At 44.0% G+C, this 144179-nt stretch overlaps 3 protein-coding genes and 3 pseudogenes across 3 annotated transcripts; 1 reads left to right on the top strand and 5 right to left on the bottom strand.

Annotated features, from left to right (window-relative positions):
• Positions 1-8504: 8504 nt before the first annotated feature.
• LOC123811279 lies at positions 8505-8936 on the bottom strand (annotated as a pseudogene).
• Positions 8937-25852: 16916 nt separating this feature from the next.
• On the bottom strand, positions 25853-30548 carry LOC123811280 (annotated as a pseudogene).
• Positions 30549-30582: 34 nt separating this feature from the next.
• Positions 30583-59453, bottom strand: CKAP2L (cytoskeleton associated protein 2 like). Its single transcript, XM_045827951.1, has 9 exons — positions 59392-59453; positions 57690-57756; positions 55871-55922; positions 44418-45658; positions 42267-42474; positions 37421-37576; positions 34344-34407; positions 32856-33048; positions 30583-31602 (listed from the first exon to the last, which is right to left on the bottom strand). The coding sequence occupies exons 1-9, from the start codon at positions 59420-59422 to the stop codon at positions 31377-31379; spliced, it is 2238 nt and encodes a 745-aa protein (XP_045683907.1). The 5' UTR covers positions 59423-59453; the 3' UTR covers positions 30583-31376.
• A 6205-nt stretch (positions 59454-65658) lies between these two features.
• Positions 65659-77092, bottom strand: IL1A (interleukin 1 alpha). The gene is made up of 7 exons (XM_045828373.1): positions 77012-77092; positions 74304-74412; positions 73292-73340; positions 72248-72470; positions 70533-70706; positions 69341-69462; positions 65659-66741 (listed from the first exon to the last, which is right to left on the bottom strand). Exons 2-7 carry the CDS (start codon positions 74348-74350, stop codon positions 66544-66546), a joined length of 813 nt encoding a protein of 270 aa, XP_045684329.1. The 5' UTR covers positions 74351-74412; positions 77012-77092; the 3' UTR covers positions 65659-66543.
• An 8040-nt stretch (positions 77093-85132) lies between these two features.
• On the top strand, positions 85133-86471 carry LOC123811281 (annotated as a pseudogene).
• Positions 86472-111342: 24871 nt separating this feature from the next.
• On the bottom strand, positions 111343-118661 carry IL1B (interleukin 1 beta). The gene is made up of 7 exons (XM_045828357.1): positions 118609-118661; positions 118111-118172; positions 117535-117586; positions 116017-116221; positions 114173-114331; positions 112811-112941; positions 111343-112123 (listed from the first exon to the last, which is right to left on the bottom strand). The coding sequence occupies exons 2-7, from the start codon at positions 118155-118157 to the stop codon at positions 111911-111913; spliced, it is 807 nt and encodes a 268-aa protein (XP_045684313.1). The 5' UTR covers positions 118158-118172; positions 118609-118661; the 3' UTR covers positions 111343-111910.
• Positions 118662-144179: the final 25518 nt, after the last annotated feature.

A 144179-nucleotide genomic window follows, 5' to 3' on the forward strand; every position in this document is an offset into this window, starting at 1 on the left:
ACCATACATAATCATTACATCATTGACTGCATTACTTATGCTATGCTTTATGTCCTAGTGACTGCTTTGTAACTATCAATTTGTACTTTTTAAGTCTCTCACCTTTTTCACCAAGCCCCCCAACACCCTTCCCACCTGACAACTACCAGTTTGCTCTCTGTATCTATGAGTTTGTTTCTATTTCGCTCATTAGTTAATTTTGTCCATTAGATTCCACATATAAGTGAAAGCATGTGGTATTTGTCTTTCTGTGTCTCACTTAGCATAACATCCATCCATGCTGTCACAAATGGCAAGATTACATTCTTTTTTGCCTAAGTAATATTCCACTGTATATATGTACCATTTTTTCTTTACCCATTCATTTATCAGTGAACAATTACTCCATGATCTTTCACTCTTGACTTTGCAAGAGATGGTCTTTTCAGTCTTCCCTCTCAATGGGTGTGACCCTCTGGGCCGCTGAAGGTCTTCTGGGTGCACTGAATTTTACCTCCTACCTCTTCCTGCTAAACTAGGCCCTTTCTCCCACCCCTGCCCCTACTTTGCCTTTAGTATTTTGCAAAACAGATACTGTTCTGCTGGTGGTTTAAGATTATGTTAAAAATAATCACTTAGTGTACAAGTAATATAAAGTAACATCAAGACACACCAAATAAAAACTTTAAAAAAAGGAAAGAAAGAAAGAAAGAGAGAAAGAAAGAAAGAAAGAAAGAGAGAGAGAAAGAAAGAAAGAAATGAAAAACATGTGTGCACTCCTGCCAGCCGAGCTTGCATTTAGGATTCACCAGCTTTAGCAGACGGCCAGTTCCTCACCACCTGCTCTTCGAAATGCTTGCCTTGTGCCAGATACATATTTTACTTCATATTTCCTCTTACGTAGACACAGTGATTTATTTGTACATGTATCATGTTTTTTAAAAATAATTATTTTAAACTTTAAAAACAATATATGAATATGGCTTTAAAAAGTTTCAAACAGTACAGAAGATCATAAAATGAAAGGAGACAGCTTCCTCCCCTGCCCTTCTCATTTCTCGGGCAGCCGCTGCGAGCAGGTGGGTGAGAGTTGCCCCAGCATTTCAATGTCCTATGTGCATTTTGTTGAAACCCTAACAGAGCTGCGCCTTCCTGTCCTCGCTTCAGATCAGTGATAAGTTCAAAGGAAACATATCTGGCTGCACCTTGACAACAGTCTGGGTCTTTGCTTGGTCTGCTCTGAAGGTGTCTGAGGGCGATAAGGAGCCAGGCGCATGGCACACATGTGCCTCCATCGGGATGCTCTGTTTTCCGTTGGACAATATTGGGTGCTTACATAGTCTCTGATAGCTCACAGCTGGGGGGCTCTGCAGAGAGACAACCCCCCAAATTAAAACCTATGGAGTAGGTTTTATTTATAGAGGGCTTTCATGGCACCACTTTCTGGTGCAAACATTGGGTGAGTCTGCCCCACTGGTGGAGCCATGTGGTCGTACCCTACCTGTCAGGTGACCTGGGGAGGCCAGCTTCTGGATCTTTGCTTCTGGAAGGGATTCTGCCCTCTAAAGAGGGGGTTCCCTTAACAGAGTCAGAGGTTCAGGTGCTGGACAGCCTGAGGAATGAAATCACTTTCTATAGTACCCCAGCAAAACTCCTTTAAACGGTTATCTTTTGCCCTGACTGATGTAGCTCAGTGGATTGCACTCAGGCTGCGAACCAAAGGGTTGCTGGTTCAATTCCCAGTTAGGGCACTTGCCTGGGTTGCAGGTCAGGTCCCCAGTGGGGGCCACATGAGAGGTAACCACACACTGATGTTTCTCTCCCTTTCTTTCTCCTTCCCTTCCCCTCTCTTTAAAAATGAATAAATAAAATATTTAAAAAAAATTTCATCTTTCATCCAAGCCCCCAATCTCTCTTGCCCCCTCTCTGTGTCCTTGACTCTCCACCTTGCTCACCCTCCTCTCCTGCTCCCTGTGCAGCCCCTTCTCCCCGGGGTGGTGGGAAGGTCAAACACACTATGATTGTCCCTGCCAATCACACATGTGAGAAGTACCAAAATACGTGTGCAAGTTTTACGCAAAGTGGGGGTGCCTCTGCACAGCCTTTGGCTCCTTTTTTCTACCAGTGAGGACTGGAGGTCATTCTGTCTGACCCAAATAGAGAACTAGAATTGCCTTATGCTTTTGATGGCTGGGTAGTGAAAGAAACATGATTTATTTACGGTGTTGTCAACCTGTAGGAGTCCACTGACTGCAGCTTTTTTTTTTAAACAAATGGCTACTGCATTTTTAAAAAAAGGCCCCTGCCCTCCAGTAATTTGTAATCTAACAACATCATTAATGAGAAAAAATTTTCTCATTGATGTCATAATGTGAGATTAAAAAATATTCAACACATTTTTAGTTACTAAAGTAATGCAATACATGCAATGAAGAGAAATTGGAACACTTGTGCACTGCTGGTGGAAGTGTGAAGTGGTGCAGCTGCTGTGGAAGACAGTGTGGTGGTTCCCCAAAACATTATGCATAGAACTGCCATGTGATCCAGCCTCTGGGTGCGTAGCTAGAAAGTTTGAAGGCAGAGGCTTGGATAGGTGCACACCCTCATTCACAGCAGCATTATTCAAGACAGCTGAAACATGGAAACATTCAAGTGTCCATCACAGGTGAATGGCACAGCCCTACAACGGAACACCATTCAGCCTTAAAAAGAATGAAATTCTAACACATGCTACAACATAAATAAACATTCTACAACATGGAAAACATTATAGGTGAAACAAATCAGTCACAAAAGGACAGATATTGTGTGTTTCCACTTACATGAAGTACCTAGAATAGGCAACTTAACAAAGACAGAAAATAGAATAGAGGTTACCAGGAACTGGGAACAGAGAGAACGAGGAGCTGGTGTTTAATGGGCACAGAGTTTCAGTTTGGGAAGGTGAAATGTTCTGGAGGTGGGTGGTTAATATGGTTGCACAACAATCTAAAGGTACTTAATATAAGTGCACTGAATTGTCCATTTAAAAATCGTTAAAGACACAAGTTTTATGTTATCTATATTTTACCATAATAAAGACAGAGTATTGTGTTGGCCAAAAATTTGTTTAGTTTTTTTTCCATGAAACAAAGGATGTATTTTTCATTTTCACAAATAACTATTGATTCGGTTATTTTGAGTATGTTGGCTATCTCCCTCACGGTAGAATGATGATTGTTCTCAATGTCTTGATTTGATTGCTACCAACTTCAACTGGTCTACCCAACTGTGAAGCATCATCATCTAGTAAGAAATCTCCAGAATGGCCCTGGCTGGTGTGGCTCAGTGGATTGAGCACCAGCCTGTGAACCAAAGGATTACCAGTTCGATTCCCAGTCAGGGCAAGTGCCTGGGTTGTGGGCCAGGTCCCCAGTAGGGGGTGCTCAAGAGGCAACCACACATTGATGTTTCTCGTCCTCTCTTTCTCTATCCCTTTTCCTCTGTCTATACATAAATAAATAAATCTCTTTTTAAAAAAGCAATCTCTAGCATGAAACTTCACAAACCACTTTTGACAACTTCGACCAGTCACAGTACCTCTTCTATACACTGCACAAATCTTTTATTGCATTTTAGTTGCATCTTTATCTTTCTTGAATTAATAAAGCATAATACACTAAAAGTGTTGCTTATTTCCTTTCGTCTTCAGTGTTAAAATGGCTACACAAAAATTCACCAATTTTGATAAGTTTTTTACAAAATACACACTGTTTTGACAGCTGTTACAATGCAACCTAACAAAATTGTTAGTTTTGTTAGGTTTCAAATGAAGTTAAAGAGAACTAAGCCCTACTACAGCCATCTTATGAAAAAAACAAATGAACTTTTTGGCTAACTCAATAATACATGCATTTTGTAAGCATAATCTATCCAAGAAAGTGAACATTTTCCAATTGGTTTTCCCCGTCTCCTCCTTTCACTGTCACCCCTGGCCTCAATCCTCAGAGTTACCCATTATTGTCAGATGTTGGTGAACCAAACAGACACATTCTCACAGCTATGTAACAGATAATTAATGTGGCATATAAAGATATTTAATGCATAGTTTATAGAGCAAGAATATGGAAGCTACCCAGATGTTCATCATCAGAACATGGATTGAATTACAGTGATCCCCTAAATGCGCACTCAGCAGAATGAGGTGGATTTCAGTACGGACTGAAACAGAAAGATGGCTGTGATGTCAATAAGTGAAAAAACAACTATGCAGTATAATCAACAGCATATTCTATTTGTGTGAAGAGAATACAAGGACAAGCAAAAACTTTACTCTTTCCATAGTAACAAAACAGGAATAAAAATAAAATGTACATTACAATTTCTCAGGTGGGTCAGCTGGTTCTCTGGCATCCAGCTACTAGGTACAGCCTTGGTTTTATGGTGTCACATCACCTTACTAGTCTAACATTTTGTGTGTTTATATGACTTAAATTATCTTAAAATGTTTGGGTCTTATGCATGTTTTTTGTCTTGTCAATACAGAGTTAAAAATACTTCTTTCATTCCAAGGAATGACTCTTGTGTTCAGGGTATAATTTTATTTTTGGTTATGATCACACTTTGTTTCCTGTAGTTTTTAACTTAATTTTTGAACAAGTAATATATTTACATGGCTCACAATTCAAAAATATAAGCTCGTGTGCTGTGAAAAGTCTCTCCCTTATTTCCCATCTACGGTTCCTACCACCTTCCTGGTCCTCTGAAACCCTGTTTTAAAGTTTCTTATAGATTCTTTAGAGTTTTTTTATGCAAATATTAATACAACCAATATGGTTATGGATCCTTACTCCCTTCTTTTTTACACATAATGGAGTGTGACATCTGTTCTGCCACCTTGGGGATCTTTCCTTGTTAGTAAGTAGATGGAGAACTTCCTCACTCTTTTTCAAAATTGTGTGCATGTAATGTATCCCATTAGGGAGGGACCTTCATCATTTCCCCAGCCCTTTATTGATGAGAATTGATGAATACTATTTACTTTACTATTACAAACAGTGCTGCAATGAGCACCCTCGGGCATGTGGCCATTTCAGGTGTGCCCAAGTCCATGTGAAGTGGAACAGTGGAACTGTCGGGTCAAAGGGTTTATGTGACTTCTGGCAGAGGCTGCCGAACTACCTTCCCAAAGGGACTGTGCCAGTTTACACTATTACAAAGACTGTGTGAAGATTTTTTTCTCCACAGCCTTGCTAACAGTGTACATTATCAACTGGTTGGATTTTTGTTGGCCTGATAGGTGAAAATTGGTATCTGTATTTTAATTTACACTTCTCTTGTGAGTAAGTTTGATGATTTTTTTAATATTTAATAGCCATTGTATTCTCTCTTTTTTGGCTTTTTAAAAATATTTTATTGATTATGCTATCACAGCTGTCCCATTACCCCCCTCCATCCCCCTCCACCCTGCACACCCTCCACCACCCATATTCCCCCCTTCAGTTCATGTCCATGTGTCATAAGTTCTTTAGCTTCTACATTTCCCATACTGTTCTTGCCCTCCCCCTGTCTATTTTCTACCTACCATCTATGCTACTTATTCTCTGTAACTTTTACCCCTCTCTCCTCCTCCCACTCCCCTGTTGCTAACTCTCCATGTGATCTCCATTTCTGTGGTTCTGTTCCTGTTCTAGTTGTTTGCTTAGTTTGTTTTCGTTTTAGGTGTGGTTGTTAATAATTGTGAGTTTGCTGTCATTTTACTATACATGTTTTTTATCTTCTTTTTCTGAGATAAGTCCCTTTAATTTTCATATAATAAGGTCCTGGTGATGATGAACTCCTTTAACTTGGCCTTATCTGAGAAGCACTTTATCTGCCCTTCCATTCTAAATTGAAGCTTTGCTGGATAGAGCAATCCTGGATATAGGTCCTTGCCTTTCATGACTTGGAATGCTTCCTTCCAGCCCCTTCTTGCCTGCAAGGTCTCTTTTGAGAAATCCGCTGACAGTCTGATGGGAACTCCCTTGTAGGTTTCTGTCCCCCTATCTCTTGCTGCTTTTAGGATTTTCTTCTTCATTTTTACCTTGGGTAATGTAATTATGATGTGCCTTGGTGTGTTCCTCCCTGGGTCCAACTTCTTTGGGACTCTCTGAGCTTCCTGGACTTCCTGGAATTCTATCTCCCTTGCCAGATTGGGAAAGTTCTCCTTTATTATTTGTTCAAATAACTTTTCCACTGGTTGCTCTTCCTCTGCTCCTTCTGGCACCCCTATAATTTGGATGTTGGAATGTTTAAAGATGTCCTGGAGGTTCCTAAGCCTATCCTCATTTTTTAAAATTCTTATTTCTTCATTCTTTTCTGGTTGGATGTTTCTTTCTTCCTTCTGGTTCACTCCATTGATGTGAAACCCAAATTTCTTTCCATCACTATTGGTTCCCTGTGTATTTTTCTTCATTTCACTTATGGTAGCCTTCATTTTTTTAATCTAATTTGCGACCAAAATCAACCAATTCTGTGAGCTTCCTGATCACCAGTGCTTTGAACTGTATATCTGATAGGTTGGCTATCTCTCGGTTGGTTAAAAGGATGGGTTCTGGGGCTTTCATTTGTTCTTCTGTTTGAGCCATCTCTCTCTCTTATTTTTGGTCTTGTCGAGCCTGTTAGGTATGAGGGGCAGAGTCTTAGGTATTCACCATGGCAGGGTACCCCAGTTGCTGGGTTGTGATGCTGTATGTGGTGACGGGGTCCAAGAGGGAACAATGGCGCTTGCTCTGTTCTCTGCCAATTTCAGTCCCTTCCGCTGCTTCCCCCAAGCAAATGGAACCTTTCTGGTGCTGATTTTTGTGTGGGTGGGCTTGTGCAACCTGTGGGTCTTTCTAATGACCTCTCCTGTGAGGCTGGGAGTCTCTCCCTGTGCCTCGACCCCCACAGGTGTTTTCAATCAGTGCCCCAAGGCTCTATTTCCTAGTGCTGGGATCCTGGGTTGCGTGCAGTGCCTTGCTTCACAATCACTGCCTCACTGGGTCTGCTGGTTGCCACCCCTCAGCCGGGGTCTGCCAGCTGCCGCTTGCGCACCCAGGCTTTGCCTGCGGCGGTCTTACGAACCGGCGGTCTGGGAACTGACCAGTCCCAACGCTCTTTGTGCTTCAACCCCTCCCCACTCAGCTGCCCGACTCTGCCCCTCCTACAGTCTGGATGAATGTGTCTACTTTAACTCCTTGGTTGTCTGACTTCCATACAGTTCAATTTTCTGTCAGTTCTGGTTGTTATTTTGTTTCTAAATTGTTGTTGTCCCTATCTTGGTTGTGCAAGGAGGCACAGTATGTCTACCTATACCTCCATTTTGGCCAGAAGTCCATTGTATTCTTTTTCATTGAGTTAATTCTTTTTTTTCCTCTTATCATGTTATTGACATTCTTCTAGAAGTTCCTTGTGTAGTGGGGAGAGTTCACCTTTGTGAGATGAATCGCAAGCCTCCTCCCCTGCAGTTCATCATGTCTTTTGGCTTTGTGTGTGGTGCATTTCATTGTTAGCTTTTAATTGTCATTGCTTTTCTTTTCTTTTTTCTTTTTCTTTTTTCAACGGAAAGAATTGACTGTTTTATTTTCACATTTCACAATTGTGAAACTTAAGGGCAAAAAAAAGCACCTACTAAGAAGGGCCCCTGGTGGCTAACTGGACTCAAATTTAAAAAAAACAAAACAAAAAACAAAACAGAGCTTAGCCGCCATTTCTACACAGGGGCCTCTTCCACCAATGCACTCCAAGGAGAAGCCTGTGTTGAACTGCCTGCCTACACTGTGTTCCTGCCACCTGAGCCAGCCCTTATAAGGTTTTCTGGAACCCTATTTCAACAAATAGGATCGAGGCTTTCCCCATCCAATTAGAGTTGCACAGCTCTGACTAATCAAAGTGACCATTCTGACTGATCAGGACAGTGTCTTTTGGGCCAATCAAATTCAGAGGATTTGGAGCCCTTATTTGCATGAGGAAGGACCAATTAGGAGCCAAGAAGACTTTTATCCAAATAAGCCAGCTCCTCTCTGGCTGGGAGACCACATTTTCCCTTTCCATTGAAAACTGAAGACTGCATCTCCTGGGTGCAGCTAAAACACCGAAGACGTCTCACCAGAGTGGAGCAGACCCGACCAGCATAGCAGAGCACAGAGCAGAATGATACAGAGCAAAATGACACAGAGCAGAGCTGTCTAGCTGGAGAAGTGCCTGGTCTCAGGGCTGCCTCAGAGCTGCGCTGTATCCCAGTTGAGCTGCTGTACACTGAATAAAGTTTCTTTTTCTTTGCATCCCGAATTGGGGATTCCTGCTGGCATTGAATTGACACCAATGACCATCGATTGATACAATGCAAATGAAAATTGCTCTTTTTTTGTCCCACTACTTCCCTCCAAAACTATTCTCTCTTTGATAGGAAGAGGGCTTGAATCTTCCTTGTCATGCTGTAGAGAACGCACAGAGTCACAGCACCATGATCTCATGGTGGGGTAAAACAAGTAATCTGAAACTGATAGAAAGAGACTCCACTCTCCTCATCTGTCTGGCTGAATCATTCCTGGCCGAGGGGGCACCATCATGGGATGGGCAGGAGGTCTCACTGAGGGCCCAGGCATCATTGGCATGTGGCCTCCATAGGTGGCCTCATTTCAGGAGTGCATCCCACTGGCATCATCCCAGGAGGAGGAGGGCCCATCACTGGCACCATGGGAGGACCCTCGCATAGGGTGCTGGCAGCACAGCAGGGCGAGGAGGACCGGGAAGACTGGGGTGAGGGGTGGTGGGATCATTGCCCCTGCAGGAGGCAGAGCAGAGAATGGAGCAGGAGGTATCTTTCCATGTTGAAATGCTGTGGTTGTTTTGTCAGTCAGGCTCTGTGCCTGCTGCTCCTTCCATTTCTGACAGTAGCTTTTCACAGTCCCTGCACAGTGAGCCTTTCTCACAGCTGGATGGTCATGGGTCAGGTGTTACGCAGTATCTAGAATGACTTGGACATGTCGCCCTGCAGGCTGTTGGCCACTTCATTCAGCCTAATTATCAATGCTTTCAAATTTAAAAAGTTGAAATAATTTCAGACTTTCCCTGTGGCCTTCTCCCAGATTCCCCTACTATTAACACCTTTCATAACATAGTACAATTACTGAAACCAGAAAGCTAATACTGATTGAGTACTGTTAAGAAATCTATAAATTATATTCAGGTTTCCCAGGTTTCTCAGCTAGTCCTCTTTTTCTGTCCCATGATCAAACTTGGGACCCCTTTTGCATTTCGTTTGCCACGTCTTCTTTGTCTTCTTCCACTGGTGACAGTGTCTCACTCTTCTCATATGTTTCATGATGCTGGCAATTTTTAACAGTCATGGTCAGGTATTTCATGGGATGTCCCTCAATGTGGATGTGTCTAATCTTTTCTCATGATTAGATTAAAGTTGTGTATTTTGGGAGAACAACACAGAATGGATTTGCTTTCTGAGTCCATCATATGGGGCACCTGTTATTAACACTGACCATTTGGTTAACATGGCGTTTGCCAGGTGTCCTCGTGTGAAGTTACTATTTTCCTCCTTATAACTGACAAGTGTGTAGGGAGATGTGTTAAGGTTATGCGAGCATCCTATCTTTCCTTAAACTTTCACTCACTAATTTTAGCATTCACCTGTGGATCTCATTTACAGCCAGGACTAGCTATGTAACTTGTGGAGCCCAGAATAAAATAAAAACGCAGGGCCCACTTTTCAAAAACTGGAATTTCAAGATGGTGAAGTAGAGTGTTAAACTAAGCACAGGACTTCAGTTACCACTGTGGGAGTCTCTACTTCTCTCATTAGTTCTACATTTATTCACTGGAATTTTTCTGTAAGAAATAGCTGTCCCTACTCCCCCCCCCCCATTTATTTATTTATTTATGAAGTTATGTGGTCATGGTCAATAGGAATTTGCAGATATTTACTCTATGCTTTGGGTTATAAGCCAACACTACTGTTTATTTTGCTGCTCACATTGCTTCGGCTATGACCACCCTCACCACCGCCACTCACTCGGGGGTAGTCTACACTCAGCACCTTTGCTTGTGTGACCCAGTGGGCACCGTGGGCTCCAGGCTCACGCAGACCCAAGCTTGGTTTGTGCTCCAGGTTCCATGGCACCTAGACATCCGAAGAGCTCCCCAGGGTCCCCCACCATTTCCCTGGTGACTGTGCTCTCATGTTGTCTTTAGCTCCTCTTCCCACGGGTGCCGTCCCTGTTCCACGCATTCAGATGGTGAGTGCTAGCCCTTCAGATGTCTACAAAGGGACCTGCTCACACAAGCTTGTGGGGCACCGGGGGCTTTTCTGAAGATCTGGAGCAAACGTGGGGATGTGAGGAAGCAGAGGAGGGGTCTCGGCAGCTGGGGACACAGAGGCAGCCCCAGTGTCCCAGGGCCCTGTTTCAGGGGCGCAAACCACCAGCTTCCTTTGCTTGTGTGGCTGCTTTCACGGTGTCTCCTCCTTTCTCCCCCACCCCCCACCTCCCTCTCAGGAACAGACCCCTGACTCAAGCGAGAGACTTCAGCTCTGCCTTTTGATCCCACCTCACTGGAAGGAACTCATCTGGGAGGCCACACAGAGCATGATTGGAGAACAAACTTTTATTTATTTATTTATTTATTTATTTTGCTTAGTAGTTCTTCCATTTGTTCTTCTGGGTTTTCCAGTGCTTTCTGGAAAGTCTGCTTTCTAAGGCACTCAGCATGGGAATCAGGGTGAGTCCCAGTGTGGGAGCAATGGAGGACGAGGCAGGGACGCTGTGACATCAGTGGGAAAGGATTGGGAAAGGGCATCTTTTAAAATTTTTAATTACTTGTTTTTTGGAAATGGCAATGTAAACACAAGGGAAAAATCAAACTGTAGAAAGGACAATAGAGTGAAAAACAAGCCTCTCCCCCACCATCCATCATGGAGTTCACTTCTCTAAAATAACCACTGTCACCAGCTTCTTAGTGACTTTTTTGAAATAATTTATACACATCTAAGCATAACTTACATGTATTATGTGTATGTATTCTCTGCCTTTAACAAGTAAATGATAGCATGTTCTACAATGCCTTTTCTTTTGTTTTTAAAAAATTTGACAATATTTCTTTACCGTTTTTAATGGGACTACTTATATGCGTGTAAACATACACACAAATGAATATTTTTTCTTATATTTGCACAAAAAGCAAGTCTAGGTGACCCCTTCATAAGCCGAGGGGAAGGCTTTGATAGTGTGGGACCTGGTCAGGGTCGGGACCCAGGTGATGGCGGACATGAGGTGTCCTGAGGGCCCCTGTGATTGTTTCCGTTATCTCTGTCCACTCTGTGATGCCTCAGCACCCGGATGTGGTTCTGTGCGTCCCTGTGGGGGACGTGGGCTCCTTCGTCTCACTGGCCACATCACCTCACTCCACAGTGGGAGTGACATCATGTCAAAGCCTGAAAAGCCAAATGGGTTCTGCTGTGTCTCTTTGTCCTTGACCATGAGAGTGGTGATAGGGGCTGTTCATTCAGCCTGGGTTCCAAGACAAGAAGATGTTAGGAATAAAGACATAGTCCGACCTACATCTTTTGAGTAATACAGGTAAAAGACAAATCTTGCAGTTATAAACACTAAAATTCCAGGGTTGTTTGTTACAGCAGCTGCATCTAATGGAAGCCAACTGATACAGGGCTTGTTCAGCTACGAAGTCCCAGACAGCTCTGAGTGTCAATGAACAGTGTCTATGAACAGTGGCTTCTGTATTTGATCTGAATCTACCACCAACTAATAAAAACAGTTCTGGTGATTGTTTTAGGAATCTAGACATGCCAGGGGCACTACAACAGCCCACACATTGAGTGGCAGGGAGGATTGCTCTGAATATTTAGACAGCCATTTGGCAATCTATAACAAGGAAACTAATAATTTTTACTCCCGAAAATCTAGCCCCAGGAAATAATGAGAGATGCACAGGGAGGTTGTTGTGGAGTGATTTGAAAATTGCAAAGAATGCCAGTGCCCTATCGCAGGGCCACGGAGCATGTACATTATCCTACGTGATGGACACTATGCAGCCGAGGAATCAAGTAGCTGAACATGTAATGGATGACAGTCCTCTTAAGTAACACAGTTGGGACTGTGCTGTTGATAATTTGTATCTTTTTCTCACTTACATTATGTGAACAAGCATTTTCTCCTGGTGTCAAATATGTAAGTATGTGTAAAAAGGGGCTGAGAAGAAATAAGCAAAAGCAGTGGTTATCTCTCTGTAGGCAGCATTTTCTTCTTCGTACCCTCTGTATTTCCAAATGGCCCATGATGAGTATGTACCACTTTTATAATCAGAAGTAAATAACTGCTACTTCAAAAAAAGAATTTTCCCAGTCACTTCTAGGGCTGTGCCTTTGCGCTGTGGCTGCCCAGGGACCTTAATTGGGCTCTTGTCTAAGAATAAGCCTGTGTGTTTAATTAGGTCACTCGCCTGCCGACCTAGAATCCATCCCTGCACAGGGTCTAGCTTGTGCTGCCCCTGCCCGGAGGGGCCTGGGAGGGGCTGTGCACCTGCATTTAGCTCAGTCTGTCGGCTGAGGTGTCTGCGAACTGTCACCCTGAGGGAACTACCACCCTCCTGCCTCCCTAACTCTTGTGCCTCTAGGCCTAGGAGTTATGTCTGCATCTCAGGGCTGAGGTGAGAATCCCGTGAGGAAGGGAACTGAGGACACAGTCCGCTCTCAGTAAACGCTGGATGTTTCCCTTGATACACAAGCTTCCTAGGCCCTGAGATGGGGGCGCAGGAGGGGGGCAGCCTCTTGTGCACCCACCAGATCCAGCATCAGCATGACTTGTCAAATGTCTTTTTAAAGCTGAGGTCCTAAAACTGTTGTATTGAGAATCACCCAGGAAAGAGAAGAAGCCCATTCCTGGGTCCTCCTGGGGACAGTTTCACATAAATCTCAGGAGGGAAGTCTACCCGCCAGGCTGTCACTCACACCGGTCACGGCCCTCCTTGGCTGGAATGGCCCTCTCCCCTCCCTGCCATTGCCTGGCTGGTTCTCACGTGTCAGAGGGTTGGATTGTTGTCCAGGCGGTTCAGCTGTGCAAACTGATGCTCCACCCTTGCCCCTCAAATGGTGGGCACCACACCGCTGATGCATTAGGCATGTCAGGAATGCAGAATACTGGCCCTACCCCAGGTCTGGACCTGCTGAAACAGAAGCTACATTTTAACCAGACCCACCCCGGGTGATTCATATGCATGGTGAAGTGTTGTAAGAACCTCTGTGGGTCTGGGAGATACGGATCCCAGGTAGGTGAAAGGTACTGCTCCTCTGGAATTCAGGTTCCAGGGCCCTTCAGGAACCCGAAAGGGGGGTTGGAGGCTGCACAGCTGTGGCCTTTGAGCAGCCTCTTCCTAGGCCTCAGGCCCAAAGTGGCACTAGAATTCAGCCAGGTGCTACTAGGAGAGTGCACAAGGAAGCCACACGTCCCTAGGTGAGGAGCACGGGAAGCCCCTGAGCCCAGGGTCACCGGGAAGGAAGCTGCCTCGGCTTTGCTGTTTCCCAGTCTGTGCAGCCAGTGCGAGGTGGGGCTGCTGTCCTGTTTGGTGCCACAGTTTCTGTGCTTGGCTGAGGTTTTCCCTGCAGCGGGACTGAGAGCAAGCACAGTCCTGTCCCTACAAAAGGCCTGTTTTTGGTGAAACAGAACCCTTCTGTTGTCCTGCTTCTAAATTTTGCTCCAAAAGTCCCAAGCCTGTGATGGAATAGTCTAGTAAAAGCTGTATTTCTTATGCGACTCCTCACTCAAGTTCAAGGGAGTGACATCTTCTTGCCCTCCACTCCTTCCCTACCAGCCCCCACAGCGGCTGGGGCTCTGGGTTAGGTCACGCTTGTGCTTACAGCTGTTACTGTCCTGTCCTGGAATCGGTGATGGAACTTGAGTCCGGTACAGTGTTCCAAGCTGTGTAACACCTTTTTGTCCAAACTGATGCCAGCAACACAGGACTCCGACCTCCAGCCCTGGCCTGCAGCAAGTTTCCCTGACAGACCTTCCTCCGCCTGCCTCTCACTGTCTGTGTCCCCAGCAAAGCTCTGTCTCCCAGCTCTGCTCCACCCAGGAGTAGTGATGCTGAGCCCCCTGTAGCCAGCCAGCCTCTCTCCCTAATTCTTCCCCCCACTCACCCTTTGTCGCTGATCAGTCTGTAAGCAACGTGCTTTATTTCCTGTATACTTTTCCGGGCTCTCACCCCCACTAGTGGCTGGTTTAGGCTCCCAGCATCCCTTGCCTGAGTCACTGCCCCACCTCCGAACAGCCCACTGTGGGCATTTTCTTTCCACACCTCAGCACTGGGCTCATTGCTGCTACATGGAGTTCCTTCTCCTCTACACTAATAAAAACCCTACATTTCTTTAAAAAATTTTTTTTAAATTTAATTATTTTTTAGAGCAAGGGAAGGGAGGAAGAAAGAGAGGGAAAGAAACATCAATGTGGGGTTGCCTCTTGTGTGCCTCCTACTGGGGACCTGGCCCACAACACCAGCATGTGCCCTGACTGGGAATCGAACCTGAAGCCCTTTTGTTCACAGGCCAGCACTCAATCCACTGAACCACACCAGCCAGGGCAACCCTATATTTCTTTAAAGACCTTGTCCAAGACTGTGCTCTGTTAAAAAGCCTTCTAGGTGCATTGTTACATGTCAATCCCCTGTACCAGTTGTCCTTGTGTGTGAGGAAGCCCCTCACTGGGGAAGTTTCTGGTGGCCTTGACAGGGGGATGGAGGGCTCTTCCAGCCCCAGGATGCAGGTCCTGAGTTGTAAGGCAGCTGTGGGCATCTGGAACAGTGTCTCCTAATGTCAGTGGAGGGAGATGTGTGAGGGGTGATGGGAACCAAGCCATCGTGTGCTGGGCCTGGCCACCCTTTGAACAGACACAGTGGAGGCGTAGGAGTCAAGAGGATATCTGCTCCTGGGCCACCGCGCTCTCCGTGAACTGGAGGTGCTGAGTTGGGGACTCGGGGGAGGTGGGAGGAGAAGAGAGAGCTCCAGACCCACCATGTGGGGGCCTGGGACACAGACCCTGCATTTAAAAACATTAAATTTAGAAAACAAGTTCAAATTTATGAGAAGCTGTGAAAATAAAACATAGTACAAAGGACATGCATTCTTATACCTTTGACCAAGATTTATATCTGTTCATTATACTTGTGCTTTCTCATTCGTCCCAGCCCAGTACACACAGGCGTGATCACTGAATATCCACATTTTTTTGTCTGAAGTGAAGCTGCACATGTCATGACCTTTACCCTAAATACTTGGGTATTTTCCAAGAATAAAGCTTTTACTTTAAAAATATATGTATGTATATTTTATTGATTTTAGAGAGAGAAGAAAGGAGGGGGGAAGGGAAGGAAGCGCCGACCTGTACTCTGCCCATTTGGGCACGCACCAGCGGCCTCCCACACATCTGCACCCTGACCGGGGACCATACCAGCAACCCTGGCACACCGGGCAACGCTCCAACCACTGATGTCACCAGAGCATAGTGTCAGCTTTACAGAATTATGTGGAGACAGCACTTTAACCCACCATCCACACTCCAGTCTTACAAGTTTATAACGTCCTTAGCATCACGGCCAACTCCTTGATTCAATGTCCAAATGCAGAGCTCAGTCCTGTCTCTTTAGCCTCCTTTAATCTGGACACTTCCTCAACCTTTCTCTGTTTTTTACGACATTGAAAAGTCCAGGGACCTTGAGCAGAGGTGGCTCCCGCCAGTAGATGAGAGTACAGATGTTGGTGCCCAGCTTCTGGGTTCAGTCCCCACCCTGCCATTCATTAGTTTGTAACAGTGGCTGACATGCTTAACTCTTTGGTGCCTCAGCTCCGGCGTCTGTAAATTCAGAATAACAGCAGGCCCACCTCATGGGGCTGTAACAGGGCACACGGGATAAGCAAGGCGTGGATTCACTTACTGTTACTATGACAAGCCACATTTTCCTGACGGGGTTCTGAAGTGCAGCAAGCCCACAAGTGTGTCGGTGGCACAGGGTTAAAGGCCAAGAGGGCCTGTGACAGCCTGAGGTTCTCCCTGGCTAGACCTGCAGTTAGCCAAGGGGCTCCGGAGTGGACCGGCGGCCGTGTCCTGACAGCAGCAGAGATCAGCACAGAGAGTAGGTGCTGCCTTCCCAGCAGTGCCAGTGCAGGTCCCACCAGGACTCTCCAAGAAGCGATCGCCACCTACCGGCTACCAAGTGCAAGTTTGAACACAAATCCCATATCGTTCCGTTAGCTTTAGGAAACGGCTAGGAGACCAGGAGAAGTCACCTGAGGAACCACTGACGTGACTGAATGTACCTGAACATCACTAGATGACTTCGCCTGTCCTCAGGTGAAGGGATGCTTGGGGTAGACCCTCAAATTCAGCTGTAAGAAGTAATGCCCTGGCGAGTGTGGCCCAGCAGATTGAGTGTCGGCCTGTGAACCAAAGGGTCACCGGTTTGATTCCCAGTCAGGGCACATGCCTGGGTTGTTGGCCAGGTCCCTAGTAGGGAGCATGCAAGAAGCAACCACACATTGATGTTAATCTCCCTCTTTTTCTCCCTTCCTTCCCCTCTCTAAAAATAAACAAATAAATACATGAAAAATTTAAAAAAAGAAGTAAGTTTCATTTTTGCACACTTGCCATGCTAACCCCCAGTGGGAGGGGTAAGGAACTTCCCAGTGACTTCTCATAACCAGGTGTTTCCCCTCCTTCTCTGTTTCTGATATGGAGAAACCATGCAATATGGAAAAAGGCACTTTTTTAAAAAGTGTCCCTAAGATGAGCAGAAAGCACAGAATCATAGATGAAAGGAACTCTGGAAATGTTCCTGATTGCTGAAGTTTGATTCTCCTCTCACACCCTCAATAAAGGTTGTTATTTATATTCCATCTGTCTGTTCATTCAGTTTCCTATCCATCCATCCATCCATCCATCCATCTAACCATTCATTGATCATCCATCCAACCATCCAATCATCCATCCCAGTATCTGTTGACCGACCATCCATCCATCTCTTCCTCTGTCCGTCCGCCCACTCAATGAGCAGCACAGCTCCTGCAGCCTCCCAACTCTTGCTTCATCATTGTAGCAGTTACTCATCTGGCACTGCAAAGGAACTATTTCCCTGAGTTACCTTTCCCCCAAATAATTCTCACTCCTTTAAGATTGCCTAACTTCATTCAGTTTAGCCATTTTGGAAAGAAAGTTTTCTAAAATGCACCATTAACTTGTCTTTTTAAAAGAAAAAGGATATGCCACATCATAGAATTCTTTCTGGATGATTCAGGTCAGACTCTTAATGGAAGTCATAATGCTTTGTTGTAAAGGCAGTAATGTGAGTCCTCAGCTCTAGAGCAAATAGTTCCAATTTGCTTGCTTTGGTACTTTTTCCTGATTCTGAGATTCTAGTTGTCTGCCACTTCTTATAGCTCTGGTATGTTTCTGGACACTTTTTTAAATGGCCTTGGGCTGATAACAACTATCCCAAAATTGAATGTAAAGTAAGAGCCCTGATTGATTGATTGATTGATTGATGACTCTTATTTTTTAAGTACCTGAGTCTTCTGCTTTTGTAACCCCCATGTTTGCTTCATTCTGGGTTCTTGGCTGCATAGGTGGCTAAGGTCCTTGGGTGCATAAGCCCTAGAATGAAGGTGGCGTACTACAGATGAATTGTTCTTCTTTAATCATAGTTTCTTTCAGAGGTGGGCCTGGCTGGCTCCTCCCCCACAGGGGAGCGGGGGCCCAGCATGGGGCTGGCTGGATCTGTGGTGTTCCAAGGGTTTGAGGGAGAGGGGAGCTGCTGGGTCCCACAGATAGCATGCAGTGGCTGGGGAGGGGACTCCTGGTGGCGATGGCCAGTGTAGTTGGGGAAGAGCCAAGGGACCCCAGAGGGAAGTTGAGGGGCCTGGTCTCTCAAGGCCTGGAGGGGACTGGCACCAGCGGTGAGACGGGCACTTGGGGCTGCGGTGAGGGTCTCAGCATCTAAGCACCCCGTTTCCTGACCTACCCCACATAACACAGCAGCCCCGAGAGTGGCTCCATTAAATAGACAGATATGGTGACACTCAAACCACAGACAGACGCCTGTCCTTATGAGGGTGGGCACTGATGCGTCAGATGGACACACTGACTACGCACACTTCGGGGAGCAGAGTGCTCCTCACTTCCCTCCACACAGTGTGACGGACGTGTCATCTCAGAACTCAGACACTTCAGGAAAGTGACAGCCCCTGACAATCAAGGCCTTGCTCTCAGAGATGCCCATGACACACTCCCCATGGCGAGACATGAGCTACAACTTCTCTGTATGTGTGAGCACATATGTGCACACATGTGCTCACATGCATGTGCTCAGACACAGCCAGACCCGAGGACATGGCTCTGGCTCTTAGAGTTTGGGAGCTGGTGGGCTGACCCCAGTGTCCTCCTCCCCTGCCCCCTAGTATTTTTGTCAACCACAGCCTAATCCTGGGGAAGATCTGCTGCCTTGGCTTTGACACGGATTCCACTCTGGCCAGTAGGGAGGGTGGGAGCACAGGGCACTGGGGGTTTCAGCCCCAGAGTTTCTACTCCTTTTCCCACTGAGGGCTGTGGCCTGGGCTTCCCCCATCTTGGACATGCACATGCGCACACACATGCATGTGTGTTCACTTGCACTTCTGTCTTAAGGAGAAGATCCCGGAGGACCTGAAGAATTACATGGAGAAGGGTGTGGGTGGCCAAAGACCCAGGGTCATGACCAGGCCTGTCCCCTTGTCCCCTCATCCCCAGGGCAGTGGGGCTGCTCCCCTTCCCTGGCCTCCTCCCTCCAGATTTGGCCAGAGCCTGCACCTTGGCCTTGCTCTTGGACTTCCTGCCTGGATGGGGCCCCTTCCCAGAGGCTGAGACCTAAGAAGGGGCTCCCAGGGCACCTCTGGGAGGCAACGACCCGGGGAGTTGCTCTGCCTCTATTCCAGGAACAAATCCCTGCCCCACTGGGCAGGATGAAGGAGGCTGGGGAAGTGTTCCTGGCCACCACCAGCAGCTACAGCTACACCAGCGTGAGCGTGCATGGAGGAGTGGGGCCCTCATTTCCTTCCCAGCCCTGGGGGAAACTGAGACCCTGCATGGAACAGTGAGGGGCAGGGGAGAACTGAGACCCTGCCTGTTACCCCCACCATCTGGTTGGCATTTCGGGGTCAAATTTTTGGCCTTTCAAAAGAAAATCCTTGCCCTGACTGGTGTAGTTCAGTGGATTGAGTGCAGGCCTGCGAACCAAAGGGTCATGGGTTAGATTCCCAGTCAGGGCACATGCCTGGATTGCGGGCCAGATCCCCAGTAGGGGGTGCACAAAAGGCAACCACACATTGATGTTTCTGCCCCTTCCTTTCTCTCTTCCCTTCCCCTCACTTTAAAAATAACTAACTAACTAACTAAATAAATAAATAAATAAAATCTGTAAAAAATCCTAACCTGATATATGTTTATTGATTTTAGAGAGAGAGGAGGGGGGTGAAGGCAGAGGCATCAATACGAGAAAGAAACATTGATCGGTTTCCTCCCATACACACCCTGATGGAGGATCGAACCTGAGACCCAGGCATGTGACCTGACTAGGATCAAACCCACAACCTGTGTACGCCCTTGTGTACGGGCTATGTTCCAACCAACTAAGCCACCTGGCCAGGGTCAATTCTTGGCCTTTTAGGGTCTCAGTGGAATGAGCAAATTTCTTATCATTTTGCTCCTGTGGTCTCCAGTGGGGTGAGGGCAGAGGCCCCTGGCCTAGGCAAGCTGGGTACTCTGGCCTTTGCTTTGCCCCTGTCAGGCCATTATGCTTACCTGTTTGGCGCTGGTGAGGTGAGTGCCTCGTGCCTGGCTGGGTGGGCTGTGACAACGCCTGGGAGGGCTGGGGTGCTCAGGGCCTCTCATGCCCAGCTCTCCCTCAGAATAAGAACCAAGAGTGTGAGAGGGGTGTGTCACATGGGTGGGCCTCCCTGGAACCCTGCCCCAGGCCATGGCAGGAGGGGGAGGGGGGTCGGAGGAAATCAGAGGTTTGGGAAGGGGCTCGATGGGAAGGGGCTTGAGAGGGAGATAGTCTGTGGTGGGCCCGGGGGGTGGGGAGTGTGTGAGCCAGTGTCATGGGCTCCGACTCCATGGCTGTCAGGTGTCCCCGGGAACGGACTTTGCTGTGAGGAGCTCTGGAGGCTACTGCAGAGCCCACAAGGTATCTGACACCACTCCTCGCAGGTGTCTTTTCCTGTGCCTGTGGGGCTGGTGTGTTGGGGGCTAAGTGCCCTGGTTCTCATCTGGCTGGGAGGCAGGAGAGCATGGTAACAGGTTTGTGACTCGAGGCCTGGATGCCCTCAGTAGCCCAGGGCATGGCTGAGGTTGGGTGGGCGCAGGCCAGGCCGGGTGGGCAGGAACACCCGCTGGATGAGGATGTGTGGTCCGTGGCAGGATCAGGTTTTCCTGACTGGGTGCATGTCTGCATGCGCCCTTACGCCCACCCTGCAGGCTGAGGCCTCAGCTGGGCCCTGGAAGTCCTACTTAGATCTCGTTGCAGGGAATGGTGCAGGAGCCATTGCCCCCGTGACCTTGAGACCAGGCTGGGGGAGGGAGCCCACCATCAGGCTTGACTGTGGCTTGTCTCTGAGGCAGGAAACAGGGGAATCTATCAGGGCCCTTGGCCTCCCCTTCCTCCTATGCCTGTGATCACCCTTGCTGCCCCAGCCCTCGCGCTCCCTGACCAGTGCCCTCCGCTCCCACTAGGACTCAGGCGAGCTCTGTGTGGGCACCTACATGAGGCCCCATCAGCATTGTACTGTCTACTCGGGAGGTGCCAGATGCCACCCATCCCGTCCCTTGACTTGCGGCCCATGTCTCCAGCCTACCATCGGGACAGGGAAGGGTTGTGAGTAAGTCTGTCCTCCACCGTGGGCAAGGTTGTTGGACATGGTGTGTGAGTTTCTCAGAGTGCGAGGAAAGGACATCCTGTACGTTGGACACCACATCTTTGGGGACATCCTCAAGACCTGGGCTGGTGGGCTTCCTGGTGGTTCCTGAACTATCCCAGGAACTGGGCATCTGGGCCCGAGAGAAGGGTGAGCCCTGGGGCTGGGAACAGGTGAGGAGTTTGCCTCCAGCACAGAGGCTGTCCCATTGTCACTGTCCCCTCTCCTGTGGGGGGTTAGCAGTGACCACTGTCCCCTCTGATTCATGAGCAGATCTATTTTTATGCACCAGGAAACAGAGACCCAGAGAAGTTAAGCATCCTGCCTAAAGTCACACAGTCAGCAAGGACAGAACTGAGACTCAAACCCCTGTCTCCTGACTCCAGAGCAGGGAGAAGTTTCTGTGACCTGGGCTTCCTCCCGCACCTGACCCCCACCTCCCCACCTGCTCTGAGGGTGTGTAGTGAGTGGAAGGTACTCTCTCCACGCAGAACGACCTGAAGTATCCTTGGGGTCAGGAGTTGCTGTGAGCGCAAACAGTCACTGTGTGTGAGCTGGCCCCCTGACTGGCACCATACTTGTCCACGGGGCTTATGCTGTGCCTGCTGCTCTGGGCACAGTGTCACTGATGTGAGCAAGCAGGTGCCTAGGCCCCTGGTGACCCCTCGCCATCCTCACCACATAGCTCAGTGGGGCCTGGGGCAGACGAAGGGTGCAGGGCTGTCACTCACCTGACTGTCCCCATCCATTCTCAGAGTGGATAGAGGAGCTGAAGGGGCTGGACTTGCACCTGGCAGAGCTGCACTGGTGAGAGGCCTGTGTCCCCACGGGGAGCAGAGAGGGTGAGGGTGCTGGCCCACATGCAGGCCTGGCAGCTAGGTCCTGCCGTGACTGTCGGGAGTCAAAACCTGTTTCATGCTGTGCTTTCCTAGTGAACTGGACCCTGGAACTGCTTTCACCCCCTTGGGTCCACCCACACTGTGACCTCTAAGTCCTTCTTCCTAAGCCACCTAGCACGACTCAGGTCACCTGCCTCTCACACATATACACACACCCAACTCAGTGGCCCCACTGGGTGCGCCCACCCCCACGGGGTCAGGGCTGCTGTGCCTGCAGCTGGGAGGTCCAGTCACACACCGGAGCCATCATGGGCTGCAAGTCATCAGCTCCACCAAGAGGGAGATTTGGGTAAGAGCAGGTTACCCGTGAGGAGGGAACAGACCCCAGTGAGGAGTGGGGTGGGGGAATGGGAAAGTGGGGGTGGGATGGGTATGGGCCTCCCAGCTTTCTATCCCAGGCCCCAGCCCAGTCATCTGATTCTCCCAGCCTCCACGCACTTCCCCCTGACGTTGTCAGGCAGCGCCCTCTGCTGGCCCATGTTCCCAATGGCAGCAATGTGCTCTGCTGTGGGGTGATTTGTGGAACGTGGCTCCGTCTTCCAATTGCCACCATTACCGCTCCTTGAGAAGCACCTGCCTGCTGGGTGGGGCCTTCTGTGGGCGATGGGCAGCTGATCAGTGTCTGGAGTGGTCAGGCAAGGGGCCTGAGATGATGGGTCCTGGGAAGAGGAGGCAGGAAAACATCCTCTGTGGCTTACTGACCGGCCGCCAAGGACATTCAGGGCACCTGGCAGTCAGGGCCAGCTGGGGCCAACAGTGAAGAGTTTGAAGTGCTGTGTACCATGTGACCCTACCACAGCGGCAGGGTATGGGTCGGGCAGGGCTTGTCACCTTAATTTTGCAGAGGAGGAAACTGAGGCTCAGAGAGGAGAACAGCATGCTTTCCGTCACTCTGGGAGTAAATGTCGGACCAGTTATTTAAAAGCAAGGCCTAGTGACAAGGAGGGGCCAGTAGGGGGCAGCAGTGAGCCGGGTGCGGGCTTCTGCAAGCCTTCTGTGGGTGTGTCCGGGGTGGTCATTCTCCAGGGCCAGGCAGGTAGCGGCGAGGAAAACAGGGAGTGAGGCCCTTGGCAAAGTGCCGAGCCGCTCACCTCCCAGGGCCCCTGCCAGCCCGTCATGTGTGCGGCCACTGGGCTTGAGGAACGCAGCTCCTTCCCTGTAGTGGGTGAAGCCTCAGTGTCTCCGGTGACAGACCCAGGTGACAGACCCTGGCCAGCAGGTGGGCTTGCCCGTTGGTGACCCAGGCCCAGGCGTGATGGACTGTCTACCAGAGAGTCACACAGGAGCTGGACCTGTGCTAAGGCGCCATGGGTAGCCTTTCCCCTGCAGTTTCTGACAGCTACTCTTGTCCAGACAGCCGACTGGCTGTGCAGACCGCTACATGGTCGTCTGCCTCCACCTCTTGCTCTGCCTGCTCAGCTCGCTGTACTGGGAGGCCCTGGAGCTGGTGGGTCCCTTCAGAACTTCCCCACGACCCTGACATTCCACTCCGGAAGGACCCCGTGGGCCCCAGCCTCTGCTGGGGAAGATTTCCTCATGCCAGCCTCATCACTGCTTTAAACTGAGACCACAGCATCTTGTTATTCTGTAGTGGACGTGATGATGGCAGCTTCAGGAGGAAGGCTACAGTTGGTCCCTCTCCCCACAGTCCACACATGGGAACTGCGGAGGGACATACGAAGCACCAGATGCGCCAGTGACTGCTGCAGCCGATCTTCCCCTGGAGACCACTAAGGAGCAGAGGCATGGTCAGAGCCACGCTGAGCAGGCAGGGACTTCTTCCAGCCAAGTGGCATTGTTTTCATCTTACAAGATGTGGCGTCTGAGGTCAAGGACCTGGACCTGGACCGATTTTCGGGACTCCTGCCTGCTTCCCGTGCTTCCCTCAGCTGACCACATGGTTGAGGAAAGGTATGCCTGAGTGTCTCCTATGTTTCCTGCACTGGGCTCAGTGCTTTCTTCTGCTTAGTGCTCCAAAGAACCTTGCACACTGGTCTCCTTATCTTGGTTTCACCATTGACAAAAGGGACGTGCAGAGGGATATGTAATTCAATGTCATGCTGCTGGCAGATGAAAGCCAGGATTTGGACCTAGTGCTATTGACCTCAAGGGACTCTCTCTATCACCCACACCACACTGCCACATGCTGGGGACTGAGTTGTCACAGTGCAGCCTCATCTATCTCTGGGCTTCCAGGTGAGTAGGAATGGAGAATTCTTGAGGGCAAAGCCGAGGGTCTGGGCAGAGTTCTCTGTGCCACCAGACGTTGCTGCTAAAATAAAGACCAGAGGGTGGTGAAGGAAACAGGGAAGAACCAAGTGAAATAGGTAAAGAAACTGGCTTTTCCCAAAATAAAATAAAGTAAAATATTTAGGGAACCAACAGTGACAGGAAGGAAACCAGGACTCAAAGCAACAATCTGGAACAAAAGGACAAAAAATAAACATCCAACCAGAACAGAATGAAGAAACAAGAATTCAGAAAAGTGAAGAGAGTCTTACAAACCTCTGGGACAACCTGAAATGTTCCAATATCCAAATTATAGGTGTGCCAAAAGGAGAAGAACAACAGCAAGAAATTGAAAACTTATTTGAACAAATAATGAAGGAAAACTTCCCTAATCTGGTGATGGAAATAGACTTCCAGGAAGTCCAGGAAGCTCAGAGAGTCTGAAAAAGGGTTGAACCCAAGGAAGCACACACCAAGGCACATCATAATTAAGTTACCCGAATTAAAGACAAAGAGAAAATCCTACAAGCAGCAAGGGGAAAGGAGACAGTTACCTACAAAGGAGTGCCCATCAGACTCAGCTGATTTTTCCAAAGAAACCTTGCAGGCAAGAAAGAGCCAGAAAGATGTATTTGAAGTCATGAAAGGCAAGGACCTACATTCAAGATTGCTCTATCCAGCAAAGCTATCATTTAGAATGGAAGGGCAGATAAAGTGCTTCCCAGATAAGGTCAAGTTAAAGGAGTTCCTCTTCACCAAGCCCTTATTATATGAAATATTAAAGGGACTTATCTAAGAAATAGAAGATAAAAAACTATGAACAGTGAAATGACAACAAACTCACAACTATCAACAACTGAACCTAAAAAAAAACCCCCCAAAAAACAAGCAAAAACCTCCAAAACAAAAACTAAGCAAACAACTAGAACAGGAACAGAATCAGAGAAATGGAGATCACAAGGAGGGTTATCAGTGGGGAGGGGGAGGGGAAGAATGGCGGGGGGAAGGTACAGGGAATAAACAGCATAATTAGTAGGCATAAAATAGATGGGGAGAGGCCAAAAATAGTATAGGAAACAGAATTCAAAAAGCTTACATGTTGGGAGTAAAAGAGAGAAAACTACTTGAACAATGATTAAAATTAAAAAAGCTTATATGTACAACCCATGGACATGAACTAAGAGGGGGGCAATGAGGAAAGGTTGGGGGGTGCAGGGCAGAGGGGGGATAAAGGGAGAAAATTGGGAAAACTGTAATAGCATAATCAATAAACTATACTTAAAAAATACCTTTCATTGGGGCACTGGGTCCGACAGGGACAAGAACCAAGGCTCTAAGCCCAGATCCGCAGTTCTGCTCAGCCGGGCCCAGCTGACCGTCTTGGTGCCTTGCTCCCTTCCTGCCTACTTTTGGCTGAGCCATCCTAACCCATCCCTGCTGTGGGAGAGGTTGCAGAACTACCAGGGCAGGACTCCTGCTTTCCACCCCTTTGCCTCATGTGCTGCCTGAGCTCCTTCGGCCTGAGATTCTGGCTGTCATGAGCGGCAGGCTGGCTCCTGTGGCTACCCTGGCAGCCTTGGGGCTTGTGTTTAAAGTGTCTCTCTCCTAAGTTCCCTTTAGCTGGTGTTTACTGAGCTACTTTCCCATCCCAACCAGCAGAGGGCTGCACACACTCCCGTCAGCAGCTGGGGCTTCTCTGGGGGTGCATGGCTTGGCTTCCTTGCCCCTCATCTCCATCCCAGCCCAGAGGAGGGCATTTGGCACCTTTTGTACCCCTGTCTGGGAGTCACTGTGTGAGCTCGGGAGGAGAGGGTCCATACCGGTTTTCTCTGTTCCTGACAAAACACAGAGAGCGTCGAGGGCCAGGGGAGCTGCGCTGAGGCTGGCTGAGTCCTGCACCCGGGTTGGCACCATGGGTTGTCCTCTGCTCGAGATATTCTTCAGATAAAAGGAAAAGTATGGAAGAAGAAAAAGCACCCTGTCGATATCTCCTAGATGTGACAGATTTGGAGCCAAGAACACTTCTTTTAGGGGGAGAAAGCACTGCTTAGTCTGGAAGCTGTCGCCTGGCCTTTGAGCCACTGGAAATGTATGTAACAAGTTCCCTGATAGCATAATGTTTCACATGCAATTTTTTAATGCACATTTCTTTATTTCTCTTTCTTTTTTTGTGAATTGTATTTTAATTATTATTTAAGTACAGTTTTCTGTCCTTTACTCCCTCTTTTTTTGAAATGGAAGAAATTTTATTGGGTGAGGGAATTTGTGGGAGGCATAAGTGCTGGACACTGGGCCATACTTGAGGTACAGTCTCTGTGTGGACCCACCAGTGAAGCCCCTGGCATGGACAAAGATGCAGCCAGGTGTGCCATGGACCTGGGCCTGGGCCTCTTCCCAAAGATGCACCATGGCACGGCAGGGGGCAGCCTGCCCTGGCATGAATGGAGAGCTCCTTGGGCACACACTGCACTGGCCACTGCTCAGCCTGGTTAGTGTAGCTAACAAAGGCGTGGTTACTGGGGGTGACAGACCGGATTCCAGGTGATAGAGGTGCTCCTACCAGGGGCATCCATCTTTTGCCAGTTCCATTATCTCCCCACTTGGGTCCATCTGGAATTGCTGGGCCAGGGCCTCTTCCAGCGAGGCCTGCGCTGGCAGCCAGCTGTGCTGGTTGATGTCTAGCCTCTGCAGAAATTCCTCTTGACCCCTCCTCGGTGTGCTAGTTGGGCTGGTTCCAGATGGGTTCTGCTGGGCAACCCCCTCCCTCAGTGCAGGGGTCGGCTCTATCCAGGATATCCCACTGGGAGGTCACATTCCCCGCTGCAACCACTTCCTCCATGAAGTTCTCATACATCTTGTCAGAGGGCGCCACCCTGCTGTCTCCTTTGCTAGTGCCCAGCAGCTGGGCCAGCAGCTTGTGCCCGAAGGGCAGGTAGATGAGTCCAGTGCTGCTCAGCTTGGTCGATCATGGCTTTCCAGGGTATAGGAAGCTCATGGTCTCTGTGAACGACCTCTGGGGATGCTAATATCTGTTTCTCTGAGGATTGTACTCACCACCCATGTCTATCACAATGTCGCAAAAACCCAGTTTTGGGGGGTCCCGGGTCTGCACTATCTTTGCATCCCTGCACACTGGAAGAGGCCTAGCAAGGTGAATGCCAGGGCCTCATCACAGTGGACCCTGCCCTCGTGCATCCTGGTTCTGGGGGTGCCATGAGGCTGCTTTGGGTAGTTTGGAGGGCAGGAAAGACTCCAGGCTGAGCATGCTGTTCAGGACATGGAGGGGTGGCAGCAGCAACAGTAGGGGGAGGAGACCACACAGGAAGCAACTGGTATGTGTAGCTTCCCCTGCACGCAAGAGGGCTCCCTGCACATTTATTTAAAAAATAGCATTTCTGTGCACTCTTGATTCTATTACTGGTGATAACAATAATACCTGATTGGCTGTAGATGACCTCATTCTAGGTCACTAGGAAGACAATAAATGCGATAGCTCAGATGTCCTTGAACTTAAGGCATTGAAACATGTAAGTCATGCTCGTGATTTAAAACGTGATCGTTACTTCGGTAGGTGCTGCTCTGTGTGGTATTAAACCCCAGCCTATCCTTGTTCTGATGGCACTGTCACTTGTTAGTGGCATCATCTGGGATACACAGAGGCTTAGGATGAGTGCATCTGCGTTTGAAATGACAAAAGAAAACTCTTGAAGGAACAGGTCTGTGGCATAGCTTACTGGTGGCATTTTGGTGGATGAACCAGGGACACATTTGGCATATCTGAAGACAGAAAAGGGGCAACAGCCAGGTGCTCTGAGCTCAAGGTCAAGTGTGACATCTGCACGTCAGGTTTGGAGCCACTGAGGCCTTTCCTTTGTCCTGGGCTCCCTGGGCCTGCCCAGGCGGGGACCATGTGTCCCTGGCCTGTGTCTTTGAATACTAGATTCCCACTCACTGGTACAGGGTGGCATTTTATCAGGGGAGACCAAAGGTCCCGCTTTTCTGCAGAGGCACCGTAATATGTTCAGTAGCTTAATCTACAAAAATCAACTCTTCGAATTCCCTCTTGGGGTAGAGAATGCAGGAGGGGTGCGGGGGACGAAGAGCCTGGCAAAGCAGCCTGAGGGGCTCTGAAGAAAAGTGGGTACAGTGCAGACGAGCAGGAGGGGAAGCTGTGGGAGCAAGGGGAGAGGGGGCAGAGGCTGTTTCCCAGGCTTCCCTGAGCTTTCCCTGCCTCTTCTCCTTAAACTTGTTCTTCCTCAGGTCTCAAGGGGCCTCCCACCTCCCTGAGGGCGCCAGTTCCCTCTCTTAGTCCCTCTCCCAGGAACCTTTTTCTCAGGATTGTCACACCTTTACACTTGTGATTCTTTAACATGCATCCTCACTAGACTTCTGGCTCCCTGAGGTCAGGTCACTTGGCTCATCATTGTATCTCTGGCATCTGCACCCACAGTGTCCTGTGTTTTACTGAGGGAACTGCGACACCTGGTCTATTACCCTGGGCCAGCTTGTGGAAGTGCAGGGGACAGGGTGTGCCTTCCACTGCCTTTCCCCTCTCCCCTGGCTGCAGTGTGGTGGTGGCCAGCGGCCATCCTGGGCTGTGAGGAGGGCAGAACCGCGGCAGGCAAGCTGGGCCTGACACCATGAGCTCTGGGCTGTCTCCCACGGACTGTGGACAGGGGGATGCATCTCTGTGAGCCCAGTCCTGAGCAGTCAGAAAAAGAACAGAGAGGCACACTGGGGTGTTGATCTCACAGTACACAGGTGATCAGGTGCCCATTTGTATAACAAATGACAGTTTGGTAAATCAGGGACAGTTTAAGAATTTCTCAGTTGGCTCTTTCCTCATCACCACCCTAAGCCCTCATTTCTTACCTTAGAAACAGAAACTCAAAACTCTGGATTTGGAGCCTGGCAGCTCTGTCACTTTGCCAACTACTCTGCTTCCACACCTGCGTCATAAGGCTCTCGTGAGGATGCAGTGAAACGACCCTCACTGACGCAGCCAGAGCTTACCCTGAACAAGTCTCCTGTCCCACTGCGGGAGTGCCAGTTGGGGCTTCCCCTGGTAACTAACAGAACCCTAAATTAAACTGCATAGGACAAGGGAATTCATTGCCTCTCATCATTGGAAAGTCCAGGTTTTAGCTCGGGGATTGAATGAAGGTCTGGACGTAACCACATTCTCTCTAGCTCATGTCTGTTCTCTGTTGGCATTATTTTCTGGCAGGTTTATCCTACATGTTTATAAGACAGCTGAACCCAAACTCAATCTCCATCTTTTCAGCAACTCTATCAGGAAGTGTCTTTCCAACAAAAGTCTGGGAAGGAATCTCACTGGTTCTGACATGGCCCCGTCCTCCAGCCAGGCCCACTGGCCAGGAGATGCTGGGCTCTAGCCAGCCGGACCTGGGTCCTGTGCTCACCCTGTGGTGCAGCCCATACCCATTAAACTGTGGACTGTGAGTGGGAGAGGTGGGCCTAGGAGACTGGGGTGGTTTCATGAGGACCATGTGCAGGGCAAGCAAGAACAGATGTTTCACAGCAGCCAGCAGACACTGACGAGTGTGCACCGTCGTTCTGTACAGTGACACCAGCACACAGCCCTCCTCATTCACCCTCCTTTAAACCGCCCCTCCGCTCAGTGTGCCAAGAAGCCATCCCTACACAACGTCAGAATTGATTTCTGCCAAGGCCCCACCTCTGTCACAACCCCACAAACTTCTTCCTGTGACCAGAGCCTGTCTTCTTCCTGCCCACTCTCCCTCCCTCCCCCTCCATTTCTAGGGACAGCTGTTTATGAAACAGCAGTCATGAGACTCTACAAGGTTCCAGGACGAGGGTGGTTTTCTGCAGCTGCTGAGCTATACACATCCATACCTTTTTGTATCAGGTGCTCAAAATCTCCAGTCCATCACTTTGAGCTATTAGTTACAGTGGTTTTGAGAAAAACTGTCAAATCACCAGAGGCCTGTGTGGGGGTGGGGCCAGGTGGCAGGGGCGGACCATTCTGGAAGCCAAAGAAAGGGGGAATGTGTGACGATGGTGGTGCATGCCCATGGCCCATCCTGAGGACCCGGTCAGTGGGAGGAAGTGGGTGCTGATCCCTGAGATGAGGACACTTCTAACTCGGAGGGGCCTGCTTCAGCCTCTGCCCCATCTTAAGTATCGGTGTTCAGTTTCTCGGACCCCCATCCCAGGTCCTGTGATCTCTGAGCAGCCCTGGGGGCATTCGGGGGAGTCACAGGCAAAAGGGAGGGAAGGGCTGGCTGTGTGTTCCTGGATCTGGGCTGGGCAACAATCTACTTCTTACTGAAACTTAGTCTATTCGCATTACAGTCTTACAGCTCCTTCTTGGGAACCTTATTATAAATGACCCCGATGATCAAGGTGAGCTCTGCAGGGTAGTCGGGGTCCCGAGAGGCCTCGGGAGCGGCCTGTTGTTGTTTCCCCAGACAGGCCCCTAATTCTCTAGGCCAAGCCATCATGCTGGTGTTTGAAATAAGGTAAATGAAGAAGCAGGAAAAAAAATTTTAATACTCTTTTAGTTAATACCTAAATATTACATAGTGATTTTGACTTTCCCTTCCCAAGAGCTGCTGGCCAGAGAGGAGGACAGGCAGCCTGCAGAGTGTGCGGCTTCCCCGGCAGCGCAGGGAACTGAAGTGCGGGAGCAAGCGCCCCTCCCCACCCGCTCCTTGTTTTTATTTAAAGTGTTTCTGAATAACAAATGCAAACACTAGGTTTGGATATGAAAAGCTAGGTTACCATCCCAATTCAGGATTGCTTCACTAGGACAACTAGTACAGAAAGGACGTGAATGACCCCTCACCACAAGGACACGGTGACAGAAGGCAAAGGTCACATGTAAGTCATATGTGATCTCCGAGCAAAGGCATACCGAGTATAAACTCATCTGTAAAACAGGGGACTTGGCCAGGTGGCCCGCCATGTCCCATCCGCTCTAAGCTCAGATGGTCTGTGCTGGGAGGACTTCCTTGTCTGCTAAGGTGGGTGCAGGAAGGAAGAGCGGTTACACTATGGCACCCGGCCCCCAATATCCTTACCATACTTGTGGGGTAAATTCACACTCCACAGTGTGAAATTTCTGCATGCTGCTAAACTGGCAAACTACAACTTTAAACAAAAAAGCCAAAGGCCTGTCTGTGGGATACGTGGTTTGAGAGCGAGCCCTGCGAGCTGCTGTCCAAGTCCAGAGTCTGCGTCCGTGACAGCTCCTGGGCATTTGGATGAGGGCATCTCTTGTCTCACGGAGGACCTGAAATACCTCTTTAATAAAAATCACCCAGAAATTATGATTCAAGGATTTGAAACCCTAACGTTATAGGCAAAGCCTCATTTTTACGGAATACGAAACACTCTGTTTCCTCCACTTCTAACAGCTCATTGAGAGAAGACACCACCAAGTCGTGGTCCTGCAGCATTTCCGGGTAGCGGGTCACGGCTCGCTCGATCCGCACCGACCGCCGCACAGGAGTGATCAGCTTCATGTCCTGCACCTCTGGCATCCCACTTATTCTGAGAGACAACAAGGGGAGCACGAAAAACTCGATCATGTCTTTTGAAACTGCACTTATTCTTTATTTTTCTTATTCCATTAATAAAACACGATAGACTTTTAAATGTAGGTTAATTCAGGAGTTACGTCTAGAGCAGCTCTCACCCTAAGGTGGCCTTTCCCTGACCGTCAGAATGAACCGGTGGTGTCCACCTGCTCTCAGATGGGGTGAGGAGACGAAGTTACTGAACGGAGTGTAAAGTGTGGCTTTTATATTTGCAGTGAACTACTTGGCACTTGGTGTTTATTCCATAAACTTTCAAAAGAATGGACAGGTTTTTGAGGAGAGTGGGCCTAACATCAAATGGGATTGGACTAATAAAAACTAAGATTTTTTCTAGCTTTGACAGTAAATTAAATTGAAACAAACTGGGCACCTTCCCTGTAAATTTTGAAGTGTTCCAATAAAAAGTAGCCTTGAGGAGAGGCTGCAGACACAGGCCCAGGCAGTGACCCCGCTCTTCGCGCCACGAGACCACTGGCTGCAGGGGCCTGCGTGTAGCCAGCGGCCCGGCCTGCCCCTACTCGTGAGCTGACTGTGGTGGGGACAGGCCCAGTCTGAGAGGAGGTTAGGACTGGAAAAGGCCTGGTGCTCCTGCCTGGAAGAGTCCCCTTTCAAGATCAAGAACAGAGATTCATGTTACATTAATGTTTAGAAAATGACAAGGATACCCTGACACTGTTCCTTAAATTACTCTGGAGTCTGCCTTAAACTTACACTTGTTAAAAAGCCAGACGATACTCTGAGAGGTCTGTAACCGTACACACCCAACCGCCCTCCCTGTTCTTATGGGGTCGCTCACTGCCCCTCCTCTGCACCACTATAGAGGTGGCCTTGTTGGCATTTGTGCTCCGCCCACCCACCCAATCTGTGCTAGGCTATAGGGAAAGGAGGGTGGGGTCTGCAAGTGCGGGACCAGTGAGGGTGAAGCAGAACCCACTCCAAACTGACCCGACTCCAGCAGCACCTCCTTTGCTGCAGGCCAGTTCTCCTGCGGACTGTGGGAGGGGGTGGTGAGGGTGCAGAGAAAGGGCAGAGATCTCCATCCATACCAACCCTCCCCTCACCCGCAGCTCCTTCCCTTAATGCCAAGATTGGATTAGACCACCTGGTCCTCCTGTGAGGCAGAAGGTACCCAAACGTTGCTGGTACTTGGATCTGTGGACACGAACTGGACCTGTGAGCATGAAGCTGGCTGTAGAGTGTGCTTACCTGGGGATGGGAGCAACCTGCAATTTGATACCAGGGTGATTATCCTCTTCTGCTTTGGTTATTTGGGGTGTTGCTGGAAATTGTTCCCCATTTTTTGGAGAAAGACAAGACTTTCTTCCAGATTCCATGTCCCTGGCCAGCTCTTCTGTGGATGTTATATTAGTTTCAGCGACTACAGAATTAGAGGTAATTCCTGTGTATGCAAGGTCAAGAAGGAAAGCAAGATTTAACTATTTAGTACTTAACCAAACCTATATGATGATTTCCTCATTGACTCCAGATAGTAAAAAAGATAAAATGATTGGAAGTGGGACTTACAACCTGTTTTGTTGCTAAGCCCCGCAGCAGTGCCCTGCTGCGCCAGGCTGCCCCTGGACCAGGACCCCACCCCCATCAGCCTCTTTGAACATAGCCCCAGTCACTTATTCACTCTCCAGAGAGCTAGCTCTCTGAGGGACCAATCACTGACCTTTTACCTTTACACCATACCCTGGGGGCCATTTCTCTTGACCTACTAGGGTGAACTCACTTGACTCGATCCCCTCCTTACCCAAGATGACCACATGGCTATCGCCTTGGACAGTGGGTGACAAAAAGTCTTGTGTTAACCCAATCTGCATGCTAGACTGACCACAATAACCAAAATAAAAGGAAGGAAATTAGACTGAGACAGGGAGATAGTGTGACAGAGGCTGAGACCCCGAGAGGTCAATAGGCAGTGAACAAGCAGTAAGACATGGATTCCTGTCTCCTCTTTTTATCCTTTGAAGAATATTGCCATATATTATAAACAAAATTTGAATTTTAGCATCATTCCTAGTAAGAGTGCTACTCAGCATAACTATTGTGTAACCTTATTCTCAAAATGCGTTAGTAGCTATAATTTCACATGACTGTTCCCCAAAGTTAAATCTACTCTCTTAGAAAAAAAAGATTTGTCACCTTCTAAATTCATAAAAATAATCCATTTTCTCTTCTGAGGGTAGCTTGTTTTCTTTCTGCTCACAGAACAAACACTAGAAGCAATTACAATGGGCCACTCACTGTATCAGTACAGTGTTTCCCACAGAAGAGTCCTCTAGAGGTTCTGACAACGACAGGATGCTGACCTCACAGCAGAGTCCTGCCACGGCTACTTTTAAAGAGATAATGTGAATTTAGATGTAAAAGCGTTGGTGGGTTTGTTATGAGTAAACATGACTTAAGCTGAGGCACTTCTCCCTTCTGCCTCTGAAGAGCCACTTGTCTTCTGTAACCTGGGACTCCTGGGGAGCAGGACACTCTTGTCCAGGCTGCTCGGTGCTGAGCAGTGTGTTTGCTGGTAACGACAAAAGTCAGTCAGCTGATGGTGCTGGCTGAGAGGCCCAGACCACAGAAGCCAAGGGAGAGGGGCATTTCAGAGGACTTCTTTTCTTTTTCCTAGGTGTTCCTCAGTGACTTTTACTTGTATCACTAAGGGGAATGACTTTAAATACAAAATAGCAGTACCGTCTCTGGTTCTGTTTGGGTCTTGCAAAATATTAAGAACAACTTCTCGTAAGTCTTGTATTGGCTGGAAGGAAGGAAGGAAAAGACATGAACAGTATTAAAAACATTCCTGAAAAAAATAATCTAAGAAACTCTGTATAACATCAAATGAACTTCCTTATGTAATAAAAATGTTTGCTTTTTTAAATCTCTTGTCTAAATATAAATAACATTTAAAAAATTTCAAACTTATAGCTTTGTGAGAAAAATAAAGGAGCAAATAAAATGGTGGTTAAATGCTGCAAAGTTCAACTTTAACGGAAAGATGAATTGATGGAAAATTGTCTACAATGAAATTTCTCTAAAGCAAATTTACTTTCTTATTGACTCATGTGATCCCATTGAAGATGTGCTGCCACATAAAGATCCTGGCCCAAGGAGATGAAGACAGCTGTCTAGGAAATGTGGCATACATTTTAAGAATTCTCTTAGTTAATTTTGGTTTTTATCATAAAAGTCATATACCTCATTACAACAAAAAAATTAACAATAGGTCAAGCTTCAAAGACATCACCCATAATCTCATCACTCAAATACAATCTTTAGTTAGCATTTCAGGCAATTTTCTCCCAGCCTTCTCATTCTTTCAGCTTTTATTTCGGAATATAACTAAAAAAAATTACAAAAAAGTAATTTTTCTGCAAAGTTAGCTGAGAGCACCTTCCTTTTCCAAGGCAGGAAAGCCAGGCACTCGGGCAGCACATCACAAATGAGCTGCACATTCTCACAGGAGCGCTGCACCGGGGGCTGGTCTGCTGACCTGAATTCCGTATCGCATAAATAATAGGTATAAACTGACAACAGAACAGAAAAGCAAAAGTATCCATACATTTTTATAAAATCTAAAATGCTTGAAGCTGAAGGAAATGGAAAGAATTATACAGAATATATTGTAAAGAACCTGAATTAAAATATTCGTCAAGTGTACTTTATGTTTTTATGAGCTTCTAGTTAAAGATGATGGATTAGAAAAAGATTTGTTTCTAATCCCTCCTGAAACTCTGATTTAAAACAAGGGATTAAAAGGAGGAAATAACTACAAAAATCAGGAGAGAAGAAACAGCAACAAGATTTTGGAAGCTGGAATGTCAAAGGAAGCCATAACCAACTGGATTAACTTGAAAGAATCAACTTCAAAGCTGGCGGTGTGGCCAAGAAATAACCTGATCCAACCCCAGGGCCTCTGAAAGGCTCAGGGATGGATGGTGGGCAGGATCAGGAGGACCCTTGAGCATCTGTTCAGAGAGCAGCCAGGTCTCCCAGCCCACCCTGCACCCTGAGCTCCATGGAGCCTGGTGCCTGTGCCCCACCCCAAACAGAACACGGGGTACCTTCTCCAAGGGTCTGGGGAGCATCCTGCATGACAAAGGGTGGGGACACTTACTGAAAAGAAGGGATTAAGGAAAGTTTCCTGCTGAAAGTTGAGAATCCCGTTCTCTTCTCCCCCCCATAACACTGGTGGCCTGTTCCTGGCTCTAGGAAGGAGACTGGAAGAGTCTTCTCTAGAGAACATGCCTTGTCTAAGAGGAAGGACCAAAAATACTGCTACCGAGGTGGGGTCTTCAACCAACTGACCCAGCCAGATCAACTATGGCAAAGCCCCATCCAGGGGCCCAGATCTTTCAATAAGCTTTTATATGCCAACAGCCCCGTTTCACTAGCATCTGAGTAGAGCCTTTAATGGACAATAGAGAACAGAACAAAATAAAACAACCAGAGAGAGAGAGAGAGAGAAAGAGGGAGAGAGAAGCAGACAACGTGGGAAGTAAATTTGATACGGCCTCCAGGAACTGAGAGGTAAGGGCAGAAAGGGAACCTGAGGTGAAGGGGGGAGGAGTTCCCGTGACAGCCAGTGAGGACTGGAGCAGAGCTGACCTGTCGGGACTGGGACAGATCACAAGAGTCTGGGAGAAAGGCCTCAAAAAAAAAAAAAAAAAAAAGAAATTAATACAATGTCTGATGTTTTGAAAGAATAAAGTAATTTAGATAATTAGAGAAGAGTTTTGCAATTAATTACACAATAAACACTCAGAAAACTAAACAATCAATTTCAGGAAAAGTAGCAAGTTGTTCTTAAAAGACAAAGTAGTCATAGTATAAACCACATGGCTCGACATACTCCTACATTCCTTATACAATCATAACAATGTGAGCATGGAGTGGTGACCGCTATGTCCATGACTCGAATGGAAGCATGAAGGACAACACAGCTACGCCATGGTCATAGGGGGGTGTGAGTGTGTTGGGGGTCTGTGCAGGTGTGTGTGAAAGAGGTTAAATCCTAATCCTGCATATTTGGAAGCCCACAAACCATGTCTAAAATGGAAAAATCAGGAAACAGCAATACAAACACATTATCTGAAACTACAGAGGTAAGCAGAAAGATAATGTTTGTTCTGGGAAGTGAGAAATGGGAGGTGAGGGGAGCAGAGGCTCTGTTTAAAGAACCCTGTCAAACTATTTGCCTGTTTAAACTTTGTGCATGTACAACTCTGATTTTGAACAATCAAAAATGGTATGTAGAATACCTGATGACAGAAAGCAACAAGTAAGTGAAAAGAGCTATAAAACTCTTTGCTTTTTTGTTAAAAATTATACAGAGATAGTTTTACTAGGTTTTAGAATTAAAAGGAATTTCATGCAATGGCTCTGAATTACGGATTTACGGATATTAGTGTGTTGGGTTTAACATATTTCTAGGTTCTTCATGGTGAGGTATGGCTTTATAAGTATTGAATGTTGGCGTTGTAACTTGCTATGCTATGACTTTCCAAAAGTGCATAGTTATACAGTCAGTGCTAAGCAAGACACATTTACTTGACTAAAAAAGTGATTCTATTAGTTTACAGGTAATGCCGCTTTCTCTGGCCTAAATATTTTAATTACAATGTTCATAAAGGGCATACTGTACATCACATTCCGTATATAACTTTATGAAGTGAATTAGAAGTTACATTACATAACTGCCATATTGCAAACAACAGAACCCATGTGAGAGAGAATTTTCAAGAAATCACCCACCCAAGACAGATACTCACTGTTGCCCCACTTCTAATGGCCTCTTCGTACAGTCCGATGACATCAAATGTGCCTTTACTTGCCAAGAACTTTGCTTTGCAGATCCAGAATTTAGCAAATTTTTCAGCCTCAGGAATACTAGACAATACGGTAAATACTTCATTAGAAAGTACACCCTGGAAAAAAAATACCCAGAGGAAATTATTACCATCTCACTGCTACTCATGTCTCCTACTATTAGCACAGCAGGTATGCAGAAATCAGTCTGATCAATGATTATTTACAACTGAACTTTAAAAATAGTACAATTTCATCAAGGTATGGTTTATACATAATAAAATGCCCTCATTTAAGTAGCATATTTCAATGAGCTTTGACACTGACCATTAAATTTGAAGAGTTACATGAGACAAACAGACAGAAAAATGTTTATCATAGCTGAAGGAAGGAATGTGTTCTACATTTTCATGTGGTACGAAACCAGACTAAACCAAACCAAGCCCCAGAGTAACCAACATTCATAGCAATGTGCACACGGGACAGACCAGGCTTTCCACTGACTCTAACAGAAGCATAAGGGTGGCACAGTTGTGCCAAGGTCACAGGGGTGTGTGCGTGCATGATGGGGATCTGTGCGGGAGTATATGAAAGAGGGTTAAATCTCACAAAAAGGAACTTCAAAGTGGCTTCACTGGTTTGGTGCCCTCCCGGCTGGTACCCAGAGCAGGACAGGGAAATGGACCGGGAGGAACCTGGCCCAGGTACCGGTGAACTAGCCAAGCAGCACCTCCCACTCCTTGTGAGACGGGGGCGGACACAGAGGTGAGTTCACATCAAGAAGCACTGACACTACGTGAAGAGGCACAACACCCACCAACCAGAGGAACAAGCACTGCAGCCACTAGGTGGGGGAGCAAAGAGGAATACGTTTTAAGAGTACTGCAGGCGAAATCTTCAGGGTGATGAGAGAATGTTGCTATCATGAAACCAGAACGGGCTGCTATGGAAGAGAATCAGCACGAGGGCAAACAGTGGCTTGGACGCCGCTGAAGAAGAAACAGTGAGCTGAAAATCTGGAAGTGGGATTCTCCCAGAACCCAGTGCAACAAACAAGAAAATGGAGAGTATACAAGAAAAGGTAAGTTCTGGAGGATATATCTACTATGCAGGAATTTCAATATCGGTTCAGAGAGTTTCTAGAAGCAAAAACAGAAGAAAGCTGAACACACACTCAAAGCAGTTGTAGGAGAAAACTTCCAAGGACTGACCAAGAAAGCTAGTGTTCAGACTGAAAGGTCCTTATGTAGAAAACCATACCTATAAAACCAAGGACAAAAAGAAAATCCTGACCACCTCTAGAGAGGGAAGGAAGGATTATCTACAGAGGAATAAGCATTAGATTGATAGGAACTTTAATAAATCAATAACTTCAGATGCAAGAAACAAAATGAAACAGTAATTTCAAACTTTCTAGGGTAAACAATTTGAATTTAGAAACTTCCTCTAACCAAACTAAATACGATTTAAACATGTGGGCAAAATGATGACACTACCATAAGCAAAAGGCCTCAGAAAGTTCACCATTCAAAAATCATGAAGTGACTAGTGAATAAACTTTAGAATTCAAGTGGAAAACTTACAATAAAAGTAACTAGATGAAAAATATATGTAACTTGTGTACCATGTTTGAACGTATACCTACCATTTTCTTTTGTGATTTTAATTTATTTACTTTTTTATGAAATAAAGTAACTTGGATCAAACACAGAAATAAAAGAAAATCAAAAAGAATTCGCACAGCCCTGACAGTGTGGTTCAGTTGGTTGGGCATTGTCCCACAAAGCAAAGCGTGGCTGGTTGACTCCTGGTCAGGGCACACACCTGGGTCGTAGGTTCAGTTCCCGGTTGGGGTGCGTACATGTGTGAGAGGCAACAGATCAATGTTTCTCTTTCACACTGATGTTTCTCTCCCTGTCTTTCTCCCTCCCTTCCCCTCTCTCCAAAAATAAATTTAAAAAAATATTTTAAAAAAGAACTTATGTGAATTGAATTACAAAATAAAAATGCCAGGTCTAAGTTTAAGCATATGAGTAGTTACAATAAATGTATATGAACTAAATTTGTTTTGTTGAAAAAGTAGAGAATTCCAGATTTGGTTGAAACAATTCAACTGTACATACATATTCACATGAGACATACTTCTAGAAATGGACATAGAAAAAGATTTACTTTACAAAAGCTAAAAAAAAAAAAATAAATAAAAAGCAGGTGTGGCAAGATTAACATAAGATAGAAGAGAAATCAAAGCAAGCCCTGAGTCCTGCTGCACGGAACAAAAGACATGGCGAGGGAAGAGACTAGACTTCAGGTGGTGACACAGTGGAGTACGTACATAGATGTCGTGTTATGAAGTTGTGCACCTGAAGTTTATATAATGCTATTAAATGTTACCCTGGTTAATTTAATTAAAAATTAGGAAGTAAAAGTTTGACAGAAATACAAAGAGAAATCACCAATCAGAGTGCCAGTGAGGAGCTTTGGCATATTTCTTTTGGAAAGCAACAGATGAACTGACAAACACGAATATTTAAATTTTCTGTTTGTTCTAATGGATACCTACATCGAGTTTTCCATTCAACAGAGAATACATATTCTTTTCAAACACTTTTGGAACACTCACCAAGACTGGTCAAACATTAAGTCCAGAAAATGCCAATAAATGTCAATAAAGTCCATGCAGTATATTAAAAATTAAAATAACCAGGAGAAAAATCAACACATCTGGAAGTTAAAAGATACTTTTGAAGATAACTTTGGGGTTAAAGTACTAAAAATGAAATCCTCAAACTTGTTAAAAATGAGCAACAAGGAGAACTGTATGTCAGTTGCTAAGCTATGGTCTCTTAGCTCCAAACCCTGTTTGTCCTCTGCTTTGTGACCCTGGGGCTAGAGTTCTGTAAACCACCTTCTGCTGACAACAGCTCCTTGCTGGGCTCTGCCAGTATGGGGTGCTAGGGAGATTGTAGAGCTGGAGAGGAGAGGAGAGCGGTCCTCCCCTTCCACTTTGCAGTATCACTCAGCTACGGTCCTTCACCCCAGCAGCAGCAACTGGTTCTACCTCCCTCCTTTTCCTTGGCATTCAAAGACCCTGCCCACACCAATGGGGGAGCATTCTTTTCTCAAGGTCTGAGCCCAGCCTGGCAGGGCTCCCTCCAGCTCTGTTGCACCAGCTTCTTCTGGGCAGTATGCCTCTTGGGAGCTGGAGTTCCATTCCTAGCAGGGTTTGTCTCTCCTAGCTTTTATACTTAAAAAAAAAAAAGCCTCACCTGAGGATATAATTATTGATTTGAGAGAGAGAGAGAGAGAGAGAGAGAGAGAGAGAGAGAGAGAAAGAAAACACTGATCAGTTGCCTCCTATAGGCAACCAGACCAAGGATTGAACCCACAACCTGGCTATGTGCCCTGATTGGGAATCGAACCCGCCACCTTTTGGTGTATGGGACAACACTCCACCCAAGCCACCTGGCCAGGGCTCTTCCAGATTTTAGATCTGATACCCCCAACATTTCCTGGTTCTCCTGGACCCAGAGTTGTGGCTGCCAGCACTGTGCATAGCACCATGTCCCTCTGAGGATCCCCTCACCATTTCTGTGCACACATGCTCACAAAATGCTGTTATGTCCAATAGCCAGCCTCTGTACCTCTTTGCATGTGTTAGACTCACAAGTGCCTGGGACTTTTTGTCCCTCCAAGGCACCCATTCATCAGTGTAGTGCCCTTGATCAGGACGAGCTCTGAGACGGTGTGACTCCCAGTGTGCCCAGAGCTTCCTGTAGGACTGTGCCACAGTCACCCTCTGTGGACTTTGCTGGGTACACACCCTGCTTGGCTTCCTTCCAGTCCTGGCCACACATCCCCCTCTCCCCTCTTTTCCTGGGATCCTGTTCCTAACAAACTCTCATACAAATTCTCCTCTTAGGGGCTGCTTCTAGGGAGCTCATACAAGACACTGTGAAACCAATCCTAACACCACATTCTTTCCATTATTATGATACTAGATACCTGGTGTGGTTTGATACTATGATACTTGGTGTGGTTTCTATTTTTCTGACTTGACACTGATTGATAAAGAACACTACCTATCAAACCTGAAGGATATGACCAAAGCTAAATTCAGAGGCAAATTGATAGCATTAAGTGAATTTAAAAAAATAAGACTAATACAAATGATCTAAGCTTTCAATGGAAAAAAATGAGAAAAAGGACAATAACATAAAAATAGATGTAGACATTGATGTAGGAGGAAAAATAATAAAACCCCAAAGATGGCCTTTTCAAAAGGAGAGAACTCCTTTTGAGGAGAGAGAACTAAAAGAGAATTAAAAGAGAACTCTTTAACAAGTTTGATTTAAATGAAAGTCATGGAATTATTAAAATGGCCCAAGAAATACAAACCCTAAGTAGACAAATGACCATGGACAAAACTGAAAAGATATACATACACAAAACTATCTGCCACAGTGAGTAACTAAGTTTCTGTTTTGACAGAGGTTACCTCCCCTTAACTATATTTAAGGAAAATGGCCCTGGCTGGTGTGGCTCAGTGGACTGTGTGCTGCCCTGTGAACCAAACGGTTGCCAGTTTGATTCCCAGTGAGATCACAAGCCTGGGCTGCAGGCCACATCTCCAGTTGGAGGCGTGCAAGAGGCAACTGATCTCCCGCAAATCGATGTTTCTCTCCCTTTCTTCCTTCCTCCTCCTCTCTCTAAAAATAAATAAATAAAATCTAAAAAGAAAAAAAGAAAGAAAATGTCTCTGGGTCAAAGCTTTGGAGATTACCCTCCTCACTCACCCTCCTCACTCACCCCTTCGATGAGCTGCAGACACTCGGTCAGAGTGCTGTTAATTTTATTGGACAATTCAAGTTGTGCTTTCCTTTCTTCCTCTTCTTTTTCCATGCTTTTCCAGAATGAAATATTCATCTCCTCTATTATTTTTCTTTTTGTTTTAAGTTCCATTGGAGGCCGCTTATACATTTTCCCCTTAGATTTCTGCCATTCTTCCAGCTGTTTCCTGTTATGCAGTTATACGGAAGGAATGGTTTTAGGTTTTTGGGTACATGGTCAAGCTTCAAGGTCTATGAGGAGCATAGACTGAGTACTGTCACTGCACACCTTTAACTACAGACAAAGCCAGGAGACTGGAATGAAAACAATTTACAAATGGGTCAAGACAGCAGTGGCTGCCCCTTCTTCAGAAGGCAGAGGCATTACTAGGGTCAGAGGTGACTGGCATCTCAGTCTTCAAATCTTTTGACTTCAAGATTATTCATTCTTTTTCTCTGAAAACATTCACTTCACCTGTATGCTACTTCTGACACCAGCCTTCATCTCTGAGATCACTAACATAGCACCCCACTTCTCTTACCAACAAGCTTTCTACCCGCCAATGACCACACCTTCCAAACCTGCATTTGCCCTCCATAGGGTGTTGGCCACTCAGAGTGACCCACTTTACCCATTTCCTTAGTCCACTCGTGACCACATTTACTCTAAAGAAGACCAATAATTTCTTTCTGAAAGATGCTGACAAGTCCTAGTCCTGCTCTTCCCCAGCCCCCACACTGTAGTCTCCACTCCTGCTTCTCAGCAGCCGACGGCTTGCTGCTGGAGAGCCATCAAGACTTGCAGACCCGAGTGTGGACGTAAACTCACTAGCTTCTTTAAAGCACAACTAGTTCATGACTCACAAATGTATATTTTAGCCCAGACCTCCCCCTGGAGCCCCAAATTTTGTAAAACCTGCAGCCTGCTGATATTTTTTATTTGATGTCCGGAAGGCATTTCAAATTTAATATTCTCCAAAACAACGCTCTTGATTTTCATGTCTAGATCTTCCCCTGATCGGTAATAGTGTTTCCATCCACCCAGTTGCAAGGGCCTAGCACTAGGAGTTGTCTTTGAGTAGTGCTTTCTTTCCCTGCATCCTACACACCACCATGTGAACAGTACTCCCACCTCTACCAGCGCTGTCCTAGTCCATGGCACTGCCACTTTCTGCCTGAAATGCTGCAGCTGCAAATTCAGCCTGTGCACAGTATTAGAATGATCTTTAAGATGTAAGCCAGACTGAGTCACTGCCAGGAATGAAATTGAAAATGTTTTCTATGGCAAATGGCAGTGTAATTTGAGTTCTGCCAGCCTCTCCAAGATTATGCTGCACTCTTCTCCCTCTCTTCACTACCCTCCAGCAGCTCAGATGTCCTTTCAGCTTCCTGACCAAGCTCATCCCTGCCTCAGGCTTTGGCATTATCAGCCTCCAGTCCTTCCTGACTAGGAAGATAATTACTATCTGTGATTATCCTGTCTTAGTTAACCAATGTGTTCATTTCCGGTCTTCCCTACTAGAATGCAAACCCTAGGAAGGCAAAAACCGTGGCTGTCCTAGCACAGTACCTAAAACACACAAGAGTTCAATAACATGCAGTAAAATTCACATATTTTAGAGTGCAGTTCTATGTTCTGACAAATGCATGAAGTCATGTAATCATACTATGACTGCTCCTCACTGCCTTAATGACTTTCTACAACTTTGCCCGCTCAGACTCACGAAAGTTCCCCATTCTTTCTTCCTCAATATTTTTCTGGATTTAATTCCTGGTCAGCTTGACAAGGGACTAGCATCTCCCCACCTCCTCCTGGCCATCTTCCTTTGCTGTTCAGTCTGCAAGCACTTCTTGAGTGAGTTGTCTATGCCTGCAATGCTGACACCTTCACTCTGTCCTTCTGCTTCAAGCACAAAGAAAGTTACAGAGGTAATTTATAACACACATAGGTATCACTCAGCTCTACCAAGCCTTAATATTTGATATATTTGGTTTGAACCTTCTTTTTTCAGGGTTGAAGCTAAAAATGACCGAGGAGCCATTATTTATGGCCTACTGCCTGACCAAGTACTCCTGATGGTCAATTTGCCTAATCACCCTAAATTGCAATTTTGGAATTAAAGCAATGTACCTTCGGTCCTCTGCTGTGATCTTCTTCTTAACATCTGGGTTAGTCTGGGTTCTATTTAGGACTCCTTTTCCATTTGTGGCTGTGCCACCAGTTTGAGTTTTGGGAGCTGTTTTGTTTAAAAACCGATTCTGGGGAAGAGTGCTTTTCAGCTTGGAGTCCAGGGTCCGTGCTTTCTGTTGATAGCTGCTGTTGTGTTTATTCCCCTTGGCTCTACTTGCTCTTATGCTTGGGGTGTTGGGAATGACTGAAGTAAAGCTGCCAACTGCCATGCTAGGCCTGTGGCTCACAGCTTTGGATTTCTGCTGCATGCATGATGTCTGGGGCCTAGAACAAGGCTGCGTGGGTTTCTGGTCTTGCTTACTGTGTGGACGTCCGTGGTGAAGTCCTCCCCGAAGTGGACTGGGGCAGGTCCTAGGTCTGGTATGTTCTACTTTTTGTTCAGCAACAGTGTGTAATGGTAGCTTAGCTCCACCTAGACTCTCATATTTACCATTGTTAACCTTTATATCCTTCATGTCTTTGACCCCTGGTTTCTTTGATGCTTGATTCCTATTAAGGGTCTGAACAAAGTGAGAGGGAACTGTCTTTGGGCGTTTTTCTCCCGGTTTCACAAGAGCTGTTCCTTTAGGGAGCTGCTGTGACTTTACTGGTGGAATCCTGGTTTGTGTTTCCCCAACACACTGTTTATTAGCTCTGTCTTTCAGAACAGCATGATTCAATGAACTTTTACACAAGGCTTGCTTAGGGGCCAAACTGCTTTTGGTTTGATTAGAAGAGCTAGTTTTTGGTTTATGTTTGATACATAATTCAGCATGTAGCATCTTCTCAGAGTCCAGTAAGGTTTGGGGCAAGTTTTCTTTGTTTGTCTCTTTTAGAAAGTTGTATAAGGACTCACCCTCAGCACAGACATTGCCCACAGAGTCTGTGTGTGCAGCATTTTCTTGATCTGTCACCTGCTGCTTTGTAGCTTTCAGTTCCTGTATATTAAGTGACCCCTCAGTCTTCCTTGACAGATCTCCAGTGGATGATCCAGCTTTGTGCTGTTGCTGACGACTGCTGGGAGGCTCACAGTTTGGGTTGGAAGAAACATATCCTGAAGTTGGCCTTTTGCCCAGAAGTTTTGGTGGCTCCAGCTTTGACTTCTGGGACCCTGGGATATGGGCAGGTCTGGGCTGAAGTTTAATGTTGATGGGTCGTGTAGCTTTGACCGGCAAAGCAACATCCTTTTTGGATTTAATAGTCTGAAAATACAAAGACAAATGTCAAAAAAGTAAATTCACGAGAATAGCTCACTGTTTTTAAAATAAAAAATAGTTATTTTACTTAGAATTTCACTTATGGAAGTTGAAATCTGAGAAAATATAGGCTCATTAATATAGGATTAAAAAAACCCTTACCCAAGTATATGTCCATTGATTTTAGAGAGGGGAAGGGAGGAAGGGAGTGGAGAGGGAGGGAGGGAGAGAGAGAGAGAGAGAGAAAGAGAGAGAGAGAGAGAGAAACATTGATTGGCTGCCTCCTGCATGTGTCTGAGTGGGGCTTGAACCTACAACCTTGGTATGTACTCTGACTGGGAATCAAACTGCAACCTTTTGGAGTATGGGATGACATTCTAACCAACTGAGCCACCGACCAAGTCTAGAGTATTTTAAAAATGAGTTCCTATTAGAAATATCAGAATCTTTTAGCTTGGTAGAATTAAGCAGAGATGCAGTGAACACACAAAACTTGCTCTTTAAAAAATAAATTTGCCTCAACTGAACAAGTGCTTGCTAAATGTCATTTATGTCCCAGTGAAGTGTCCCTTTGTGGGACCCTCTAAAGATACACAGACAGTAAAGTTATGTTAGGGTGCCACCCAAGTTCCTCCTAGTCCTTTGTACTACTACACTAATTTTTTTTTAAGCTGTTACCTTTGTAAAGGTCACCGCATCACTCCAGAATCTTTGTTTCATCAGTAGCAAGGGCAGGTGGTAAAGGCTGGGACACCTGACAGACTTCAGAACAGCTCTCCATAAGCATCTACCATCACAAGAGTTAGTCATATTTATAAACTCAGGATGGTTTTAAGGTTAGACTCTGTTATTAACAAGCAAATGTTTGTCATGTGATTTACCTTTGGACAAGAAAGGCAGGACTAGGTTACAGAGAACTCTGAAAAGTAGGGAAGGGAGTTAGAACTGATATGGTAGATAAAGGAGGAGAGAAAAAGATGGCGGCAAGGTAGGTGGGAGAGGAGCCCACTTCCCCCTGTGCCCAGCTGGGACACCTAGCTGATCTTCTGAGGAACAGAGTGAACAGCCAATGCAATCCCAGCTTATATGAAGTCTGGAGGCCAAAAATTGTAGAGGACATTAAAAAATAGATGGTAAGGTATCTGTGCATCTGTGCACAGATATCAGGTAAGGTACCTGATATCTGTGCAGGGACTAAGGCTGCTGTGGCCCCTAGCCAGGCGCCTGCTGCAGGTTCCTTGCAGGAGAGTTAGATCACCAGCTCCCTCCCCTACCAAAGCAGGGAGGGCAGCGCAGCACCAGGAGGGATCTGGATGCTTGAAGTTGATGGGGGAAATAAAGAAGTGGGAGACACACAGAGACGGTGTTCAGCCGCTGGGACTTTGTATGCTGGCTAGGTCATTACCAGAGAAATTGGGGAGCCAGATGACACCTGGAGAAGGGCAAATAGTTGGGCCTTGTTGGACCCAGACTGGATAGTCTCTGGTCTGGTTAGAAAATAGGGCTGTGTGAATGGCTGGGCGCTTGTTAAGAACAGTGGGCTTTAAACAAGAGGATTTTTTTTTTAAAGATTTATTTATTTATTTTTAGAGAGGGAAGGGAGGGAGAAAGAGAGAGAGAGAGAAACATCAATGTGTGGTTGCTGGGGGTCATGGCCTGCAACCCAGGCATGTGCCCTGGCTGGGAATCGAACCTGTGACACTTTGGTTCGCAGCCTGCGCTCAATCCACTGAGCTACGCCAGCCAGGGCTTAACAAGAGGATTTTACTTAAAAAAAAAAAAAAAAAAAAAAAAAAGGCTCTCAGCTGTTGTTTAAGGAACTCGCGCACAGTGGCTGGCTCCTGCCGCTTAAAGGGAGACTGATTGGAGCTGCTCACCCAAGAGGCTGACTGGCGCAGCTCGCCAGGCAGCTTGCCAGGCAGCTGATTCGCATTGCTCATGTGGCTCCATGAAAACCCAATGGTGGGCTCCAGCATGGCGGGCTTGCAAAGAGCAAGGAGGAGGCGCACTGCATGGATCGCACGACAAGTGGCAGATTAAAGGTGACAGCCTGGCTCAGATGGGTGGTGAGGGCTGGAAGCTCACAGAGGACCTGGGCTGGAGGCTGGGCAACTGTGAAGACTGTGGTCCAAACTTGGACCCAATCCTTGCAAAGCCATAGGAAGAGAGAAAAGCAAAGCCCAGCACCACCCCCCGGCAGCCCCGCCATGGTGTCCAGGAAGACCAGTAGAACTCATCAGTGGGATTAAATTCAGCAGGAGGCTTCCCCCCCACCCTCTGTTTGTTTTCCTCCCCCCAGTAAGACCTGGAGCTGTGAAAGGCCCCAGAGACAGATCCAAAGAGGGGGAGCACAAGGCTAACCCCAAATAACTGAGAAATTGAGACAAATTTCACTTTGCTCTCCTATAGAACTTGCATTTTATTGTTTATTTGTACCATTGTTATTTTTAAATAATTTTTACTTCTTTTATTTTATTAGTATTTTTTATTTCTCTTCTTTCTTTTTTCTCTGTTTCTTTAATTGCATTGTTTGACTGGTTTTCCTTATTGTCTCTTTCATATTGTGTTTTAATCTTCCTTCTTTTACTTCACTAGTGTTCTAATAACACACTACTCTTGACTGTGTACTTTCTATTCTTGTTATCCAAATCATACATTTCTTGTCATATTGTTATTCCAGTACTACTGTAAATAATTGTTGATTCATATAATTGTAAATACTCACAGCATCCCTCTCCCTGATCTTACCCCATTTCACTAAATTCCTGAGCTTTGTTACTGTTGTGGTTAACTCTATTCTCTCACACACTATTCCTACTTTCTATCCTTTACTCTCACTATCTCATCACCTAACCTTGCACAAGCACTCTTTCTGGATCCAGCTCACAGTCCTCCTCCTCTCTAACAAGAGTCTTACGCCTTTTTCACCTTTTATAAAAAGTGACTAGTTGGGTGAAATATCATGGTTAACACTTACCCAAAGGATACCCTACCTCTTCTTTATGTGTTGGTACTTTAATTCCCATAGAATACTCTCTTGCTGTCTTAATCCATTTTGCCTTCCCCCTGCCACTGATCACATACAAGGTTAGGTGGGAGCTGTGTGGCAGACCTAGGCAGACCTAGGCTAGGCAGGCCATGAGGAATGGAAAATCACCAGGCTAGAAAATGACACCATGGGAAGCTGCCTGCAGACCCTACCCAGGAAAAACAGATAAAGATTAGGGCCTGGGGTCAGCCTATCTGGCACAACAGGATGCAGCTTTAACTTGAGCCTGCACCCAGCAACCAGCTCTAGCCAATCAAACTCTGATACCCTTCGCAGGTTTTTGTGTTTAAAAACCCTGACCTAAGAAAAACCGAGCGAGTCCTAGCCTCCCTTGGTTGGCTCCACTTTCCCTCTTATTCCCCGCTAATAAACCCTGTCCTCCTTAGCTTGCTGTATCCATCCAATTTCTTGAGCGACTCTGGCCTAACACTGAACATCAGTGTACCACTGGAGAAGAGAACCCATCAACAAGTGAACCCCTAGCAGGCAAAAACCCAAGAACAACAAGAGAGCCCACACAAACAGAAGAAGGGGAAAACCTAGAGCATTCAGACAAGGAGATCAAAGAGACCACACCCCTGAATCCCACAAAATTTCTACCATAGAAGTTCACTCTATAAAGACAGCTAGCAAAGTGGAATATCAGGAAGCACAGAAACAAACAACGAGTCACCTAAAATGGAGAGACAAAAAAAGAACCCGCAATCAAAAGGAATGGAAGACTCCCCCACTAAAAGAACTAAATGAAATAGAGGTAAGCAAACTATCAGATATAGAATTCAAAATAATGGTTATAAAGGATGCTCAAGGAACTCACAGATAACTACAAGGAACTGAGTGAGAATGATAACTATGAAAAAGGAAATAGAAACTATAAACAAAAGCCAGGAAGAAATTAAAAATAAATTTCAGAAATAAAAAAACACATTAGAAGGAATTACAAGCAGGCTAGATGAAGCAGAGAACTGAATTAGTGAGCTGGAAGACAAGGTGGAAAGAAACACCCAGGCAGAACAACTGCACACACACAAAAAAAGACTAAAAAGATATGAAGATAGCTTAAGGGAACTCCAAGATAACATGAAACACAACAACATTCAAATCATAGGAATACCAGAAGGAGAAGAAAAGGAACAAGGGATAGAAACCCTGTCTGAAAAAATGATGATAGAAACCTTTCTGAACTTGGAGAGGGGAAAAACCATGGAAGTTCAGGAAGCACAGAGTCCCAATCAAGATGAACCCAAAGAGACCATCTCCAAGACACATCATAATTAAAACACCAAGTTTTAAAGATAAAGAGAGAATCTTAAAAGCAGCAACAGAGAAACAAGAAGTAACATACAAAGGGGCTCTGATAAGACTAGCAGCTGATTTCTCAACAGAAACACTCCAATCCAGGAGAGAATGGCAAGAGATATTCCAAGTAATGAAAAACAAAGACCTGTGACCAAGATTACTCTACCCAGTGAGGCTCTCAATTAAAATGGAAGGCAAGATAAGGAGTTTCCCAGACAAAAAAAGGCTGAAAGAATACATTTCTACCAAACCAGCACTGCAAGATATGCTAAAGGGACTACTATAAGAAGAGAAAGGAAAAGAGTGAGAGAGAGGAACACAGGTACAAAGGGGGAAAACATAATAAATATCTATCAGTAATAACCTTAAATGTCAATAGATTAAATGCTCCAATCAAAAGACATAGAGTAGCTGAATGGATAACAAACATGACCCACATATATGCTGCCTACAAGAGACCCACCTCAGAACAAAAGACATATACAGACTGAAAGTGAAGGGTTGAAAAAAATATTCCAAGAAAATGGACAGGAAAGAAAAGCTGTGGTAGCAACACTCATATCAGACAAAAGAGACTTCAGAACAAGGGCCATAAAAAGAAACCCAGAAGGATACTTCATAATACTCAAGGGAAGAATCCACCAAGAAGACATAAACATTATAAACATATATGTACCCAACACAGGAGCATCCAAATACATAAGGAAAATCTTGGAGGACTTCAAGAAAGATATTGATAGCAACACTATTATAGTAGGGGATTTTAACACCCCACTGTCAAAAATGGATAGATCTTCCAAACAAAATATTAACAAAGATACTGCAGCATTGAACAATGTCCTAGATCAAATGGACTTAACTGATAGATATAGAACCTTTCATCCCAAAGAAGCAGAATACACATTCATTACAAATGCACATGGAACAGTTTCAAAGATAGACCAAATAATAGTACACAAAACAAGCCCCAACAAATTCAAGAATATTGAAATCATATGAAACATTTTCTCTGACCTCAAAAGACTGAAACTAGAATCAAACCTCAAGGAAAAAACTCAAAAAACTAAACTTCATGTGTGAATAGCATGCTACTAAAAAATGAATGGGTTAAGAATGAGATAATGGAAGAAATCAAAAAGTTTCTGGAAACAAATGAAGATGAACTCACAACAACCCAAAACTTATGGGTCACAGCGAAGGCAGTCCTGAGAGGAAAGTTCATAGCAAAACAGGCCTACCTGAAAAAGATACAAACATTTCAAACAAACAACCTAACCCTACATCTACAAGAACTGGAGGAACAACAACAAAGACAGCCCAGAACAAATAGAAGGAAGGAAATAACCAAGATCAGAGCAGAATTAAATGACGTAGAGACTAAAAGAACAATTCCAAGGATCAATAAATCCAGGAGCTGGTTCTTTGAAAAGATAAACAAAATCGACAAGCCTTTAAGCAGACTCATCAAGAAAAAAGGAGGAAGGACCCAAATAAACACAATCAGAAATGAAAGAGGAGAGATTACAACTGATACCACAGAAATACAAAGGATTATAAGAAATTACTACAAAGAACTATATGCCAAGAAATTTGAAAACCTAGGTGAAATGGACAAATTTCTAGAAAAATATAATCTTCCAAAACTGAATGAAGCAGAAAGCCTGAACAGACCAATAACAGCTGACAAAATCAAAGCAGTAGTCAAAAAACTCCCAGTATACAGAAGCCCTGGACCAGATGGTTTCACAGGACAATTTTACAAATCATTTTACAAATCATTTAAGGAACAGCTAACCCCTATCCTTCAGAGACTATTCCAAAAAATCCAAGAAGACAGAAAACTCCCAAACTCTTTTTATGAAGCCAGCATCATCCTAATCCCCAAACCAGATAAAGACACAACAAAGAAAGAAAACTACAGGCTGATATCGATGGTGACATAGACGCTAAAATACTCAACAAAATATTGGCAAACTGCATCCAGCAATACATTAAAAAGATCATGCATCATGATCAAGTGGGATTCATCCCAGAGATGCAAGGATGGTGCAATATTTGAAAATCAATAAACATATTACATCACATAAACAAAAGGAAAGACAAAAATCACATGATCATATCAATAGATGTGGAAAATTAGATAAGGTGCAGCATCTTTTGTGAAAAAACACTCAGCAAAGTGGGAATAGATGAGCATTCCTAAACATAATAAAGGCCATATATGTGAGACCTACAGTCAACATCATACTCAATGGGCAAAAACTAAAAGCTTTCCCTCAAAGATCAGGAACAAGACAAGGATATCCGCTTTACCGCTTTTATTCAACATAGTGTTGGAAGTCCTAGCTACAGCAATCAGACAAGCAAAAGAAATAAAAGGCATCCAAATTGGAAAGGAGGAAGCAAAACTGTCACTGTTTGCAGATGACATGATAGTGTACATAGAAAATCCTATAGACTCCACCAAAACAACACTCGACCTAATAAATGAATTTGGCTGAATAGTGGGATACAAAATCAATATTCAGAAACTGAAGGCATTTTTGTATACCAACAATGAAATATGAGAAACAGAAACCAGGAAAAAAATTCTATTTGATAGAGCAACAAGAAAAATAAAATACCTCGGAGTAAATCTAACCAAGGAGGTAAAAAACCTGTACTCAGAAAACTACACAACACTGAAGAAAGAAGTTAAAGAAGATATGAAGAAATGGAAGCTTATACATGTTCACGAATTGGAAGAATTAACACATCAAAATGTCCATACTACTCAAAGCAATTTATAGATTCAGTGCAATCCCTATTAAAGTACCAATGACAAATTTCACAGATACAGAGCAAACACTTCAAAAATTTATATGGAACCATAAATGCCCCCGAATAGCTGCAGCAATTTTGAGAAAGAAGAACAGAGTAGGAAGGATCACAATACCTGATATCAAACTGTATTACAAGGCCACTGTGCTCAAAACAGCCTGGTAAGCCTGGTACTGGCATAAGAACAAACACAAAGACCAATGGAACAGAATGGAGAGCTCAGAAATAAGCCCAAGTCTCTATGGTCAATTAATATTCAACAAGGGGGAAGAAGCATAAAATGGAGTAAAAATAACCTCTTCAACAAATGGTGCTGGGAAATCTGGACAGCTACATCCAAAAAAATGAAAGTCAATCACCAACTTATACCATACACAAAAATAAATTCAAGGTGGATAAAAGACTTAAGATAAGTTGTGACACCATAAAAGTCCTACAGGAGAACATAGGCAGGACAATTTCAGATATTCCACACAGCAATATTTTCACTGATATGTCCCCTAGAGCAAGGGACATAACGGAAAGAATAAACAAATGTGATCTCATAAAAATAAAAAGCTTCTGCACAGCTAAAGAAAACAGCATTAAAATGAGAAAAGAGAACCAATTGTATGGGAAAGCATATTTGCCAGTGATACCTCAGACAAGGGTGTTATTTCAAAACATATAAAGAACTCACACTACTCCACTCAAGGAATACAAAAAAAAAAAAACAAAAAACAAAAAACAATTAAAAAATGGGCAAAGGACTTGAACAGACACTTCTCCAAGGAGGACCTCTAAGGAGGTCCAGAGACATATGAAAAGATGCTCAGCATCACTAGCCATCAGAGAGATGCAAATTAAAACCACAATGAGACACTACCTCACACTGGTCACAATGGCTATCATAAACAAATCAACAAACAAGTGTTGGAGTGGATGTGGAGAAAAGGGAACCCTAGTGCACTGTTGACTGTTGGTGGAAATGCAGACTGGTGCAGCCACTATGGAAAACAGTATGGAATTTCCTCAGAAAACTAAAAATAGAACTGCCTTTTGACCTGACAATTCCACTGTTGAGATTATACTCTAAGAACCTTGAAACTCCAGTTCAAAAGATCCTGTGCACCCCAATGTTCATAGCAGCACAATTTACAATAGCCAAGAGCTGGAAGCAACCTAAGTGCCCATCAGTAAATGAGTGGATCAAACAACTATAGTACATTTACACATAATGTACTAGAATTCTATGCAGCAGAAAGCAAGAGCTCCTACCCTTTGCGACATCATGGATGGAACTGGAGAGCATTTTGCTAAGTAAAATAAGCCAGGCGGTTGAAAGACAAATACCATATGATCTCACCTATAAGTGGAACCTAATAAACAAAACAAACAAGCAAGCAAAATATAACCAGAGACACTGAAATTAAGAATAAAGTGACAGTAACCAGAGCGGAGGTGGGAGGGGATAAGAGGGGATAAGGGGGAAGGGTTTTCAGGAACATCTACAAAGGACACATGGACAAAACCAAAGGCGGGTAGGGTCAAGGGTAAGAAGCGGGGATGGCTAGGGTGGGGGTAAAATGGTGACAACTGTACTTGAACAACAATTAAAAAAACACATAAAGAAAGTTAAAGAAATACAAAAAATAAAAATAAAGTTGCTTTTTCACTTGTTAAAATAAAAGAATTGATATGGTAAAGGACAGGAGCATTAGTACTGAAAGCAATTACTCAGGAAGGTGAATTTGGCAGAGGTTTGTAGAACATGTATTTCCAGGGGAAGACATGAGAGTGCTAGAGCTACTATTCTCTATGTTTCATACAGTATTTTCAAGAATTACTATGTAAACTTGGTGAGTATGTAAAGAAAGTCTGTCACCAGAGCCACCTGGCATTAAGGGCAAGGCAATCTGTGGTGTTGCTGGGCAGGGGCAGAGATAGATGGTGTACCCATATAGCTATAGCTGGGGTACCTCTGAGTCCCAACATTCATATCCATCTCTGACCTCTCCATTATCACTTACGGCTCAGGCAATGGAGGTTGATATCAAAATATGCTGTTCCCTAGTTGTTCTTTATTATACATGAAAAAAACTGAGATATAATTTGCATCCCATAAAAATTTAAAGCATATAATTTAGTGGGTTTTAGTATATTCACAAGGTTGTACAACCATGGCCGCTAATTCCAGAACATTTTCATCACCCCAGAAACAAATCCCGTACTCGTTATATGTCACTCCCTATTTCCCTCTCTCCATAGATCCTGACAACACTTATCTACTTTGTTTCCATAGAGCTAGCTATTCTTTACATTTCACATGAATGGAATCATACAGCATAAGGCCTTTTTTGTCAGGCTTCTTTCACTTAGCATTACATTTCAAGATTCACCCATGTCATAGCATGTATCAGTACTTCATTACTTTATTTTTTATTTAATAAATTTTAATGTTTACTGCAGTTTTAGGTCAATTTTTCAATCAAAATTGAGTGAAAAAAAAATAGAGTTCCCATAAACTCATGCCCGCACATGTACTTCATTACTTTTTATAGCTGAATAAATATTCCATTAGACCTCAAATATGTTGGGATCCTGTTCCATTCTATCCACAATCTGGCTGAATGGAACTGATGAGGAAATATGTTCTTGTTAAGCAGCATTCCAAAGTGGTTGAGACTACAAGCTATCAGCTCTGTCATTTAATAGCTATCCTGTGACTCAGTTCCTTCAACTATAAAATGGGGCTACTAACGGTAGCTACCTCACAAGGCTATAAGGACTCAATGAGTTAATACAAATGAGAAAAGTACAGATACATAGTAGGTGTTCAATAAGTGTTAGCAATGAAGAGACCAAAGTACACTTAAAGACTTTTCTTGAGTTATCAAAATTGAACTATAATATGTTGTACTTTTCAAAAAACAGTTCTGTCCCTATGAACTGTTCTAATATTTATAAAAAATATTTGTGCAAAACATTTTCTTTAGGTTGCTAACATCTTTATTATTTTTATTACTAACCATACAAAATAGATATTTTTTAAAAGTCTAATTTCTACTTACATATTTGGAAGGCAGAGGATTTGGGCAATTATTCTTGGCTTTTAGATAAGGCCTATGAAAATAAAAAGACAAAATAAGATTAATTCTTAGTATAAAAGGATCACCAAGACCTGGGATGTATAGTGATTAAAAATGAAATTTAAATCATTAAAATTTCTGTATATGGTAAAATAATTCAAAACGATATTCAGTGAAGTCTCCTTATTCTCCCTTCCTTAGTCCCATTATTCTTCTCCTCAGAGACCATCACCACTCTTACCCACTGGTCTGTGATCCCTTCAGAGAAGTCCTACGCAGACACAGTATTCTAACAATGTCTTTTCTTTATATTTGCACAGTCTTATTAATTGCAACATCATTCCTGGAACACTGCAATGTGCTAGGCACTGAAGATACAATACCAAACAAATTAAAAAAAAAACAAACTTGTTTTAAGTATCTTCAAATAGTGAATTCTCAGGGGAAAAATGATATAATTAAAAAAAAACCCAGGCATATATAATATCTAGCTAGTGAGACAGAAAAAATTTGGAAGGATTTAACCTCCATGGATAAAAGGCAATTGCAAGGCTAATAGGCACTTTGACCATGACTTGATGTGTGTTTCTCCCAGCTTGAATGTAAGCCCTGGGAGGGCTGGACTGCTTTGTCTTTTTTTTTTCATCCTCACCTGACGACATGCTTATTGATTTTAGAGAGAGGGGACGAGAGAGAAAGAAATATGCATGTGAAAGAGAAACATTGATTGGTTCCCTTCTCATATGCACTCTGACTGGGGATGAATCCACAACCTAGGCTTCTAACCTGACTAGGAATTGAACCCGTGACATTTTGGTTTAGTTGACAGTGCTCCGACCAACCAAGCCACACCGGCCAAGGCAAGACTGCTCTATCTTGTTAAGCACCATGTCTTCAGAACGAACAGTGATATATTACTGTTAATAAATAAACAGTAATAAATCTGTTGAATAAATTCACTAAGTTTATTTAATCAAGGAAATAGAGTTGAATAAAAACCCAAAGTAAAAGGAAACTAAAATAAAGGATGAAAGCTAACTGTGTAAAAACTCTTTTTGTAAAAAAAAGTTTAGCAACCCAGGTGGGCAGAAAATTTATCAATGCTCAGAAGAGGGATAAATAACATCACAAAGATGGCAAGATGTTGACAAAAGATAAAAGTGAATCAATCATATCATGTCCACCTTAAGAGTAAGTGCTAAGACAGTGATTTTTATCCAGTATGCTGCAAGAATTTTTAAAACATGCAGTACCTGATGATTTAGTCAGGAGCACTGACCTTTTTTACCTTAGATTGTCAAATAAAAAAATGACAACAGCCAACACAATAGCTGTCTGGTATGAATGAATGAATCAAAATTATGCCTATCTTTTTGTTAGACTGGCGAAAAATATACTTTTTGGTGTGCTGCAGAATCTTAGTAATTAGTGTATATGTGCCATGAGAGGAAAAAGGCTGAAAATCGCTGTGCTCTGAGAATGACCAAAGAACACCATCAGGCAGAAGGATGTTCACGTGCAGCTATGGCAGACTGAATGTTGCCTTCGCAAGAATTACTTTCCCAGGAAAAAAAGCAGGGACAGGAAAAGCTTCCACCATGGTAGGTAATATTATAGATAGATTCCTCCCTCCTTCCTTTGGAGACTGTCACAATAATAATGCTTAAATCTTTGTCAGTGTACTAGCTACTGCCCAGAGGTTTTTGTCATGCTTGAACTGAAATGCCCCCTTGATAGGGTTTTAAATAGCTATAAGCAACCAGGGCAACAAGAATCACATAACTGTGGGAGACAAACTCACTTGCTGTTTTGGCACTTCTGTTTTCCCTTGGCTGCTAGATACTCCTGGAGCTTTCTCTGCCGCTCTTCTGAAAAATAGGCAAGCAAACAACAGAATTTCAGCTTGGGATTTTAACCAGCTCATTTATATTTTAAAGGATACACTTTCACTAAAGATTTCAGCTTTGGACCATGCCTCCAAACTAGTATCAACATTAACCATATCATTTATATGCCAGGTCCCATATTAAGCTCTTCACACTTACAGTATTTACTCTAATTTGCACACCAATCCTGTGAGGTATTTTACTGTCTGAAATGTAAAGAGGGTAAATGATGTGCCCAAAGTTACCCAGCTAATCTGTGGCAAAGCCAGTATTTGAAGCCAGGTTTGTTCAACACTAGAGCCCTTGTTCGCAGGCACTGTTCACAGCTACAACATATGCTTGCATGAATCAGTTCTGTTACTGGTTCACCTGAACTGGTGAGCTAGGTCTGGTTTTATTGTATTTTTTCCAACAGGGATGATGATATTTGCCTACAAACCCTTACTTGGTTACCTTTGGGACTAAGAACAAAATAAGCCAGGTTAGGGAGTTCATAGTAAACATCTATATGGTAATTTTCTAAGCAAGGCATGAGAGGATGAAAGTCAGTATTACTGTTTTCAAGTTTCAGTGCAGTAGTGGAGATAAACACAGCAATAATTACAATACAAGGCAAAAAAGACCTAGGTGCCATAAGAGAGGGTGAAAGAAAGAATTATGGGAATTTATAGGCAGGAGCAGAGGGGAGTAGGTGGTTGGAAAAGGCTAAAATTCAATAGCTAAAAAAAAAAAAAGAAGAAGAAGAAGAAAAAAGAAAAAAAGACTACAGGGTGTAAATCTGTTCTCCACCTCACCTCACCAGAGCTGCCCCGTGTCCCCCTCTGATGCACACGGGTATTAAATAATAAATCTGTTGAATAAAGGCACTACATTTATTTAATCAAGGAAATAGAGTTGAATAAAAATCTCAAGTAAAAAGAAACTAATATAAAGGATGAAAGCTAACTCTGTAAAAATTCTTTTTGTAAAAAAAAGGTTTAGCAACCCAGGTGGGCAAAAAATTTATCAGTGCTCAGAAGAGGGAATTTATCAATGCTCACGGGAGCCAGACCGCGCCAGGCAGTGGAGAGCTGGGGCTGTGGGGTCTGACAGGCGGGCTGAGACCCCAGTTCTGGGACGTCTGGCACATTAGCAAAGCGTTGCTGAGGCATAACATGGGGATAGAAGTGCCCAACTTTACGGGTCGGGTCTTTAAGTGAAGCGCTCGGGCGGTGTCAGGTAAACGGACGTCATCACCTACACGGTCAAAACTTAGGAGCACCTGGGAGGTGGGCTTCCGGTACCCACGCCCTACCCACGCCCTCAAAGCGGTGGCCGGATCCACCCCTGCAGCTGTGCAGGCTCGAGTCGGCAGGGGGTACTCAGGGCCGGGGGTGGTTGGGGGGCTCCTGGCTCCAGCTGGACTCGCAACCTGGGCCAACCAAGAAGGGGACCTTGACACCCCTGCAGAGCTGCTACGGGACCTGCTGGGAAAGTGTCAGCGGGATCCTGGGACTCCCCGCGCGCAGATGTCTCCTTTGGGCCTCAAACACCCCGATCGTATCTCCGAGACAGGCGAGGCAGCCGTTAGCCTCTGCAGAGACAGCCCGCTGCACCCCGCTCTCCCAGAGCACTCACCCGCAGCAGCCGCCAGTGTAGACCTCCCCATACCGACTCCTGTACGACAGTTGATCTTCAAAGGCCGCGCCCGGAATTTGGGTGCGCCCTGCGTCCGCTTGCATTGGCTGCCAAGGGTTTGAAACCGCCAATAGGAAGCAGGGGAGGGCGGGACAAGAGAAAATATTAGCTTTGTGGTTGGCTCTATTCAGCGCGTGGTGATGCTAGAGCTTCCGGTAACAGCAGCGCTGTGTAACCTCACGCCTGTCAGACTCCCAAAAGAATAGAATAAATCCCAAATAGATGCAGAAAAAGCATTAGACAAAATTCAGTGTGTATTCCTGATTAAAACTCCCAACAAACTGGGTGTAAAAAGAATGTCCCTTAATATCATAAGGGCCATAAATGACAAGCCCACAGCTAACATCACTCAAAAGCTTTCCACCTAAGATCAGAAACAAGACAAGAATGACCTCTCTCATCGTTTTTATTCAACATAGTACTGCAAGTCCTAGCTAGAGCAATTAGGCATAAGTAAAAGGCAACCAAATAATAAAGGGAAAAGTAAAATGGTCGCTATTTGCAGATGACATGATATTATATGTAGAAAACTCTGAAGACTCCACCAAAAATAAATAAATAAATAAATAAATAAATAAATAAATAAATAAATAAATACCATTAGTTTCAGTGAATTTGCAGGATAGAAAACCAACACACGAAAAACCAGCTTCATTTCTAATATACTGACAACAAACTATCAGAAAGAGGCATTAAGAGAACAACTCCATTTACAATTGCATCAAAAAAGAATAAAATACTTATGAATGAATTTAACCAAGGAAGTGAAAGATCTGTACAATGAAACCTATAAGTAAATAAAAAGATAATCAGTGTTCATAGATTGGAAGAATTAATATTGTTAAAATGTCTATACTATCCTAAGAGATTGATAGATTCAATGCAACTCCTATCAAAATTTTAATGGCATTTTTCACAGAAATAGAACAAACAATCTTGAAATTTGTATGCAATCACAAAAGACTCCAAATAACTAAAGAACTCTTGAGACAGAAGAACAAAGCTGGAGTCAATGCACTTCCTGTTTCAGACTATATTACAAAACTATAGTACTCAAAACTCTATGGTATTGGCACAAAGACATATAAACCAATGCAACAGGATAGAAAATACAGCAATAAACCCATACATATATGGTCAGTTAATTTTTGATGTAGGAGTCAAGAATATACATTGTAGAAAGGATAGTCTCTTCAATCAATGATGTTGGGAATACTGAACATCCACACTCAAAAGAATGAAACTATACCCCTACCTTATACCGTACACAAAAATCAACTCAAGTGGATTAAAGATTTAAATTTAAGAGCCAAAGCTATAAAACTCCTTGAAGAAAACAAGGGGTAACTCCTTTATGTTAGTCTTGGAAATTATTATTATTATTTTTTTATTTGACACTAAGACAGAGGCAACAAACAAAAATAAACAAATGAGACCACATCAAATTAAAATAAACAAGTGAGACCATAGATGAGGAAACCATTAACAAAATGAAAAGGCAACAAATGGAATGGGAAGAAATCTTTTCAAACCATCTCTCTGATAAAGAGTTGATATCTAAAATGTATAAAGAACACACACATCTCAATAGTAAAAAATCCAAATGGCTCAATTAAAAAAAGGGCTGAAGAACTGAATAAACATTTTTTTAAAAAGGCCATACATATGCTAACTGATACATGAAAAGATGCTTGACATCACTAATCATCAGAAAAATGCAAATCAAAACCACAATGAGATGTCACCTCACATATCTTAGAATGGCTGTCATAAAAAAGACAAGAGGAAACAAGTGTTGGCAAGGATGTGGAGAAAAGGAAACCCTTGTGCGTTGTTGGTGGAAATGTAAATTGGTATAGCCATTATGGAAAACAGCATGAAGACTCCTAAAAAAATTAATAATAGAACTACTGTATAATCCAAGGTTTACATTTCTAGGTATGTATCAAAAAGGAAGTGAAAACAGGATATTGAATAGATACCTGCATGCTCATGTTTATTGCAGCATTACTTACAATAGTCAGGCTATGGAAGCAAACCTATGTTTGTCAGTGGGTGAATGGGGAAATAAAAAATCTATTATAAAATATGTATATACAATGGAATATCATTCAGCTATGGGAAAGAAAGATATCCTGATGTTTGTGAAAACATGGATGGACCTTGAAGACATTATGCTAAGTGAAATAAGTCAGACAGAGAAAGATAAATGCTGCATGGTATCATTTATATGTGGAATCTAAATAAAAGTCAAATTCATAAAAACTTTTAGTGTAAATTGTTATTCTGTTCTGCAAGTGTACATTCATTTAAAAATTTAGAAAAAAATATAACAAAAGCCTTTATAAATCATTCAATCTCTCAGAGGTAAGGATTTTTAAAATTTTGATGTATACCTTTCTATAACCATTTAAATGTAAATTGTAGGTATTCTATTAGTTTTTAAAGATTTTGTTTATTTATTTTTAGAGGGAGGGGAGGGGAGGGAAAAAGAGAGGGAGAGAAACATTGACATCAGAGAGGAACATCAATTAATTCCCTCTCATAGGCCACCCAATCTGGGACCCACACCAAAACCCAGGCATGTACTTGGACTGGGAATCAAACCAGTGACCTTTTGCCTTGCAGGATGACACCTAATCAACTGAGCAACACTGGTCAGGGTGGTTGTATGTATTTTAAATAAAAACAGTGTCACACTGTAAAATGTTTGTAACCTATTCTTTGTACCTGACAATATATGGTGAAGAAAATAAAAAATATGTCCACCAAATTACAGATACCACAAAGCTGAGAGGAAAAGCCAATGCACAAAGAAAACCAGAAACTCAGACAATCTAGATCTGAGACCAAATTAAGAAGATTAAATTTAATATGGATATATTTAAAGCTTGAACTTAGCTTGAGAATTAGCCTAGGTTTTAATAGCCTACAAATACTATATGAATCAATAATGTCACTTGCTTTAAAAAAGCTAATGTCACTTTCTAACAAAAGCATGGTGTCTAATGTAGAAAGAACAAGATTCCACTTTGGGTTCTACTGGTATGACCATATTTTGAGTACCATACATAATTCTGACCAATAAATTTTATGAAAGATATTGGCAACATTGGTCGTGACTCAAGAGGACAATTTTGACAAAAGTATGTGGTTATAACACCACCATACAGATTTGGACTTCTGGTCATGATGGAGGCGTAGTTAGATACATTTTGCCTCCTTGAACAAACAAAAGGAGGACAACAATGAATTTAAGAAAAAAAAATAACCAGAACTGCCAGAAAATTGAACTCTATGGAAGTCTGACAATCAAAGAGTTAAAGAAGAAACATTCATCCAGACTGGTAGGAGGGGTGGAGTTGTGCAGCCAGGGTGGAAAGGACTGGTGGAAGGTGGTGCCTGGAGGACCGGGGTGGGCGAGGCAGTGGCTGGTGGACCTGGCAGTCCCACATTTGCATGCAGATAAACCGGAAGGAACAATTGGGGAGCAAGACAGACCACGCAATGAGGGGTTCCAGTGCGGGGAATTAAAGCCTCCAAATCTCTGACTGGAAAAACTTGTGAGGGTTGAGGTAGTGGCAGAGACTCCCAGCCTCACAGGAGAGTTCACTGGAGAGAACCACAGGGTCCTAGAATGGACACAAACCATCAGCCCCCGGGGAATAGGCACCAGAAGAGCCAAATTTGCTTTTGGGTAGCAGCAGAAGTGACTGAAAACCAACAGAGAGCTGAACAAGCAGAATTGTTCCTTCTTGGACTCCCCCACAGACAGCACCACAACACAGCCATGTGGGTTTCCCTGCCCTGGCAAATACCTAAGGCTCCATCCCTTACTACATAACAGGTACACTGAGACAAAAAAAAAATGGCTCAAATGAAAGAATAGATCAAAGTTCCAGAAAAAGTACAACTAAACGATGGAGAGATAGCCAACCTATCAGATGCACAGTTCAAAACACCGGTAATCAGGATGCCCACAGATATGTTTGAGTATGGTCACAAAATAGAGGAAAAAGTTAAGGCTATGAAAAGTGAAGTAAAGGAAAATGTACAGGGAACCAACAGTGAAGAGAAGGAAACCAGGACTCAACTCAACAGTTTGGACCAGAAGGAAGAAATAAACATTCAACCAGAACAGAATGAAGAAACAAGAATTCAGTAAAATGAGGCGAGGCTTAGGAACCTCCAGGAAAACTTTAAATGATCCAACATCCAAATCATAGGGGTGCCAAAAGAAAAAGAGGAAGAGCAAGAAATTGAAACCTTATTTGAACAAATAATGAAGGAGAATTTCCCCAATTTGGCAAAGGAAATAGACTTCCAGGAAGCCCAGGAAACTCAGAGAGTCCCTAAGAAGTTGAACCCAAGGAGGAACTCACCAAGGCACACCATAATTACCTTAGCCAACATTAAAGATAAGGAGAGAATTTTAAAAGCAGTAAGAGAAAAGGAGACAGTTACCTATAAAGGAGTTCCCAGAAGACTATCAGCTGATTTCTCCAAAGAATCCTTACAGGCAAGAAGGGGCTGGAAAGAAGTATTTGAAGCCATGAAAGGCAAGGACCTACATCCAAGATTACTCTATCCAGCAAAGCTATCATTTAAAATGGGAGGACAGATAAAGTGCTTCCCAGACAAGGTCAAGTTAAAGGAGTTCATTATCACCAAGCCTTATTACATGAAGTGTTAAAGGGACTTATCTAAGAAAAAGAAGATAAAAAATATGAACAGTAAAATGACAACAAACTCATAACTATCAGCAACTGAATCTAAAAAAGCAAAAACCAACTAAGTCAACAAGTAGAACAGGAACAGCATCACAGAAATGGAGATTATCACATGGGGAGTTATCAGCGGGGAAAGTAAAGAGGAGGTGGAGAATGGGGTTAAAGGTACAGGGAATAGGAAACATAAATGGTAGGTACAAAATAGGGGTAGGCTAAGAGTAGTATAAGAAATGTAGAAGACAAAGAACTTATGTGTAGGTGCCATGGACATGAACTAAATGAGGAGGGGGGAGTTCAGGTAGGAGGGGTGTGCAGGGTGAAGGGGCATAAAAGGGAAAAAATGGGACAACTGTAAGCATAATCAATAAAATATATTTAAAAAGGGGAGATTTGTCTTTCCTCTCATTATTTTGGAAAGTGATGTATAAAGACCACCATAAAAGAAACAGACTCCAGAAAGTTCAGTGCCTACACTGTTCAACCCCATCATGGTGAGCTTCTTACCCTTTAGGCAGGGGAGATGACAACTGCATGGACAAACACAGTGTTCACCATGTGCTTCTCCTCTTTCTCTAATGTCACTTTTAGGATTTTACCTACTATACACCTGCTGTCTTCTAAATCTATATCTACTTCTAACTTCTCTTGAGTTGGGCAGATACATTATCATCTGCCCATTCCACACGTGTACTTGGGCATCCTGCCAGTAGCTCAAATACATGTCTAAAATGGTACTCCTCATACAGCATCCTGGTAGTGAGAAGAACTTCTTATTTCTACCAAAAGTACTGATTGACAGAATCACTCACCCATTCTCCAGTACCAGGAAACTGAGTGTGATCTAAGACTACTCCTTTTCCATTATTTTCCACATCTAATTCCAAGTTACCTTGATTTTAACTTTTTCCAATTCAACATGTCTTGTATCCATGCCTTCTAAATGCATGGATTACTTATTGATGTGGCTGTGTATGTGTGAATTTAGGTGGATACTACACATTTATGCACATGATGTAAGAACATAATGTGAGCTACTGAGGACATTATCATTCTTATTGCCATTTATGACACTGGCTAGCTAATAAAAGGGAGAGAAAAACCATAAAACCTTGGTTTGGTTTTGTAAAGTAATACTACAATTATTTATGTGAACTTTTATCATTGCTCCTACTTACCATGCAGTAAAATAATGATTCAGACAATAAGTAATTATGTGTCAGATTTACTTTTTTTGTGATTTTATTCAGTTGTGATTGATAATGTATGTCTTCATTGTTGACAGTGATGTAACATTATGGTTTGATTTCAATTTTTAGAACCTAGAAGGAACATTGCTTATGTTCCAAAAAAGAAAGTTTAGATAACATTTGTTCCACAGTTGCCAAAGTTAAGTTCATTCTATTTTAGCTAGCAGTATTTGATAAAGTGGAATTGAATGGCACATGAGTGACAAAGCAAGTTTAAAGACAGAGGAGGGGAAGATTTTGGCCAATTATCAGCTCAAACAAACAAAGTAAATAATATAAATTTATTATTATAATTACAGGGATCCCAGACTTTAGAACACAGAGCCTCATGGTAATGGAAAAAGCACAGTTTGGACTAAAGTGCCTTAATGTAACTACATCAAATTCACTCAGCCTGGAAAACATTGTGTGTTGTTGAGGATGCCCGGTCACATGCAAAGATTGCAAACAATTGCCATAAATATACTAATATGTTATAATTATCTTAAATTATATCTATAAATAAATATAAACAATAACTTAAAATAACATTCCATGCATTGCCTTATTCTTGAGGCTCAGCTTCAAGAAGCATTTTACTGAAATGATTGTTACAAAATACTGCTGAGGCAGAAAGGACTTAAGTGTCATTCCCTCCATTTTGAAGACTACCAAGTTAAAGTCCTAGAAACCTTACAGTATTTGATTAAGGGTTAATCAGCACCTTAAAGGCAGAAGGCAAAACAGTTGGAATAAAAAACTGGGTCTATCACTTCTCATTCCAGTTGTCATTGCGAGAATTTCTTAGTTTTCTCATGCCTTAGTTAACCCACGTGTAATACGGGTAGAGTTTTTTTAATAGTCAGGAGCCCTGGTGCTCCCAAGATTGTTATGAAGAATAATTAAAATGATTGGTAGTTTGCATAGTATAGAGTGTTCCTTAAATAACAAGCAACATTATATTTAGTGTTGGTTCACTAGACCTTACTCCCTCTCTTACAAAGAGAGCAAACATTCATTTAGAATTACAAAGGCTCAGCACATGCTCAATGAGTGACTAAGAGTAAAGGATTTGACTTCTTCATGTACATGGTACATACAACTGTCAAAATTTCACAAGTAAGCAGACTCCAGAGTCAAGACTGGTTTTCCACTATCTGAAAGTCAGTGATAGAAGGTTGCCCACTTGCCATGTGCACTAGGCCATCTTGCTTTGTGGCAATAAACAACTTTGGATAGGCAACTGACTCAAAGTAGTCCTTAGTGCCATGATGTTCCCAGAAGAAGAGGAGGTTGGTCTCATCTCTGATGGTTCTGGGTGTCTCAGGCATCTCCTAGGATAAGAAGAACAGAGGTGTTAGAGAATAAGATGCTAGAACAAGAACTGAAGTTCAATCCCTTGGCATGCAGCCTTTGTGAGAAACACAGCACTTCAGGATTATGACTCTGATGTGATGCAGGTTCTTTATTCACTTGTTCATTCAGCAAGCATTTATTACATGCCTATTAGATGCATGGCCCCATTTTTTAATAGTTGATTTCCTTGGTTAACTGGAGAGAAATCCAAATTAGTTATGAAGACTGCCAGTGACTCCAGTGTCTCCCTGTATCCTGGCTGGTGGGGTCAAACTTCATTCTTGTTCTGCTTCCAACACAGGAATAGGGTATTTTGCATCAAATCCAAGTATTAGTTATTCTAAGATATCTAAGGATTTTGATCTGTAAGCATGCAAATCATACCTTTGGGAAAATAATTTATAATTTGGAGATGCTTATGTCCATATTAAGTCAATGATCAAAAGTTAAAAATATCCCAACACACACCCCCCACTTCCCAGGTATATTAGCAGCTGAATCTTTTCAATACAGCTGTGACAATTATGATCTCTCTCTCTCTCTCTTTTTACCAGATTTTATTTATTTTTAGAGAGAAGGGAAGGGAGGGAGAAAGAGAAGGAGAGAAACCTCAATGTGTGGTTGCCTCTTCTCTTCCTCCAACTGGGTACCTGGCTTGCAACCCAAGCATGTGACCTGACTGGGAATTGAACAGGGGACGCTTTGGTTCACAGACTGACACTCAATCCACTGAGCCACACCAGCCAGGGTGACAATTGTGACCTCTTTAGACTCTATTCTTCCTGTGGTTATAAATAGAATCTAACAATACTTCTATGGAAAAGTAAAATTCAAATTCCAACTTGAGAGGCTTCTTCTTTAGTCTAAAGCAACTAAATATCCTCTTGAGATTTCCTTGGAATTTTCACTGTTAATAAGGATTTGATTTCCTAAACCTATTCCTCTCCTAATTTTTCTCATCTGAGTTTTTCCTCATGCTCTTTTTGGTTCTATCTTCAAAATGTAATGAGATTCTGCCCTGGCTGGTATAGCTCAGTGGATTGAGTGTGGGCCTATGAACCAAAGGGTCGCTGGTTTGATTCCTGGTCAGGGCACATGCCTGGGTTGTGGGCCGGATCCCTGGTTGTGGGCACTCAAGAGGCAGCTGCACATTGATGTTTCTCTCCCTCTATTCTCCTTCCCTTCTCCTCTCTCTAGAAATAAATAAATAAATTTTTTAAAAAAGTGTACTGAGGTTCTGTGTACTGCATTCTACCTGTCTCAGCACTTTCCATACCATGACTGCTGTCATCCCCTCCCACCTGGGCCTCTGCTTCCTCTACTGCCTTCCTTCTGATCCACTCTTCATTTTAGAAAATACAAGTGAACCCCTTTTAATAGTTTTTAAAAAATTGTACCTCAGATGAAATCCAAATGCAGGGCTTCACCAACACTAGCCTCAGCCTATCTTTCCTCCTCCCCACAGTACCCAGCTTCTAGAGTGTTCTGATCTTTGAAGCTGGCTTTTAAGCTCTTAAAAATCTACAGCCTGGGAGCAGTCAAACCCCTCTGTTTAGACTATCCTATTCCCATCCAGCCCCCTGCATGATGGCAGGCTCCCTCCCTCCCATCAGCAACTCTTATCTCCTTTACCTAAACAACACTTTCCAACTTTTCTCTATCACAGCATCCTATTCACTTGCTCTGTAGCATCTTGCACACTGGGCTGGCTGTTTGACTTGTTTATTGTCTGTATCCCCCAGAAGACTAAATTCTATAAGGCTAGGGACTTTGGCACACCACTATCTACACAGCTATTGCACTGTGCTTGACAGACAGAGGCTCTCAGTAAATAACACTTACTGAATGAATTCATGAATGAAGTTACTGCCCTACTCTGCGGACACCACTTTCCTTTCACTTGATCCAGGTAGAGAAACACAGGTAGGGCGGAGGGTTGGATTATACATCTACTGAATAAGAGTCACCTACTTATCAGTGGAGAAAACATTTAAGACAACAGTGGGTGTGTGTGTGTTTGCATATTTGTGGGGGACAGTGGAGTGGAGATGGAGCTGGGATGAGGGATAATGCTGGCACAAATGGAGAGAGAGGCACTAGAGTCAGAAGGCCAGGGTTTGAGTCTTGGCTCCAGCTTTTTGCTTTGTGCCTTCTGGCACATGATTAATTCTCTCTGATCTAAAGGACTTGCTTGAGTTTCTTAGAGACAAGTCCATCGTCCTAATTCTTACTATCACGTAGGTCAATTAGTAGGTGTCATTAAGGATCAAAGATGGATGGTATAAATGGATGTCCTGGGATGGGAGGTGAACAGGATCAGGCAGGGAAAGGTAAAAGAAGGAAGATGGCAATTTACCTTTTATATATTCTTGCATCTCCATTTTACTCTCTCACAGATCCTGCCTAGTACTGCCTCTGGGGTTGAGTGAGAAGCAGGATGGGGGCAGGTGAGCAGGTGGGGACTGTGGTAGGAAGAGAAGAGGACTGTGCACCCTGCTAGGGGTGTCTTTCTATTTGGGGTCATTGACAAATGTGTGGGATGTAATGAAGATAAGTTAGAGTCTGAGGACAACTGACCTTTAGTAATACAGGAACGTTTTCACTTTGGGCACTCACAAACAGCCGTGTTTCTGAGATTCTTAGGGTCACAGGAAATTTAGTTTCTTCATTTGACTTATAAGCACCCATGTCAAATTTCACTGGGGAAGAGAAAAGCCAAAAAGAAGGTAAATCCATTGTGTTTGTATAAAATGAAGTGTTTATGCAGACACCCTGTGCGTGTGAGTCAGGTCTCTGGCTATGGTAGAAACACTAGAGATGGAATTTGGCACATCTTTGTGTGCTTCACAATGTCTGACACACTCACTAGGCAGGCAGATACTTGATTAATGTCTTTAGAATTTTCTATGTTGAATGAATGCTTAAGGGGTTGGGTATTAAATCTCTTGAATTATGTTAGTGGGATAAGACCCTGAAATTTGTGAGGTCATGAGTTCATAATGACCTAAAATGGAGGAGTTTAGAAAAGCTGACACCTATGTTGGTAGTGACAGTGACAAGTATTTAGTTTTCCTTAGAGAACAATGCTTAATAAAAGTTGTCAAATGATATATGCTTAGTAGCTTCAGAGTCTTACTTTTGAGATATTTTCTAAAGAAATAACCTCATAGGAATACAAAGATATTTGCAACAGAATTACTTAGAGAAAACTTGACTCTCTCTCTCTCTCTCTCGCTCTCTCTCTCTCTCTATATATATATATACACACACACACAAAATATATAAAAATATATATTATATATACACATATAAATATATAATTACCTATATGTAATTTTTATATAATTGTGATAATGATTCTTTCTAGTTTTGTGTTATTTTTAAGTTTGATCGGCAGGTTTTCTAATGAAGCGTGATGGCTCCTCATTGATTCTAGGTAAATTGGGGTGAGTCATTTAATATTTTTGAATCTCAGCTTCCTCAAATTTAAAATAGAGGATAAGACTGAGAGAACCAAGGGAGAAACTATATCAGAAAGCTTCATACTGATCTTAGTCTCTCATTGACAGGGTGTTTCTCTCGGGGGGTTGTCAGGTTTAGCTGAGGCTCCTGTCCTTGCCTGGGATTTTTAGCAAGGTGATGTGTATCATTCTATTTTAGGAGAATTGTGCAAAGCCAGGAATCTGGAGAGGTATGTATTTTGAAAGCAGAACACTTGAAAAAAATACAGAAATAAAAGGAGAGGAGGATGACCGAGTTGCCCATTTACCTTCTTGGTCCAGATTATTTAATGCAGTGGCCATGAGGTATTTGCCCGACGTGTCTAGAGTGATACTTTGATGGAGGGTGTCATTCAGGGCGCATCGGTGTTTGATGACCCTACTGAAGGTGTACTTCATGTTGCTCTGGAAGCTGTTAGTTGCGAACCTGGGCTGGATGATTTCTACAACCATTAGCACAAGTTGAAGTTAATTGTCTTCATGAGAACACATGACATATCTGCTCTAATACAAGCACAGAAAGTAGCTACGGAAGGGATTCAGAATACTCTAGTTTAGGTGAGGAAACAGAGAAGTGAAATCACTGAACAGTAGCAGAGTGGGCTCTTGGATCATTACTGTGGTAACTTACTCTTTTTAAACTTTGAGGCCTCAGTATTTTTACAGAAAAGAGATTAGTTGTACAAATTTCTCACTTTTGGTTGTTTGGAGGTTTCTAAGTAACCAGGAAGATTCCTAGTATTCCCTACTTACACCTTCAAATGAATGTACTCTGAGAAAAGAAATAAATACATTAAGAATTGTGTACTTTACTGAGGGAGCAGGTCTAAATGTCTGTCATGCCTCTGAACAGTGATGTAAATCAATAGCTTCATGAATTTTCATGGCTCTACATAATTCTACTTCTAGGTGTGTATTCTAGGAAGTCAATGGTGACAGAAATGAAGGTTTATGGATACAGATGTTCATTTTGCATTACTTATAATGGTGAAAAATTGGCATTCTAAAATGCCCTTGATATATTGCTAAATGAAAAAAAGCCATATATAAAATTGTGTATAGTAGAATCCTAACATGTTCATACGTGTGTAAGTACATAGAAACAACTTTAAGGAACATATTATAGCGTTGGCAGTGGTAAACTCTTAGTTGTAGTATGAGTACTTTTATTTTCTTTCTTACATTTTTTTGTATCTCTTAATTTTCTAGGTGAACATGTATTAGTGTTTAGCTGTGACCTTAAAAATACTGAGTTTATGTTTCACATAGTGGGTTGGAGAGTAGAGGCATGAGAGAAAAGTCATGATTTTTATAGTCAGAACTGAATTTTGTTTGTGGCTTTCCCTTTTAAACATTGTGTGACATTGGGCAGGTGACTATTTCACTGAGCTCAGTTTCCTCATATGTGAAGTGGAAATGCAAGTTGGTTTTGAAGTTTACAGATAACATAGCCCTTAGTAACATGGTATTGTTGGCAGTATTAACAAAGGTAGTAGCATCAGTAGTAATAGTAATCAGAACAACAACAGCAATAGCTGGCATTTATTGGGTATTTGCTGCATGCCAGACATTATTCTAGTTCAGAAGCTTGCAAGTATTAACACATTTAATCTTCACAACAAGTAGGGGCTCTGATCATCTCCATTTTACAGTAGAGGAAACTGGAGCATGGAAAGGTCAAGTAACTTGGCCAAAGGAGGCATGGTTAGCATGTGGTGGGACATAGCTTGTAAATTGTTACCCACTATTAGTATTTACAAAGGGCTGAAGGTTACCAGGACCTTCACATTATGGCCAGGAAATGAACATGTGAGCACATATTTTAGACTCAGGCCACTGCTGCTTTCCTTACTTATGGATACCAGTTTAATGTCTGGTTGTGCTTTTGTTACTTTGACCCTAGGCTTTATTTGCCCCTATGCTCTATTGTCCCTATTTGCTTAAAAAAGGAACACAAGGATATTATTGTACTTGATCCCCCTACCTTCTTCTGGGTCATTGGCGATGGCTTCCAGGTCATCATCGGTGATGAACTGGTTAAAACTTAGCCGTCTCTTCTTCAGAACCTTCCCATTGGCTGCCACCACCACCACACTCTCCTTGAAGGTAAGCTGGGATGTTTTAGAGGTCTCAGAGGTGCTCAGAGACATGAATTTATCCATGCAGTCCTTGGGAAGTGGGTCATAGCTTACATCATAGAAGGATTTCTGTGAGGAAGGGAAGTAGAAATTGAGAGGTTGCCCATAGCCATAGAATGTGAGTCCTTTTAGTAAGAATTTTTCAACAGACCAGTGAGTAGGATGTCCATTATGATCTTGGCTAATCCCTGCTTCATCAGTCTGTTCTACCTCTCCCTCGCTTCCTCTCAGGATGTCTCTGGAAGATGTGATCTCTTGGCCAGTCTTTGTCATCCATCGACTGACTCAAAAATGAGGTGGAATGGAGCAGGTTTACAAGTGAGATCTTAGTAAGTGGTAGCTTTCCATTTAGCTCTCCCTTAGGAAGTTAGACTTTTAATGGACAGGGTACCAGTAATTTAGAAATAGTCCTCTAGGAACAGCTTTTAGAGCCACTACCAAAGACATACAAGGCAGTACTTGCATGGTCTCCTACCAAATCACACAGCTGGTGAATGGCTTGCTTCCTCTCCCTCAGCTTCATTGGCTGTTACATTGCAGGGCTATCTCTAATCTCCAGAGCTGGAGTCAGAGAGAATGACCCCAACACATCTCTTTAGGAGACAGACCTCTGGTGATGTGGCCCAAAGGGGCTGTCTCAGGGTGGCATAACTAACATTCTGATGGAGCCTGGCCAAGAGACTCCAGTTCTTGGGATTCGTGAAGAAGGCCATCAACTCTTAATGCAACGGGCCAGTCTGTCTCACTTATAATGAAGAAATTCATGTCTCTGGATATCTCATGAGGGTACAACAGAGCTTCTAAGACTCAAGCCATTGCTGTTCTCTTCTGACGGAGAAAATATTAATGTGTCAGAATAGCAGTCTTGTAAGAATCAGTCATTTACTTACCTGATTCAGAGAGAGTTGGCCATTTTCAGAACTGTATTCTTCATTTTCACTGTCAAACAAGATGAAAAGAATGTAACTGTTTGTTATATCACTAAAGTCACCAGGCAACATATTTTAATGACCAAATTAACTTTGGGTAAACACACATAGCTACTACTGTCATCTTGGAAAAGGACTTCTATATTCACACACATATATAGTGATGTGTCCCTCACTAACTTGGAATTAGTAATCATCAGGGCAGTCTTTGAACTTTACCTGTGTTTTATCAACAAAAAACAGGGCTTAGCTAACAAATTGAAGAGTTGTAATTAAATTTCAGAGAAAAGTATTAAGCTCCTTGAGAGAAAATAAGTACTTTTGAAGAGCCTCATTTTAATTTTAACCAAATAGATCATGTTATACATTGCTTTCATGTATTCACAGCAATAGATTTAGTCATTTATACTTCGCAACACACCCAGACAACACTTGGATGGCCTAGTGTGTGTTAGTGCATATTAGAAGGAGATAGGAGCACCATGTGTATTTAAAGGGTTCTATAAGTTTACCTTTTTATTCATTTATGTTTCTCCTATGTCTGGATGCGGTTTGACTGTAAATGAGCACTCATGTGCTCAGATTGCTGTGGAGTCCTTTCCTATTCCAGACTGAGATCAGGAGTTTTCTGAGAATGGTTTCTCTCTCTGACAGTCCTTTAAAACCCATCACTGTATCAGAACGTATAACCCAAACTGAGGCTGTGTCTGAGTAGATATTAAAATTCACTAGGACTTAGCAAACCTTAAAAATAATTTTTCTATAACAGCTGTCTCCCTGTCAATGCCCTCTCAGTTTAACATGCTGGATGCTTAGATTCCTTGGGTCTTTGCTGAACCTGCCCTGACTTTGGAGATAGGTCACATCTCTTCATTCCCTGCCAGTCTAGCCCCATGCTTATCACTGTAACTCCTACCTGGACTCTAATGTGTCTTGATCCCCTCATTGAAACACAAGAGAATCTATTTCCTACCTGTAACAGTTCTTTAGGTCTTCAAACAGGTCAGGGACCTTGGCCATCTTGACTTCTTCAACAGAGAACACCAGGGGTTGTCAGCACAGCCAATCTCTGAACCAGAGGCCTGCAAGGAGAACCACCTCTGTTTTCCAGTTCTTGAGAAACTTAATGTGTGACCTAGCCCATACTCAGCATTTCCCCCATTCTTCTTTTCACTCCCTTGAATTATTTGTATTGCATGTCTCCTCTACTAGATAGTAAACTTCTTTTAGAATCTTAGTTTCTGTTATGTGTCTAACTCAATGTTCATGCACACAGTAGGCATTCAGTGAACTTTGGATAAGTTAAAAAAAATCCCACAAGAATGAAGTATTTGACTTCCAGCCAAGATGGAGGGATAGGTAGATACACTTTGCCTCCTCACACAACCAAAAGAAAGACAACAAATTTAAAAGAAAAAAATAACCAGAACTGCCAGAAAATCAAATTGTATGGAAGTCTGACAGCCAAGGAGTTAAAGAAGAAACATTCATCCAGACTGGTAGGAGGGACAGAGTAATGGCAAGGCATCAGCTGGCAGACTTGGGTGGGGAGTGAGGGGGAACTGAGGTGGTGGCTGGAGGAGTGGGCAGTCTCACATTTGTGTGTGAATAAACCAGGAGGAACAACTGGGGAGTGAGAGAGACCACACAACCCAGGGTTACAGTGTGGGAAATAAAGCCTCAAAATGTCTGGCTGGAAAAACCTGTGAGGGTTGTGGCTGTGAGAGAAACTCCCAGCCTCACAGGAGAGTATGTTGGAGAGACCCACATGGTTCTAGAACATACACAAGCCTACCCACCTGGGAATAAGCACCAGAAAGGCCCAATTTCCTACTGGGGGAAGTGACTGAAAGCCAGCTTAGAGACCAGCAAGTGGCAGTTCCCTCTCTGACCCCTCACCCACATACAGGGCCACAGCACAGAGATGTGGATTGCCCCGCCCTAGTGAATACCTAAGGCTCTACCCCTTAAAACGTAATAGGCCCTCTGAGACAAAGAAATATGGCCCAAATGAAAGAACAGATTAAAGCTCCAAAAATAGAATTAAGCGACGAAGAGATAGTCAACCTATCAGATGCAGAGTTCAAAACACTGGTAATCAGAATGGTCATAGAAATGGTTGAGTAGGGTCACAAAATAGAGGAAGAAGTGAAGCCTATGCAAAGTGAAAAAAGAAAAGTAGGTAGGAAACCAACAGTGACGGGAGGGAAACTGGGATTCAAATCAATGGTTTGCACCAGAAGGAACAAACAAACATTCAACCAGAACAGAATGAAGATACAAGAATTCAAAAAAATGAGGAGAGGCCTGGGAACCTCTGGGACAACTTTAAACATTCCAACATCTGAATCATAGGGGTGACAGAAGGAGAAGAGGAAGATCAAGAAATTGAAAGCTTATTTGAGTAAATAATGAAGGAGAACTTCTCCAATCTGGCAAAGTAAATAGACTTTCAGGAAGTCCAGGAAGCTCAGAGAGTCCCTAAGAAGTTGAACCCAAGGAGGAACTCACCAAGGCACATCATAATTACATTAGCCAAGATTAAAATGAAGGAGAGAATTTTAAAAGAAGCAAGAGAAAAGGAGACAGTTACCTATAAAGGAGTTCCCATAAGACTATCAGCTGATTTCTTAGAAGCCTTGCATGCAAGAAGGGCCTGGAAAGAAGTATTCCAAGTCATGAAAGGCAAGGACCTACATCCAAGGTTACTCTATCCAGCAAAGCTTTCATTTAGAATGGAAGGGCAGATAAAGTACTTCCCAGATAAGGTCAAGTTAAAGTAGTTCATCATCACCCAGCCCTTATTATATGAAATGTTAAAGGAACTTATCTAAGAACAAAAAGATAAAAATATGAACAATAAAATGACAACAAACTCATGACTATAACAACTGAACCTAAAAAAAAAACAAAAACAAAAACCAAAACCAACCAAGCAAACAACTAGAATAGGAACAATCACAGAAATAGAGATCACATGAAGGGTTATCAGTGGGAAGGGGAAGGGGGGACAATGGAGGAAAAGGTACAGGGAATAAGAAGTATAAATGGTAGGTACAAAATAGACAGAGGGAAGCTAAGAATAGTATAGGAAATGGAGAAGGCAAAGAACTTATATGTATGACCCCTGGACATGAACTAAAGTTGTGGGAATGCTGGCAATGGGCAGGGTAGTGCAAGACAGAGGGCAATAAAGGGAGGGAGAAAAAAAAAAAGGAAAACTGTAATAGCATAATCAATAAAATATATTTTAAAAAACCAAGTAAAATAATCCAGACCACTTCTGAAAAAATTAAGGTAAATTATACTTACAAATTAACCTTTGCATAAATTATAAAAAAGAATGAAGTATTTGCCTTACACAGATGTAAGAGAGAGACAGAGTTGGAAACTTCCAGTTTTCTCTGGGTAGTTTTTGGCAGTAGAGTTCCCTTTGAGAGAAGGCTTGTCTGCACCTACCATGACCTTCTATGAGACCAGTTCCTCTGTCCCTCAGTTCCCTACCAGGAGAAAGAATCATTTTCTGAAATCTGACTGTGATTCTAACTCACACACCAAACCAGGAAAGGACAAGAAAGGAAGGAAAAGACTTTAGCTTCAGAGAAGGTAGTTTGAGAGTTAACAGTCAAGGAAAAAAACAAAACAATATTTTAAAAGCCAAAGATGTGATGAGGACAATACCTTTGCTACTCAGGTGCCAGTAATGTGACTCCCTCTCTGCCAGGAGACTTAATGAAGTCACTTAACGCCAGTCGCCTCCTTTGCCTTTTGTCTTCTGTGGAGTAGGCGTGGCTATGGTTGCGTCACGGGGAATTTACAAGAAAAAAATCCTGCTTTGTATATTTTCATGTTTGTTCAACCTCATACTTTGTTTTCAGAGGTTCCTGGAGTTTTGGACTTGGTTTATGTGTTTATTTCTTTGCTCTTAACAATTATAAACACCTAGTCTTACAAAAAGGGGGAGAAAAAAACAGGAAACTTAACAAGTTTCTAAAAATATATGGTGGAAGTGGAAGGAGAACTCCTAAAATCAGAATTATAGGTGGCTAGAGTTGGAGATGAGCTTTGAAGTTGTGGTTTGTGTTTTGGCTTACTTTATTTATTGTCCCCCATGGCTGAGTATTAATTGATGGGATACTTGGCAGCCCCCCGCATCTGAGAAGTGGCCCTTTCTGAAGAGGGAGGTTTGTTTGAATAGGCATAAGTCACTGAGTATGGGGTGACAACCTGCTGGTTAGGGCAGGATAGAGGAGACAAAAGTGATATTCAGTTGCAAAAGTCTTCATCCTCTTACTCCTATGAATATCATCAGCCAACTTCCTACAGAAGTGACAGAGCATCAGGAGAGAACTCATAGCCCTGGCCATGTGCTAGCCTCCACCAGAGCCCCTAAAGTAGTCTAGCCCTTTTTCAGGATCATGTTGTGGGATAGCTGTGGGCTCAGGGAGGTGTGGGCAATCCCTGGCCAGAGGCCAGTGGCTAGATTTAAGAATAGAGGTTGGGTGAAAGGAAGGGGCTCATGTAGGACACTGATCAGACTTTGCAGTATTGTGAGGCTAGCCCAGTTCAGGTGCTGCAACACCAGACTCTTAATAAATAAATGTTTCAGGTTTCCTGTTGGAGTTGAAGCCACATCAGTTTTAAACAAAGGAAAGAGGTGGAAGAAAAGAGTAGAGGAGGAAAAACAAGGTGAAGAGAGAAAGGTGAGATGTGGCAAAGTGGTATAAAACACAAAAACAGAACTGGGAGCAAGTGGCTTGTGTGAGTTGGGCAAAGTGTTCTCTCTGGTCCTGTTCAAATGTAAATAATGGAGTTGGTTAGATGTTCGTTCTGGTCTATGCTAGGAGCAAAATGTCTGATTCCGGTTCTGTTGCTCATTTCAGTTCCTTCTGATCATATGTCTGGTGTTTCAATAGCCAAAACAAGAGCTACAGAAATAGCTGGCATCCTGGACATATACATTGTAAATATAAACCTAGACTGGGGCAGAGCTTGAGTGTCTCAGCATGATCAGTGTAAATGGTTATGGTAGCAATTCTCTATGTCTGTGGTTCCCTTTCAGGCAACACAGAAATGTTCACCCTGGCCACCTTTCTGCCTCCTGGAGATCTTGTGAGGGCTATTACTAAGAAGCAGTTGCAGAGCACATTGTGAATGTGGGCTGCTGTGGAGATGCAACTAAACAAAAACAATAACAATGCTAATGATGGCTCTGTCATGTGAGAACCTGTATAGTTATCATTATAATGCTTTGGTTTACCGAAGGAAAAATAGTTCTTATGAAAATATTGATTTGAAAACCTCAGTGGGGAGAACATTTTGAGATGAAGACCTCTGTTGAAACAGTGAAGATGTATGGTTTCTGGGAGGAATATGTAACACCTCTTTTGTAATCCAAGAGAATACCATTGACTCCATCCTCAGTGGCAGCACCCATCCTGGCCAATGGCACTCCTCTGTTGCAGAGAATTCCCCAATGTGGTTGTCGAATTCTCAAGGATAGTTTGAATTTTTTCTAGACAAGCAACTCAGGTTGGGGTCTCATCTTTTTCCTTCATGTGATCTTAGAAACCAGTTTTTAAAGGAAGAACCATGCGGGTGAGGTTCAGAGAGTGAGAGGTCCCTTCTTGGTTCTGGGGAGCCTACTGTTCTATGAGCGTGAACAAAGGCTGACTTGTAAGGAGCCTCAGCCTCAGGCCATCTCTTCCAGGGAACAGAGTGAGGAACGTGCTAGGTGGAGCTCCACCGAAACCACAAGGGTGTTTGGGGCTGTCTTGTGACAGGGACTTTGAGTGGCTTCATGTGTCCACCTCTTGACTCTGAGGAAGCCTCAAAAACTCTTTTTTAGTCATTTTAACCTAAGTCATTCAGAAAAAAATTTTTGAGCACTTATTCTGTGTCAGGGGTTTTGATAGGCATCACTATTTTTTTCTTGACTCACAAAATTAGGTATTCAAGATAAATTGATGTATTTTGGTAGGTGGGTGGATTAGGCTTGAAGGTTGTGAGTCCAAACAGTCATGGTGATATTTTTCCTTTGAAAACTGCTTTACAGTTCACAAAGGGCTCTCATCTACACTGTCTCGCTGCCTCCTCACTCTATGTGAGGTGGTGATTACTATCCCGTTTCACAGCTGGGAGACCTTGAAGAAGTTAAGTGACCAATCTATGGTCACAAAGTTGGCAGAGCTAGCAATCAAATACAGATTTCTTACTCTAAGTCCAATCTTCTCTTTCCACTGAACATAGATGCTCAAGTCTCTTCTAAGCATCAATGCCAAGTGACCAGGCTGAAATAGATCATCCTTAAAGGTATTTTCTGCCTCAAACACCCTATCATTCATTGATTCTATGATTCTTTGTTTAAAAAAGTGATAAAAAAGCCCTGGCTGGCATAGCTCAGTGGATTGAGCGCGGGCTGTGAACCAAGCATCGCAGGTTCGATTCCCAGTCAGGGCGCATGCCTAGGTTGCAGGCCATGGCCCCCAGCAAATGCACATTGATGTTTCTCTCTCTCTCTCTCTCTCTCTCTCTCTCTCTCTCTCCCTCCCTTCCCTCTCTAAAAATAAATAAATAAAATCTTTAAAAAAGTGATAGAAAAAGAAATGGTTTGAATATCTCTCCTCCCTCTGTTGCGCCCTTTGAAACTTCATGTTTTTCTCATGAAGTTCATCTTAGACTGGGAGGTCACTGGGGATGGAAGAGGGAACATTCCAGGCTGAGCAAAGGCCATGGGGTCAAGTGAATGAACATAGGGTATTAGGCTGGAGCCCAGAAAGGTAGGGGCTAAAGGGGCGATGACATAGGGCTGGAGAGGAAGACAAAAGTCAGATGGGCAGGACCTGGTTTAGATCCATCAGGTTTTTATCCATTTGCATTGGGTGAACTTTGGGTAAGTGCTTGGGAACTCAGCAAGCAGAGTGGTGGTGTGGCTTGGAGTAGATGAAGAATTCAAGTTAGCAGAAGGGGCAGCTTTATGTTGAGCTAAATCTCTATTTAGCTGAGATCTCCTCTCTTTGCCTTAGCTCATCTGTTCCCTAATTTTTTGTGTTTTTTAAAAAAATTCCAAATTCCTTTTCTCTCTTCTCTTGAGCAGTAGTTAATAGGGCTGTGCTCTTCTTTATCTTGTTCCTTGGCCTCTGTGCCCTCCTTTTCATTTTCCACAGATGCTTTGTACAAATCAGAGTTCACTGGAGAGCATCCTGTGTGGCAGCAGGCATGTCTGTACCTGTCTCTCACTTTTATTTTTGATGGCTAATTGTGGTCCTCCAATCAGAAGTGCATTTTAAAGAAATCCCCTCTCCTTTGAGTCATTTTCCTCATTGGAGTCATAGCTATGTCTGGTCTAAACTTGTTTTTCAACTTAAATAATAACTTGAATTACTTTTTTGGATTCTAAAAGATGTTTATTAAATATTGCTAGGGAAATACCCACAAACTGGAATAACTAGAGTTATCACTATCACTATTTTAGTGTATTTCCTTTCAGTCTTTCTTTGTTTAAAGGCATCTATAGATTTGTTTTTTTAAATCCTCACATGAAGACATGTTTACTGATTTTAGAGAGAGAGAAAGGGAGAGAAAAGAGAAACATCAATGTGAGAAAGAAACATCATGTGGCTGCCTTCTGTACACACCCTGACTGGGGTTGGAACCTGAAACCTTTTGGTGCACAGGATGGACGCTCCAACCAAATGAGCCACTCTGTCAGGGCTAGATCTGTTTTATGCAAATAGCGTACTCAGAGTAATATTTGCTTTCCTGAAATCTGGGGAACATACACGTGGTAGACCATGCTCATCAAATATCCATCTACTCACTTGAGGGGTTACTTAATGAATGTCCATTTTCATTTCCTTGTCTCCATGGCCGTTAATCAGGGACATGTGGTTTGTTCTGGCCAGTGCACTGTGAGCAGGAAGTGATACATGTTGTCTTATACTTCCAGGCTGATGCAATCAAGGCCCAGTGTGTGCCCTTGTTATCTCCAACTTCCTCTGATGCAGCAACTTTGGAAGTCACGTATTTCAGATGGTGTGGCCGCAAGCGGATGAGGTGTGGCTGCAAATGAGTGAGACCAGAACAACCTGCTTTAGACTTTGCATCAGTGAGAAAAAAATCTTTAACTGTGCTAAGTTACTGAGATTTTAGGGTTCATTTGCTTCTGCAGGCTAACTTGACCTATTCTGACTACTACTACAAATGACTTCCCTTCTCTATTACAGACTGCAGGGTGACATGCACTTTACCTCAAATTCCTTTTTCACATAATTGATTTGATGAATTTTCCAATAAAGCTAATCAAGAACCTAATCAGATGCTTTCATTTTGGCCAATTCCAATTCTAAATAAATAGATATATTAGCTGTGAAGATAAACTGTCGAATAATTAAGTTGATACTGCTGAGATAACATCTCAGATACAAATCATATGATAATTGCATTAAAAATCTAACATTTATGTGGTGCTTTACAATTTTTAAAATCATTTTAATAACCATCAATATAATCATTCAATATGATATGAGGCTGACTTAATATGCACGCAAATAGTTAGCAGCAAAGGTCCTATGTCTAGTGCACAGTTCTCTACTTTTTCCAGACTCCTGGCTGTTGGAAAGGATGGGCCCCTGATTAGAGCCATTATGCCACAGAGTGGTGAGTGACATACACTGTGGTTGGAGAAGCAAAAGACTTGGATCTAACTTTGACCCTAGCCAGTTGAATGACCTACAACAATTCCCACACATTTTCAGGATTTTCTTATCTATAAAGGGAGGAGTTTTCACGAATGACTATTGGGATTTCTTCAGCCCTGGATGTCCATTCCATATTTCATGACAACTTTGAACATGGCCATGGTCTGCCTCATGGCACCTCTGTGCTCTTGAAATGTTATGCTTGGTTACACAGGGCCCACCCTGGACTCATTCCTTACTTTCATTTTGTAGAATCTTCCTCTGTCACATGTAGAGTTGAGTTTCAAATAGATATGTGCATTTTCATTACTTCAGGGAAAATTTGATTTGTCCTGCAAGTATAAACAGATATGTTCCTTTTTTAGTACAGAAATATAGAGCAATTGCAGATAAATTGGAAGGAAATGGCAGTTTACCCCTGTGTTAAGTGGTAATGACTCAGGCTTGTTTTCTAGAAAGCTTGGTCTAAATAAAATCCATCTGGGCCATTGATTACCCTCAGAAAAGCTTAAGTTTTTCAGTCTGAAATGCTGAACAAGTTTTGGAGCATTTGGATTAGAAAAAATCCAAGGAAAAATATGATCTTTCTTTTTTCTGCACTCTGCCCTTTGGGGTCTTAGTACTGTTCCCAGTAGGCTAGTACATCCCCTGCAAGGATTTTCAAAGGCACTGTGGCTCCCCTGGGAGAGAAAGAGCAGACTGAGAAAGCCTGTACTTGGGGACCAGGACCCCAGGAGCAGAAGAGAGCAGGGATTCCTATAGAGAGCAATCCCACAAGACCTGCTTCACACTAAGACATGGCACCAGAAATCATGGGGAAAGAGGTGGGAAAGAACCCCACTGCCCTTAATAAGCTTCTAACTTGTTGGCAGACCTATGTAGATGACCACAGTACATGCCGAATGAGAGAAGTGCTATAGTTGAGACAGAAGCACAGATGGGAAGTGAGTGACTGAAGCTGACACCAAGAATTAAGGAGCCTTCATGGAGGCTGTGTTTTAGATTGGGACAATGGAGATGAATATGCCAGGTGAGGACAGAAGGTAAATGAAGACATAACATGTCTCTCCCTCCTACTCTGTGGGGTCATGGGCAAATTAATTAAACTTTAGAGCTCTGGTTGTCTCATCTGTAAAGCTGGACTAGTAATTCTTATTTCATAAGGTTTTGGGAGGATTAAATGAGACTGTTTTATGTGAGTGTGTTCAGTTTAGAGTCAGTCTCCTTTCCCTACTCTCCAGATGTCCAAATCCTCCTATCTCCACTGTTTTCTCTGGTGGTTTCTCCTTTGGGACTTATTCCCCCTCCTTTGTCCACAGAATTTAGACCTTTACTAGTTCAGGCCCTTCCTTGGTGAGGAATGGAAACAGACTTGCTGCAGGGAATATCAGCTGTGTCTAGCCAAGAATCAGGTTGTGGTCAAAGGAATTCTAAGTAGAACATGAGATTGTCTACAGTGGGTATAATGGGCTGGAATATTATTAACTGTTTTCAGTTTGTTTATTGATTGGTTGATTGATTGATTGATTCATTCATTCATTCAGAAGATGGGGATCTTTGGTCTAGGAACATGTCTGAAGTGGCAATGAAGATGAACATAGTTCCCAATCTCACGGAGCATTTCTGCTCACAGGGGAGCCACGTCTCGCACACACGATCATGATTGCAGTATTCATTAAGTAAGAGCTGGTGTGGGATGCTAGGGAGATATACAAGAGATAGCTTAGGGGGAACCTAATCTAGTCTGAGGGGCAGCATATGGACAGGAAGGACAGGGTTTAGCCAGATAAAAGTGCAGTTAGGCATAAGGAAAGAGATTCATGCCTCAAGCCATGGAAACAGCATGTGCTAAGCAGAGAAACTGAGAAAGGGCCAGTGTGGCAGAAGCTGAGAAAGGGGCAAGGTAGCATAAGATGAGGCTGAGGAGGTAGGTGGGGCCAAGTCTTGGGCAACCTTGTAAATGTGTTAAGGACACTAGACTTATCCTGAAGACAGTTTTGAGATATTTTAAGCGGGAGAGTGGCCAAATCAATGCTCTGTATGGATTAATAAAGGGGAGAGAGCAAATGAGAGAAGGCTGTTGAAACTTCCTGAGCTGAGGATGGAGGGGCTTGGTGGTGGCAGTGGAGATGGAGAGAGGGAGTGTATTTGAGTTATCAGAAGGTTGAATCAGCAGATGTGGCTTGGTTAGACGTGAAGCGTGAGGACCATAGATGGCTCAAAGAAAAGTACCCACCTAGATGGTTGATATGTCGAGTTACACCTGTTCTGGAAGGAGCAGTGAGGAATATTAAAGCTCCATACTGTGAGAAATAGTGCAACCATAGAGAAAATGAAGTCAGTGTGAGGAGCCTGTGAGGCAAATGTGGTGGGAGTGGCACGCCCAGGTTTACCACTCAGAGAGACAGTGGCCAGAGCTACAGATGTGGAATCCTAAGCAACAGGTCTGGGGAGAGTGTGAGCAGTGAGCCCCCCACCCCCCGCCCCGGACAGAGGGGAGCACACAGGAGGAGCAGGTTAGGACAATAGGGAAGCAGAAGCTGGAAGGAGGAGAACATGGAGTGTGGTTTCCTGGGCATGAAGGGAGCTGAGGCCCTGGCCCACTCACCTGGAGATAAGACCAATGGGCCACACACTTGCTGCTCCTCTTGCCTCTTCTCACCTTGTTCTGTACTTTCTTTTTAGTCACCAATGTTCTGTTCTGCTGCCAGCTCTTTCCTGACTTAGAGGAAAGTGATCTGATAAAGTCCGATGCAAAATTTTTAGGCCCCAACAGGGTACAACTTGCAGGCATTTATGTCTTTTAAAACAAGAGCTTGGAAAAAGCAAGGCTTGACCTTGGGGCTGGGAACTTTGCCCTGGGTACAGGGCTACTGACCCACTGAGAAAAGTCAGTACATGGGCATGAAGGTGCAATATAATGTAAAATTTTAAAAATTAAGATCAGACATCAAAATACTTTACTCAATACTTGAATAAATATCCCTAAATTCAGTTCAGACTAGAGGAAAAGGAGGAGAGAAATGACCCAATATTTTAGATACAGACAATAAGCTGTGTCAGAATAAGGAAAAAAGACTGGAGAGGCAGTGGGGTGGACCGAATGGCAGTGGGCCCTGCACATCCATTTGTGAGCAATGAGGAAGCCCTGGTGCAGTCCACACAGAGCTGTGATGTGGAAGGGCTGACAGGGATGGGCTCAGCAGGTTAGCACAGGGAGTGAGGTGAGTGGAGCTGGGAGGTCACCATTCCTCCCAGTGAGCCTTTATGAGGAGAGCCCAGGCTGAAGGAGGCAGTGATATTCAATACAACCACGTGGTGGGAGAGTGCATGTGAGAGGTACACAGGGCAGCAGAAACCAACACTATGGGTCCTGGCTGTGAAGGATGGCAGAGAAAGGACAGTAGGATGACATCAAGATCTTGAGTCTGGACAACAGAAATAGAGAAGTCTGTAGGAGGAAATGGTTTGGGGAGGAAAATGATGATTTAGGCTCCAGACAGTTTAAGTCATCATGTAAGGTAGGCTTAACCGAGTAGGTAAGCATTTCCCAGATTTCCCCATATGAGTTAGTTCTGCTTTGTCTGCAGGGCCTGGGAATTTCTTTAGACAGAGGGAGTTCATAGAAACAAAGTGAAAAGAAGGGAAGTGACAGACTCATGGTGTCATAGCTTTCAGGGAGGAAATAGCATCTTCTGACTTTCAATTCAAGATTTCCTCAAATGTAGGTGCATAGGTCACAGTTTATACTTCAGACAAACTTCTGATGTTTACCAGAGGAGGAAAGTGTGGATTAATTAATAAGTGGTGTTTGGGAACTAATAAGCCATTTGGAAAAATAAAAATGAAAAGGTTACATTTTCTTCTTCATACCCAATTAAATTTCAAATAAATCAAAGGCTGAACACATTTAAAAAGCAATTATAAAATTACCAGAAGACAGCAAAGGCCAGCTGGCAGGCTGGCATGGCCATTGAGGCTGCCGCCCGTCCTCTCGCCACAAGGAGAGTGACCTGAAGTGGGGAGACATGGTGTTTAAGATAGAAGTGCCAATGAATGGAAAACATATTTTGTTGAGAAAAGGTACAGCAAGTTTCAAGTCTTGCACAAGAACCTTATGAAATGTCTTCGAACTCCAGAAATTCTGTCTAAATATGTTAGGGAGCTGGACCCAAAAGTCTTGAACAACGATGAAAAGGTCTGGAAACATTTACAGGCTGTCATTTTAGAAAATGAAGAACTGCCTAAACCGTTTCTTGATTTCCTAAATGTGCAAGGCTTGCCCTCTCTACCAAAGCAGACAGTTGTGGACCTTTGGATGAGACAGACTCTGAAGGCTCAAGCAAATTTTCCCACCAGATGGTGCCGCTGCCTCTCATCTGGGTTTTCCAAATGTGGTTATTGAAGGTCTTCTCTGTGGGATTTTCTACCCTCATCTATAGCCCAGTTAGAAATCCTACCTGGCCAGAAGAAGCTGAGGTCCATTTCAAAGGTGTAGTCCAGGAAATCAGTATCTATCAAAATAACCTAAATTCTACGACAGGACAACCCTCGCTAGTGGTAATATTCACAGTCCCATCTTCATTCAGAAGAGAGACATTTCCATTAGAAAGGTGCTTTTAAAAGTAGACCCTGAACTGGGGTGGTGCTGAGGTTAAGGCCAAGCGTGTAAGGGGTATTGTCAGTAGAGTGTAGCTGCTGGTGTGAAGGGGGCTGCAGAAGATCCCCATGAGCACCCAGTGTGACAAAGCATGGTGACTCTCAGCTCCAGTCTTGCTATTTTCTAATTGAAAATCGTATCCCGAATCGCCCTGAGACTGATCAACTCTGGTAGCTTTTTCGTCCAGATTTTGTGACACGCTAATCTTTTCATTATGAGATTTTCTTGGGCGTGATACATTCTTGTCACAGGAACACACTGCTTAATGCGAGGAACGAACTCAGCTGGAGTTAAATTGTGCTGGCAATATTAGGGCACTGAAAAATCATGGCATTTTAACTTACACTATAGCAGAATGGAGTTGTGTCATACCCAGAGGTTAGCTTCAAATGTCAGTGCATAAAATAAGATGGGACATTACGCTTATTCTTGACAGACCACCCACCACAGCCAGTTGGTCCCCCAGTGTTGGAAGAAATGACTGTTTCTTTGGTAGAGGACCAATTGAACTCGTTGGTGTTTGTTTAGGGGCTACTTTGTATACAAAACACAAACCTTTAAACACTAGAATCACACAAACCCCGGCAAGATGCTTTCTCTCTAAGAGTCAGAATGTGAACTGACAGTGACTGAAGGCACACTACAGTGACAGCACTCATCTGGGTGTCCCCAAGGGCATTCTTCCATTGAATAGGTGCATTGCCATGGGATTTACTGTTACCTTCCTTATCGCTTCCTTTTCACCTCATATATCGGATCACAAGTTTAATTGTCTGTGATACTACTCCACTGTACATCTTAGAAACATTAATATTTTGTACTCAGAATGATACAACCTATATGCAACCTGTATGTATGTGCTGTATTTGCACATTTCATTGAAAACCAATTAACAGGTAGCCTATTTATAGTTATTAATTTTAATAATTTTCATGTGGGAGAACATTTAAATTAAAAACTAATAACTGAATCATTTGATTCAGATGTAACTATACAAGTTTAAAGCTTGTTGTTGGAAACAAGCAAGAACTAAATAATCAAGTATCATCAATCAAAAATAACTGAGAGTAAAGTGTTGGAGATATTTTTTAAAGTGTATTTTATTGATTATGTTATTACAGTTGTCCCATTCTTTTTTCCTTTTATATGCCTCTACCCAGTACCCCCATTCCCTCCAGCATTCCCCCCACCTTAGTTCATGTCCATGGGTCATGTATAAAAGTTCTTTGGCTTCTCCATTTCCTAAACTATTCTAAACCCCCACTCCCCAAAAATACCATTTATGCTTCTTATTCCCTGTATCTTTTCCCCTATTCTCTTCTTTCCCCTTCCCTGCTTTTCTCCCTCCTTCTCATTTCCATTTCTGTGATTATGTTCCTGTTCTAGTTGTTTGCTTAGTTGGTTTTTGTTTTTTTTAGGTTCAGTTGTTGATAGCTGTGAGTTTGTTGTCATTTTACTGTTCATAGTTTTGATCTTTTAATTTTTCTTACATAAGTCCTTTTATATTTCATATAATAAGGGCTTGGTGATGAGGAACTCTTTTAACTTGACCTTATCTGGGAAGCACTTTATCTGCCTCTTCATTCTAAATGATAGCTTTGCTGGATAGAGTAATCTTGGATGTAGATCTTTGCCTTTTATGACTTTAAATACTTCTTTCCAGCCCCGTCTTGCATGCAAGGTTTCTTTTGAGAAATCAGCTGATAGTCTTATGGGAACTCCTTTGTAGGTAACTAACTGTCTCCTTTCCTCTTGCTTCTTTTAAGATTCTCTCCTTATCTTTAATCTTGGCTAATGTAATTATCATGTGCTTTGGTGTGTGCTTCCTTGGGTCCAACTTCTTTGGGACTCTCTGAGGTTCCTGGACTTCCTGGAAGTCTATTTACTTTGCCAGTTTGGAGAAGTTCTCCTTCATTATTTACTCAAATAAGTTTTCAATTTCTTGATCTTCCACTTCTCCTTCTGGCACCCCTATGATTCGGATGTTGGAGCATTTAAAGATGTCCTGGAGGTTCCTAAGCCTTCCTCATTTTTTTGAATTCTTTTTCTTCATTCTGTTTTGGTTGAATGTTTATTTCTTCCTTCTGCTCCAAATCATTGATGAGTCCTTGTTTCCTTCCCTTCACTGTTGGTTCTCTGTATATATGTTTTTATTTCACTTTGCATAGCCTTCACTTTTCCCTCTATTTTGCAACCATACTCAACCATTTCTGTGGGCATCCTGATTACTAGTGTTTTGAATTCTGTATCTGATAGGTTGGCTATCTCCTCATCACTTAGTTCTTTTTCTGGAGTTTTGATCTATTATGTCATTTAGGCCATATTTATTTGTCTCAGTACACCTGTTACATTGTAAGGGGAAGAACTTTAGGTGCTTTACAGGATAGGGCAATTTGCTTTGCTGCATTGTGGTGTGGTCTGGATGAATGTTTCTTCTTTAAATCTTTGGTTGTTGGGCTTCCATACAGTTTGATTTTCTGGCAGTTCTGGGTTGTTTTTTTGTTTTTAAATTGGTTGTTTCCTTCTTTTGGTTGTGTGAGGAGGTGAAGCATATCTACCTATGCCTCCATCTTGCCTGGAACTCTGAGAGTCAGGCGGATAAGTTGGACAGAGTCTGGAATGTTCGGTCACACCCAGTCACTGGCAGATGGGAGTTGGTTCCCCTGGTTTTCAAGCCTTTGAACTACATCAGCTTTCCTGTGTCTCCAGCTTCCAAATGTCAGACCATGGGGTTTCTTGATAATTACATGAGCCAATACTGTCTGTTGGGAAATGCAGGCAGCTGCAGTGTGATCATCCAGGCATCCTTAAGGAAGAAGAGGAGGAAAAGCCTGAGATCCAGAGAGAGCCAGCCCAGGAGGCAGAGAGCCCCTGTTGGAGATGTTTTTAATGTTTTTGTTACTAGGTATTTTGAGTTAAATCAAAACAAAGAACAAAAAAAAATAGAAGAAAATGAAGGCAAATATTTATGTAATCCTTGGGATAAAGTTCCTTAGGGATGAATTTCTAAAAATAAAATTCATGGTGCTTTATTGCCAAATTGTCCTCCAGGAAGGTCGTGTCCCTGACACCCCCACCAGTATCTCCCACACGTTCAGCATTGCTGGCTGGTTTTGCTTCTCAAATTTTTAAATTAATTTTATGTTAACAATTTTTACCTTTTTTTTAATCGAAGGTGTTTGACTTTTTTATTGTTGGCTTTTAGAGTTCTTCATAAAATAATAATGTAAACTCATTGACACAGATGAAGTAATAAATGTGTTTTTCAATTTTGGTCTGCATTTCAGTACCTGAGCAGTGTATATATTATGATTCTATTTTACAAAAACAAACAAGAATGGCTGGATATATGCCATCCTTTGTCAACAACAGAAATAGTTTGGTAGTGGGATCACAGATGTTTTTATTGCTTTCCTTTGTGCTTTTCTTGATTTAAAAATTTCTATCACAAACATACTACTTTTGTTACAATAAGAAAAACATCTAAAACATATTTCAAAGCAGTTCTGTTGCCCTGACTGGTGTGGCTCAGCTGGTTGGGTGTTGTCCCACAAAGCCAAAAAGGTCGTAGGTTTGATTCCTGGTCAGGGCACATGCCTGGGTTGCGTGTTTCGTCCCCATATGGGGCGTGTACAAGAGGAAACCTATTGAGGTTTCTCTCTCACATTGGTGTTTCTTCCCCTTTCTTTCTGTTTCCCTTCCTCTCTTTCTAAAAATAAATGAATAAAAATTTAAAAAGCACTAATAGTTCTATTCTCAGGAATATTCTATTCTGGGCTCCTGAAAGGGGTACTCTTCTCTTTTGGACAACTAGCAGTATACCCCTGTGTAGAAGCCCTTTCTTTCTGTCCCTCTGCAGCTGGGCTTGCCCATGCCCAGCATTATGTAACATTCTGGGAAATCGCCCTATCCTGCCTCACCACTGTAATTAACCAGGCCCTAGAACCCTTAACTTTATTACCATCCACTTGCATTGTCATAAGGCAATCTCTGTTCAAGTCTAATTTGGCATTTCCTGTCTTAGTCTTCAGTTTCATTAAGCAAAAACTTGAGAAAATTTCTAGTGTGTGTCTATATCTTCTATCTTTTAGAATTTTGGAGCTGTCGTCCTAATCCAACCTCTTCCTCAGGGCAGGGCAAAGTACCACCTGTTGCTTTCCAGCAAAGAGGGGACAAGTAACCCTGTGAAGCAGCCCCCTCCACAGCTGGACAGTTCTGTTATTAAAAGGTCCTTCCTTCTACTGAACCAACATCCATGAACTTGTCTGTGAGTCCCATCTGTTTGTCCATGATGTGCCCTCAAAGGTGACAGAAGTGCTGATACCACAAGAGAGCCCTCTGAAACACAATGGCATCTCTTACGTGCCCCCTGAAGTCCTCTCTAACTCCTGGCCCCAGGGCTTCTTTCTTAGCGCTCCCTGGAGCTGGTCCCTGTCTCTGTGCAGGCTCAGCACACCAGGGCCTCCTGGAATTAGGCTGAGTCCTAAATACTCTGGTGTGAGGACAGGTGGGCTGTCTTTTCTGCTCCTCACAGATCTGGCCTTCGTCACTCTCCAATGGAACAGAGGTGAACCAAATTTGTTTTCTTTTAAATCTGTCAGTGTAAGAAATGTTCAAACCTGTAGAGAACTTCTGAGTTTATTTGAGCCAAACTGATGATAATTGCCAGGAAGCAGTATCTCAGTGGATTGGTAAAATGCTCCAGAAAATGGCAGTTTTGCACCTTATTTTATACATTACAATCTAAAGAGAGGATGTAAGTGGGTTACGTGAAACCCATTGGTGGTAGATTAGAGAGGCGGGGGAAAGCAAAGCAGGGAACCCTTTGGGATTGGATGAAAAGTAACATACTTCTTTTACATAGGTGGGTACAGGGTAGTTAACAGTCAACAATTAACACAATAATAACAGTGAGGGGATTTGTGGTCTCCCTCCTGTGTGTGATGTGGTATCTGTACTTTGAGGGGTCCAAAAAAAGGAAATTGCTTTGACATTCCAAAGGTATGTTATTGTAGATGCAAAAAGACAATAGACAAACTTGATTAAGGTAAAGATGGACTTTTGTCAGGGAAGATTTGAACCTAGGACATGACTACTTGTCATAAACTGCTTTTAGTTAATAAATGTTAATTTCAGACCATCCCACGTGGTTACTCCAGGTCTCTGTTTGTAAGTCTGCCACGCAGGCCTCCCCTGAGCTTGTCAGTTAGTATGTGGCCCCTTTTCATCCACAAATCCTCAGCAAGTTTGTCTCTAGAGGTGAGGCCTGGCCAAACTGTTTGGTTAAGGATTGGCTGAGGATGATTGAGGAGATTATTATGAAGTTGCAGCTCTGCTCACTTTTCGGGACAGAGTTCCCACATGTGGGGCCCCAGTGGTCTGGAGGGTACTAGTTTCATTTCTCATCATAGTAAGAAAAACCTGGGCTTCAGAGTCAGAAAGAGGGATTTTTCTATCATCTTAAATAGAGAAACCTCTACTTTCCTCATAAGGTAGTTATGAAAATGAAACAAATGTGAATTTCTTGGTAAAACATAAGACTCAAAAAGTCCCCTTCCTTTGTGTCTGATATAGTCACTAAATTATTTGGCATTTGCACTTCTCACAGAGATGAAATTTCTAAAAGGTACTATAGCAAGATGTTCACTGATGCATGTAATTTTGATCATCCATAAACTTTGCCAAATCAGTGTGTTCCCATTTTACAGACAAGATCACAGATCCCCTGGGAAGTGAAGTGATTCAGTGCCCATGGCTACTGAATTAGCATTTCCCTTGGTGATAGGCCAGAAGTACAACCATGTTACATTCTCACCCATACCTATCCTGCCAGGTGTGCCCTGTCCATGTGTTTGTACATGTCCCTTCACTGGGCACACTTTCACCCAATGGAAGTACCAGTCTGTAAGTAACTCCACTTAGTAAAAGACTGAGCAATCAATCAACAAATATTTTCTCTATGCCTGGCACCGTGCTGCATGCCAAAGAAAATGCCAGTGTGATTCCCGACTCTGCACCTCAGCACACAGCTATGAGAATGTCCCAAGTGAAAAACTGGCCATGGGAAGAACTAGAACTCTCAAGCACCGCTGGTGGGAGTGCAGAACAGTATGACCACTTTGGGAAGCAGTTTGACAGTTTCATAAAAAGTTAAACATATATCTACCATATGACCAGCCCTTCTGCTCCCAGGTCTTTATTTACTGGAGAGAAATGAAAACAGATGTTTATACAGGAATTCACTTGGCAAATTTATTTGCCATTACTAAAGGCAGAAACAAGTCAATGTCATAAACAGGTGACTGAATGAACAAACCCTGGTCCATTCATACTGTGGAGTGCTACTCGGCAGTACTGTGGAGTGGACTATGGACACACACAACAGTGTGGTTAATCTTCAAGTAATTATGCTGAAAGAAGCAGACACAAAGGCTGCACACTCATGTACAATCTCATGTACATAAAACTCTAGAAAATGCAAACTAACCTATGGGTACAGAAAACATCGGTAGTTGCTTGGTGTTGAGGGGCAGTGCTGGGGAGAGAGTCACACAGGCGCGAGGACACTTTTGGGGGTAATGGATACATTCATTATCTTGATTGTGGTAATAGTTTCACTGGTGTGTGCTGGTCAAAATGATCAAATTATGCACTTCCAATCTGTGCATTTTTTAAAAACGTAAGTTACACCTTTGTAAACAAGACCCTCTGAGCCTCACAACAGTGTGGGTGCAAAGGGTCTGCAGTAGTAATATAACGTCCATTTCCCTGCCTCTGTGCCCTGCTGACCAGGAGTTCAAGTCTCTGGCTTATCTCTGAGTCCTCTGAGGCTTTCTCACATGCAAAATCAGCTTGGCAGGGAGCTTCATGAGGGCACAGCACTGGCCACGCAGCCAGGAGCAACAGAGAAGAAGCCTGATGTCCACGCCAGGGGCCCCTCTCTGTGGAGGGGCTGTCCTCTGAGGACCCGCGTGTGCGTGCGGTCACCAGGTTTCTGCATGAGGCTAGAAGAGGGAGGGACATGTCCCTACCCCCTCCCTGTGTCCCAGGCACATTTACATCACACCTGACAGAGTCTCTGGTGCAGAACTCTTCCAAGTCCTTTTTTCTGGGACTTGCTGTGCCCGAGCAGAGACAGGGACTCAGGAAGGATGCCCTGCTGTTGCCTCCTGGCCATTCCTCTAAAGGTTCTCCTGCTCCCATATGCAGATCAGCTCATGCCAATGAGCATCTTCCCACTGCTTACCCGACTTTCTCACCACACCTGCCTGGACCTATGTCCAAGCTCTGGCCTCTCAGCCAGGCACCCAATCCCCCTGTCCCGGGGAGGCTTGGTTTGGGTGGCAAGCCCCAGAAGAGGAGACTTTCTCTAGTTCCCACTGCCTCTTCCTAGGCTCCAAATCAGGGGAGGCAGGAGGGGCAGAAGAGGGAAGGGAAGGGGAAAGAGTGAAAGGATAGACATGTTCTCCTGCCTAGGGTCAAAGGTCAGGCTGAGCAGGGGCAGGAGAGAGACTCTCAAATGTGGGTTGGTACTCTTCCCTCCTCTCCACTCCCTCAGTTCTCATTGTGACCCCCGCCACCATTCAGACAAGTCTGAATAACAGCGCATGGGATATCCGCACACTCATCTTCCTGACCAGCAGTCCTCAATGCTTTGTCATGCTTGCTTTGCATACACAGACACAGAAGCACACATGCACAAACAAGCAGGCTGATGTTTCTTTCCTCTTTAATTGCTACTTTTCAGGGTAAAGATGGTGTGATGGTCACACGTGAGATTGAGTTTTGATTTTGAGTGAAAGTTTGGAGTTTTGATTGTGACTGGGTGGACTAGCCTGAAGTGAGTTTTAATTACTGAAATAAGACTGTTGAAACTGGTTTTCTTTTCCTTTTAAAAATTCAGTTTTGAAAAAATTGTACAGTTTTATTACTTTGTGTTTTTTTTAAAGTCATAGTTTTGCGTGTGAAGAGTTGAATAGGTCTAAGCTTTGCTAGAAGAAGGTTCGCCTGTCTTCTTGAGCGGTCTCTCTCATGTGGTGTTAGGCCCCACTCAGCAACGGCACACATATATTCCTGCTTCTTTAACTTTAAGCTTTAGTTATTAACAACGATCTTCCCACTGTGGAAATTAGGATTTAGGTTTTTTGTCCTGCCCCAAACTCTGCCATACATGTCTACCTTTCCCACTCCCCAGCCCTCCTAATACAGCTATAGCTTAATTTTCTTAGATCAGTAATTAGTAGTATATTATTATGAAGGTGTAAATGCCACTCAGAGCTTAGTAAAGTAGCTATTTTTCCTTTCCAGTTCAACATTTTATTTTCCCCTGAGTTAATAATTTTTTTTTCATTTGCTTAGTTTTTATGTACTTATTATTAGGGCTGAATATAACTTTTATTGGTGAGAATGAATATAAATTACAAATATAAAATTAAGCACAGGGGCTTGGAAGGGGATCTTGCAGATGAAGCATCCTAAAATTTACTTTGATTACCTTCACAGTAAATCTACCTCTGATTATCATTGATTCAACTCCAAACTCCCAGTAATTGTTTAAATTTCTTCTTAAGACATCCAGATGTATAAGGCAGTCTCTTTTATCAGGAAAAAGAATGTTTCTTAGAGCTTTCTGAGCTGTTTCACCTTGGACTGCCATGCACGCTTCACTGGCCCCTCACCCTCAGTGCACCCCACCTTTCCCTCTCGCCTTTGACCCCCTTCTTGTTTCTATGTGTTCATCTACCTTGGTTTACTGCTTTTAGTGGATTCTTGGGAAAAGATGCTTAGGAAGTAAAAATTTTTTCAGGGATTTGCATGTCTGAGGATGTCTTTATTCTACACTGATATTGGTTGATAGTTTGGCTGGATATAGAATTCTAGGTGGGAATTAATTTTACCTCATGGTTTTGAGGGCATCACTCCATTTTCTTCTAACTGTCAGTATTGCTGTTGGGAAGTCTGATGCCATTCAAATGTCCAGTTGTTTCCACGTGACTTGTTTCCTGTCTGGAATATTGTAGGATTATCTCTTTATTCCCAGTGTTTCATGATATGGGTGTTCTTTTATTATGGTAGACACCCGATGGGCTACTTCAACCTTGAAATTCGTGCCCTTCAAGTTCCCAAAACTTGATTAATTGATATTTGATTAAGTGTCTTTTTTCCCCCTCCGTGTTTTCCTCGTCTTTTTTTTTGGATCCTCTGTTTTTAGCATCTGAGTCTCCCTGATCTGTCCTTTAATATATAATAATTAATTAATTAATTTTAAAATTAAATTTATCGGGGCGACGTAGGTGGCAAAACCATACAGGTTTCCAGTGTATAACTCAGTAAAACTACGTGTGCACACTGCATTGTGTGCCCATCGCCCCAGGCAAAGTCTCTTTCTGTTCTTGCTTCTATCCTGTTTTCTAAGTCTTTTTCTGTTTCCTTTACTTTCTGGGAGACTTACTGAATTGTATCTCCCAGTTCTTTTATTAAGTTTTCATTTCTCTTATCGAATTTTTTTTGTTCTTTGAATATTCTTCCTATCCCTGTAGTATTTTGTTCTTATTTCACTATCTTATTACTCTGAGGGCGTTCCCAATAGTGTTTCTAGTTTTTAAGTTTCCTTATCTTCAAAAAGTCTCTTTCTTTCCTCTAATTTTTTGTTTTGATTTTCTTCTGGCTAGAAGCTTTCTGCAGATGTTTAGTGATGCCATCACTTCTGCTTCTACATGAGTGGGTAGCACAAAAGCTGACTGGAAGGTCTGACGATAGGGGTGAGGCCTGGTGGCTGTGAGGGCTGGCGCTTGGTGACTGGCAGGGCCACTGGGTTGGAGAACCTCGTTCCCAGTGTTGGCCTCATCCCGGGGCCAGGGGTGGGCTCTGTGAGTGCTGCAAGAGGGCCAAGGCCCGATCTCACCCTCCGAGTGGCGGTGGCGGGGCCTCTTGGCACCGAGTGCTTTCTGTGAATCATCCCCTTCAACACTTTCCCCACATCCACATGTGCCTGGTGTCCTCCAGCCCTGAGACCCTTATTCCACTTTTACAGAATAAACCTGCTGTCTTCTGCTGGTGTGGGAAGTGTGGCCTGTGACTATAACCATTTGTTTTTCCCCTGTTAATGTCATTTTATTATTACCTGGATGTTCAGTTGTTATCATGTTGATCTTGAGTCAGCAACAAATGAGAATTCCCTCACAGCCCTGCCGGCACTTTTAAGAAACCATTTACCGAGGAAAAACTGTCGTATAGAAAACTGCACATATTTACATTGCGCAGTTTATATGCTTTGACTGTGAAACCATCACCACAATCAAGACAGCGAACTGCTCATCCCCTGGTAAGTCTCCTCTGGCCTCTTAGCGATCTTCTCTCCTCCCTCTTTCATTCCCAGGCAACACTGACCTGTTTTTCTGCCACTACAGTTTAGCCTACATTTCCAGGAGTTTTATATCAACAGAATCACCAAATATGTGCTTTTTCTTTGGTCTCTAACTATTTCTCTCTCAGCTCCCAAACCTCTTCCTTATTTTACCCGCCACACCCACTCACAAAGTCCCGGGCGTTGGCTGGTTCTCAGCTTGTCCACTGCTCACTGAGGAGAAGCAGCCACTTGTCCAACTGCTTTCTAGTGTTGTGAGTGTGAACTAAGTCCTCCCAGGGAATTTCCTGACTGACCAAAAACCTTGTCTTCCCCCTTGTTGCTGTTTCCTCTCCTCCCATCCTCGTGGGGTTGTGAACTTAAAAATTCCTTTCCTGTTCTCTGAGTGGGGTTTGGGGAGAGGGACAGAATCAGGTGAAAGAATTTGCATCTGCCATCTCTTTCAGGGACGTTGGACAGAGGCCATGAAATGCTGCTGCTGGAGGAAAATAAAGCTATTTTTTGTCTGTAATTCACCAAGCACAGGCTGCCAAATATACTGGTTACATTTGGTTCTCAGTAAAAAGTTGTTTTTCCTCCTCCCCCCTCCCTCCTTCCTCTGTCTCTCCTTTATACTTCAGTAGCTGCTTTGGGGAAACTTCCCAGGAGGAACAGGTATCAGCCCACTGGTCAGGGTGACGTCTTGCAAAGATAAAGGACGCAGCAGATCAGTCCACGACATGGGGAGGTCAAGGGAGATATCTCAGGAGTTGGTTAGAAATGAGTCTTCTCATCTGGGAAGAGAGAAGGGAGAGAGGGATGGGAGTAAAGGATGAGCCTCTGAGTAAAGGGCCTGCAGCCAGGAAGAGACCTGCAGGAGGCCTCAGCTGAGGATAAGCAGCCTGAAGTTCAAGGAGAACTTTTTTTTGTGACCAGGTAGAATGTTTCTTCCTCACACAGGGAGGCCAAGTGGCTGAAGAGCGAGAGGTTATGGAGAGATGTTCTGAGACAGGTTTGGGAAACCTCAGGAAGGGGCCACAGCGTTCTCATCGATGAGCCCTTTTCATTCTTAATCTTAGTAAATGGACCTAAAATCTCCTGAGAGCGGAGGGTTGGTAGAAGGAGGAAGGGTGAGTGGGAACCACCTCCAGTGGCCTCTCAGGGACGCTATTGAGGTTATGCCAAAGACGAGAGATTCTTAGCTGACCCACGGAACCTTATTATAGCACTTACATCATTCTCTTTCGGTGAAAATTTAAAGGTCACTATTTTTTTCTGGCAACGGAAGTTTCACAAATATTCCATTTTCAGCCTTAGAAATAGCAAACCCCCTGTCCTGGGGACTTCCCAGGGAAGCGGAGGCAGAGTTCTCGGGGAGACAGTGAATTTAGAGTGATTACTCAACAGCAGTAGCAGCTGTAGCAGCGGGGACCAGAATTTCCCCACACGTGTCTCAGGCTCTCATTAGCCAGCTCAGTCTCTAAGTATTTCCACTGATAGAAAAAAAAATAGCTGTGGGTGAAAGAATTCATTTTTCAGACAGGAGCTCCTCCTGTTTGCTTGGAGGCCTGCCTTTCTTTGCTCTGGGGTGGCAGATGCAAATGTCTCTGATGTCATTACCGGGAAAGGGAAATGCATGGGTATTTATACTTGGGTTCCATCCACTTATGATGATAAACAGGGATGAGCGTCAAGTATGCAGACATTCCACAGACTGTATTCAAATCCTGACATGCCACTTGCGAGGAGTTGGCAAGGAATGTAAGTGGCTCTGGGGCATCCGTCCCTCGCCTCTTCTGGGCAGGTAATCCAGAGCTCACTTTCTATGGATGGAGGGCAGTGGTCAAATGTGCGGAATGCTGCTATTCTGGACCAGCCTAGAGTTGTGTGTCCAAGTCTCACATTATTTGTCAATGTGAGTAGCTGTGGTGTCAGGTCTGGAAGAACAAAATTTCTTCACTAGCCCGAGCTGCTCCTGTTATAGAGGCATTTTTTTGAGGAACTCATATGTTATTTCCAGATAGTTTGTTTTAAAAATGTAAACATTTTGCTTTGGAGAGAGAGTATTGTGAGTCAGGGCAGGATCAGAGGAACCAGTACAAAAGGAGGGAAAAGTCCAGGGCATTGAGTACAATTGCATTCAGTGGGGGAGACAGGAGAAGGCTGAACAGGAGGGATGAGTGATTTCATCTTCGCCCAGGCCCACGGCTGGCCCTACGCCCAGCTGTTTTCTGCTGAAACAACAGAGGCAATCGGGGAGGAACTCTCTCCTCCCACCACAACATGGAATCCACACGCCTTACCTTCCGCTGTGGTGGATGAGGTGACCCTGAAGATGACCCTTATCTTGAGCTCTGGCTTTATTCCTCTCTGCCTGCTCAGGACTCTTCTCTCGCCTACATCACTGACTCCTTCTCTCCTGGCTTATTGCCATCAACTCTGAACATGCTCAGGTGTCTGCCCTCATGAAGAAACCCTCCCCTGCCCCCATGTCTCTCTCTAGCCACCACCCCACTTCTTTGTGTTCCTTCCCAGACACTTGTACTTTTATTTGCTGTGTCCACACCTGCATCATCCAATTCTTCCTACATTCTATAGCCACCTTTCCCCTCAGCCCCTCAGCTCAGGGCCACCATTGACCTCCATCTAGAGGCCACTTCTATGTCCTCCTCTGTTCCTATCAGCAGCACAGGATGCAAGTGGCGCTCCTTTCTTTCTGAAGTGCTTCCTTGCTTTGGTTCCTGTGATGCCCACTCCCCTGGTTTTCCTCCTGCTTTCCCTCTGCCCCGGCCTCCCTTTTCAATCACTTTGTCGGTTCCTCCTCTCAGATCTCTCACTGCTATCATTCCCCAAGCTCAGTTCAAGGTCTGCCTTCTTTTCAGGTTGTCTGACCTTGTCCCATTGCTCCCTGAACCTTCTGTGTGCTGTCCTTTCCTCAGTTTACATCTCCAGCCTGGGCGTTTTCTCTGAACTTGAGGCTTGCATACTTTTTTTTGACTATTTAACATCTTCACTTGAATATCTAATTGGTGTCTCAAATGAAACATAGCCAAAAAAGAATCCTTGACCCACCACCTGCTTTAAACCTGATCTTCTCCTGGTCTTCCTCAGTAAATGACACCAAGATTTACCCAGTTACCCTCATGAAAAAATGTAAGAAGTTATCTTTGATTCATTTATTTTCCTCATCCACACATCCAACAGACTAGAAAGGCCTCTAAATCAGTATCCCAAACCTCTTTACTCTTTCTTGTCCTCCACTAGAGAAGCCTGGCTGCATGCTAGTCCAAGTCACCACCGCCCCTTGGATGGTGCAGTAGCCTCCTAATTGGAAGTGTCTCAGCTTCCACTTCTGCACTCGTACAATCCATTCTCCATACAGTGGTTAGTGTATGCTTTACAAACATAAATCTGGCAGTGTTACCTTTTGTTTAAATTCTCCTCAGAGTTTCGCAATGATCTTGTAACAGATCCAAACTCCTCAGTGTTGCCTATAAAACCTGACTCATATGGCCTTCATCTGTCTCTCCAGTTCCTCTCATGCACTCTCACTGGTGTGCCGAAGCTGCCTGTACTTGCTCATGAGGGCTGGCCACATGCACCCCTTTCCAACTTTGCATTTAGTGACTTCACATTGGTAGGTTGGGAGGTGGAAGTATTTCTACACCTTGCAAATTGGTAAATGCTATGAACTGTGACTTTTTTTTCTCTCTGAAGGCTTGTTGTTAGACCCTTCCTAGCACAACACTGATTCTCCCATTTCTCTTTATGATCCAGCCACATTGGCCTTTTAGCTCTTGCTTTAACTCATCCAACTGGTCGTTGTCCCAGGGTCTTTATGCTTACAGTTCTCTGTCTGGATTGTCCCTCCTCTCATGGCTGGTTCCTTTTTATTTAGTGTGTATCATTTAGTTCAGAGGTAAGTCCTAGAGAGGCCTTCCTTGATGAGCTCATTCAAGAACCCCTCTCAGCTTTATCACATCACCTTTTTTATTGCCATCACAGCATTTACCTCTAACTGAAGTAATTTATTTCTTGCTTGTTTATTGTCTGCCTCACACATCAAAATGTTCCCTCCAGAGTCTTTAGCACCTGGGACAGGGTCTGCCACAGGGTTGGTGCTCACTAAACATTATTGAATGAACGAATGAAATTTGTTATGCTGTTTGTCTTTCCTGGGACTTAATTTACTCATCTAAAAAAAATGGGATCATTGAGATGATATCACTAAGATGGTAAAGTAAGAGACCCCATCCTCTATTCCCCTCACCCTCCCAGATCAACAACTAGCTATTATTCATGAGCGAAAAAAGCTCTGGGAGAGCTCTGTCTACTTGAGAAACTTCAGCAGCACAGGGGGGCCAAAAACAAAACAAAACAAGAACCCCTCTGAGAATAACCACACAAAATAGGGAGGAAGGACAGCTTCATTTTGCCTGATCATCCCAAATCCCCGAGCCAGAATTGCTCAGCATCAAAAGGGAACTCTCCAACTAGGAGGTCCCCTTGCTGGGATGGGGAAAGTGGGGTCAGCAAGCAGCTTCCCCAGCCTTTCTGGGTACCGTAGGAAGGACCCACTTGGTTTCAAGCCAGGAGACTGGCAAAGCTGGATGTATAGAGATAACTAGGTTTAGGAAGAAGAGCAAGTCTAAGTGATCATAACTCCTATTGACCTGCTCTGCAGAGGACCCCAGAAGTTTTCACCACTAAAGAAACCTATGGCTGGTACAGCTGCCATAGATGCTGCATATTTCATGTACTTTTTTTGCTCCAGAGGTATTTGTATTTGCAGCTACCAGCTGCCTGAGTCCCTCCCCATTTCCCACTCCTGCCCCTTCCAGATCCCAGGACCAGCAGGCAGCTCACTCCTTGGTGGCTGTGAGTCTGAGACACCAGCTTGACCATAGCAGCTGATCCCACCTGCTTGTTCACGTTGGGGCTAGTCTCTCCAGCTGTGTACTTGCATACAGTTGCCCTGATTCTCACTACTGGCCTTTACTGCTGTTTTTGTACCTGTGGTGAGACTCTGCAGCTCTGAAGTACATGCTTACAGTCAGGACCCTAGCAGTTTCTTGTTAGTCTGCATAATGCCTTATCAGCAAAACATCACACCACCGAAGGAATACAGCAAACTTGCAGTAACTGACCCCAAGAAATGAAGATGCAAGAATTGACCAACAAAAAATTTGAAAGTAATTGATTCAAAGGTGCTCAGAGAGCTACAAAAGAACACAGATCAACAATGTCACGAAACCAGGAAAAGAATTCAAGAACAAAATAAGAAGTACAAGATAGAGACAGAAATGTAAAAAAGAACCAAACAAAAATTTCTGAGCTGAAGAATACTATGATCGAACTGAAGAATTCAATAGAGAGCTTTAAGAGCTTTTGGTTCAAGACTGGACCAAAGAGGTTGTGTCAGTGAGTTTGAAGATGGATCATTTGGAATAAGAGCAGCAAATAGAAAAAAGAATTAGATGAATAAAGAAATTCTGTGGACTTAAAGGACACCATTAAGAGAAATAATCTACATTTCATTGGAGTCCAGAAAGAGAAGAGAGAGAGAAAGGGCAGAAAGCTTATTTAAAGAAATAATGACATAACTTTTCAAATCTGGGGAGATTTTTAATATCCAGTTTCATAAAGCTACTGACCTCATAATTTCAATTCAAATTGATCATATTCAAGACACATTATAGTAAAACTATCTAAAATCAAAGATAAAGAGAAAATTTTAAAAGCAGCAAGAGAAAAAATTTCTCTCATACAAGGGCACCTCCCTATAAGGGTGTCTGCAGATTTGAAAGCAGAAACTTTGCAAGCCAGGAAAGAAAGGTAAAGTAAGATGATATATTCAAAGGAATGATATATTCAAAGTGCTGAAAGAAAAGAACTGCCAACCAAGAATATTGTGCCCAGCCCAATTGTCCATCAGAAGTGAAAGCAAGATAAAGAGTTCTAACAAATAACAGCTGAGGGAGTTTATCACCACTATACCTGCCTTGTAAGAAATGTTGAAAGAAGCTGTTCAAGCTGAAATGAAAGCATACCAGTAAGTAACATAAGAACACATGAAAATATACAGCACACTGGTGAAAGTGAGTATGGAGTAGTCCTCCTTATCCATAGGGAACATGTTCCAACACCTTCTGTTGAATGCCTGTAACTGAGGACAGCGCCAAACCCTACATATACTCCATTCCCTCCTCCCCGCCGCCCCCATGCATACATACGCTATATGGCTTCTATTTGGTCCATCTGAATTGCCAGCATCATTATTCTTTCACTTTGGGGCTATCATTATGTAAAAAAAGGGTTACTTGAACACCAGCGCTGTGATACATGACAGATTGATCTTGTAACAGACATGGCTACTAAGTGACTCATGGGGAAGTGACATATAAAGGGCGAATATGTTGGACAAAATGATGATTCACTTCCTGGGCAGAACAAAGCAATACAGCATGAAATTTCACCATGCTACTTAGAATGGTGAGTAATTTAAAACTTAGATATTATTTATATAATTAACTTTATTACAATTATAAACTTAAAACAAAAATGTTCTGAACATTTTAAGTTTTATCTACAAATCTTAATATTGTATTTATAAGGTCTCTTTTTATTTTTTATTTCTTTAGTTTTTTAAAAAGATTTTATTTATTTTATTTTTAGAGAGAGGAGAAGTGAGAAGGAGAGAAACATCAATGCGTAGTTGCCTCTTGAGTGCCTCCTACTGGGGACCTGGCCCGCAACCCAGACATGTGCCTTGACTGGGAATTGAACCAGTGACCATCTGGTTTGCAGGCCGGCGCTCAATTTACTGAGACACACCAGCCAGGGCTATAAGGACCAGGGCTATAATTTTTTGATACAACAATGAAAAAAACCACTTTGATCTTTTGCTTATTTTTTGAAAAATTAAAAAGATTAAATAGAAGACATTCTCTTATATAACTGCAGTGCAAATGTGTCAAAATCAGAAAATTAACATTGATAAAACACTGTTATCCAGCCCACAGACTTTATTCAGATTCCCCCTGTCGTCCTACTTGTCCTGAGTAGTAAGAATTTTTCAGGTCCAAGATTCAATTCAAGATCACCTGTTGAATTTCAGTAGTTATGTATCTTTCTTCATCTGGATTAGACTTAGTCTTTCTTTGTCCTCTCAACTTTGACATTTTGAAGAGATGGGGTTAGTTATTTTGTAGAATGTTCTTTGATTTGGGCTTATTTGATACTTAATTAGATTCAGGTTATGTGTAGGTGGCAGGAATACCCTAGAAGTGATGCTGTATTCTTCTCACTGATCCTATCAGGTGTCAGGCGATTGTGACTTATTCCCATATCGGTAATGTCAACTTCAATCACCACGTCCCGGACAAGTCCTCCAAGTTTTTCTACTGTTATTATTTTCCCTTTCAAATGAATAATTAACCTGTGGAGAGATTATCTGAAATTATGTGAATATCCTGTTTCTTATAATACACTGATGGTTTTTGCCTGAATCAATTTACTGTAATCATTGTCAGATAGTGATTTTTGAACTCTATCATTCCTTCTTCATGTATTAGTTAATATGTTGCTGTAAGGGTCTTTTCTTCTCCCTTATTTATTTTTGTCAATGTGAGTTCTGAATTTATTCATTGGGTTATAATGCATTACTATTGCTATTAATTCTGATGCTCAAACTGTCCCATATTTGCACTGGCAGCTGCTTCAAGGTGGCTTTGGTGCCTGTCATTCTTTGAGCAAATCCTCACTTCTGGCACAAGATAGTCCAGGCTTGCTCTCCTAGCCCTGGACTCAGCCACTTTGCTGAGGACCCTTGTTTTATTTCAGTGGGGAGTGGCATTAGAACCCAAGATCTGGAAGCCAGATATGCCCATTGCCACTGAAGTGTGATCATTCATGTCCTTTCACTGAGCAGACTGGGGAAAACAGACAAGTGTCATTCTTGCCTTTCACCTTTTATATTTGTAGCTCCTTTCTCTCATTGTGAGAAGCCCGGCTCCCCACAAAATCAATATATTCACTCCTTTGCTCAATTTCACAATACATGTAAATTTGTTTCAGAATTACCACACCCGCAGCACTATTAACAAGAAAGCTACTAACATATTAAATCAAATTTAAGTTTCTTTTGCAGTTCTTTTGGTCCTTTTATCTTCAGATAGAGAAGAGTGAAAGAACTGTAGCTATAAGTTACCTGGAATTTTTCTTTTCTGTTTTTCTTTAATATGGTGGTTACCCATTTTGTATACTGTTAAACTTATTTGTTTTCAACTTTGAAGTTAAAAAATTCTAGTTGATTCAGCTTTTGGTATTTTAATTTTGGTATGCTTGATGTGGACCTCTCTGGGTTCGCCTTACTTGGGACCCTCTGTGCTTCCTGGACCTTATGAAGGATGTCTGTTTTCTTTACTAGATTAAAGAATTTTTCAGCCATTCTTTCTTTTTTTAGTGAATTTATTAGGATGACTTTAGTTAATATATGGGTTTCAGGTGTATAATTCTATAATACAAGCCATTATTTCTTTAAATAAGTTTTCTGCCCCTTTCTCTCTCTCTTCTCCTTTTGGGACCCTTATGATTCAAATATTGGTATGCTTAATGTTGTCTCAGAGGTCTCTTAAACCATCCTCACTTTTTTAAGTTCTTTTTGCATTTCCAATTAAGCGTTTTCTGCTACCTTGCCTTCCAAATCACTGATATGATCTTCTGCTTCATCTACCTGCTTTTGATTTCATCTAATATATTCTTTATTTTAGTTACTGTAGTCTCCATTTCTGACTGGTTATTTTTTTATGTTTCCTATCTCCCTTTTTATGTTTCCTATCTCATTGTTGAAGCTCTCACTAAGTTCATCCATGTTTCTCTCAAGTTCATTATACATCCTTATAACCAGTGTTTTAAACTCTTTATCTGATAGATTGCTTCTCTCTGTATCACTTAATTCTTTTTCTAGGGTTTTGTTCTGGTCTTGCATTTGGGAAATATTTCTCTGTCTCTTCATTTTGTCTGTTTCTGTGTGTTGCTATGAATTGGATAAAACAGCAATCTCTTCTGGTCTTGAAACAGCAACATTACGTAGAAGCTACCTTTTTGTAGACTGTATTTGTTGAGTGTCTTTGGCAGGCCAGCTGGAGCTGGAGCATGCATAGGCCACAGGAAGTCCCCAGGGGCAAGCCTTACCCAGGCCTGGAGCTGTAGTTGAAGTGGAGATGGGCCAGGGCTTAGGGGCAAGCCGCACTGGGACTACCTTGGCAGACTTGTTGGAGTTGTAGGTGGAGTAGGTTCAGGCCTTGGGTAGTCCTGGGTGGCAAGCTACACCAGGACTAGAGCTGAAGCTGAAATGGGTCTGATCTGTAAGGTTCCTGGAGGTAAGCCACCAGGGCTGTAGCTGAAGTGGGTGTAGTCTGCAGGACATCCTGGGGACAAGTCACACCTGGGTGGGAGCTGTGGCTAGGGCAAGCTGAGGGGAGTCCCTGGGACAAGTCATATGCCTGGAAGTTGGAGCTGGAACAGGCTGTAGGGATACTGTTTCTGTGTGGTCCCTCTCTCACTTTTTATGCAGAAAATGTTCAGTCAGCCTTCAGTCCTCTTTCAGGCAGAGTTGCCCTGTCTTTAGGTGTAAATTTGATATGTTCCTGAAAGGATATGAGTTCAGGGTTCAGGGTCTTCCCATGCCATCATCTTGCATGGGAAGCCAGCTTTCACTTTTTGAAATTAATGCTCAGTTAATTTCATTGCCTACTATATCAAACCCCACTAAACACTTAACTCTCTTTGCTATCATAGTTAATTGAATTCCTTTAAGTATTTTAAAGTACAAATTTAATGTAACTGCAAATTCAATATATTTGATTCTTGTAAACACTTCAAATATTTGCCAAGGCTGACTTAAAAATCTAATGAGCAAAATCTTTCTAAGCACCTAGGTAATTTCTATAACTCCAAAAAAGCAAGTGAAAAAATGTACTGAATCAAGCTTTGAAAATTCAAACACTTCTCACAAATGTAACCAAATTGTTTTCTATCCTTCAAATTAAATTCAGAATTCTAATATCAATTACACATTTAAAATTGAAATTATAAAGTTAATATTTCATATTTTAGAAAATATTGTGGTTTCTTTAATTGTTTTAGACACATTAAATAACAAAGACAGATTGTCAGGAGAATCTTAAAACTTATTTCTAAACTTAGTACAAAAGTGTTAAAGCTATGGATTTCATTTAAGTCATCAACTCTATGTTTTTCTTTTTCCCTTTAAATACTTTGCCGGTATTGTAAACCCACTTAACACAGGGCACAGACCATATTAACCATGTCAGATGGCTCCTTGGTCAAAGATTCTGACACTGAGGTTCTTGGGGGACTTGATTTGGGCTACTGGCTTGAGAATCTGAGGCAGGGTTACTGGTCTCTTCTCAGATAACATGAAACAAACCATAGAGTAACAGTTAATTCTAAGAGTTGGGGACAGGATGCTAAATCAGTGGAAGACCTTAAGACTAGGCTTTTTAGCTGTGAGTTGGTTTTACAAATAAGCCCCGTGGAAATCTTTCAGATGGCATCCTAACCCAATTTTTATCTTAACTGTTTTCAATTTACCTATCAACTGCTACAGACTGATGCATAAAATCATGCCTCTTATCTTTCATTGCTGTCCTGAACTCAACTAATTTTTTTAGTACCTGATTTTTTCAATATTTGCTGATGGTTACAATTCTATACTCATTATAATGATTAATGGATGATTTAAAATGTTAACATTCTTATGCATTGACTATTTATAACGGCCACTGCTCATATCTACCATGTAATAACGAGTAATGGGAGTTGCCACTGAGACTCTTCTAGAAGCCAGTAGGACCTTAAAAGGGTTGAAGATACATTGCAACAACATTTGGAGTTTGGCAGAAGATTACTCCAAGGGGGCTTGCCAGTGGCCAGGGCAGCTTAGCCTGTCTGGTCTGAGAGTGAGAATGACCCAGCTTAGGGACTCTGGAGAGGAAAACTAGTCTGTGGGAGTAGCAAGCTAACACTGAGTGTGCCCTAGGTGCTGTTTCATTCAGGCAGGAGCAGTCAAGAAAGAGCTGCCTCATATATCTACTTCAAGAATTACTGACCGACTTGCATCTGCCCTGAACTACATCACCTCCCCCATAGGTTACTCACAGCTTGGCTCCCATAATCCTCCCTCTTCTCTTCTGCATTTTCTCCCACCTACCAAATAGTTCATATGAACCTACCGATGTACTATAAAAACTTCATTTAAACATAAAACTCCTCTTTTGATCCTAGAGCCCCCTGCAGGTACCATGGCATTTCTTTGTCCCCTTGCTCCCTTTTCATACCCACTTTTATTTCATAGTGAAACTACTCACAAGAGTTTTGTCTATACTCGGTGGCTCCACTTCCTCTTCTTTCATTTCCCCCGCAACACATTCCAGGAAGGATTTTGTCCTCAAGCTCTGTCCTCCCTTTTGTTATGGCTACCTACAGCCTCTTTCTCACAGAATCCAGTAGCCAGGTACACAGGTACTCAACCTCTCGGCACCACTGGCCTGGTGAACCACTTCTCCTTCACCCACTTTCTCCAGCTGTTCTCTTCCCCTCGAGTTTTTCTTTTATCTCCTGGTTACTGCTCTTTAATGTCCTTTGAGGGCTCTGTTCCTTCCTTGCAGCTTCTCTGTGTTGCTATGCCCAGGGATTAGTCTTGGGCCATTCTCTCTTTTCTAGCTACACATTCTTGTTAGGTGGTCTCAGGTGACCCATGGCATGTGACCTTCTACATGAAAGTTGATCCCGAGTCTGATTTCAAGAGACATTCAAATTTTATATGTTTGTGAGTGTTGAGTAAGTATCTCAAATATTACTTGGCCAGAACACAACTTTCTCCCTGCATCCCCCCATACAATGTCTGCTTCTTTTTGAGGTTCCCCATTTCTATAAAATACCCCCGTGTGCCCACTTACCTGTGAATCCCTCAGTTGCTCTCTCTCTCATCTCCCACATTTACTCCAGCAGCCACATCTTTTGTGTCTGTGCCCAGAATACATCCTTTATCACCTTCTCTTCTGGTACTTTCATCCAAGACACCTACATCTCCAGGGCAGTCCATGGCCACCGCCTCCTAACTGGTCTCTCTGCTTCCACTCTTGATACCTTCTCCTCCTACCCCAGGGTCCATTCTTCACACTACAGCAAGAGTGATAATACATATGAGATCATCCTCCCATGTGTAAGACTTTCCAATGGCTTTGTATGACACACTCAGTCCAAACTCCTTACACAGAGACCTGGCTCTTTCCTGCTTCTCTGTCCTCCTCTCTAACACCATTCTTCTTTGCCCACACTGCTTCAGGCATATTGGTCTCCTTGCTATGTCTCATTCATTCTAAGCCCACTTCTGATCTAGAGCTTTTATGTCTTGCAGTTCCATTCTCTGGGCATCCTGTTTCCCAGATCTTTGCAAGACTGGCATCTTCTCTGACTACATTCAGGGCTCTGCTCAAGCCACATTCTCAAGTGCCTCTCTTCCCTGACCACCTCACTTAAAATAGTACCTCTCATTGTACCCACCTAGTTATTCTCTATCCTATTACCCTATTAGTTACTTTTGTTTAATCACTGATGAGGAACTGAACCACAGGTGCTAGACCTGATCACCTGACCCCACTCCCACCTAACATTATTACAGAAGAAGAAAAGAGGTCAGAGGTAAGAGTGAACCTATGCCTCCCACTCCAACCTTCTCCCCATATTCGTGCAGCGGAGCTCAATTTGTTGTTGTCACTGCTGTCACCTGACACCTTGACATCAGCTGAGTCACTCCTGGCATTCATCCAGTCCAATGAACACAGCACCAGGGCAGTCGGCCACAGGCAAACTACATGGCCCCAGGTGGCCCCTCTTCTGGCCAGGCTCTTCTCCAGGTTGAGTGTGGCAGCATATTGGGATGCTCAGGCAGCAGATGGGAGTCCTCAGCCCTCACTTCCTGATCTTGGGGAGTGAAGGATTTCATAACTTTTTTGAGTCTGTGGGCTGATGGGATTTGGGTGCAGGGGATGGAGGTGAAGGCCTACAGAGAAAAAGAAGCACTGACCCTTTCAAACAGCCTGTGGGACCTGGCTCAGGACCTGGAAGGGAGTGGCCAGACATCAGTCATAGCTCATACTTTTAGCTAGTGTCCTTTAGCAAGTGTTGATAGACAATTGGAATATTTCCAATTTTTTGCTATTACCAGTAATGTGCAATGAATAATTCTGATCATATGTCATTTCACAAGGATGTAGGTCCATCTGTAGGATAAATCCCCAGCAGTGAAATTGCTGGGCCAAAGGGGATATGTATTTATAATTTTCACAGTTATTATAAAAATTTCCTCTATAGAAGTTTTACCAATTTATGCTTCCACCTGTAATGTTTAAGAGTGGAAGTTTCCCACAGTTTTGCCGACAGGGTGTGTTATTAAACTTCTGGTATTTGTAATCTGGTAGATCATTGGTACTCAAGCTGTTAATTCATCTTATTATAAGTAATGTTGAATGTCTTTTACTCTGTCCAAGATCTAATAGTATTTTCCTTTTTTTCTTGACAGTCTATTAACATATCTTTATTTGTTTTTGTTAATTTCATTAAATTTTTGTTCTTGTTCTTTTTTTCCTAATGTTTTGAGGGAACTCTTTGTAAATACTAACCAAATTCTCCCTTTATCGGAGGTACAAGTTACAACAGCTTTCCCCCTGGGTTGTTTTTGTGCTTTGACTTTGCTTCTGGTGACTTCTGCAGTCTGGAGGTTTGCTCCAGCATCATTCATTCTCACACTCCATGTCTTTGTGCACAGTGGTCCCTCCACCTTAAGTGACATTTTTTTCCTTTTCTACTTGTCATGTTGTCTTTATTTTGCTTGTTTATTCCTGCCTTTTCTGTCTAAGTAGGAACGCCTTACCTTTCTTGTTTCTGTGCTCCCAGCCCCTAGGATGTAGCATTTACTTAATAAATGTGTTTGGATAAATGAATAGAGAAATTGTGGGCAGGCAGCCATTTCCACAACCCTCAGTTGCTATAACACTTCAGCTGATCCTGTTTTCAGATCTTGTTTTCCCTGGATATCATTTTGAAAAAAACACACAAAAGAAGGGGATGGGTGGGAGGAGGATCTGCTGGGCCACCATGTTTCCAGGGACTTGGTGGCACTCAGTGAGGAGTGGGCTGCCTAGCCAGGCCCCCCAGGCCCCGTTTATCTTCCCTCTTCTGTGTCAGATCCAAGAGTAGTCAATCACCACATGGAAACAAATTTCTTTTTCAGTGAAATTTATTTAAAAATTATTGATGCAGTGTGATCTTCCTCATTCACAAATATTTCTATTAAATAATCTGAGCTTATTCAGCCTGGTGAAAGAACTTGATATAAAGACAGCACAGTCATCCATATCAAATTGGCTCCTTAGTTATTGAAGACTGAACTCTTTGACAAGAACTACTGCTTCTTGGCCCCCTTAAACTAAATTAAATAGACAAACCCATCAATAAATAAATAAATAGACAATTTAAGTGGTTGCTCATCAGAAGCTGGGTGCAAAGGACAGAGGGTTTCAATGTGCAGTGGTTTCTGTCAAGCTGGCTTTGTGTGAGCAGAGGGTGGGAGTGGCCTGGCTCAACACAAGGGTCTGAGGATTGGCCCTGGAAGGAGGGGACTGCTCCTCCTGGCTGGTGGTTCCTTTAGTATTAATGTAGGGAAGGCAGCTGGGCATCGACTAGACAACAGTGAAGTGCAGCCCACTGCCATGTTCAGACAATTTTATCCCTCTTCTGCAGCCCTTGGGGTTATGTAGCACATGTGGGTACTCTGGGTGCAGTTCTCTTCAGGAAGACAGGATTTCCAAGGTGAAGTCAGTTATATCCTGGCCACCTCTAACATTTCCTAGGAAGACAGGCATCTGTTCTGCTTGTGAGGTGCTGATGTACCAGTTGGGATACATGGCAGACTCAAATTCTACCTTGCCCATCATTTCTGTCTTGTTGAAGACAAATCGCTTTTCCATCTTCTTCTTTGACTGAGCTTTTGGGTCTAATGTCTGCAGCAAAACAGAAGTTAAGAATTTTGTGAGGAAAAGAACAAAGACACTCTGAGGAAGTCATTCTCTGGGTCAGTTAGAGAGGAAACCAAAGAACCAAAAACAAGAGCCAGAGTCCTGAGTTATCTTTGTGACCCCAACTTCCCATGTGGTGACTGAAGGAGCCTGTACCCTTTTCTGAAACTGAGTGTTAAATGGTAGGGAACATAATGAGAGATGGGCATTTTTTAAAAAAGTGACTTTTGCTGTATTTTTTATTTTTAGGTGCTTAGCTAGAATGACTTCAACTTGGAAATGAAGCTTTTGTTGGGAAAGCTGGATGGTGGAAGAGATTGTGATTTGGGGAGTGGACTGGAGACAACAACAGGTGAGAAGTCTCTTGAACTGATTAACTTTTCCAAGTGTCATCTATCAAATGGAGCAACCCTAGCACTGCATAATCTGTTGGGTGGTAAAAGTGACAGGGCATAATAACAGCAGCAAAATGATGTAATTTTCTGCAGTGGCAGTGAAAGTTATATGCATTTAACAATTACATTAAATGTATTTATATTTCTGTAAAATTATCAAGTAGACCTGCTCCCAGGTTTTCTGGGGGTAGAGAAGGTGGTTGTCTTGGAAGTCAGTGATGGGTTAGGGGTGCTTCAGAAGAGCTGAGAAGGTGCTTTGTCACTGGTACTCACTCACCTCCAGTTGCAAGGTGGGCTTCCCATCCTTCATCATGCAAGACAGGTACAGATCCTTTTCCTTGATGCCCAAGGCCACAGGTATCTTGTCATTATTTTCTTCTCCTAGCACAAATCTCATGCAGAACACCACTGGAAAAAGAAGAGGGGTCTTGTGGTCAGGGAAGCACAGCAATGTAGGGTTGGCCCAACCCTAAGCCCTGGACTCGTGCAGTTGTGCCTCCTTTGTGGGAACCACCCTACAGATTCTCACAGACCATACCAAGGTCAGTTGGTTGATTCCAGCTTTTCCCAGAGAAGGTCTGGGAGCTTCACAGAGCCTCATCACAGTGTCTATGAAGAATTAGGGGTTAATTTTTAAAAACTGAAGGAAGGAGGGAAGCCATCTTGTCACTGGCTGGTGATGCATCCTCATGAACAGAATGATTTGATCAATGTGAAAGGCCAGGAAAGAGGTCAAGCCGGGCTCCCTAAATCTGCTCAGCATAAATCTATTTCAAGAATGTAAAGCAGCAAGTGGGAAGAACTTAGGTGAGGAAAGGCTTAGCTGTGAAAAGTGGCTGCAAAGACAGGCACTCATTTTAATCTTCCTTAGTCACAACTACCTCAGTTGGAGGCCCCAAGGTCATGCTTACAACCCAGTTCTAAGGATACAGGATAGTCCTGGCCTGGCTGAGAGCAAGAAGCTTCCCCCAGGAATGTCTCTCCCAAGGTCAGCAGTCCTGGAGGAGAACAGACTGTTTGTTTCAGCTGCTCCCTTGGCTGTACCCATGCACACAGGGTTCAACCACAGTGGCAAGGTGCCAGGCAGCTCCCAGCCAACTTCCAAGTCTGGCTCCCCAGACTTGGAAGACTTGCCAGTTCCAGCAAAGAGATAAAAGTTCCTGCTTTTCAGTGAAATTTCCCTATAAGGACTTATCTGGTGTTAGGTGGGAAGAATGCTCGGGGCGCAGGGGCAGGGCCAGGAATAAGGATGGACACTTTATCTCTTCACCATTCTACTTTCGAACTCAACAACAAGAAAAAAAAAACCCCACAGGCATTTAGGTCACATCCATCAAATGACCCCTTTCTAACGGAAGCACTGACATTGTGCTGTCATTAAATGACTTGTCTGGACTTGGTCCTGGGTATGCTTTAGCAGTCTAATTTCTCAGAGTTTCAACTCTTGCCAGAAAATGAACGTGCTAAGGGAATCAATCTGTTGTCATTGCTGGGACCCAAACAAAAAGCTACCTATTTTTAATAACATATTTTTCCCCACTGAAGTTGATAATTTGCCTTAATGTTCTACATTGCTGCAATTGTGGAGGATAATCAAGCTGCCAGGATGCCAAGAGAAGAATCACAATTTCCCACTTACCTCCTTGGTTCATATTCTGTCTAGTGAGGTGAAGAGCCTGCAGCTCATGCGGTCCAGACAGCACCAGGGATTTTTGGCTTATGTCATGGAGTCTGCAGTTCAGCGATTGTAGGAGTGCATCACACTCGTAGGTGTCATCCCACATGCTGTCAATGTGTTCTGAAATGTGGAGCATGCATTTTTTAGGTAGAAAATGAGAAGGGCAGTGCTGATGATGGGGATTTGGCTTGTTGGAGGACATACACATCTCAAGAAGCTGTAACTTGGCAGGGAGGATGTTGGGGCGGGTAAGAACAGTGGACGTGGCACCAGCCGACATGGGTTCAAGCTTTAGCGTTATCGCTTGCTACGGACAAGCAGTAGAGTGACTTATGTAAAATGGCAATTCAGTAATACTGGCCCCATGAAGAGATAACAGATGAGGAGGCACTCTGAGAATGAGGGAGTGGTTTGTAAATCTGAGTAGTAATCAAGATATTTTGAGAATAGTTTCAACTAAAGGGATGTTCAATTTGGCTTCTAAGGTTTCTCTGCTTTCCTATCATTGATAGACCTCATATTTTAAAGGGTATTAATGAAAGAATGTTCAAGTCTGTAGAAAGCTTTCTAAGAGTTTATCTGAAACAAGAATTTGAGAACATGCCCAGAAGCAAGATCTTAATAGACTGAGAAAATGCTCCAGAGAATGACAGTTTTGTAGCTCATTTTATGCATTAGAATCAAAGGGCCTCCATAGTTTTCCCTTTTATGGTAATTTCTACTTTATCCTAAAGTCTTGGTACGAAGGGGAAACACCCTCTCAGAACCCTCAGGGCAAACCTATGCTTACCTCTTCTTTTCCTAAATCCCATTTCAGTTTTCTACAGTCTTTCCTATGATGACCTGGCTTTTTACCATAAAAGCAGACTCCTCTCTCCCTCTGTCAAGAAGGCTTTTGGTGAGGTCTGACCTGATTGCTTAATTGCTGGAGCTATAAATTCATAACTTCAATAGCTTTATCTTTTTCTTTTGGGGGGATAGTTTTAGATAATTGATCAGCCAAATTGTTAGTTTTATACATTCTATTAATTAAATCATATTTCTTTGTGAACCCATCAGGGTCTTGGAGAAGATCAAGGAAATCTTCAGTTAGATTCCTTAAATCTGTTTTAGTCCAAGGAATGTATACAATTGCTGGTTCCCCTTACCTGCACTAGCTTTGCCCTAAAGGGAGCTGCCAGTATTTCTGGTTTTCCTGGTTTATCCTGGTTTGGCTTCTATTCTCAGTTTCCTTGAGGCCACTAGGGAGGGGTGGTGAAGGAGGTGCAGGGAGAGGGAGAGAGGAAGGGAGGGAAAGTCTGTACAAGAGGCACGTACTTCTTTGACATTGGTGGGTACAGGATAATGAACAGTTAACATTTACACAGAGATGGTGTGTGAGGGTAAGATGATAATGAGGGGTCCAGTGGTCTCCTGCTTTGGTGCCTGTAGTTGTGCCTCTGAGGGGTAGAGAAAGAAAATTACCCTGACATTTCAAAAGTGTGTTCTCCTAGAAGCATAAGAACCTTGGACAGGGCTCCTTAAGCTGAAGAGTGACCTTGCTAATGAAGCTACAGTCCTGGGACTTGACGACCCTCCAGGAGCTGCCCAGTTAGCATTTTGTGGTCAGACTGAACTTGGTGGTTACTATGGGCTATCAAGCTTGTCAGACCTGCCACCTGGCCCCCTGAGCTCGCTGAGTCTACTATGTCATCCCTTTTATTCACCAGGGTTTCAGGTTTAGAGTTTAATTGACTGTTGTGTTGTGGATGCTGAGAAGGGAATGAGCAGAGCTCTCCTGCCTGCCCTTAGCTCTCATTAAGTACCTTCTTTAAAGATGAAGAAAAAGAGGCTCCTCAAGTCATCATCCTGGAAGTCCTGTGAGCAGACAATGGGCACTTTTCGTAGCTTCTCCACAGCAACCACGACCGACGCGACTTGCCTGAAACTCGAATTGCAGGGCTGGTGGGAGACTTGCAGCTGGATGCTCTCATCTCCCAGAGAGCTGAGGTCCAGGTTTTGAAAGGAGCACTGTGGAAAGACCAAGGAAGTGAGCGTGTTAAGGTGGTTCGTCCAGAGAGCTTCCTTTTTGTCATCAGAGAGGCAGAAGAGGCCATAGAGATAACAGAACCCCTGGGGCTGAACTCTCATCTCTCTGAAGACCAGAGAGATTAAGTGGCTTACCCCAGGGCACGTGGCAGGGTAGAGGCCAGAATGTGGGCTTTCTGATGCCTGACAGGGTATTCTTTTAAAATAAATCCCATTTGTATCTTATGTATCTTTTCACACCTGCTCCACTCACCACAAACTTTTTACCTCTTCATATTTCATACTTGTTTGTATCCCTAATGCTCTAAACTATGCATTTAATTCTTTGTGTCAGTGATGGTCATAATGTTTTGTATACATCTGTGCTCATTCAACAAGCTTTTACTATTCTAAACAAGTTCTTTTTTTCCCAGAACACTGTTTCATAAGCTTTCTGTAAGTATATTAAAAGTGGTTACTATTTGTGAAGTAAGTTCCCGCTTTGCTGTTATTCAGAGTAACTGTGTAAACAGTATTAAGGCTTATTTGAAGTTGTCCTAAGGCATGACGATGGTTTAAAAGCTTGAGGGACAGTTAAAGAGGCCTCTGACAGTACAGAGGAAGGCTGACTGTGAGGTAGGCTCCTGCCCAGAGCAGAGGCTCCGCAGCAGAGGGCCCAGAGAGCAGAGCTGCTGGCAGAGGCAAAGGGCCAGCCAGACGGAGAAGCCAGGCCCACCCAGGCAGTACTAAATTAATTAATGCTGGTTTTAAAACATTTCCTGTGAGGTCCAAACAAGTGGAATGACTGTCCAAGGTTAAATAGCAAGTGCATGATATTCTTTCACCTGCCAATTCATCTTTTTATTTACATTATCTACATTTTGTTGTCATAAACTCTACTCCAGGGAGCAAAAAACAATTTCTTAAATGTGGGCAGACACATTAAGGTCATCTGCTCTGGGTCTCAGGGCTTGGTTCAGGGAGTAATGTGGGCTGAGACCCTTTCCTAAAAGGAGAATTGAATCTGCCTTGAAACCTTGCCTGCCTTTCTGGCATCACACAGCAAACCTCCTCACCACTATCACCCCCTCACCCTCCGCAAGCAGGGTGTATCCCCAAGCCTTAGTGAGTGACGGTGTGGCGTGGGAGCTGTACAGTGGCCAGGTCAGCATGCAGTGTATCCTGTCTTACTGGAAAGCATGAAAGTCATTTCATCACAAAATACCACAGGATCAAGGTGGTTGAGGGCCCTGTTCCTCAAGTTTTTCCCAGGTCAAAGCCCCTCTATGGGTTGGATGCTAAGTTCATGGTCTCACCTTAGTTTGTTGGGGGCCATCAGCCTCAAAGAACAGGTCATTCTCATTGTCACTGTAATAAAAACAGAGACACTAATCAATTATGTCTCCCAGACAAGTTTACTTTTTCTTCCTGAAAGTAATCTTCACTGTTAATAGGAAACAACAAGCAGCAGGTCCCTCAAAGCTTCTAGAAACTGGCAAATTCCATGAGGATATGCATGGAACCCACAGGAGGTGGAGCAGGCAAGGTGCTCCCTGTGGGATCCTGGGACCTAATGTGCTGCCCAGTTAAAATCTGAGCTTTGTCTCTCACTGAAGTCAAATTTTGCCAAGGAGTCCCCTGGACTTTCCACCTGGCATCTTCTCTTCCTGCTTGCCACCTGCAGGAAGCTCCTGCAGCAGCATCGGCATGCCTGTGGTTCCCAAGGCTGGACTTGTCATGGGAAATCAGCATTTAAACCAGGTAAACTTGGAACTACGCTTGCCATGGAATAGTACAGTTTGGGGGACAAATTTGGCCTCCATGCACGGGCAGCACTTTGCTGATAGAAGGGGCACCCTGCTCCTGTCACTGGTCTCAGTCTCCCCACTGACCTGTAGTAAGCCATCATTTCACTGGAGAGTTCAGGTACTGCTGCCATGGCTGCTTCAGAAACCTGTGCAAAGAGGGGAAAGAGTGACCACTTGCCATGCAGGCCCCACAAGGGCTGCCTTCATAGGTGAGTTTCCCTCAGCACCTAGTACATGGCCAGCATGCAAAGAAATGATCTTTGAATGAATAAAGGAATACATGAAAGAGCCCCCCGTTTTGCTCCAGAGAGAAACATTTGCTAAACCAAACCCAAATCAGGTGCGCATCTGTTAAGAGATCTGGAGCGAGGCCTTTGACACTGACCTCTCAGGTGTCAGCTGCTGTAAGCAGTATTCATTTCCAGAGTGTTTCACAAGTTATAGCATAGCAGAACACCTAGCATTTGTGCAAAAAGCCTAGTCACCAGGCAGCAAGAGAGAGAGGGAGAGAAGGCGACAGAGAGAGGTGGAGATACAGAGAGACTCTCTTAGAATCTGGTCATAAAAAATAGTTAGTCATACCCAAGCTATGAAGACCAGCTGCAGAGAACAGAGCTCCGGAATAGCTTGTTGTGCCTCGGGAAGGAACGAATACTGTCTGCCAGTCTCTTCCTCACATTTTTATGATCTTCAAAAGCAGAAGTGGGAAGATGAGAAATATCCCCTTTGGTTAACTGGTGTCACAACCAAGTTAAAAAAAAAGAGGATGGATGATGACTTCTAGGAGAAGGTAAACTAAACTAATTCCCCAGTCCATGGAAGTGCTAGTGTCAGTGAGCTGAGGCCCGTGGTGCACTGTGTCATCATGCAAATGAGCATTGTCTCCTACAACCGCTACACAGATTGTGTTGATGCAAATGTGGGATTTTCCTAGATTAGGGAGTGTATTGTTTGGAATTTTGGTAGGTATTGCAATGAATATGTAGATTGCTTTGGGTAGAATGAACATTTTAACAATACTAATTCTTCCAATCCATGAACATGGAATATTTTCCCATTTCTTTGTGTCTTTTTCTAGTTCTTTCATCAATGTCTTAGAGTTTTCAGGGCACAGGTCTTTCACCCTCATGGTTAAGTTTATTCCTAAATAGTTTATTGGTTTTGATGCTATTGTAAATGGGATTGTTTTCTTCATTTCTCCTTCTGCTATTCTGTTGTTCATGTACAGAAATGCACCAGACTTTGTTTAACTCAGCAGCCCTCACATTTTAGAATATGAATGAGCAGTTGGATCATAACCAGTGCATGGAGTCTAAAAAAGGGGCCTTCCCTACCCTCATTGGCACATCTATATTTTCACATTTACTATAGCACTGAATTGAAACCTTACTCACTTATCTGATTCCCATAAGAGGCTGTGAACTCTTTTAAAGCTTGGTCTACCATGATGCCTGACATACAGACTCAGGCAGTAAATGTTTGCTGCCTGAGTGGGTGAGCAGGAATTTGACAGTGTTTTCACTCAAGCAAGCATGTGCCTACTATGCACCAGCTTCTGTGCTTGCTCTGCACTGTCCATTGGAGGGAGCCTCTGACTTTTATAGGCAGGAGAGAAATAGATTCTACTGTGGGGCAAGGACAGCCCAGTGGGCTTGCTCACCCAGAGCCTTTTGATTCCTAGTGTGGCTCCTAGGGCCTTGATATCAGGAAGGCAATGGAGTTTCGGCCAACATGGAGGCACAGGTAGAAACCCTTCACTTCCTCACACAACCAAAAGGAGGATAACAACCAATCTAAAATCAATAAACAACCAGAAGCACCAGAAAATCAAACTGCATGGAACTCTGACAACTAAGGAATTAAAGAAAAAATCAATCAGAACAACCAGACTGGTAAGGCGGTGGACCCTGTGGCCAGCTGAGAAAAACCGTAGCAAGGCGGCAGACTGTGTGGACAGGGCTGGCTTTGGCGGGGTGGTGGGCTACTTGGGTGCGGCTGACTTAAGGGGAAACTGAGACTCAGAGTTGACAGTGGACTATGGTGGTTGCCATGGTGGGAGAAACTCCCAGTCTCACATGAGTTGAAAAGTGGGCTAGAGCCAAGCAGGTGAGTTGCATTGTACCCTCTCTGGTCCTTCCCCCACAGGCAATAGCACAGCAAAGAGGGTTGCCCTGCACTGGTGAACACCTAGGGCCCTGCCCTCTTACAACTTATCAGCTGCACCAACACAAAGAAATATGGCCCAAATGAAAGAACAGAGCAAAATTTCAGAAAGAGAGCCAAGTGATGAGGAGACAGCCAACCTATCTGATGGAAAATTTAAAGCCCTGGTAATCAAAATGCTCACAAATCTGATTGAGCTTGGTCAAAAAATGAAAAAAACAAATGAAAGATACCCAAAATAAAATAAAGCACAACATTCAGGGTTCCAACAGTGATGGGAAGGAAACCAGGACTCAAAGCAATGATTTGGAACAAAAGGAAAAAATAAACATCCAACCGGAACAGAATGAAGAAATAAGAATTCAAAAAAGTGAAGAGAGTCTTACAAACCTCTGGGACAACCTGAAATGTTCCAGTATCTGAATTATAGGGGTGCCAGAAGGAGAAGAACAACAGCAAGAAGTTGAAAATGTATTTGAAGGAAGGAAAATTGGTGAAGGAAATAGACTTCCAGGAAGTCCAGGAAGAGAGTCCCAAAGAAGTTGGACCCAAAGAGGATCACACAAAGGCACATCATAATTAAGTTACCCAAGATTAAAGACACAGAAAATCCTAAAAGCAGCAAGAGAAAAGTAGACAGTTACCTACAAAAGAGTGCCCATAAGGCTATCAGTTGATTTCTCAAAAGAAACCTTACAGGCAAGAAAGAGCTGGAAAGAAGTATTCCAAGTCATGAAAGGCAAGGACCTACATCTAAGATTACTCTGTCTAGCAAAGCTTTCATTTAGAATGGAAGGGCAGATAAAGTGCTTCTCATATAAGGTCAAGTTCAAGGAGTACATCATCACCCAGCCCTTATTATATGAAATGTTGAAGGAACTTATCTAAGAAATAGAAGAAGATAAAAAATATGAACAGTAAAATGACAACAAACTCACAACTATCAACAAATGAACCTAAAAGAAAAGAAAAACAATGAAAACAAAAACTAAGCAAATAACCAGAACAGGAACAGAATCAGAGAAATGGATATCACACGGAGGGATTTCAGTGGGGAGGGGGAAGGGAGGAATGGGTGGGAAGGTACAGGGAAGAAGAAGCATAATTAGTAGGCATAAAATAGACAGGGAGAGATAAAAAATGGTATAGGAAACAGAGGACTCAAAGAACTTATATGCACAACCCACGGACATGAACTAAGGGCAGGGGATGCTGGAGGATTGCAGGGGGCAGGGCAGAAGGGGGATAAAGTGGGGAAAATTGGGAAAACTGTAATAGCATAATCAATAAAAATACTTAAAAGAAGAAGGAAGGCAGGCACAAGAGTTCCATCTTTGGTAGGTTACATGTTCCACGGGAATCTGAAAGCTGCATCCTATTTAATGTATCAATTTCTTGTGAGTTTGGTAAGCAGTGGCCTGTTTCAAGCTCTAAGCCCTCATAAAATTGGGTGTCTGGGTTCTTCAGACATCCCAGTGGCCTTGCCCAGGGAGCCCAGTGAACGCTGTTTTGCATCCACTCTGCAAAATAACCACTGGTCCCCCAGCCTCAGTAATGGAACTACCCGCTTCCTCAGACCTGCTGGTCTGCTAGCTCTGTGGCCCTGCTGACAGAGAACATGAGATGCGCTCAATCTGTAGGTGTGATTAGAAGCTGACCGAGTGATGGAAGCCAGTGACAGGGAAGGAGGTGTGCCGGGGGGAATGGAGCCCCATGCAAACCCATTCTGTTCCTAGGGCATGAGACGGAAGTAGGAATTTTGAATCTATTTCTCCATCTCTTGGTATCCAAGGTATATGAGTCTCACTCTTTCTGCTTGAGGGAAATTTTGGAGCTGTGGGGCAATGCCCCTTGACGTAGTTGCCTACAGTAGTCTCTACATGCCTCATTCCGGCCGTGCACTCAAAACCTGGCAGCACCCTCTCCCTCTGAGGAAGTGAAACATCTTGTATCATGCAAGCAGATTGCACAATACATGCATTAAACTATGTACCTCCAAGGGGTCCACTGAGACCACAGAGAGCAGAGATAGTTGCCCTGGGGTGGGCAGCTGGGAGAGTGATGATAATGTAAATAGCAACTCAGGCCCTAGGAAATGGCAACAGCAGAGGTGGAAAGTGGGCAGGGCCAGGATGTTGTGGGAAGCTCCAGCTTTGGGGAAATTCTTCAGTTCTTATGTCACTCAAACCCTTCTCAGCTGCAAGTTGCCTGCTACCCTGGTAGGTCATTCTTCCAAGAAAGGACACTGGCATTTATTCAGAGCAGCAAGTGCCATAGTACTATCTCTGTCTGATCGTGGGCTTCTGTTCTCTCTTACTGAGGTTGGCATCACCCAGATGGTCTTCAATCACTTTAAACAAGAAGACAAGCAAAAAATCACAGCTAGTTTCTTATATTATCAGGGGTGAATGTAGTAATGTCTGCTGTCTGCTGTGAGCCATTCCTTAGTGTTCCTTTTCTTGCTCAGAACAGAACTAAGCCATGGCTGTCCCATCATTTCCCCCAGATCCAAGCTCATCCTTGGCATTGACTTCCTAGCATGGTTCTGCCTTCCCTTCCATAATTCCTGTGGGTCTCCCTGGTATCTGAAAGTATAAATGTCCTATGTAACCATATCTGTCTCCATGGATACATCTCACCTTTGCTTTCTGCTTTGAGGTTTATTTGGGATTGGGCAGTTGGATTTTTAGTTTTGAGGCCTCTGCTCTTCCTCTTACAGCATCCTCTCCTTTGGCCTGCTACTCCCTCTTGGACCCAGGTCCTCAAGAAGGGCTCAGCTACACGAGCAGGTGGCTGGGTCTGGTGAGGTGTATGGTCTCCAGTGGCTTCTCCACCTCTGAGAGGCCAGTGAAACCTTGTCCTTCCTTTAGATCCAGCAAAGAAAGCCCCAGGGGTGAGGGTATGGGGAGTGCCAGGCCCTCATACTCCATCTCTTCTCATGTGATGTCTCAAGGGTCGGCCACAGACACAGGGCTCTGGTGCCACTTACACCAAAGGTGTGGAAGTGCTGTCCATGAAGGACCATAGAAAAAAGGCTGCTACACAGGATCAAGTTTTCAAGATAGGTTTTCACAGTGAGTGATATTTGATAAGATAGTTCGATCACTAATCTAAGTTAACCAATCATGTGCACAAGCAGAAATTGTATATTAGAACTAGTACTAATTTAAAACAGAAAAGGGCCAGTAGTAAATATTTTAGGCTCTGCAGGTCATATGGTCTCTGTTGCAATAGCTGAGCTCAGCTCTTGTTGCAAGAAAGCAGCCACTGGTGATACATAGATGGGTGGTCCTAGCGGGATTTGCCCTGCAGGTCGTGGGATGCAAGCCCCTGTACCACAATGTTGTAACTTACCGTTTTTCTGGGATACAAATTAAGAAAGAATACTTAAAAAAAAGAGTTGTCCTTTACTGAGCACCTGCTGAGGGCCAGGCACTTTTGTCTCATGATCTTGTTTAGCCTTCACAATAAACTTTACAGTAGATCATATCAGCTCATTTCACCTATGGGGAAGCTGAGACCAACAGGAGGTACTTATCTAAGACTGCACGACCAGTAAATACTGGAACCATGATTCAAACACAGATTAGTTGAACCCAAACCAGATCCTTTTTAAAAATCATTTTTGATTGTTTAAACATTTATCACCCTGATCTTGTGCGGTCCATGGTGCCCTTTCTCAACCATCTGATTATATTTTAAATGGCATCTAGTTGGCAGGTGTTTGAATCTTGACGGCTCTGCCGCTACAGGTGTCCACGTGGCCCTTTTGACCCTGCCCCCTTGTCGTCCCACCTATGATGTATGTGTGAACTTTCTTCTTTCTTCTTCTCTCAGGGCAGCCCTGGGGCTTTCTAAGCTGGGTTTTTAGTTCTTTCTCTTCCCTTTTCTGAGTCTCTTCCTTATTCCTGTTTACTTTCTCACCTGCTACTGGCAGCTGTGTTGTTTGCTTTCCTTTGTCCTTTCCTTTTTCCTGAAAGGACAAAAGATTTCATTGTTATAGTGCTGTCCAAAAATCCCTTTTGGGTTCTACCCTGGAATCCTGTTTATTTTTATAGTGCTAAAAAATATACTTTTCTCCTAAACCACCCATGGTGTCTGATTCTAACCGCTGGTTGTTACATCATTAACAAGGATTGGCCGTGTCTTTCCAGGATGTGGTTAATTTCACTTCTTCAGTCACTTCCTCCTTGCTGTCCAGAATTGGGTTATCCATTTTCTGTGACAGGAAGTTCTCATGAAGCCACTCAGGATTTGATGGGTGTGTTGGTCAAGCCCAGGACCCAAACTCTCAGTAGTTATCTCTGAAAATTACTGAGCTTTGTGGAATGAGGAAGGAAAAGTGTCATAAATGTTCTGCCCAAATTTCAATACAATGGAAAGATATTCCAGAATTCACCAATGTCTGACATTAGAGGCTTGGAAAAATCTTCCATCATTTAATAACGAATCTATGAGGAGGACACACAGGACCCAGTTTTCAAAACAGGTTTTCTCCAGCAGCAGCATAGTTCCAGAGCCTACCTGTCATGGTTAACTGATGACATGTGCAAGCAGAGAGCTCCATGTTAGAGCTGATAGTGGTTTAAAAATATCCTTCTTAGGCTTTTTGATAATGTACCTGCTCATTTTCAATGTTTCAAATAATATGAAATTATTTAAAGTACAGAGGGGAAGCCCTCCACACCCACTGCCCCACTGCCTGTCACTGGATAAGCCATTTGACCAGAAAGTGTCCTAGTCACTGGCACCCAAAGACTCATCCACCCATCTACTCATCCTCCACCACCAGTTCCCTGAACTGGCCTCTTCTGAGCACTTCCTGAATGCCTGGCATCCACAGGTTTCTCTTCACTCCCTCACTTCAGTGTGGTCTAAGCCCCTTGTTCCCTCTCACCTTAAGTCACCTACTCACTGGTTGGTTTGCTGCCATGGAAACTCCATCCATCTACTTCTCACATGTCAGCCACAGAGATCTCTCTACAGAACAAACCTGGTGACATCCAGCCCTTGCACAAAGCCCATCACTCTCTCCCATCTGGAGCTCCAGGGCATGGCAAGCAAGGCCACAGTGGAATCCTCAGCCCTCCTCTCCCACCTGCCCCCTAGCCCCTCCAAACTATCTGCAGTCCCTTGGATGTGATTTTTTTTTCTGGCCTCTGTACTTTGCACAGCCCCTTCTTCCTTCTGGAACCAGTTTTTCCTCTTTGTGGTTAGGCAAATTCCTAGCCCTTCAAGACTCAGCTTCCATTTCACCTCCTCCACGACAAGCCCCTTTCCCAGCAGGGTGGTGGATGCACTTGCTCTGAGTGGCACCTCCGTACCCTCTGTCCACCCCCTCATGGGCTTCACTGGCTTGTCTCCCTACTAGCGATACACCGGTTGTGCAGCTGGTGTTAGAGCCCTCATCTCCTGCCTGGCGCATGATGGTACTCTGTCAATGTTGGCTGAAGCTGGGACCCCTGGTGCCACCACTCTCACTGTTTCCATTCTGAACTAGGAAAACGTTTACTTAGGAAATGAAATCTTTGGGTTGAAAGCAGACTCCGAAGAAGCACAGTGTCCAGCTCAGAACGGGCTCATCAGCGGGCAGCCATACTGATAAGGAGGCAGCAGGGAACCCAGGACACCTGAAGGCAGGTGGCTCTGGACTGATGGGAGTTGTTCTCTTGGAGAAGTGCTGTTCCTGTTACAGAGGCCCAGTGGACACCTTGCTGCCCTGGCCTGAATCAGAGTGGTTTCTACCTGCTTCTCTGGGGAGTTTGGAGCCCTTTGTGGAGTTTTCTGGGACAGGGAGGTGATAGGACTGACACTGTAGCCAGCAAGAGTTGTTGTTCTCCTGTTCATGTTTCTCCAGAAATACCTGGGAGGTAAATTTCTGGGTAGACACTCCTGTTTCTACCATGGCAGTTTTTTTTGTTGTTGTTTGTTTATTTTTAAATCCTCACCTGAGGAAATTTTGAAATTGGTTTTATAGGAAGATGAAGGGAGAGAGAGTCATCAGTGTGATAGAGAAGTATATATTGATGACTTCTTGTATGCGCCTGAACCAGGGATTGAACTTGCAACCTAGGTATGTGCACTGACCAGGAATCAGACCCAAAAACATTCAGTTACAGGATGATGCTCCAACCAACTGAGCCACACTGACCAGGGCCCAGATGACAGCTCTGAAGTGTTTCTTGAGAGCTTTCCAAATTCCTCTGAGAAGGCGGGAGTTTCAGAAAGATGAAGTCAGAGGTGATGGCATGATGGGATAAGTAGCTTTTACAGTGACTTCTGTTAGCCATTCTCCCATCCACCCACCTACCCACCCATCACACCAGGCACTGTTGGAGGCATGTGCGCGTGCACAGAGGGAGGGGAGCAGAACTACACAGGCACGCTAGCTGTCCTCATCACTTCCCCTCCCTCATCCTCAAGGAGTTCTGAAGATGCACACAATTCAAGACAAAATGTGGCCGGTGGTGTATGAACTGCCATGGAGGGGTCATCTGCCCTTTCTGCCACACACACTCAAGGACATGCCAGACAGAAGAGGAGGAGAAAGTGGGCTCCAGGCTACACACTGACTGTTTTCTGGGAAGTTGTGGGCTCCTGTTGGAGGGTTTGTTTACTGCAGAGCAGAGCTGAGGATGCGAGGCTTCAAGAAAGGTGGGACTGAGCTCACTAGACAAGCAACTGTGAGAAAGAACTGGACTAGTCTCCATGTAGTCATTATCCCTGTCTGGCTTGGGACTCTGAAGAGAATGGATTTCTACTGTCAGACATCCATCCGTGGAGAGAGAGCGCTGGGGCAGAAGAAGTCCTGGTGGGTGTGGGGAAACATTTCTCTGTTGGGCCTCCAGGCAGCCAGAGCCGGAACTCTGAGCCTGGGACCTGCCTGGAGCTCACCCTGGACTGTGGGGCTGGGAGTAGCCACAGCACCCATATTGGCAGCTTCACGTCCCCTCCCTCATCCTCTAGCTTTCAGGAAAGCCTCAGGTAGGAAGGCAGGAAGGTAATTTCAGGGGAGTGCAATGTCCTCTCTCCAGGACTGACGTGGCAGGAGCAGTTAGGGGCCATTCTGTGCCCATCAGAGAAACCCCCTCACGTAGGGTCCCTGAGGGTGGGGGCCGAGCACCTTGGATCACATAGTACACCAGACATAAGAGCAGTACTGGCAGATGCTCAGTAGGCACAGCTGGTGCTCAGCCCAGTTTGATTGACTTGAATAGGTGAATGATTGAATGAAGGTCACCCACAGCAGATGTAGCTGTGGTAGCCAGAGGTGGAGGCCAGAGGGTGGGTGCTGATGCAGTGTCACTGGGGGCACATTGAGGGGGGTTCATAATTAGCATAAGGAGTGTTTGATCTCTGCTGAAACCTGGGCATGATGTATGTGGTTAATGAATTGAAAGGGAGTAGAATAGGCTGCCCCAAATATGCCATTTTGGCACGAGGATTATTTTGAGCTGAAGGCAACTGAGACCCACAGACTCAGGAAAAACTTTTTATCTCCCCCTTAACTGCCTAAATCAATGTAAATCGGGGTCTGTACCTGAAGGAGAGCTATTATGAGAGATACCTTTTACCTGAAGACTCACCTGCACAACAAGGCAAACATCTGCCCCTTTTTTCTCCTGTGAATTGCCCTCCTCACCTGGGAAGCCACGGGCCTCTGTCCCATTCCTTAGCCTCAACTGCTTGACTGACTTTGAGTCTCACACTCATTTATGTGCAAAATTAAATTTGTTTTTCTCCTGTTAATCTGTCTTATGTCAGTTTAATTGTCAGACCAGCCAAAGAGTCTAGGAGGGAAGCAGGGAACGTTTTTCTACCCCTACAGAATCCTCAGCACTGTCCTCTCGCCTGTCCAGGAACACAACTTCAACTTTTCTGTCCCCTAAAGACTGCCCTGGCTGGGCACCTGGAAGGTTTGTACTGAGCAGAGGGAGGTATAAAGAAACGTGTGCGGGGGGGCCCTGTATCAAGACGTGATGTGAAGGGGAGTGACTGTGGGCACATTGGGAGGAGCAGGAGGACCCAGAGTGCCTGGGTGGCTCACCCATGGCTGGTCTGGGTGGCTGATGTCATTTGCCTCCAGCAGGGGGGCCTGTCCTTGTATGTGGCTGCAGAATGCTTATTGACTAGGGAGCTTGTGGTTCACAGCTATGCTTGCGATGGAGCCTTGGCACTTCTCTTCAGGGGAAAGGGTCCCCCACTCTTGTGAGTTTGGGTAGAAGCCATGCCCTCAGTGTGCCCTACTACAGTGTCATGGGTCTGTTTAGATGGGTCTCCTTCTCTGAGACCCTGTGCCAGCAGGCACTCCCGCCTCTTGGCCTCTCCCCCTTGCTCACCATGTCCAGCACACAGGCCTCCTGTCTGACACTTGAACTTGTCAATCTTGCCCTCAATGGAGGAACAGTGGGTTTATCATTGCTGTGTGAACACTGATCAAATAAGCTCTCCCTTGACATTCCTGCTTCTTGACTCTTGCGGGCTTCCATCTGAGGTTTCACTGCCTGCTGCCCAAACAGTGCAGGCCCTGGAAAGTCAGTCACTCAGTTCTGTGCATTTGAGTGTGAGGTTCATGACCCTCAGTCCTGCCTGGTTGGCTGTGCTGCTCTGGCTAACTGGTAAGTTTCTCTGTTCTCTTTCACTTCTGTATGGGGCTTCCTGAAACTGCTTGTTCAATCTAGAGAATGACCTTACCCTGCAGGGCTTAAGGCAACTGAGACCTCTTGCTCCCATCTCTTCTACTGAGGCCTTGAGGTCAGGTTGTAGCTGAGGATGACACTCGCCCCAGGGAAGCAGCGGATCTGCCAGGTAACAGACTACCCCATGGGTGCCCAGCTTTCGGCTCCGTTTTTCTTACCCACTCTGGGTGTCTAGCTGGAGGGAGGCCAGAGTGCCGTCCTGTGCCCCTGGGGAGTCCTGTGCCCCTGGGGACCCCCACTGAAAAAAGGTCAGTGCTGGCAGTAGCCACATCCTCCAGAGGACCTCTCTCAGCCAGTCCTGACACTAGGGGCCGAGCCTGACTGTCATTTTATAAGTGGCTTCATTGAAAAGGAGACTCTGTTATGAGTGGAGATGGGGGAAGGGAATAGCCCTTAGTGTTTTCTCTGAACCCACACCTTCTTGCTGGCTTAGCACAGACTGATTGCCAACCACTTGGCCCTTACATAGACAACCGGTCTCAGGAATCAGCCGGCCTTTGTGAATTCCAGTGAGTTCTTTGACTCCCTCTTTCCAGAAGTTAATTTCCTAGGAGACACTTTTCAACAGTGGAGACTACCTTAGAATTCACCTCGGACTCACCATGTTCTGGGGCAGAGAACTTGGCTCCTACTTCCTTCATGTTCTAGTCAGGATGAAAGCAACCCTACAGGTGGGGAACCAGCTAGCCGTGTCAACACCAGAAGAGGACCTTTCCCCTGAGTCCCCAGGCAACATGCCTCCCTGCTGCTCAGTAGGGAACTGCTCTGAAGGTCACTGTGGGGACAGTTTAACCCTCCCCACTGGTCTGCAGGCTCCTGGAGGCTGTGATGTCTCCTTCCCCTGTGACTTGGCACATAGACGAAATTAACACTGGGTGAGTTGGAAAGACCAGTTTGGGGACCATATGGAGCTCCGTCCTCCTAACCTAGCCCCAGAAGCCTCTCAGCTTCCTGGCCTGATGTCCTTATGTTTAAAATGAGGACAGCAGATCTATCTCTCAGGCTTGTTATAAACAATGCCCCGTATGTGGAAGCACCTAACAGAGAAGGGCCATGGTTGACACACAGGAAATACTAGTTTGCCTGCCCCCCTTCTTCTTCCTCCCCTCCTAGTGTGCGTGGCCTCATTTCCACTGTATTCCCCTTCAATCTGTTGGGTGAGTGTGAGTATGTGCAGTAGACACTGGAGCCCAGTTGCCCCAGGGCTGCAGTGAGATGGGAACCCTGTCCCCATGTGCATCACTGTCCCTTTATCTTATTGGTTCCTTAAGGCCCGTGTCCATACAGAGACCCTCAGGGGCTCACCACACAGGGGCTTCCTGAGTTTTTCAGCTTCCTTAACAATTTAGCATCATCCATTCCCAAAGTATAATTACCTTCCACAGAGTAATTCCAGTACACCTAGGAATTCAAAGATGAGTTAAACATGGCACCTCTCTTCAGAGAGCTTATCTTGACCACAGGAAATTCTTATTAGGGGCTGAGAAGAGGCTGGGTACCTTTTGGGAAGGCTCCATTTTAGCAATTGCGCACCCAGGCATCCTCCTTGACAACAGCTTTCTGCCTTCACCCTTCTATTCTCTCAAAGTGCCAGTCGTTCCCCCTTCCTCTTAATCTGCCCTTTGGCCTCTCTTGTCCATTCGGTTTAGTTTCCATGTTCCATTCTCCAGCCATTTCTTGCTGGTCTTCTGACTTTCTCTTTCCTGCTCCCACTGGACAACACCCCAGGCCTGGTGGTGTGGATGCCCTGCTTCCTCTGCGCCTCTGGCAGGGCTGTAAGGGTTGTTGGCGAAAGCCTTCTAGTCTCACAGATGGCTGCTACCTTGATGCTCCGACACCCTGTGGGCTCCTACACTACGTGATAGTGCTACAGAACTTTCCCAGTCCACTGCCCACAGCAGTGATTTCCAACTTCACCACTGACTTCAAGTTGTGACCCCAACTCTCCCTCACACTCGGCCCAGGAAAATAGCCACCACCATAGGAGAGGGTCTCAGCATTTCTCACCACACTTCCAACTGCATTTCACTCATTCCAGCCCACCCTTCTCTCATTGCTGGACGTGTAGGAGCTCCTCAGCCTCCCTGGGCTGTTCCGTTCACCCAAGCCCTGAACCTCCTGACCCACCATCATGTAATAAAGACTTGCTCTGGTCATTGTCCCTGATCCTGACAGGGAGCTCTGAAAACCCTGGAATTTCCTCAGTGAGAGAGAAATGATATGACACTGGCAGTGCCCCTAGACAGCTGCAGGATGGTGGCCGGTTTCCAGAAAGGCCAACCATGTAGGTAGAGGGTTGAGGCTTTGAGTCACAGGATATCAGCCATTTTTCATGCTTCCTGGGAGGGAAAGGGGACTGGAGATTAAGTTTGATCACATGGCTAATGATTTAATCAATAATAACTTAAAATAATACAATCTTTTCCAAAGCTCTGGACCCTGGAGCCTGGAGAATCTTCCTGGTTGTGTCTTGCCATTTGGCTGGTCCTCCTGATTGTATCTATTATAATAAAACAACATCACTAACAACAACAACAACAACAACAACAACAATATGATAGCACTTTCCTGAGTTCTGTCAATTTTTCTAATGAATTACCAAATTGAAGGGGTCATAGGAACCTCTGAATTTATAGCCTGTCAGTCAAAAGCGAGGATGGCCTAGGGACTCCTGAAGTTCGACTGGCGTCTGAGGTAAGGATAGTCTTGTTGGGGTCATGCCCTTTACCTTGTGGGGTCTGCCTGCGCTAACTCTGGGTAGTTATTGCTACAGTTGAATTGAAGTGAATCTAGTGGGGGTTAAAATGAAATATGGTCCTCAAGGACTTTGCTATTTTGATACCTCTCTCTCTCTCTCTCTCCATCTCCGACTCTGTCTCTGTCTCTGTCTCTCATCATCAACATTTTACTTTCTACTGGCTTCTTCTCACCAGGCCCACTCATATCTTGCTTATCTAAACCAAAACAACAAAGACCCCACTTTTCTCTACTTACTGATTTGTTTCTCTGGAAGGGATGCTTTCACTTACTCCTCCCCGCCCTCAGCCTTCCACCACTTGATTGAAACTTCTGTCATGAAGACCATCCTTGACCTCACCGTCCACAGGTAATATTCAGCCTTTAAAAAAAAACATTTTTGACTTCTCAGCAGCATTTCACACTATGGGTCACTTTCTTTCTTCTTAAACTACAACCCCTTCCTGTGGCACTTTCTGCAGTACTATACTGGTTTTCTTATGGCCACTCCTCTCCAGTTTCCTCTGCAGTCTCTAACTACCCCTTTGCTAGTTCAGATGGCTCCTAGTGTCCACTCTTTTCCTTCTCTTTGATTTCTAGCCCATGAAAATCTCACCATCCTGGGATTCGTCACATCAAAGACTCTTCTCACTCACCACTCTGGCCCCACATCTAATCAGCCATCCCATGTGGCTCCTTCTCCCTCCCAAATACCTCCTGTCTGCACTTCTGCTCTTTGCCTCCACTGCTCCCTGGGCAAGAAACCAGCCCCAGCTCCTCCTCATACTGCCCCTGTTCTCCACCCTACAGCCTCATGCAACCATCTGTGGTAGAGCCACAGCCTACATGCCTGGCCCCCAGCGGATGCCGGTGACTTTCTATTGAATGAATGAATGAATTAATGAATATTATGTTCTTGCTTAAAACCTTTCAGTAGTGTTCCATGGCCCTTGGCATCCAAACTCCTGGACACAGTTTCCAGGCCTCCCGACCCAGTCTTTGCACACTGCTCTCTTTGGCCTTGAATGTGTCACACTCACCTTCCCTTGTTCTGTAACACATGTCCCTTCCTTGAGCCCAATGACTATTCTCAGCTTTCATGGACCTTTTCCTGCTTCACCTGCTGTATGCTCCTAATTACTTCCTGCCCCACCCACCGTATACTTACTGCATGTTATTGCAGGTATTTGCAGATCCAATAATGCACCCATTAGCAGTATCTCAGTATCCACCTCACTCCACATCCTTGGCCATACTTGTCATAGCCGGACTTTCAAAGTTTTGACAATCTGTTTGGTGTAAGAGGGTATTTGACTGTGACTTGTGACTTAATTTCCATTTCTGCAATTTTTAATGAGGTTGAGCATCTTTTCAGGTGGTTACTAGACATTTGTATTTACTCTTCTATGAAATGCATGTACTTTGTCCTATTGGATTTTTTCTTACTTATTTGTATGAGTTCTTTATGTATCCTGAATATCAATTCTTTGTAAATATATATGTTGCAAATGTTTTATCCCATTTTGTGGCTGTCTTTTTTTACTTTTTAATGGTATCTTTTAATGAAAAAACTTAACAGTTAATATGAAGTCAAACTAACTAGTTTTCCATATGTGGTTTATGCCTTTGGTGTCTTATTTAAGCAATCTCTCCCTGCCTCAAATCACAAAGATATTCTCCCATATTTTGTTCTAAAAGTTCTAAAGTTTTGCTTTTCTATTTGGACCATGGTTATCTTTAATTGTCTGGCTTCTCTCTTGGAGAGCAGATGCACAAAGTCAGGGGCATTGGTCTTGTTGGCCGCAGACCCTGTGTGGTGACTGGCACCCAGTGAGGGGTCAGTGACTTACTGACTGAGTGACTGGTCGAAAGATTAAAAGTAGAAACAAAGTGGAATGGAGCTCAGAAGAAGCAAAGGACAGCTGTGGAAAGTTGAGGGAAGAGAGAAAGTAGGACTGTGGTTCTCAATCTTGGGTCTACCCTGGAACCCCCTGGGAAGCATTGGCTTGTGCTGGGGAGGCTCCACCCTAAAAGGTTCCCTGTAACTGGCCTGAGGCATGGTCCAGGCACAAGATGATCCCAGTGTGGGCTCATGGCTGAGAGCCACTGGGTTTGGAGGTAAAATAATGTAGTGGTCAAGGGTCAACAAACTTGGGTTTGAACTTTAACCTTGTCACTGACCAGCCATGTGCTCTTGCCTCTTTGCTCACCTATGTCATGGGAGTAATAACACCTGCCATGACTGTGGGAGTTAGAGAAGATAAACGTGTTCTGGAATGAGGGGTGTTCTTAATACTTTGCAGTTTCTGTTTTTTTTTTTCTTTTCAAAGAGGGGTGGCATTTGAGCCAGACCTTGATGTCTGGGTCAGACATAAACATGTAATGATTGGGTGAGAAACACAATTCACGTGGAGGAAATGTCATGGTCAAACAGGCTGGGGAGAGAGCAGGCCTGTCAGCACTGTCGAGAGGGCAAGAAGGAGGCTGGGGCAGGGTCAGGTGGCCGGCCAGGTGCAAAGGGCATAGCTTCTCAGGGTTCTCATGGATACTGCTGTCCTCTCAAATGTTGTAAGTGAGTAAAAGTTCTTGTCTTTCTCTCTTTTCTTCATTCCAGGAAAGACCAGTGTCTGGTATTTAAGAAGAGAGTCCAGGAAGGGGAAGTGAGGGTCAGGGGAGCAGAATGCAAGAAAGGGTCCTTGAGGGTTGGCAGAAGTTGAGGGTTTTTGTCTCCAGAGGAGGGGCTTGGGAGTGGTGAGGAGTCTACCTTAGGCCAGGTAGGAATGTGTTTTTGTGGAAAATGGTATGGAGGGGTAGGACTGCTTTAGTCAGCTTCTCGAAGTGCCAAGACTTTTGATAGTCTTCAAAAGCCTCATAGAGGGGTTTTAAACCTGGCTTTCAAGTTCATAGGTTATTAATATAGCAACAATTGGAAACTATGTGGGAAAACTCATGTGAGCAGCCTGGATGTTCTCTTGGTACTGGAAGTGGCTTAGGATGAGGTCCAGGCTCATATCTTTGACTGCTCACCTGGCAGGGTCACCTGACTGTCCCATAGGCATCTTCAGCTTCACATGTCCTGGATAGAACAGTGGTTTCCCTGCACAACCTGTCTCTCCCTCAGACCCCACTTCTCATTAAATGGTCCTGTAATTGATTACCCAGTTGCTGAAGTAAAAGTCTTAGCCCTGGTGCTGGATTCCTCCCTGTCTCTATCTTGTTATGGCCCCCACCCTATTTATCTGAAATAGCTCCACCTTTGGGCTACTGGCTCATTCCACCCCCTCATGGAGGTTCACCTCCTCCTGCCATGCACTCCTCAGTTAACTTCATGAGATCCTTAATGTAACCTGTACAAATGAGTGGAGTCATGCATGCACATTAATCTTCCTTAATCATTTTGTATTTATGTCTGAAAACATACCATCTTTCTTCACTTGCCAACTAACAGACTTTATTAATTGACAAAAAACAGCAGATAGCATCAGTACTAAGTTGACTGTTTTTGAACACTCAACTTTAATCATTCTCACTAGTGTATATGGGAGTTATCCTTGGCAAAAGGTAATTGAGTTTCCCAAAACAAAAAGAAATTTTGGGTGTGGCCACAGAACCTGATTCATAGAATTATATTTTTAGAAGGATCTCAGCATTGCTTTTAAAGAGCTTTGACAGGCCCTGGCTGGGTAGCTCAATTGGATAGAGAATTGTCCTTATATGCCAATGTTGTGGGTTTGATCCATGGTCATGGCATAGACAAGAATAAGCCAATGAATGCATAAATAAGTGGAACAACAAATCAATGTTTCTCTCTCTTTCACACATGCATGAGAGTTTTGACAGCTGCCTTAAGGAGTATCTGCTCTTTGAGGGTTACCAAGGTGCAAATGCTTGGCCTCAGCATCTTTGTTTCTATTGCATTGTCTGGGACCCACTCTTCGGGGACCATTAACAATAATCAGATTCACAAGGAGTTGACTGATAATCTAGAATGCCAATGTACAATATTACATCTATGGTGTAGGCTGTATTTACAGTGACTGTGCTTAGTCAGTTAAGCTCAGGATTAGAGTTCCAACAAATATCTAACATATGTGAGAACTATCAAACTGAATATTTCTAGGAAAATCCAAATTTGTGATGGTCATTGACATACCTTTCTGGGGACAAGAGTTAACAAGATCTATTCATTTTAAAAGAAACTTTAGCATGTTTTGGATGAACTGTTGGCTGGATAAACTGATAGGTTTACCATTTGAGGGATTGTAGTCTGTTGTCCTTAGTAGTTTGACTGATTTCAGAACTATACCTATTTTTGTTGTGAAATACTCTGGATTCTTAAAAGAAAAAGTTGGGTTCTATTTTGCTGAGAAGTACTGAGCCATTTACTTGAAATGGGCAGGGCTGAGAGGTAATCTGAGCTAGTCTAGATATGGACACATGGCTGACTCTATCTGGCAGCTCCGATACAGAGAGCAGAGAAGAGAAGATTCAGAAGGAGGTGCTGTGCTGAGCACTGTGTGAACCAGTTGGTCTCTGTTATCAGGAAGGTTGGCCTAGTGAACCTCAGGGAGGCAGGTGTGAATTTACTGATGCTGCTACCTGAAGAGCACTGGAAAAATTAAGAGGAGTAAGAATGGGTCTCTGATCTCAAGAAGCTCATTTTGGGGGGAAGACGGACAGACATATTGAATAATTATGATGGGGTGTCTCAGATGCTCTGATGGAAGTTTGTGCACGAGACTGAAGGAGGTCCAGAAAATTGAGTCTGGGAGTTGGGAGGACACCTCATGAGCAGCTGCTACTTGCACTGAGTCTGAAAGGAGGAGCAGAGCACAGGAGGGATGGGGAGTGTCGGCAAGAGGACTGCAGACAGAGTCTCTGCAGGGAAGTAGTGAGAGATGAGACTGGGACAGTAGCCAGGGACCTCGTGTACTGAAGTGACACAATCAGATCTGCATTTTAGCAAGTTCATTTTTGCACAGTAGCAGGGAAAGGTTTGGAGTTGGGCAAGGCTCGAAGCTGGGAGACAGGGTGTTTAGGGGAAAGTGATGAGGCCTTGACATAAGGCAGTTGTGGGAGCAGGAAGAGGAAGGGACTGTGCTGTGAAATTTCCAAAGTAGAAGCAAAATGGACTTAGTGACCAACTGGATGTGAATGCAGGTGAGGAAAACTCTGAGGTCTCTAGGTTGACCCATGGAGGTGGCATAATTTAATGCCACTTCCCCAGGAAACCAGGAGACGATCAGCTTTGTTGTTTGTTTGCTTTGTGGGGAATGCTATACGAGGAATTACAGGTTGAAATTGGGTATATGAATTTGGTATTCCTTTGGGATTCACAGCTAAATCTCTCTGGACAGCAGCTGAATATATCTGTCTGGGATAAGGAAATAAAAGAGCAATTTGGCTGGTGATGCACAGTTACTGGTGGTTACTATTTTCTAGAACTTAGAGTAGCTGAATACAAAGGACCCTCTTGCAGGACCTGAGTAAGGAACTAGGGGGAGAAAACTCACCTCTTGCCCCTTCGGCCTCTGATTTCCTTGCAGTTCCATCTGTCAGCTATACCTAACAGAAAGCCAGGCAGCAAGGAGCCCAGAGGATTCAGTCCGTATGGGTCAGCCTCTGAGGGACCAGAGCTGGATGGACACGGGGAGAGGGGAACTGGGGGTTCACAAGGAATGTATGCAGGAAAATTGTTATCTGGGGGCAGGTAGTGCAAGAATTGACAGTAAAGCAGACTGAGGAGCCAGAGACCAGAAGAATAATCAGATGACTTGGAGGCTGAAGGGAAAAGTAAGAGGAAGTGACCAGTAGTGCCCTTTGCTGCAGAAGTCAGGCAAGACATGGGCTGAGTCACTGGGTTTGGCAACTGGGAGACCTTCACAAAAATAGTTGCAGTGGAGTGTTGGGAACAGGGGTCAGCTGATGAAGTGGATTTTTTTTAAAAAAGGATTTTAATTTCTAGCAAGATGGGTGTCTAGTTGTACAGAGAAATTTCTCCCAGTAAAAGACATCTGAAAAAGACATCTGGATAAATTAGCTTTTAAATAACATATTTTTAAAAGTATGGCTAAGCTGATACGAGAAATGATTTGAGGCAGATGCAATGGGAACATTATTCCACAGCTGAGGTGAGGGTAAGCTAGACAAGGTGTTTAGCAGATCAAAGGATCTTCCAGGTAGAGGCGAGCGTGCAAAGGTGGAAAAAGTGAGCAAACGTAGTTTTTGTCTGAGACAAGCTGGGAATAGATTCTTGGAAAAAAAACAACAACCCAATTCCAGAGGCTTGAGCCCCCCAGACACCAGGCCTACCAGGGTAGTCATGTTGATGACAGTCTAAGAATTTCTATATCACCCATCTCCCACCCCAACTATGCGGGATGTTAAGGAACTCGGATTGGTAAACCTCCAAGTATTTGGTGGTAAAGGTGGGTGTGGTGTGTGTGTTGTGGGGGTGGGGTGGGGTGAGGCTATGAGGTGGTTCTCAACCTAAATATTTATCATTTTAAAGTGTTCTGCTATAATTCAACTCAGGTACAAAAGACAGGTGCTATTGATGGACAGGGCCACTCACATTTGTTTTTTCCTATACTCCCAGATGGCAGCCCTCAATGACTGAAATGCAGGAAGACTCGAGGCCACTCATGAGTCAGGCCACCACAGATGGTGGGTCTCAGGCAGTGTCCCGCCCAGGGCTTGGATCTAAGTTCCCCATTGTGCTGCAGGAATGCAAGCACGGAAGCACGCACAGGTAGGCACCCTGTCACTTCCTTTTCACACCAAGACCTTGTCTAGACTAACAGGGGTCTGTCACATGCGGAAGCTGGTTGTACTTGGTACATAACGATACAGAGCTTGAGGAGCCCATCCATCCTGTGACCCAGGACCAGGCCACAGATGTCCACAGATGCCTGCTGTTCCAAAGAAGGGCCTCAAGACAAGCTTGGAGGCTTACTCACCTGTGACACCCTCCAGCTAATGTAGGTCCCTCACCCTCTTCACCCTTCCTCTGCCTCCAGCCAGGTGAGGAGCAGTGACTGAGTGCATTAATGGAGAGAGTTACCCAAGTGGAATTTTCCTCAGGACAGGTGAGGGCTCTTTATGTTACCTGTACTCCACCCCTGTTTTCTGGCCTTGTTCCCAAAGCTGCAAATGGCTTGGAGGAGGGGAGTAGAGATTCCGGAAGGAGACATGCCAGGGGTCCCCAAACACCTGCCCCACCAGAGAAACACTGGTTTGACTAACTGTCTGTGTTAGATACTTGTTGTGTTGACTTAGCTCTGCTTAACCTCATACAAATCCCTGTCTGATGACATCAGGAGTCTGGGGCTCTTCATTTTCAGTGAATGCAAGCTGGACAAGAAGGGTGAGGAGTGTGCACTGAGAAATGTGTACTGATGGTACAGAGAGAGGGATCAAGGTACACACTATAGCTGGGAGTTGATGCAGAGTGCTTCCCAGGGGCCAGCAGGCTCATCCCTTAGCGTCCTCACCTGCAGCCCACCTTCCAGCAGCGGTCAAAAGGCAGGGGAGAAGCAGGGAGGCAGACTGCCTCAACCACCCACCTGGGGAGAATGGCTTCGATTGAGGGACAGAGAGGACACGCCGACACCCATGCCCAGTTGCATGCCAAGGATTGCCAAACACGGGCTGTGGAAGGAATACCAGTGACATTTTCAAGTCAGAATTGCAAGAATAATGGGAAGTGGGGACCCAAGTAGGGACCTGGTAGGGAGGGACATGTATGTTGGAAAGCCACAGCTTTTCATATCAAAACAAAGCCACCACTGAACCTCTTGTTTAGTTACTGGAGAATAGGTCAGGGTTGACCTCCCCCACTGCCTGCGCCTGAGTTCTGGGGCTGAAGCCTCTGCCTCAGGTGGCTTCCTGGGGCCGGAAACATTTGGGTCTTACTTCATTTGAGCTGCCATGGAACATGCTGGGCATTCAGGGACCGCAGGTGGGGCAAGGGGCACTGGAACAGCTGCAACATGCCAGCTGGAAATTGTCCCCACTGTGAGTTACATGCCTGGCAGGACCACTTGTTCATCTGCAGAAAACTGTGGCTGTGTTTGATGTTTTTTATGGGGCTAAGATTGGAGTTTTAACAGTTGAAACATGCAAGAAACATTTCATTAATTTGGTTTATTTAGATATTTCTGGAGCTAGGTTTGTAGCTAGTTTTGAATGTTAGGAAACAAGAGAATTATTTGATTATTTGGAGAGGACTTTCAATCACAAAATGGGGATTCCACTATCTGTCTCACAGATGTCAACTTCGAAAATGGGGGGATCACTGAGCTCACTTTGTTCTTTTTCAACTTTGCAGCCTGTGTCCTGGAGCAGAGATTTCTCTGCCCTCTGCACATGGTCCAGCCACAGGAGCAGCCTGGGACCCACTGGTAAGAACTCGGATCTGAGCCATTTCCCAGGCAGTGAACACTTTTCATTGGCCACATACTCAGGGGAGCATAATAGAACTTTCCTTATTTTTTTGTAGCTCCCCTGAATCTGGACTGAAGCCCTCATTTTTATTTTCTTTCAGGTAAATTCAAACAGTTCAATAATTTCAGTCATTTTAGGTTTAAATCCAGCCAGCTAAGGGTTCTACCTGTCCCCTCTTGCTTCCATGGGGGCACCCATATGTGAAGGGGTCTTCACAGCATAGAGCTGTTGGTGGGAAGTGGGCAGAAGGTGTATGGAAGCCCTTTGGAACTGCTGAGCTGAGCCTGGCCCAACCGGCCCCTGTCCCCATGGTTCCCACTGCAGGGTGCTCTGTGTCCTTCTTGTCTCAGCCGCAGGCTGTTAGCTCCACAGGCCTGTCTTGCTGTTGAGATGGAGCGATGTCGGCTTGCGGATGCTCCGAGCCTTCCTGGGGCCTCAGGAAACTGCACTCATCCTCATGCTCACAGCATGCATCCAGACCTTTCTTGCTACGTCTGTGTCATTCCTAGTTTCTTTTTGGCTCGCAACTTCCTTGGCCTCCCTTGGCCTCCCTTGGATATCTAAACTGATCTGAGTTTTGTCATCCACTGCCACAGGGCTCAGCCTGGAGACAAGGGTTGAAGGGCAGGCTGTGCCTGGGCCTCTGCTCTCGCCGGGCCAGGAGGCTGGTCTGGCCCTTCACGTGGAGCTGCAGCTCTGATGGGTGCAGGTTGGCATTAGACAAACTTCACGTGGAATCAAAGTTCCTCTTGGAAATCCCCCGATGGCTGTCACACTGACACTGTCACCTGGCCTCTTTAAGTCCCCAAACCAGTTTCTCCTGGGGCAGTTTGGGAGGCTGGATGAGGAGGAGGAGTAGAGAGCTACTGAGAAAGCACAAAGGAAAATAAGTGGGTGTGTGTAGGACATGATCTTTAGTTAAATTCTCAAATTTTACCTGCCAGCAAGGATTCCCTGCTCCTCCCCATTCCCAGATTTGGGCTCATGGCCATATTATATCAGCCATTTCTCCCCAATAGAGAAGCAGTGAGATGACAAGTCCTTCTTGCTAACACAGCTCTTAGAATGTGAGCTGGGTGCTGTTTTGGCTGCAGTCCGATTTAAGAACAGGCAGTTTGCTAGTGAAGGCAGCAGTGGCTTGCTAGCTGAAAAATGATTGCTCTGCTGGAAGGCACCTAAGTTCAGACTCTGAGTCGGAAATACCTTTAAAATGAGTTTGCCAAGAATGTTTTCTTCTGAAGTATAGTCTTTTCTTTATGAGATCGGCATGTTCTGAAGGCTTTATCAAATGGATTCCATGTTTACTGAGAACTGGGGTTCAGAAAGGCCCAGCAGTTACCTCACCTGCAGCCAGACCCTCTCCCACAACACAGAGGCCACATGACCGCATGTCAGGGGAGCACCTGCATGTTGCCAGTCCAGTGTTTGTCACAGACTTTAGGAAAAAAATAGGGGGAAAATCCCAAAAGTGTTGTAAGAGAAATTTGGTGTTTGTTTGTGTTTTAGCTCCAAGTTGATTCACTGCTCCCATAAATGATGCTCCTTTGTGCTGGGCACTATTGTAAAATGGAAAATACATGTTAGATGTGCTCAGCCAGTGAACACTGGAAGATGATCAGTATGAACTTTGCTGTAGTTCACAGTTTTGGGGTGGGATGCTGCAGGTCTAGAATGCCCAAACCACCATTCCTGAAGGGCCGAGTGGTCGCGGCTCAGTCCATGACAGCTGAGTCCACGACACCGAGTCTGTGAGCGCTGTCTGTGCCAGGGAGCCAGCTGGGCTGAGGGAGCAGAAAGACAGCTCTTCTATTCCCAAAGAGAAGTTCATGGTGAAAATGACATAAATACTTACCTAATACTTGAAATTGAAATTTGGCAACATTTTCCACAATTGGGAGTTTTCTAAGCGGCCTTTGAATATGGTTCTGCTCCTTTGAACCATACCACTCTGTGAAAGCAGCAGCAGAGGGTGGAGAGCGGCTTTGTCACCACACACACACAGATTAGAATGCTCGGACTGGAATTCTGTCTGCCTCAGGTGTTCCCTAAACAGGTCACTTAAGTTCCATCCTCCTCTCCTTCTTCTTCTAAGTTTTTTTCTTTTTAAATTCAAACACCACAGAATTTTTAGAAGAAAATATCCATATTCCCTTTCACATCTGCTCACCCCTGAACACACTCCTTGATCCCACACTGGCCACAACACCCGTGGGTTGGCATCCTTCTTGGTTCAACCTTTCCTTTGGGCATGCACAGAAACACACATACACTATTCTTTTTCCTAAATTAGGTCATACTTAGCCATATTATTTCATTTTCAAACTCAACTTTATTAAGATATAATTTATATACAACGTAACATCCTTTTTGGGTGACATTGGTTAATAAAATTATGAGTTTCAAATGTACTATATTGTGATACATCATCTGTACATTGTATTATGTGTTCACCACCCACAGTCTCATCTTCCTCCATATATTTGATCCCATTTACTCTGTTCAACCTCCCTCCACCCCTCCTCTCCTCTGGTAACCACCAAATTGTTGTCCATGTGTGTGAGGTTTTTCTTTTTGTCATTTCTTTTTTTTGTTCATTCATTCGTCTGTTGCTTTCTATTAATAAGACATCCATTTTTAAATGTATAGCTTGACAAGTTTTGAAAAATAAAAAAGCTTGTGAAACTAATATCTCAATGAAGTCACAGAGTATTTCCATACCCCTGTTTAGTTCCCTTCTGCCCCTTTGTAGCCAACTTCCCACCCACCCCCAGGCAACCAGGATCTACTCCCCGTCACTGCAGTTTCCATTGGCCCTTCTGTACTTCTGTATAAATGGAACCACACTTTGTGTAGTCTTTTGTGTCTGGCTCCCTTTGCTCAGTATAATGTTCCTGAGAGCTGTCTGTGCTTCTGTGTTTGTCAGTAGTTAATTCTTTTCTACTGCTAAGTAGTTTTCTGTTGCATAAATGTAACATCATTTGTATTTCAATCGGACTGCTGAGGGACATGTGGCTTGTTTTCAGTTTCTGACAATGGCAAATAGAACAATGAACATCTATGTACAAGTCTTTGTGTGGACTTGAGTTTTCATGTCTCTTGGTTGAGGAGCTGGGACCAGAAGTGGTGGGTCATGAGGTGAGCTTATGTTTAACTTCGTAAGAAATGCCTGAGTTCTTGGTGATGGGACGCCATTCTGCATTCCCTCCAGCAACATCTGAGAGGTCCAGGTGCTCTGTGTCTTGGCCCCTCCTTTTTTTTTATTCAGTGTCAGACAGCTAAGTGAGAATGTAGAGTCATTTCATGGTGGTTCTAAATTTCTTCTCCTGAGGACTCACACTGTTGAGCATTTTTCATGTGCTTATTGACCATTCATGTATACTCTTTTGTGAAGTTTCTGTTCAAATCTTTTGCCCATTTAAATAAGTTGGTGGTTTGTCTTATAATTGTGTTAGGAAGTGTGAGATAATAGAAAGTATATATATTGGTCTCTGCCCCCAGTTCCTGACACAGAGCTCCTGAAACCCTTGTAATTTCCTGGTGATAGGAGCATCTTTGTCTTAATTAAGTGACTGGATAAACCTTGGATGTGGGCTGGTCACAGGGAAGACCAGTCCATAATTAGAAGCTTCAAGTTTTCAGCTCCTCCTGCCCCATTCTCTTGAGGAGAAGGGCTGAAAATGAAGTTAATAATTGATCATATGTACGTGATGAAGACTGCATAAAATCCCCAAAGTAGGATGTTCAAAGAGCTTCCAGGCTGGCAAATGCACTCACTGGGAGGGTGACATACCTCACCTCCCTGGGGACAGAAACTGCTGCCCTTGGGATCTCCCTGAACCTTGCCCTGTGTATCTCTTCATCTGGCTTTTCATCTGTGCCCTTTATCCTATCACTTAATAAACCAGTATTTCCCCAAGTTTTGTGAGCCACTGTAGCAAATTAATCAAACCTCAGGAGGGGGTTATTGAAACCTCCAATCTGTAGCTGGTCAGTCAGAAGCACAGCTGATAACCTGAGGTTGTGCCTGGTGTCTGCAGTGGGGGTTGGGGATGCAGTTTTGTGGGACTGAGCCTTTACCTGTGAGATCTGACACTGTCTCCAGGTAGACAG

This window comes from Phyllostomus hastatus, unplaced genomic scaffold (genome assembly GCF_019186645.2).
Source record: "Phyllostomus hastatus isolate PE091 unplaced genomic scaffold, TTU_PhHast_1.1 phas_scaffold_78, whole genome shotgun sequence".
NCBI classification, from domain to species: Eukaryota; Metazoa; Chordata; class Mammalia; order Chiroptera; family Phyllostomidae; genus Phyllostomus; species Phyllostomus hastatus.

Coding starts and splice junctions, on each gene's coding strand:
- CKAP2L (XM_045827951.1), bottom strand. CDS start 59,422: ATGGGGAGGTCTACACTGGCGGCTGCTGCGG. Junction 33,049..34,343: donor CCCAAACAGAACCAGAGACG/GTACTGCTATTT, acceptor TTGCATACACAG/GAATTACCTCTAATTCTGTA. Junction 31,603..32,855: donor CAGGTTGCTCCCATCCCCAG/GTAAGCACACTC, acceptor GTTGTCTCTCAG/AATAAGTGGGATGCCAGAGG.
- IL1B (XM_045828357.1), bottom strand. CDS start 118,157: ATGGCAGCAGTACCTGAACTCTCCAGTGAAATGATGGCTTACTACAG. Junction 117,587..118,110: donor GAAATGATGGCTTACTACAG/GTCAGTGGGGAG, acceptor TTTTTATTACAG/TGACAATGAGAATGACCTGT. Junction 112,942..114,172: donor ACAGAATATGAACCAAGGAG/GTAAGTGGGAAA, acceptor TTCTTTTTCCAG/TGGTGTTCTGCATGAGATTT.
- IL1A (XM_045828373.1), bottom strand. CDS start 74,350: ATGGCCAAGGTCCCTGACCTGTTTGAAGACCTAAAGAACTGTTACAG. Junction 73,341..74,303: donor GACCTAAAGAACTGTTACAG/GTAGGAAATAGA, acceptor CTTGTTTGACAG/TGAAAATGAAGAATACAGTT. Junction 69,463..70,532: donor AAATAATCTGGACCAAGAAG/GTAAATGGGCAA, acceptor TCTCTTCCCCAG/TGAAATTTGACATGGGTGCT.